The sequence below is a fragment of the Numenius arquata genome, chromosome 6 (assembly GCF_964106895.1).
Source record: "Numenius arquata chromosome 6, bNumArq3.hap1.1, whole genome shotgun sequence".
NCBI lineage: Eukaryota > Metazoa > Chordata > Aves > Charadriiformes > Scolopacidae > Numenius > Numenius arquata.
In genome coordinates this window covers 24,810,150-24,932,275 of record NC_133581.1, presented here as the reverse complement: position 1 = coordinate 24,932,275, position 122,126 = coordinate 24,810,150, and the positions used below count along the sequence as shown (strand labels likewise).

Sequence of the window (122,126 nt, the reverse complement as noted above, 5' to 3'; positions counted from 1 at the left end):
GCTTCTAGCCTGTGTTTGTCCTCAGATCATCTCTCTGCTGCATAATAGATTACATCTATTGGAAATATTGTCTTCTATAACTACTGTTTCTTTTTTCCACTCTCAGCACCCACACCTAACTCTTGCTTGTCCTCTGCAGGGGTATAGAAACGAGGAGGAACAAAGAGCCTATGGAGGTGTGTGTTTCAATACTGAAGTTTATAAGTGAATCTAAATGACATGGGCCTCCTTCCACTGAGTTACTTAAGTACTTTGAAACAAAACACCCCCCTCCAAATGGTATCAGTAGTCCACATTACTTACAGGTGTAACAGGAGTTTCCCTATTAACCCCTCAGTTGCTTCCCAGCACAAATGTACCTGCCAAGAGAAAATTAGGACAAGGAAGCGTTTACTGGTCTTCTTATGAGAAAAAAATCATGCGAGGGCTTCTCAGACACAGTCATATTTAACGTTTGATAGAAATGTTCATCAGAGTGTTTAAAACTTACTGATGTGTAGTTTTACCGCATGTTGTGGGTAGGTAAAAATTCTTCTGTGGCCAAAGTAAGCCGTATGAGTAGTGAGTGAAGGAGGAGATTGAGCGCTCCAGCTTGCAGTGGCACCAGCCCGGCCTTTCATGTCCATCCTTCGGGCCCTTTAGTCCTAAGTAGGATGAAATTTGCACTAAACACAAGGAAGCCTTTAATCGAAACGGCTCCCAAGTAAGGACAAATAATGGATCTTCAGAGGGATGCTACGCTCCGCAAAAGCAACTGAAGGAGTTTCAAAGAGATTTGAGAGTTTGATTACAGGCTGGTGATACTCCCGTTGCAGACTGAGCAGAAGTCTAGCTTGATCTAATCAGCAAAAACTGGAACATGAGGACAAAACTGATGGTGGTGAGATGTTTTGGGAGGCTCTACTATTTAGCAAGTGTGACCAAATCAAAACTCCAGGGAGAGACCAGTATAACGGGAGAGGATAATTACCCCAAAATCACCCCCTTCTTTTCTAAACCTAAATTAAAAACTTTTTCTGAAAGTTGATGAAAATTATGCAGATGTGTCAGTGGAGCATTGGATTCATAATTTTGCCTGTTTTTACAGGGTCAGTATAACGCAAATTTACAACCGTATTTGGATTGGTTATCAAACTATAAGAAATTGCATGGTGAAAAATAAGAAACTTGCTAGAAATAGTTCCTAAAAAACAGCTGTAATAAGTATGTCGAGACTAGTTAGTAGCCGAGAAGGAGGATTTACTTTTCAGTAGATCACAAGCGTTTAATTTGGGGTGACACGTATGCCAATTTATGTGTGCGGATGAAATACACTTACAGATTGAATCAGCATATACTTAATGCTTTATTTTGTGAAGTCATTTTAGAGTTTGTACGTTAAGTAATCAACACGATTATATGTTAATAAAATTGTATCTGAATAATTCTGTAGGACGTTATTTTTTAGGAGATGTGTGAAGAGAAGCTTGATTAATATTTATAGAATTAGGAAGCAAAAGATGTGATGAGTGGCTCTTGAGAGCTTTAATTTACTAACATTGACACCCGCCTGTTTTTCCCCACCCCTAAATTATATGTCTCATTACTTCCAAGGCTGAGTATTGGTGGTGTTACAGTAGTAACTCCAATGCTAGGTTTTAGTACTTCCATACAATAACTCTGTCTTCTCCAATTAATTAATTCAAATCCTGACTTAGCATGCTGGCAATCTTTATTACCAGGATTGGACTTTAAATAAAGGTTTAAATCCAGCAGACACATGTTGGAAATACTGGAAGAAGTAGTGGGAGAAAAATAGGAGAGTACATGTAGTTGTGCAAGTAAATAAAGAAATGGTTGGTTATTTTTGGCAAGAGGTGGAGAAGCATGTGACGTCCAGTTGTAGCTGTAGCCAAGGATTTATCTTGGGGCTAACTACTTTATAGCCAAACAGTAATTCCTTTTTCACCCCACATCAGCTGAATTCTATTTAGGGCCAAGAATGCTGTTTGCAGGAGTTGACCAGTCCTACAACCAACCACTAATATTTAAGTGATGTATAATATTAGGGGCACGTTGTTACTGAGGGTGTATCCTGTTATTTTGTCAAGGGTTGAGCAAGACAAAATGCTGAACTGTAATGTGGGGCACAAAGTGGTCATTATGTTTGCTCTGTTCTGTTACTTGTACAGCGAGTGGTGTGTTTGATGGTACCTGGCTAATGTGGCAGGGACTGCTTGTCGGGGAAGGATGGCAGAGCAGCTCTAGAAGGTTGGTGCTTCACAGTTATTTTTCAGGGCTAGGTAGGGGAGTCTTTTCATCTTATAAAGCAAGAGCACTCATTTAAATGAATTTGGAGTTCAGTGTCACGTTGTCATCTTCTAAGCTGCAGGTCTTTAGTGTTGGGACTTTTCCCTGATGCCGGTTTCCTCATCGTGGATGTTACGTATCTGTGAATGTTATGGGAGTTGGCAGCAAATGAGACGGGGAAGAAAAGCTCACCATTCAATGTTTGATATGAGGATGGCTGCCGCTGGAGGACTATTAGGGGTTTTGCAGGTGCTCCCTGGGGAGCTCTTGGAGAGCATGAGGTCGCCTTCCCCCAAGGAGTGACAGACCGGGGCAGAGGCGAACGAACGGTGGGAGCATCTCAAGTTGTCCTCATACGGCTTCCCCGGGGTGACCGGCGAAGAGCCAAAGGGTGCTACCTGGGCTCTGCCGCCAACCTACAGCTCGGGGAGACGATGGCCCCCCACCTGCCTCGTCTCACGGGTGCCACGGGGCAGGACGAGCGCCAGGCGCCCGGCTTCGGCCGAGCCCGGGGGGCAGTAACCGGCGGGGCAGCTCCGTTTATGCCCGTGGGGCTGGGAGAGGGCCGGCTGCGGGATCGGCGCGCTCGGGAGTGGGGGTGACAGCGGGGGACGGCGGCGCGGGGCGGTTCCCGGCTGCGGCGGGCGCCGCACGAGGGCGCTGCGGCTGAGGCGCCGGGCCGGGCCGGGCCGGGCCGGGAGGCAGAGCAAGCGGGCGGGCGGCGGGAGGGCCCCGCAGGCTGGGCGCGGGGCCGGGGAACGCTGGAGCGGGGCCTCGGTGCGGCGCGGCCCGCAGGCCCCCTCCGCAGCGCTCGGCCGGGCCTCCTCCCGCCGCTCCGGGGCGATGGGCGGCGGCGGGCGTCGCTAGGCCGCCGCGGGCAGGGCAGCGGCGGAGGCGGGAGGAGGCGGGAGGCGGAGGAGGCGGCGGCCGGGGGCGGGCTGGGTCCCTCCCCGGGAAGATGAGGCGGAGGCCCGGGCTGCCGAGCGGGCTGAGCTGGGGCTCTTCCCTCCCAGCCGCCAGGACAAGATGGCAGCGGCCGAGGCGGCGGCGGCAGGAGCGGCGGGGGTGAGGGGCTGAGCCCGGCCGGAGCGGCGCTTCCCTGTGGCGCTCCCGGACATGCCCAGGGCGGCGGCGGCAGCTCCAGCTCGGACGCCAGTGCGGCCCGATCCGTGAAGGTGAGCAGCTGGGAGAGGAGCGGGGCCGTCCCCCGGCGGGCGGAGAGGGGCGCTGCCCCCGCCGGCGGCTCTCGCCTTCTTCCCGCGGGGGCGAGGGGCCGGGGCAGACCTTCCCCCCGCTGCCCTTGCCGGAGCCCGGCAGCGGCGGGGAGCGGGCGGGCAGCGCCGCTTCCCGTCGCCCTCGACGGCGCGCTTACTCCCGCCGTGTCCCCGAAGTTTCCCCTTCCCCGGCTGCCGGGCGAGGCCGCCGCCGCCCGGCGGGGGGAGGCGTGGCCGCCCGCCTCGCCCGTTACTGACCGCGGGGCCGGGCGGGCTCTGGGGGTGCCCCGCTCCCCTCCCGGGCCCGCCGCCGCCGCCTCCTTGTACGGTGCCGCCCGGCCGGCGGCGGCCGCTTCCCCCGCGCCGCGCCGGGGGGTCCCGCGGGTGGCGCCCGGGCGCGGCGGCGGCTCCTCCCGTTACGGGTCCTGGCTCCCGGTCGCCTTCGCCGCGGCGGCTCCTGGTAGCCCCGGCGGGACCCGAGCCCCGAGAAGGGACCCGCGGGAGCCCCTGCTCTGCGCTGCGGGGGAAGCTGGTGCCGGGGCGGCGGACGGTGCCGTGGGGCCGGTATAAATAAAAACGACTGGGAAGGAAGTTGACGCTTTAGGATCTGGTCAGTTCCCAAGAACGAGCTCCGTAAAAACAGAGGGGGTTGTTGCTGGTGTCTTCAGCGTAATGACTGCGGCAGGGGTTGTGCCGGGTTTGGTCTGGCTCTTGGTTCATCGTGCTATCAGAAAACTGCTAGATGTGTTCGCATGTGTGTTAACACTGTAAGAAATAATGATTTTCTTTTTATTTACATTAAGCCCTCAGTCGTCAGTGCTCTGTGCTTACATGTATAAAAATATCTTTCTTTTGAGGCTATACTTTTGTTACTAACTGTTGCGTCTGACTTAAAATGTCAGTGCCAAAAACTGCGGTGGTTTCCTTTTTTGTTAACTTGGCGAGTTGTTTTGCGACTCCCAGGCTTGCCTGCTCGCAAATTATGTGGTGCTCTGATCTTTTTGCATCTTTCTGCTTAAGTATAACCTTGTTTATTTCAGTTACTTTAGTATCTTTAAATTGTGGGAAAACGTGTTATTAATGTGAGAGTCAATTGCATTAAGTAAAGCTGTGGTTGTTGATAACTGCATATTTCTGTGATTGTTCTCCCCCAATATTACCTCCCATTACATCATTTGCAAAAAGTTTATGCTCTGATTTCACAGAAAGTAGAACAGCTTGGCTGGACTGTGAGGACTTACTTTCTGACATAACAGTAATTCCGTAACAGAGTTAATTTGCTAAAGGTTTCTGTGAACTAAGTTTAAAATTCACACAGTAACTGTCTAGTAAGTGTGGCAGCCGGCAAAGAGATTAATTAAGCACCTGGAAAATAGGTCAAGACTGTATTACGAAGTGACATGGTGAGATCGCAAATAAATAGAGCAAAGTGTTAACGTGGACTTACTGGGAGAAAACTGATACTGATATAACAGCGGTGACTGCTTTATCTGTGCTGCCGCGAACCATTTATGGTAGCGTGCAGTGAGATGATGTTTATAATCATGTAAAACAGGAATTAGATAGAGTTTTTATTTAATGTGCTTATTACCAGGCGCTTGTGTTGTAGTGCGAGTTCTGCTGCTTGCTCAGGGTGTGGCATCAGTTGTGCTTGTAAACTATTTTTTCATAGATATGTTTGGATAGATGCTCTAATTTGGGTGGTGGTGTGTGGCTCTCCGGGTTTGAGGACACTTTGTAATCGGAGAGATTCCGTCAGCTAGAATAAAGTTTCATTAAAGAATTGCTCGGGAAGCTGCCCCTGACCTGAGGTCTCTGCTGGTGCCTGTGATTTTTCTTTGTTTCAGGTTTTTTGTGTTTGCATGTTTCCTCCCTCCTATCTTTCAAACAACCACCTACAGCAACAGGGAAATGAGACTGGCTCCTGCATAACGAGATGCCAGAGACAAAGACAGGGTGTGGGGAGGAAGAGTGAGCTTTCAACTCATTTTACAGAAGTTGACACAACTGATAGAAATATTAGAATTTCTGTGTGCTGCTTGTGTGCCTCAGTGTTATAGCAGTTGCTTCAAAACAAATGTTGTTTTGGAAGTGTGGTGTGTTTTGCTTTTTTTTTTTTTTTTTTTTTAAAAGCATCTGTTAGTTTGATTGTGTCTGTTAAAGGGGATGGGAGACTGAGCAGCACTTTTAGAGGCAGAGTGTTAGCTTACCAGCTCCTGGGTAGAACAGAACTAACTATGCTTAATTCTTGTGAAAATCCAAACCTAAACATGTAGGAATGCCAGGCTGTGCTTCCCCAAACTTGTGTGTTTAGGGGTGTAGCCCTCTGGACTATTTTGAGGGATTGCACTCCTGTTTTTAGAACAGTTTTCATTTTACCAGTATATATTCTTTCTTGTATTTTCCACCCTGCCGGTATGCTGATTATAGCAACAAAGATCCTTTTGACAAAAGGGTGTATTTTGAAACAGGAATTTTGTAGCTGGCTTTCTTATATGTGTGTGGGGAAGAAAAAAAGTGTGTGGGGAGTGGGCACGGTGCTGTCATTTGAGGCTGAACTTGTAGTTCAGAGGAATGTTAAATACAGAAGAAAAACTTCTTGAAGTTGAGCTAAATTTTGCTATTGCAGTGTGAGGTCTTTCAGGTATTGTGGCGTACAACTGCTGTGCACATACAGAATAGGTACTGCAGGCAGTATTGCTTTCTGTACAGAACTGCGTGGAAAAGAGCAGAGAACGTCTGTGCTTTTAACATTTTTATTTTATCAGACAAGCCTTAGCTTCACTGACTATATAATTATTTAATTCCCTATGCAGCAGCATTACAGCTGAGGTAAACTGCTCTGTTGACTAACAGAAGTGTGAGTCGGGTAGAGCGGGCCTGAGAATCAACTGGTGATACGCCATCAAGGGAAGAAGAAACATGGAAGTCAGGTGTCCTTGTGGTGATGCCAGCACTCCTCAATTACGCTTTTGCTGTTGAATTTTGTGAAACGGTATCCACCTTTCATACCTCGAAAAAACTTGTTTGTACCTTTTTGTGTTTTCGAAGATTTATCAATTTCCTGATGGTGTTACACTGCAGTTACAGAACTTAAAAATTCTTGGCCTAGGATTACTTTGGTGAAGAAAACATCCTTAGTGCTTCTTCATTGAAACTATGAAGCTCCTGTAGATGAGTTATGTAAACTTGCAGCTGGTCAAATACTTATTTTCAGCTGGTCTAACTATTAAATTTTCTTGCCTTTGAAAATAAGGGAAGTAAGAGTTGAGCTTGATGCTGGGAAGCTTTTACAAAGTTAATGTTTCTGTTCCTAAGTCACTGAAATATTATTTTTCTTCAGGTCTCTTGACTGAAAATCTGAGATGGAGAGGAAAATAATGTTTTGCTTTCAATCCAGATCTTGGAAGAAAAGCTCATTCTTTGGGTGAAGTATGAAATGGGTCTCTAGGTATCTGAAACCACTTAATACTCTGGTTGGGTTGTGTGTGAAACCAAATATTAAGAAATCAGTAAGGATGAGCACTGAGCATGTTAGAGATGGCTGATGAGTGTACAGTGCACCTTAAACGATGATGTTAACTATATTTAAAGCAACTTTCAATGGCTAGTGCTCTGAAATGGGTTAGCAATGGGTTGCTTTTTCTGACTTCTGCAGGCAGTGAACACCCTCTATTTGACCTGAAATAACCTCTAATGAAGCATAAAGCCTGGAAAATCCTGTTACCTGTTCTTGGCTTCGCAGCCCCCCTCTATAAACCATTTTAATTTAGAGCCTCTGTCTCTTTTACAGGTTTCTAGAGAATTTGAAGCTCTGTTTCTCTTCAGAGGCACGTAACTTTTGAGTGACAGATGAGCAAGGGAACAATAGGTAATTGTGAAAGTGGGTTTTAATCTGTGACTTTATTTGATAGTGTAGCATTTCCTACAGGGTAGGTCCTTTATCCCTGCCCCTGCCTTTTTCCCCCTTAATTCTTCAGTTGTTTTATTTCAATATAGTGAATGTTGGGAAAGATGGCAAGAATTGGCATGAGTCTTGTTTTTTAGATGCAATTTGGGGATAATCTTTGTACAGTTTTGTAGTATTTTTTCACTTTGTGTCACTTTTTTATATAGTGTCTTCATATTCCACTTCAGTTTTGACAGTGGGTAACTTTCTGATGAAATGGGGTTAATCTCTAGTTTAGCAATTTTATTGAAAGTGGAAGAAGAGCCAAATAACTGGAGTGTTTTTGAAGCAAGTCAGTTCAAGTAGTTTAGTTCTGGTTTGTGTGGTTTTTTTTTTTTTTTTTTTCTTATTCAGTGACTTAGAATCAGTTTAGTTTCAGAATTTCTCCATATGTTACTACCTTTACATATTTAATAGTCACAGCATTATGTGAACTTTTTATACAGTCTTTTTTTACCTCGTGTTTTCAGGAAAAAAATAGAAAAATATTCCTTTTTGGAAGTATGGCCTTTGCTCTAGCTTTATTGAGCCCTACAGTATTTGGGTATAATGGGATGAAGCCTGGAAAAATGTTAAGTTCAAGTTCTAAAACACAGCAATAAAATAAGACCTAGTGAAATATCCAAAGACAAAACAGATATAAGAAATATTTTCATATATTTTTAGTATGATCAAAGCAACTATCTCAGTATTAAAAAAGTAATTGGATTCTTATGTACAGAGAATTATTATTACATGTTATGGGTGACACTCCCATCAAAACCTCCTATTTTTAAAATCAGTAATCTTAAATTCATGACTCTCTCCAGTCTTGCTAAAACAAAAATTCTAGAAAACTATTTTAGTGCTCTTTAAAGCATGTTACAAAAGAAATGTGATTAATGATTTTCATGTAAAATGTCAGCTATTGTCAAATGGAAGCCCCTTCATATTTGTATAAAAATTACTTGTCAAAGATGTTTGGCACCGCGGAAACTACTCACTCAGAATAAATGGTGGAAAATGTGAGGACAAGAAAGCTCCGGTCCTCGTACCTGCGCAGAGTCCCATTAACGTCCTCACTAAAAGAGGGTGTAACTGCAGGTGGGAGATGCTCACAGCCACTTCCCACGCTTGTCGGTAACCACTCTGCAGTTTCAAACAGGAGCATTTCTTACCTTTCTCTGCACTGGAGGCTGTGCTCCTTTAGGTTACTACACTGTATCGTCCTGCAGCTGCTTTTATGTGACCAGGACTCTTAACTTCCGAGGTATGAGATTGTCAAGACCTTAAATTGCTGGGTGAGACAAGATTTTTATCACAAAGCTGAAGCTTGGCTGTTGCCTTGCCTTGGGGAAGTGGTGTCCAGTACCTGAGAAAACTTGCTTTGGGTTATTTTAGGAGTATTGCTTGGCGCTTGGTGAACCTTGTGCTCACCTTGTCTTGAAGCGTGATAAAATGAGATAGCAAAACTGGTCCCTGGGCAGGAAACTTCAGCTGGGATTGTGGTAACTGGTGCAGCTGTGCTTTGTGTGGGGCTGGAGCGTATTCATTGCGAAGATGTTTGCTGCTTTTGTTAGTGTGACCCACTCCCTCCTGTCTGGCTCCATAGGGCCTTTGGATGTGAACTGACGTCCAAACCTTTCTCCAATGCTGCTGTTACCAACTGAAGCAAGTGTAAGCGTAACCACTAGCATCAGGTACTCATTATCTGTATGCACAGTTGTGTCTGAAACTGCAGTAATTTACTTTTCAAAAGTAATTTACTTTTTCATATATGTTTATGGAAACACAATTCTCTTCTGTTTCCCCATCTGTGTTGTTTGCTACTTTGTTTTGGTCCTTCCTCAGTGTTTACAAAAACAGATTGTTAACCTTTACCTTATTCCACTAGTTTGAGTAGTGTACTCATTTTTTCCCTCTTCCGTATGGCGCAGGTTTTGCCTGTGTTGGTACACAACAATTGGTGGAACTTGCACAATTTCCAGAAGGCTTTTTGTTTCTTGAAAGATGTCTTTCTGCCTTTTTGACTGAAAAGCTGTTAATGTGCATCATCATTGCCTTGTAAACCTCTTCCTTCCTGTGTTTTTTCTAGAGACTTTGGTCATCTGCTGTTGCTTACCCTTTTCCTTTCAATTTTTCTGTATTTTCTTTGGTTTTTTTTTTTTTCTTTAAGGATTAGAATTGCTTGCTTGTCTAAACTCTGTCCAGTCTAGTTGAGAAGTTTTTTCCACAGCTTATTTTTGAAGATTTAAACTATTTATAGGGGTAGAGGAGGTCCTCAAAAGATCTTTGTTTTTCAGCACTTGAATCTGTTTAATATGGGAATTTTGGTGTTTCGAAACTTACTTGGGAAGCCCTTTGGAAGAAACAGGCTTTGTTCCTAAAAGAAGAAAAAAGCTCTTTGTCTCTTTTCTGCATATCTATTAATATCAACTTATTTTGTGATTCGAGAAATTGATTGGTATTCAGCCTAATAGTAATGGATTGCTTTCATGAGATTCTAAAGGGGTTTTTTAATACCTTTTATGATTTTTGAAGTGATGCTATGGTCTAACATCTTCCTTTGTGTCAGCTCTGAGCCCTGCAAGAGCACATTGTGGGAGTTTTTCCTCAAGAAATATTTTGAGAGCTCTTTGCAATAAGTGCTTTTTGAGACTAAATGTGTTCTTAAAACTTGGTAGAAAAGAAGTCTAAACTTTGTTTTAAAGATTAAAACAAGAGTGAATGTTAAAAGTTTATTTATGCTAAAAATGGAAAGATTATTAAATATGGAAGGGAACACAACAGAGGAAAAACTGACGCATATTTACCAGTATTATGCTCTAGCTGGTGGGGTCATATGCTGCATGTAATCTTGCCTTTCTTTTTGCATGCCTTTTTTTTTTACATACCTTTCTGTATAGTTAAATCAATAAGTTCCTCTGTGTAGGGGAGAGAGAGAAATTTCTTTCACCAGTGGCTTTGGGAAACATTATAATGTGGGTTATTACAGTTATTGATTTGTTAGAAGGTAAAAGGCTGAGCCTTCTGTGAGAGGATATGCAATTCTAATACACTGATTCTTACCCATAGGAAACTCTGCTTCCTTCAGGTCTTTAGAAATCTGAAAGAAGTGGTAAACACCTATTCTCCTTCTGTTCTTTCTTTATTGTTCTACATACGCTGTGTCTAATTTATACAGCTGTTTTCAGTAAGCAAATAAAGGTATCTTTATGATGTTGTTGCTTACAATGAAAGAAAAACACCTGTTATATAAAAGCAAAATATTTAAAACATGGTTTTAAGTAAAGAATCTGTATTCTGAAAACAAATAAATAAGGACTTTGAAGAGTTTTCATTCGCTGTGTGTGTATATAAAAATAAAAACCCTTTCAAACATATACTTACTCTGTATGTATATATGTTTGTGTGTATATACTGCAGTCAGTATATGTTTGAAAGTTGTTACTGGATATAGCTGAAGTGACTGACCTGAACACTGTAACAGAAAAAGATAAATCAAGAGAAGTGTGTTGGGTTCAGATGTCTTAATTCTTTTACAGTTAAGTGAGATTTTTAAACAACAACAACAAAAAAGCTAAGGTTTTATTTACTATAATATTTTTGTTGCAGAAGGAATTTAATATGGTCTAGGCGTGCTGTCCTGGCAACTCAGCAACTGCTTGATAACTAATTTCTTGTTTGTCCTATTGGAAGAGTGATTATGATTTTTCAGGTATTTGGGGAAAGTTTTAACTCGAGTGTTACTTACTGCGGGCTAATTCTCAGTGCGCAGGAAACAGTTTTATACACCTCCTGAACCATGCTGTCCTGGTACAGTAGACCCTGATTTGCAAATTTTTGCATCACATGTCAGACTTGATGAGCTGGATGTTATTTGTGTGTGCGCTGTTGCAAACCTAATGTGCAAGTCCTGTGGGGGAGAAGAGTAATTTTGCATCGCTGTACCGACGCGTGCTCTGTCCAGATGAAAATCCCTTTTAATATAGGGAGAAAGGTAATTTTGAGTGAACCTACTCCACCTTTAGTAATTTAGAGGACTTGATGAAGAATCAACTTCATGTAAGTAGGACCCCTTCGTGGGCATGCAGATGTTCTGGCATACCAGCCATTCTGTGAATATGAAGTAGCAACAAGGAAAACAGCCAGCTAGATTTATATTCTTACAGGAGCTGCTTTTGGTATTGTCTAGAGGTATTCTAAAGTGAAACTTCTAAATAAATTTCTTAGCTGGATTGGTCTGTTTCTAATTCTAACAGAAGCCCAGCAGACTAAGAATGCAAAATTTAGGCAATGAAATCAAAATAGAATGGCTGGAAATGAGGAAAAATGTCATATATAATTTTTTTTTTTTTTAAAGTGGCATTTGAACTGTTTGATTTACCAACAGGCAGTTAGAGCTAAACCCCTCTACCAAATTTTGTTTCTACTTTAGGGAAGACGGCAAATCTTTTGGAAATACTTACAGCAGTAGAGAAAGCATGGCTTTATGTCCTATCTCTCCAGACCTTGATCCTTACTGCATTGAAAAGGACAGCCAGTAGCAGTAGTTTGAATACATCCTTCAGCACTGTACTATTGTGCAGAACCCAAAAGTGTGGGCTCTCCTGAACACCCCTGTTAGGGACTTCTATTTCAGTGTGCCTGCTATTTCCAGGTTCAAAAAGAATTAGCCTTTTAAAAGAAGAGATTAGGCTGGCGAAGCCCCGGCTGGTTGAAACGCGCTGTTTGTGTTGATGGTGGCACATTCTGATTTAGAGAACGTGGTCTCTTTTGGGGCTGGTGGCCAATACTGTGCTGCTTGTGCTTTCTTTTCAGTTGCGTAACGGCTTCTTGCCCAGCAGAAAAATAAATGCCTGAAGTGTTGTTCCATTTGTCTTTTTAACTATGATTGCAGTCATATTGGCATCACAAGATTTAGCTTTCGATATTTGTGGAAAATATGAATATAGCGATTGTATTCTTCAGTGCTGTTACTGGTACAAATGACAGTGTTGAGTCGTAGGAGTTCACTCTGATATTTTATGTAAAATATGTTTGTATTCAGTGTATGGTGTTAGCTCTTTTTCCAAGTATTGAGACAATGGTGCAATTGAGACTAGTTCACTTCATGCTTAAATGAACCTATACTTTTGATTTCTAGTATTAATGAAACATTGGTAGTGTCCAGTTAAAAAAAACGCACTCAAATGTTGCACGAATTTAAAGTCAACCTTGTATTGTAACATTTTTCTTAGGTAGGTAGTAACTGCATTATACAACTGCAAAATTGCATCCGTTTGTTTTTTACTTCTCACTAAGACTCTCTGGAACCAGCCTCTGGCCTTCCAGCCTCAGCTTTTGCCGCTGATCTGAGCAGGACTGAGGTTTCATGTCAGGCAAAAGCTACCATCGGCTCAGCTTAATTTTGTGCCTGTATCATGGGCCAAAATTCTTGTTTTAGTCAAAGAATGTAATCATTGCTTTTGTCATTGAACTTCTGGGTCTCTGGTTGCTGCCCTTAGAACTGGGTCTTGGCTTCTTTGAGCTGGCATCAGAGCCGCCTCTGTGTCTCGCTGTTCTCTGTGGCGTCTGGGGTTCATGTCCAGAATTGCCTCCATGGTTGTGCGAGGAGACAATTCATATGGCACATCTTACTTGAAACACCTCAATGCTTTCTCCTTTGCTCCATTCCCTCCCTTCCACAGGTCAGAGATCTGTTGGCAGAGCTGGTTTCAAGGTGGCCGGGGGTGGGATTCCCTGGGCTTGTATCTCCGTAACTCTTTGTACTTTCTGTAGGTGCGTTTTCCTTTATAAAATGCAAGAAGCCTCAACTGCCAGTGCTTTGTTATGAATCGTACAGCTGGAGTAAGGGAATTCCTCAGGGTGAGCAGTTCATGGGTATGGAAGTGCTCACGTCAGTACAGCTTGTTCGGCCACATATCCAAAATAAACAATAACATAGAGGTGCTGCTACTGCCAGCAATAAGGTTTCTTCTGGGGGGAAAGAGAGGGCAACTAATTCAGCTTCGTATTTGGTAAATAACTTGAAAAGTTGGGTAGCACCTAATATAAAAAGAACACTTTATTTTTTTTTTTACTTGGGGAAAATGACGGTTAGTATTTTCAAAGTGGTGCATAATGTAAATAAAACACTTTGTAAGCGCAACTGCTCAAATTGTGCATTTGCTGGAAGTTACTGAGCTTTTATAAAGTCTCCCTTGACACCCAGCTGCACTGCGAGAAGGGGACGAGTGTGTCGGAGCTGGTTCGCACCGATGGAGGCTGCAAAGAAGTTGGAAAACAAGTTTTCTTGAGTTAAATTGTAACTACAGTATTAGATGGCTGCCACGGGCCAGGCTTTGCCTGTTGGGGATTTTACAACAGCAGTAACATAGTGATTGCGCTTCTCGGGGCGGTTAAAAGGGGCTGTTTATTTTGCAGACGAATTAAGGGTGTAGTGTGGCAGTTTTCTCTTCAGCTCCTCCGGGGTGGTCTCACTAACTAGTTATTCTGCCGCCCCACCCGCCCCCTCACCCGGCCATGAGGAAATGTCCATTTATAGTTAATTATTAATGGTGGACAGGCCTGGAACAGCCTGTGCTTACAGTCTGGCAGATTGGTCATGTTTATGAATTTGCCTAGAACTGCTTGAGAAGGCTGGAGATGTAATTTTAAAGATTCTGGTAAAGAGCGTTGTTACAGTTAGGTGAACATTAACAAGATGTTACCAGAGGTGCTCCATTTCCCTGAGCAAGGGCTGTGTGGTTCTCTCTGCAGCTTCTGCAGAGAAAAGCGTGACTGGGTGGGGGGAAACTGTGAAGCACCTGCTATTTATTGTCCTTCCTTTGTGAAAACATATTTATTCATTTATTTAAATGAATAAACAATGAATTTCCTTATTTAAAATGTTTACTGTCATTACTTTGTTCATACTTTCTTCAGAAGCAGAGAATTCACAGTCTTAACTGTGGTCAAAATTCACACATTTTGTATAATTTAATGTTTAATTAGCTAAGTGCAGACTTCCCAGTTCTCTCTGCTTCAAACTTTGAGCCAAAAAGACTCATTTCCTTCGAAGAGACCCTATCTAGAGGTAGTAAAAGGCTTTCTTTTCCATGTCCCCTGTAGTATTCACTAGCAGCACCTGGCACGTGAGATGGGATGCAGCATCCTTGGTGTCAGAGCAAAGCAAGCTGGAGAACTCCGGAGCCAGCTTCAGCTTGTGTGTGCCACTGCCTGGGAGTGGTCACTGCACTGGGGTGAAGTTAAGATGGTCATCTTGCTCTTAGGGAAGGAGAAGAGAGCTTTAAAAATGCATCTGGGGGAATGGACAGACTTCTCTTGAGACTGAAACTGGAAATTGAGCCTGAAGGTACTCAATAGCCAGAGGCTGCCCATGATACATCACCTGGGGATTCTGCTTTTCAGGCCATTTTCTGATGGTTCTGTTTACTCTGCCTTGGTTTGTACCCCAGAGTGGTCTTTTAGTGCACACATTTGGTTTTTATTTTAAATTAAATTTAACTGGATGATGTGCATCAGCAGCTCATGAGTGTTCAGGCTCAGGTAACCTCCCTGAAATGAACACAGAATGAGGTTTTTCGTTGCTTTAGTACCAGCTGCTTTGCTCTACACATCCCTTTCTTACTGTGCTGCTGGATTTGTTAATGTAGATATAGTCTGACAAGCTTCAGTTTATATGAGGAAGCAGGAGTAGTCTTGATAAGAAATGTCCAGAAAGATATACAAGGTCAGTTAAGTGATTTGTGACAAGGTGGGGAAAAGAAAGATCCAGCCTATGGTGGCTGAAAATGTGCAGCGTATTATTTTATTTTACCAGAAGACCTGCTAAAAAAACCCCCCAAACCCAAGAACTGCCCAACACAGTAACTCTTCACTCTTTCCAGTCTAGCTATCCGTAGGATTATATTGTAACCTGAATCCCCCAAAATAGTAAACAAAACAAACAAAAAAAAACCCACCAACAACCCAAAGCAACCCCCCTAAACAAACAAACAATAATCCCCAAACAAACCACCACCACCCCCCAACCAGAAAAAACAGCCCAAACCAATAAAAAAGCTCCCCCCCCCCCACATGGCAGTGCTGTTATAGTAGAGGTTGTTGTGGTATTTTCCCTTTCTTTTCAAGGTTTGTTGTGCAGCTCTGCTGTCTGGGTATGGGTCTGGGTTTTCACCTGGATGGGGGGAAATCAATCTTACTAATAAACTTAGCCTCTCAAGGCAAAGACCTCCAGCAGCTGGTTGTATTGAATGTTTACATGCTGCTCTGGTGTATTTTGTTGCGTATATGTTAATGTATAGTAAAGCGTGTGATTCTGTCTGAAATGTCTTCTGAGTATGAGTGTATGGCAGAGGTCTTTAAGCAGTCTCAGGTATAGGATGCTGCAGGATTTTAATGTGCCTGTGTCACAGGAAAACCTTATTCATTGGTTGTATGAAGATACTGTAGCTTCTCCAAATGAGATTGCATCTTGAAGTATATGTTTAAAAAAAGATGAAATATTGGGGGAAAGGAGGAGTGCATAGGGGAAGCTAAGAAATAAAAAGCCCGTACAAGAACTTTTAAGCACATTTTTACTTTTCTGGAGTAAAATTTGACTTTTTTAGTTCAGTCTGTCATGATTGCATCAAAGGTTGTTCTCCCAGGGTATGTCATCTGTTTTATTTAGAACTTTTTTTTTTTCTTGAAGTTACTAAAAATGTTCTCATAATAACTCAATAAACACTTCTTATCTGAGAACAGAGTTGTTACTGTGGTCAGAGTTCAGGGTCATGGAGTTAAGCCTGTAAGAAACACACAAACCCCAAAAGATGATAGCCAGGTTTTTCTCATTCAGCTGAAATTGATGTTAGAGAGAAAGCTGGGACTATGTGCTTCCAGTCCTTCTGGACTGGTTTGAATAGCCTGAGCTACAGAAAACTTACATGTTTTTTGAACGCCGGTGGTCTCAACAGACTCAGACAAGGATTTGAGTGACCCTCTGGTCATGGTAGAAGACTGTCCTCCCCCTATTCTCACCCTACTGGGCTGTCTTCAGAAAACCTCCTTAATTGCAGTGTAGGTTTATCACCGATTATTTTTTTTTTTTTTTTCAAAGTAATTGTTTTGATTTCATGCCATCAGCTTTGGTAACACGCTTACATGGGCAAATAACTTCTCCAGAGGTTAAACCAAGCAAGATGTTTGCTCTTTGGTTACGGCAAATCCAGGGCGAATGGACCCGCTGGGGTTGCTGCAGCTTATCAAGCCTCTTGCCCACGGATCAGGTGTCCAGGCTCCTTCCCGTTGGGCAGCACAGCTTTGGCTGCTTGTGCCGGACCTGGGTCTGCCCAGGAGGCAAACAGCTTGGCCTGAGCTGTGCAGGTGGGACTGGAAGCTCCAAGTAGGCTTGGATGTGATCAGGTTAAATGATTCATTTAAATATTATAGCAAAGAGGGTAAGTCCCATAGTAAATAATAAGTTTATGCTGTGCTCCAGACATATTCTAATGGAGTATGCTATTTAGGAGCGGATTCGAGAAGTTGGAGAATTTTTGGCTGTGTTTTGAGTCTGAGAGTTAGTCTTAAATCCTTGGCATGGAGCAGGGAGCCAGTGTCAGTCCCATAACGTTTGGTGGTGAGAGGGCCTGGCTGCCGACAATCTCCACCTTTCTACATCATCTGGCTCTGGGCAAACAGCTTTGGAAACGAAAGGGCTTTGAAGTTTTCTTCTACTGCTGGGGCAAAAACCATTATAGGATGCTAAACTGAGGTGATGGTATGATTATTTTAATTGCTCCTAAGATGCTTAAATGTTAATTTGCATAAATCAAATCACAGCTTCAGAATAATTATGCGTGCGTTTGGTTAGTTTTCGTTTGATCAGAGTCATTGCAATGTCTGGCTCAAGTTTTATGTGACTCATCTGCAATTCAAATGCCTATTGCCAGAATCTTCATATGCTTGGTATGAAAAAGTGATTTAATTAAAGTATTATTGGTTTTGAATTCATCTCTGAGAGCTGATCGGAATGGTGTAAGCCGTAACTTCCCTGAAACCTTGTAGTCATTTACACTGGGGTCTACTCAGTGCCTTTTTCATAGTGTTTAGTGTTACTTGACATAAAAGTTGGAGATACATGGATTTGATGGATGGGCTGTTTGGCAGATGAGGAATTGGTTGGATGGTTGCATCCAGAGGGTAGTGAGTGGTCAAGGGCTCAATGTCCAGATGGAGACTGGTGACAAGTGGTGTCGCTCAGGGGTCCATATCGGGACCAGTACTGCTAATATCTTCATCAGTGACACAGTGCGATCAAGTACACCCTCAGCAAGTTTTGCAGATGACACGAAGCTGAGTGGTGTGGATGACACGCCTGAGGGACAGGATGCCATCCAGAGAAGCCTGAGATGTAAAGTCATGAACCTCATGAGGTTCAACAAGCTCAAGTGCAAGGTCATGCACCTGGATCGGGGCAACCCCTGGTATCAATACAGACTGGGGGATGAAGGGATTGAGAGCAGCCCTGCTGAGAAAGACTTGGGGGTACTGGTGGCTGAAAAGCTGGACATGAGCCAGCAGTGCACTTGCAGACCAGAAGGCCAGCCACATCCTGAAATGCATCAAAGTGTGCCCTGCAGGTCAAGGGAGGTGATTCTGCCCCTCTACTCCACTCTGGTGAGACCCCACCTAGAGTACTGCATCCAGGAACGACATGGACCTGTTGGAGCTGGTCCAGAGGAGGGCCACAAAAATCATCAGAGGGCTGGAACACCTCTCTTACGAGGACAGGCTGAGAGAGTTGGGATTATTCAGCCTGGAGAAGGGAAGGCTCTGGGGAGACCTTATTGCAGCCTTTCAATACTTGAAGGGGGCTTATAAGAAAGATGGGGACAAATTTTTTAGCAGGACCTGTTGCAATAGGACAAAGGGTAATGGTTTCAATCTAAAAGAGGGTGGATTCAGACTAGGTATAAGGAAGAAATTTTTTACAACGAGGATGGTGAAACACTGGAACAGTTTACCCAGGGAGGTGGGTAGGTGCCCCATCTGTGGAAACATTCAAGGTCAGGTTGGACAGGGCTCTGAGCAACCTGATCTAGTTGAAGATGTCCCTGCTTATTGCAGGGGGATTGGACTGTGTGACCTTTAAAGGTCCCTTCCAACCCAAACTGTTCTATGATTCTGAGGCTGGTGTTTGACAGGTCTGGAAGGGAACACAGCAGGGTCAGTGCAGAGACGACAGCTGGAAGTTACAGCATCCAAAGGAGGTGACGTCTATGTACTTTAAAGTGGAATTGGGACTCCTCGTCCTGTGTGTGAGCCAGGTACCTCTGCCATTGTCCTCCTCCCTCTGACACTCTGCTGGCACATTCCGCTTCGTGTCTGTGAAAGGGAGGTATGGTGTGGAGCGTGACCCTGGACGATCTTGTGGCCCTGCTCTCCATAGAGGTAGTGTCCTGAGTCAGGGACAAATTTGGGGAGGCAGTGAGAATAATTCTGCGCCGTCACATGGGCTGTGCAGAACGGAGCTGCTGTGCTCGGGGGCTTCCTGGGCTGGCAAGCTGCCGCCTCTTGCGCAAAACTGTTCTTCGTTACTGATTTTTCAACATGTGAATGTTCTTTCTGAGAGGCTGTACAGCCTTTTGAAAATGTGATGACCTCAAGGAAGGTGGAGTCATTCAAGCTGAAATTTTGATCTAAGCCTTACTGGGAATTCAAAAGTTAAAGTTAGCTGTAGTCTTTTGTTCTAACTTTCATTTCTCTCTTAGCAAGGTTGCTGGCAGAAAAAAATAATTAAAAAATATATGAAAAGTATTTACAAAACATAGAAAATATATCTAGAAAAATTTATTATTTTTCTTCTTTCACATTCACTTGAAAATAAATTTTATGTGAGAAATTTATCCTTGTAAGTTCTCTGCCTACGTTTATCAGTGCTGTCTGATAAACAGCACTGATCATTGTGGATGTATTTTGTAGGTCTGTACAACATTTACTTAGCTTAGCTTATCTTAGAGTGCACATTGTCTGTGGCCCAACTCATGAAACTGGTATCTCTGAAAGTATGAGGCTGATATTTAGTTTCCAAGTCTGAATTGAAGGTGGGGGAAAAAATTTGTGCCTTTATGTCCTTTAACACAAGGGGGTACGCAAACTTCTCCAATGGGATGGTACGTAACTTAGAGAAAGCACTTGCCTTTCGTGAGTGGATTAGATTACTGAATATCTTAATTTACCCAAAAAGCTGCAATTGTTTATGTGAACATACACATGCCCCTAAGGTATCTGGGGCCCCATCACACCGCCCGATGGCTTTCACTTTGATCATGGTGAAATAGTTGGAGCAGTGACAGTCGTGTCATTTGTCTGTCTGCTCTCAGAAGCCCAATGGTGCTTACGATGAGTAGGTCGGGTACCTTGTGTAACAGGTAGCGCTGGCTCACAATTAAGAGCTTTTAATTTATTTTAAATCATCATTGATAAATAGTTGAATTGGTTATTTACCTTACATTACTGAACCCTACAGTACTTTTGTATGTAGAAATGCTGGGGGCGGTCTTTAGATGAAAGCTAAGTTTTTAATAGCACCGAGGTAGTTCTCCCACTTGAAAAATTACGAGTAGTGGCCTGCTGCAGACTCGGTCCTGCCCTGAGCAACCAGCAAAAGCACTTGCTGCTGTAACCTGCTGCTGCCCGAGTCCTTGTGTGCTGAAGTGTGCGCACTGGTAAGGCATGAGGACCTTGCTGTTGGCCATAAGAAGCTAAATACAAAATAACTTTAGGCTAGCTCGTTTGGAAAATATACTTATGTCCTGATTTTTTTAGGAGAGGAAGCTGCTGCAAAGCTTGGATATGCGAATGCAAGATTCTCACTCGCTTTTTCTTTTTCTCTCCCTCCATAGGTATGGCCTCACAAGTCTTGGTCTATCCACCATATGTTTATCAAACCCAGTCAAGTGCCTTTTGTAGTGTGAAGAAACTCAAACTAGAACCAAGCAGTTGCGTGTACCACGAAAGAACCTACCCGCAAATCTATGTGAATGGTAAAAACTTTGGCATTTCTCCCCACAGGGTTAGTACGTACTTTCAGACTAAAAATCCATTTGACAGACCTCGAGGACAGAACTTTTTGTTGCAGTCAAATGCAGTTGCTTTAAAAAATATTGCAGGTGCTACAAAAGCGTTGGCAGCGCGGGCGCAGCAAGCTCAGTTAGAGGCACCTCGGACTGGGACACAAGGAAGCCGATCAGATATCCTGGAAGGACCCCAGAGATGTGGATTGAAGCGTAAGAGTGAAGAGCTGGATAATCAAAACAGCACGATGCAGATTGTTGATGAACTGTCCATCCTGCCTGCAATGTTGCAAACCAACGTAGGAAACCCAGTGACGGTTGTGACAACGGCTGCAACTTCTAAACAAAGTGGTACAAGCGGAGATGGAGATTACCAGTTGGTACAGCATGAGGTATTGTGCTCTGTGAAAAACACTTACGAGGTTCTTGATTTCCTTGGGCGAGGGACCTTTGGACAAGTAGTGAAGTGCTGGAAAAGGGGGACAAATGAGATTGTGGCAATCAAAATCTTGAAGAATCATCCTTCATATGCACGCCAAGGACAAATAGAAGTGAGCATATTAGCGAGACTAAGTACTGAAAATGCTGATGAATTTAACTTTGTGAGAGCCTACGAATGCTTTCAGCATCACAACCACACTTGCCTGGTTTTTGAGATGTTGGAACAGAATTTATATGACTTCCTGAAGCAAAACAAATTCAGCCCTCTGCAACTGAAAGTAATACGGCCTATTCTGCAACAGGTGGCCACTGCACTGAAAAAACTAAAAAGTCTGGGTTTAATCCATGCTGACCTCAAACCAGAGAACATTATGTTGGTGGATCCTGTTCGGCAGCCTTACCGGGTTAAAGTAATAGATTTTGGGTCTGCCAGCCATGTATCAAAGACTATTTGTTCAACCTATTTACAATCTCGGTATTACAGGTAGGTGTCTTTTACTTTGTTTTTAACTTTTAATGGAACAAGGTTTTAGCACTTATTAAAGTTAATGGCTTATATAATTACTCTTCCAAAAAACTAATAAGAATAATTTGGAAAACATAAGGACCATTTAAGAATGAAGGCTATACTAAGATTAAGTGGTTGGTTCCTATTTTAAATGTGAGTACTTGCTTTGAATGTTTTTATATTGTTATTTTTTTTCTAGAGGTATGTTTTGTGTTACACTCTGAAGTCATCACTTACTGTTACTTTGAGACTTCTGATGAGACTTTTTAAAAGGAAAATAGAAAAAAACATTAGCTTCCTCTTGCTTGACTAGGGTGCCTTTCCTGCCTTCCTAACATGATGGGTTTTTTTTCTCTAAGCAGCTGGGCAGTATACTAGAAGTGCCATATTTTTATATCCTGTTGCCAAAGATTATGTAAACGCCTCTGTTTTTCTCCAGCACTTGTAAATATTTTGCCTAGTTCTTATAAACTTCTGATTGAGTGCCTTCAGCAGTTGTGGACTTCAGTGAACTTCTGAAGTTAGTGAGTGGTAGGATACTAAAATGTTTAAGGTGATACCAGGCAGGCATTTAAAGTGATTTTGGTACATGACTGCATTCTACATTGGCCTCAAAATGGAGGTATATTTCTTATTTTGTTTTTTTAATCCTTTCTTTGTATAGTTAGTCAACCTGTGTGATGTGGAAAAACAATCAACATTTAGCATCTGAGGTCCTTTTGTTTTCATTATAAGCTGAACTTGTCTTAATTGAAGACCTTTTTCAGTTCTGCTTTGCATCATTGGCAATAGTATGTCCTGGGTATTGCCTGTCTCTGCAAATTCAGTAAAAAGCTAGTAAACTAGGACAATGAGTAGTTTGAAGAAAACTTTTAAATATTTTACAGCTATTCGTGTTGGAAGTGAAAACTTGTGCAGTGCAGTTCTAGGCTTGATGAAATTAGTGATTGGGATTCATGCCAGAAAAATCCAACTATTATTTGACTGTGGCTTGTAAACAAGAACATTTCATGTACACTGCTCATTTAAAGTATTCTAATTCACCCGCATTTCCTCATTACTTAATTAACTGCAGCTAAAGGTTTAAAAACTACACGAAGTTCGTTAACAGAAAATTAAATTCGGAAACTATATGAATTGATGCACATTATACAAAATGTGCAGAAGAGGAAATAAGAAATTAGTTAACTTGAGAGTTCATTTTGGTATAATAGCTGTGCACCACTCAAGACAGTATTTTCAGGCCCATCAGGGTGAAAGCGTGCAAGTCTTGAAATGGCAGCATGAATTTTCTGAGCGTCTAGACAAATGCAAATGTCTTAACATCAGCTGTTATTCAGCAGATATTCAAGATGCATGGTCTGAGAATGCTTTCTTATGTATTTTGGCTTTTTATTTATTAAAGCAATTACGGATTATTCTGAGCTATTGCCATTTCTGCCTCTCCAAGAACTGACAAAGGGAGAGCCTGTAGACAGCCAGGCTGGGTGGTCCTGTTGTAGTACGTCTTCTCAGCTAACTAGTTTCAAATTGCTTTCTCTATTTCAGATGGTTCACTAGACATAGTGTTGTTGTGCTTATTCAGTTGCCTAGCTAGAAATTTTAGCTGTAGTTTTGTTTTGCATGGCCTGATGTTTCTTTGCATCTATACTTTGTATAGGATTTTGACATGCTTACTAGGTTGAACGGGTCTGTATGCTGGCAAGATCAACTCCTTCGCACCTTGAGTGCATTTTGGGTACTTATATGGCATTACATGCACTGAAGTGTGAGTAAGTGGGGTTTCTTGTGGATGTACATTCAGAAGTATTCTCCCATCCCAAGCATAAGACTTGTGAGTGTATATGCTTGTCTTGGCTCAGTGATATTGAATGATGCTCATATAGACCCATATAACGTGCATCTAAAATTCTCTAGTTACTAAGCTGCATTTAAGTGCTTTGTAAATACTCAGGCTGCTCAGTAGAAGATCAAATTCTTTTATCTTGTATGCTTTTATAATCCTTCTATAAAGTACCATTTAAGTCAGTATTTTTTGAAAGTAAAAAAGACTTGCAAAAAGAAAAAATGCTAGGGTCTATCTACTTGAATAGTTTTGGTGTTACATTTTAGTTAAATGCTGGTTGAGATAATTTTGAAACTGACTTAATTTTGAAAAAAATAACCCAACCACCAAATGACGAAATTATTTTCAGCAGAAAGTTTATTTCTGAAAAGATTTACTTCTGAAAAGGTTTTTAGCATGCTGGTTTTCATCGTGCATGGATTTCTACTAGTTGAGTGATTCAAATTAACTTTGTGTAGCTTGGCACGCAGTTTCTCAAATGTTCTTTTTATTGCTTTGGAAGCACCTGACTAGTGTAAATAATATCAGAAAATAGGGATTTGATCCAAAAGGTCTCAAAGTAGGTGATGCCAGGGAAATCTGAAGAGGAAAGCCTTAAAGAGGAATGAGAAGGACCCTCAGAGAATATATTATATTGAGATGGAATTTATTTTGAAAGATATTGTGCTTCTTGTCAATCAAATAAGGAGCTACTTCATAAAATATAACTGTGCTTAAGTGGTTTTTTTTGTATTAGGAAAGGGTGGGAGTGATAGTGCAGGTTTGACTTGTTTGACTATGACATGTTGAAACAAAGCCTTTAAGAAAATCGAACAGCAGTTGGGACATTGAAATCTCTTTTTTTTTTTTTTTGGTCCCCTTAAGCTCATTGGTGCTATGTGTTTGTTTAGGTTATTTAAAAATCTATTTAAACAAATGTTTTCTTGCTATTTAAAGCTTCAGACTGAATTAATCCAATTAGAGTCATACTGGAAATTTTTTATTTTAAAAAATGCTGTAGCACCTCTTCTATTGGTTTGATCCCATCTGTATTCTTGTGTACAATCTTTGAAATTTGTTTCTGTACTAAGCTGTATGTGTATTATCATGATCTTTACCTCTAATTCTTACCAGCAGGGAATGGTCAGAGATGACAGTGCATGAGACATGGCTTCACCAAGTGACAGGCACAACGCTCTGCTTTTACCCAGGAAATACCCATATAGATGTCAGTTGATGTGAACCTGGCCTGACCTTTCTGATGTGCAAAAGCGCTCAGCCAAGAATTTAAAGAAAGTTAATAAGAGGAAGCATTTTGTTTTTTAAATGATTATTTTAGGGTCTGAGGTTTTGGAAAAGCATGGAATCAAATACCCTTAAATGATAGCACATGTTGAGAGGAAGCAGGGCTGCATCCCCACAGCATCAGGATGCCGCTTCTCAACCCCGCGGTACTGGTGCTGTCCTGCTCTGGGGGTGATGCTCACCCCATTCCCGTCCCTCATTCTGCTCACCCCACGTCTGCCAGAATGAGGAGGGAGGTGGCCTGGGGAGAATAGAGGAGCAGTTATTTCTGGCAGCACTTGCAACTTAAGCCACGGTCATTTTCAAGAAAAGGATTTGCCCTTTCTCTGTGGAAAACGTCTGCCCACCAGTGTCTGTAGAGGTGTACACTGAATGCTCAAGAGAAACCCATAAAGAAGATTTGCAAAAGTGAATAAAGAGAACGGGGTTTTGTTGTTTGTGTGTAGTTTGTTTTTCTTCTTTTAGATCTTTTCACTACTTTTTTTTTTCCTGTTCATGGCACTGTCATCAGCTAATTATCACGAGAATGGGGAACGTCACAAAGTCTAATGTTATGGTGTTTATTTTGAATAGTAGTATTGGTATCTTACATCTGTAAGAGGAAGTGAGTAATGAATTGGAAAAGTAAGTCATAAGAGGATTAGGACTTAAGGCAGGGAACATAATACAGCCAGGTGAATGGATAATGAGCTGACTTACCTTACTTGCCTTGGTCTACAGCAGAAAAAGAGGTGACATAATGATGATTATTGGCAGCATTACAGTGCTTTTTGTATTGTCAAAAAGTAAAATTAATTTAAAAGTGTGTAGACAAGCAGAAAAATGGAGACAAACTGGATGGTGTGATAGTGTTTTTATGTTTTCTCTTTCTGGTTCGGCTTTGTCAAACAGAGAAAGTAAGAAAATGGCTAACACAAGTATAAAAGTACTTTTTCACAGTTTGTTACCTTTTGGAAACTCCTAGTTATTATGTATTGCTAGACCTTAGAGCATGATATGAATAAATGCTAACCACAGTACACTGTCTTAAGTCATAGATTATTATTTTTTGTTTGTTTTAAAGATGAAATGTTATTCTGAATACTCGTTCCCTAAAATACAGTGTCTGTGCTTACATGCTGGTTTTATGCTGGTCTGGATTTTAATAGCTGTGGGCTAGAGAGATCTGGTATTTGAAGCCTTTTCTCTGCTGCTGGCCTCACGCGTTAAGCCTGTTGACCTTTTATGAGTGATCTAAGTAGGTAAATAACTATGCAGTGTATACATTTTGAAAAGGAAAAAAACACTTACATCCAGCGTAGGTGATGAAGCTTTTGTCATATATGGAAATGGTATGATAAGTATGTCGCTGTCTTTTGGTCAGCTGTGCCCCAAATCACGAAAAGGCAAGTGTTGCATCCGAAATGGAGAGCTTCTTTTCTCCTTGTCACATGGCACAGTCTACGGAGGAGGGGAATCAACACATTTATTTCTAAGGCTGATGTCTTGCACTCATCTGGTGAGGGAGAAAGTTTTCCCAGGGAATAGTGTTTCCCTTGAAGACGTTTCCCTTTGCTTTGCTTGTCTCCTAAGGTTAAATATGTTTAGGAAAGCACGTGTGAGAAGGGCTTCGAAATGGCAGGCTTCAAGGAACTGTAACCTCCAAGAAGAGTCAAGTGGTCTGAAATGGTCAAGGTAGTCCTGCCCTTCAGCTTCAGGGAGCCGAGTTACTTTCCTTTTGGTTGCCGTGAGAAGCAGTGGCCTTCTCAGCTTTTTGAGTTCAGAGATAACTCTTTAGGTCTGGTTTCGTGGCAGACCTCTTCTTTCTTCTGGTACTTCCTCCAGGAGTTTTTTTCCAGAGAAACTTTTGTTGAAACCTGTGTATAATTTCCCCTCTTTGAATTAGCTGTGTGCAACAGCAGTGGTTAAGGAGTTCTGTTTTACTCGTTAGCTAATACCCACATGACAGCGGTGCTTGTTGTACCATTCAGCCATTGTTCGGAGTGGGTAAATTTTTATTAAGAGGACGCACAGTTCCATCTAATGGTAACATCTTTGTGGCAGGGTTTGGTAATGATGAAGCTTCTTCTCTGATACTTTTTCTTCTCCCACTTGTTGCTTGGCTGTAACACCATCTGAACTCATAAAACACATCACCGTGTTGGCATTGCACATCTAGCGCAGATCACTAAGGGAGAGCTATATCAGTTTTTGTGTGTGCAGAGCTTCATGAGTTTTAGGGCTTGCTGTTGGTTTGGAGGAGTTATTGCTTAATTGTTTTTCAAGGGGAATCACCTTCATGTTGATTTAATTTGGGATTGTCTTCCTAAAAGACAGGATTTTAAAAATAAGACTTCAGTAAACCCCAAAAAAGTCATCATTCGTAAAATCCTTCTAATATCATGGATTTAACAGTAGCCATTACAGGCGTAGGAGTGAGTGTGTGTTACTTCATTGCGTGCTCCTTATGCTCATCCTCCAAAGGGAGTTGAATAGTCGCTGCTCCAGCTGCCTGTGTGACTGCCACAACAGTTACATATCCTATCTTTCACCTCCTGTCTCCAAATAAAACATCTGCTCCGTCATACTGTGTCAGATCATACTGCTGTTAGAGTACAGCTGGAAATTTTACTGAAAGTCTGTTTTGAGAACAAGCACTTAGGTTCCTGATGGAAGGACGCTTCTCTTGGCATCCAACAGTCCACAGGTGAACTGTTGTGTAGCACAGCCAAATTCATTGGGAAGATGAAATGAATGGGAAGCAATATAATTGATCTCCGTATAAAATAGGGCACCAGCTGAATGGTAGGCTGATGGACAACTTGAGTGATGCTGGCAGAATGGAAGGTGTCTGGTTATTAAAGGACACTCATGGCTTGGAAATGTTTTTCTGCTCTGCTGGTGACAGCAGTAAAATACGATCCTAGTAATTCAGCAATGTGCCCATAAGGAAAAGCAAACGATGTGAGTAGATGCACTCAGTGGAGTCAACTCATTCCTGAATCGGACAGTGATATCCTCCCTCCAGCCTTCCAACTAAGGATAGCTGCTAATCAACAGACTTGTTCCAGACAAAATGCCAAATGTCACCAGTGTTGCAGCAGAGCTCAGAGAGATGGAAAAATCGCTGTTGGATGTATTCCTGTTGGATGAGAGCAAGCTTTTCCCCCTCTTCTCCTCTTACCCTCCTCTCCCATGAAGGATCAGAGAGGATGGAGGAAGAGTGATAATCATTGTGTCCTGTGATCCTGACAGTGCTTTCACTCGCCCAGTTAGTTCTGCTGCAGCTTTGAGGAGTGATTTGATCCAGTGCAAACTCCTCTGCTTTAAAGAGTTTTGGAAAAACAATAAAGTAGTTGAGTTCTGTGGCTTAATTACGGCCCATGGGCTGGGCTGTAGTGAGGGCTGTGTGTGTGCTCTGAGGCTGTTGTAATAAAAAGCTGTCCTAGTACAACTTTTTCAGCTTTATACTTAGTTTCAGAATAAACCACCAACAGCTTATGTTGGTTTTGTCCCCCTCATATTTATGAAATTTATTTGATCTGTTGTTCTCCCACTTTCTGGCGCACATTCCTTCAAAATGAGAAAAAAATTCTTACGGCCATAAATTCTTGGAGAGGCTTGTTTTCTCACTGGCCTTTGTAACTTGATTAGATGTAGTCCTGGTCACTCCAGGCAGGTCACTCTGGAGAACATAGGCTGACAGTACCTCCCTAGAGTGTTTTTCTTAAATTGAGTGTTTTCTTTTTGTAGGTTAGGATTGTTGGCGTGATGGATGATTATGACTCAGTGACTATCACATACATTGCATCCGAGTAACTTGTTGATTATCTTTTCCTAACATCAGGTCAACGTACAGCTTACATATGTTTTAAATATCAGTTAAAAACTTGTATAAAAATAAATGCCTGTTTGAATACAGATTTTCTTTATAGGGATGACCAAGGGAAGAAGTCATGCAAAATTGACATCTCGGGAAGCGACTGCTTTTTCAAGTCCACCCGTTGCTGTCACATACTTGAAGTTTCTAAATAAGCTTTATCTAGAGTGGGATGTCTTGGGTTTTCTCCTTTCACAATGCCTGAAATTCTTGCTCAAAGTGTTTTTTGTTTTTAAATTTTGGGTTTTAGATGTTTAAATGAGAAGCAAAGCTCTGTTAATAAATCGAGTTTTCTGTCAGTTAGGGAAGCACAGTACGAGAACAAGCTAAAAATGCCTCTGTAAACAACTTGCACTTCAACATGCTAGCAGATGTTATTCTATCACTTTGAACTGTGCATCACTGAAGTGTATTGGGATATCTTAAAATAGTCAGGGGTGGTGGCCAGAGACTCTAGACTACTATAGATGGTGAGGCTGTTTCGCTGTTGCAATGAAATAAGCCAGAAGTACATGCTGCTAAGGTCATTTGCTTGCTCAAGGTCAGCGTGTTCAAAGTCAGCTGCTATACTTGTGAGCATGGTTACTGTCAGTAGTATATATAAGAAGAGTCCTGGTAATGTAAAGAATTGCTATTACAAGTGAATTGGGACACTTAACCATTTTCCTCCCCCCTCTTTAAAGTTGCAGGGCTGTGATTGCTGGTTTACGTTCTTATCCGAGTAAACAGAACTTAATGTCAAGATAAGCTGTCGTGGGTTAGGTCTGTGAACAAATTGCTTTGTTGATTTGGCAAGATTTTGTTTGCATTTTTTGGCATAGTATTCATTGTTTAATTGACTTCTTATTTTAATATTCTATTTCACGATTACTAGGAGCTAACAAAAAACATTGTAAGTACCCTCCAGGAGTGGCAATCTTAGCTCATCATAACTTCATGTTTCTATAGCTATTTGATAACAAATGTAGTTTCGAGTCTTATTATTCTCTAGTGAACATAATGTGGTCTCTAGTACCTTGTCATTCTTTGTTCATAGAAGCAGAAAATAAGAGTAGATTTTTTGGTAATAGTGTGGTTTTTTGGTCTTTTTTTGCATGCTGTGGGAAAGAATGGCAGGGTTACTGTAAACTTGTAAATTTTTTCTTTTTTTTTTTTTTTTTTCTTTTTTCTTTTTTTTTTTTTTAATCATCTCTGAAGGCCCAGAGGATTATTATGGGGATGGGAGTGGATGAAATGGCAGCTAGCCTTCCAGTTGGTTGTTGTTCTGAGCTAGAGATTTTCCAACTAACATAAGACAACACATGAAGCGTTCAAAGGTACCATGTACCTGCTGGAGATTCTAGTATCATCGGCCTGATTTCAAATAATTAGTGATGGTAGGAGCAACAATTTAAATCAGTTCAGATGATCAGTTCAGGATTATCTGGAATATTATCTTGGAATGGGCTACCCAGGGAAGTGGTTGAGGCACCATCCCTGAAAGTATTTAAAAGACGGGTTGACATAGTGCTTAGAGACATGGGTAAGTGATGGTTTTTATCAGAGTTATGTAGACGGTTGGACTCGATGATCTTAAAGGTCCCTTCCAACCCAGGCAATTCTATATTCTGTGATGGCTCTCTTGGTCTTCAGATTGGTTCAGTTTGAACAGAAGGGAAGTTCTTTCAGAATCTTGAAGGTGAAAGAGCTCTTGGTTCTTGCTGTATTTATTTTTTGAGATTGAACTACAGACCTAAGTTTCTCATGGCTAAAGTTTGGGAAGCAGCTTTTATTTTTCATGCATTAGAATAGATCTACTGAAATGTGATCCTTTTTTTCACTACAGTGATATTTATGTCACAAAGATTTGTTCATCATACATCTGTGTGTATGTGAGCGTGGATATTTCAGGTATCTTAATTGCAGAAAATATCAGTGGTAGCTACAATGCTGTATTTGTAAATATTGTCTCACTGTTCTCACTGTGCCTGTTTTGAAAATATGGCTGTGTATTTCTGTTGTAAGAACAGGTAGTACTAGATCTAAATCAACGTGACTGAAAGTGAAGCCTGCACATCAGCTCCTGTCTCTTCCATCTGGCATCCTTGTCTTCGAAGGAGAGCTGTTTTGTGGGTGAAGGCTACCTTCTGCATCAGCTCACGGCACCCAACACGAGTGAAGTGGCTATAGCAGACGCACTGGGGAAGATGACTTCTGCGTGGTTGAGGACACAAAGATTGGCCAAGCTGCTACTCTGCTGACTCAACCTGTGAAAGGGAGAGGTTCTGCCACAGCTGGGGGCTCATCCCATCAGCCACAGAAGGCAAACTGCCTCAGTTGATCTGAAAATCAAGCAGGTTGAACAAGCGCAAATAGAGAATGCGGTCACATTTAGAACTTGTGCAGGTTCGGATCAAAACCAGCAATAAAATACTATCGGGATTAAAAACCAAAACAATGACAACAAAAAACTCTTTTGTGAATCCTGGCATTAATTGGAAATTGGTAGAGGTGTCTGACATAAAAATAAGTATTTGGGATGTAATTAAGTAAAATTAAAATTCATATGAAAACAAGTTGCCTGGAATGACCATATTGCCAAATTTTATACCGCATGTTTGAAGGTCCTTGATTCTACAGTGCTAGCTAATATTTTTGAGGGACTTCTGTTTGAACTGTTAATAAAATACCTTCCAACAAGTGAAATTGGATTAGGGACCTGGGGGAAGTAAGCCAAAAGTATTTCACAGATAAGATCTTCAAGCAGTTGCGTTTTGAAACTATGATGTTACCGTAACAATGTACGAAGCGTCACCGTGCTTAAAAAATCTTAGTTTGTTGGTAATTGGACAGCAACAGTTGATTAAAGGGCAGGCATAATGTGATTTAAACCAGTAGCGCTTGTGTGTGAGTAGGTGAGTCTTTATGCAGGCAAGTTGTGCTGGTGAGGCAAAAAGTAAAATTGTTTTTATCCTTCTGAAGCATTTAATAAAACTCTGAATCCCCCTGCAGGTGTAGGTCCAAAGTATGTGGGAGAGGGGGCAATGCTGTGGCCTCTGTCCCACGTGCTTGTTGTTGGAAGAGGGCAGAAGCACAAGCTAGTGGTACTAAGCCTCTACAGAAGATGGACGAGAAGAAGCATTGTCTTCTGTCCGTGTGGTGTTGTCCAGCTTGTTGTGTGGCATGGTAGGACTGCAAGAGGACTTCAGCTCCTGTGTCTTAACACCAAAATCTGACTGTTAGCCGGCTAAGTAATGGGAAAAACAGCTGCATCCATGCTTCTTAGTGAAAGCACACTTAAACAGTAGTAAATTCAGAATACATTGGGGTTCACTTAATTTCCTTGTCCTTCCAAAAGTCTAGGCTTTGTTTACTAGCATAAAGTCAGCATTATGACCAGAATGTCTTTCTCGGTGCACAATATATACTTCAAGGATAAATCATTAAAAATAGCTTATTCGGTAATGCATGGAATCTGGAATTTTATACCAAATATAAATTATTATGTATTCTGCAAAACACGCTCCGTTATCTGGGTTGCAGCAGGGTGGGAGCCTGGCTATGAAGTCCTGACTCTTTGAGAGCAGGGGGGGAAAGATAGTCACAGGGCATCTTCAGAGCAGCAAAGTCAAACCTGTTCTGGTTTCTCTTCAACTCGTGTTGAATGCTCCATGGGATTCAGGATTTCTCACTCTTACCTTCGTGGTGTGTGCTGTGCCGGGCCTGCCATATTTAAAACTGCCTGAAACAGTGCAACAGAGCAGTTTGCCAGTTGTGCTGTTTGCGTGCAACTGAGGTGTAGCCAGTGAAGTTTGCTTACACAAGAAGCTTTCTTGGTGCTAAAAATCAAACGTTTGTGGAATTTTGTTCGGTGCACTAAGGACTATTGTAAATATTGCCATTTTCCCCTTTGTAAATATCTAGGATGTTTCTGTTGTCCCAGGACAGCAATCTCTCAGCGAAATATCCAAAATATCATCTCTTTACATGTGTCCCTTAATTCAGAGTCGTGCTGTAGTTGAATTTTTATCAGTGTTTTCAACGCCTTATTGGATATTTTGAAGAATGATAGGTTCTCACCCTTCTAGTCAATCATTCAATACTAAGTGTTCAAAATATTTAAAACACTAGATACTTCATGATGAAATTTTTCATGAGACTATGCTTTATTGTTTCAAGTGTAGTACATACAGGTAATCTTCAAAAAAGAGCTGTTCCATTAGCAACAATATCAGTATTCAGTTTGTGTGTGTGTACAAAAACATATAAAACACAACTGAACTTAGTTTTTCTGGTGTTGCAAGTTCAAAACTAATGTGAATTTAAAATATCTTTTAATTGTCCAACACTGATTCTAGGAATTGAATTGGAACAGTTTTTTCATTATTTTTACCGCTTTCAATAAAAACTACTTCCCTGATAACTTTTGGATGTGTGCACTTTGTAACTTCTTTGAAAAACTACATGCGTTGCATTGCTTATGTACAAGGCTTTTATATAAAAGTTACACTATATGAAGAATTTAAACTGCATATTATTGTAGCTTTATCAACTGAAGAACATCATAATTTTTACAATTGGTGTGAGTTGTTAGGATATGCTGTAGGTCACAAATTGGTAGTAGCACTTAATGATACTCGCCTAAAAGGTCTGATGTCAAAAGTGTTGATCACACTAATAGCAGTTGTTGTGCTGAGTGCCTTTTTTTGAGCCACAGTAGTGTTTAAATTTTTTCAGCTGTTAATTTTCTCTCTCTTGATAATGAATCTTTCACTTCTTGCCATCCACTACTGTTTTAGCTCAAAATCTAGCGAGTATTTATTTATATAAAGTATGCTATTTGGCAATGCGTATGTTGTTAAGACAATGTTGTTTGGCAATGCGTATGTTGTGTGGAGATGCAGCCAGTTTTGGACACTTTACCTCTCCGGAAGAGTAGTTAGAAGTGGAGCAAAGGGCCTCAGCGTTTTTGCAACAAGAGCCCTAGAAAGTAGAACAAGAGGATGTAATTTGTAGTTTACACAGTACAGCTTCTGACTATGCTTTGGTTTTCATCTAACCTTGAATTATTTCAACGACTTCCACTAAGAAAGTATTCTAAAATCAAAAGCTTTCCTGTACATGGAAAGTAGCTGGGAAAGCTCTGTTGTTAGAGTTGATATGTCTGATTATTGTGTAATTTCTGTAGAGAGAGGCTCTAACAAAGGTCAGGTGCTTAACTGGTACTGAAGTTTATTTCGTGCTGTTTCTTTGCCGGTCTCTCTGCTTTACCAGTAGATGAGCTGTATGAGTCTCTTCTCACATTGAGTTCACAGAGACCTATTTTTTCACGACCAACAGCACTGATGTCCCTAGTGTTGTCCCATGTCCCTAGCGTTGTCCTGCTCTGTTTAATTTTCCTATTTAACATAGTGTTTAATACAGGCAGCGGTTGTTTAGCTGTTAAAAACCTACCAAAAAAGTGCGGAAACTGACAGATATTTAATAAGGAAAAAAACGCAACACTCCTAGGGTATTGCATAGAAGGATAATTGGGAATTAGTGGGTGTCATTAGTGCCCAAGTACTCCACCCTGCCCTCTGAATTACCGTCCCACAGGGGAGGTTGCTGATGGAGTGACGTGCCGTTTGGGATACTCGGTTTGGAGCCATGCAGTTGCCTTCCTAAAAGAATAACTTCAGGATTGCCTAAACCTAACTAGCACTAATTTAATTTCGCTTCACCTCAGGTTGTTCTGAGGTTACATTGTCTACGATTATTAAGCATTTACATAAGAGAGACACCTTTTTCTTTGTATTTCTATCTGTAACATCATTATTAGCCTGTGTACAAATGATATCAAATGACTTCCCTCCCCCCTGTTCTAAGGTAGAGGTATTTGGTGTGAAAGAGAAGCCCCAAAACTGATAATTAGTGCAGATTTACTAGATTGGGTGGAGGTTATGCCCACGTGCGGTTTCCTGTTTTGTAGCTATTTTTTGACACTTCAGCATTTTCATTCTGTGTGCAAGGAGGATCCAGCTTACGTGAGACCACTGGCTGACTCTTGCAGGCTTCTATCAAATAATGCTGGTGTAATACTAATAATTTAGTTAACCAGTGTGTATAGGTCATATTCCCCCCAAAATAAATAATCTATATCAACTTTAACCATTTCACAGAAGACAGTATTATATGAATTAGAAATACCAAATGCAGAACAGTAACCTCAGCCCTTCCTCTCCCTTACGGACAATGAAACTTGTACTGAAAGTTAACTACTCTGTAATTAGTGCTGTTCCCCCTTCTGGCCCAGGCGACCTGCCATTTCCTAGTTTGTGCATGGGACTTGGTTTGGATTTCCCCGTGTTTCTGCCGGGGAGGCGTGTTGAGTCACAGCTGGGGTGAGTGCCGTGAAGGAGCAGTGTTCCTGCTGCTCGGGAGGCTGGGGGTGAGCTCTGCCGCCGGTGGGCTCAAACCCATGCCCAGGAACAGCTGGCCAGGATGGCTACCAAAGAGCCGAGTCCCTCTGCTTGGCACAGAAGTCAACGGGAACCGGCGTGGTGCTGGAGCAGAAGGAGGAACCAGAAACCCTCCTGCCCACGGTGAAGCGTGTGGTTGCTGTGGGGCTGGACCTGTTGGTGGCTTCCAGTGCCATTCCGCAGCAGTGGGGCTAGAGCACCCTGTTTGAGGAGCCAGGGGTTACCTAACAAAACGTTACCTTTGTCCCGGTTTGAGCGACACAGGATTAATTTCTTTTTCAGTAATTTTACTTTTCAAGAAGGTCTCTCCTAACGCTTGGGAAGACTGCATTTTTAGAAGACTCTAGTGTCTGAATTTGTGAAAATATTTAGTCTATAGCCAGCTATGCTGTGTGGGTTTCAAGGTCTCAGTGGTTTTGAGCTAGCTGGGTGCTGGGATGAGGAGCAGCGAGACCCGGGCACTTGACCCAAGCTGGCCAACAGGATTATTTCACACCATGAATGTCACATTCAATGAAAATTAGAAAGTTTTTTGAGGAGTTTCTCTCTTCCATGCTGGCTACCATCCTGAGAACTCCTTGCCCCGGTGCCGGACCCCTGAGCCCTTCCCTTCCTCCCGAAGCTGCAGTGCTCACCGTGTCCCACATTTGCTGTCCCCTGCTGGGAGTGCACAGCTTCCTGCTGATAGAATGGGCTGAGTATAATCCTTGTATATTTTATGTTGGTATCGGGATCAATACTGGTTCTTTAGCATTATTAATGTTAATTATTTACTCATGTCCTATTAAATCTATTTATATTTCAACCCTTGCGTTTCCTTGTTTTTTCCCAATTTCCCTTCCCAGGTGGGGAGGGGTCATCGGGTGACAGAATAATTGTCTAAATGACAATAGAGTGGGTTCTTCAAACCGTAACAACCTTTTAGAAATCTAGTCTGTGAATTTCTAGTTGCTTAAATAGTGTGAAAGGCTGCTACATATGGCGGTGTGGTTGTGTTTTATTTATACACCCCCACGCCATGTATTGCACACATGCCCTCAGTCTTTGTTGTTCATGAGTTGCATCACTTGTGAGCCTTAAGTGTGCATAAAATCAGATGCAACAACTCGCTTCCCCTTGCTACTCTTTGATTTCAGCTTTGCTTCAGAAGTTTATAAAGATATTTTCAAACATTTTTCTGGCTGTGCCTTAAGAAAGAACTCTCTCTTTATGGGACAAACTTAACATTTTGTTAAGCAACTGACTTATGGGGTTTGAGGTGAAAGCAAAAATGAAAGGCAGCACACAGGCTAGTACAAGTATTCTCTAGTTCATTGGAAGTGTAATGACGGTCATTGGAGTGGATTCATTCCTAAATTCTTAAATTATAGTGATGTAGCTTAATTTTTCTTCTGCATGAGACTGTGTCAATGTAGTCCCTCTTTAAGATTCTTCAAATGTTTTCTTTGACTTGTTCATTAATCTTTAGAGAATGTGTACAGATAAATCTCTGAAACTTCTCTCTGTGTGTTGCATCTGTAACTTTCCAGTAGTAAGCTGTGAGGACAAGCAAAAGCACCCATTTTGAAGATGGACTGTGACCAGCTTGTTGGTGGGGACATTTGGTTGCCTGCAGTCACAGTTCTGAAATGAGTAGTGCAAGAAACTGCTGTGATAATAAATAAGGTGGTTGCTGGGAGTGTCTAATCTAGTTGTCGATAAGTTTGTCCAGATTTGTATGGCATGACAGTAGATTCTCTTCTTCAGCAGAATCTGGCACAAAGAGCTGTGGAGAAATGTGTGAAAAGTTTCCTGACTTCTAAAATGGAAATCATTTCCTGATGTTTACTAAGAGCCTGTGTTCTTAGTTCTCTCTCCAGCGCGTTGCTCAATTCTCGCTTCTTGTGACTGGCACTGCTGCTGCAAGAAGAACAGAAAAATAGGCAGACAGGGCAGGGAACTTTATTTAAAAAAAACCCACAAACAAACAAAAAGACAAGACACCCATAACCCACCCCCTCAGACAAAAATCCAAACAAAAAAACCTCCACCCAACAACCAAAACAAAAAAGTCCCAAACCCCCAAAAGCAAAAGACATCCCCTCCCAAAAATGTATTGGGGAATGGGAAAGAGAGTGCATGTTCGGAGCCGTGTCAAGATAACTGTAGCTGTATGTATCTGTACTTACAGGACTGTGTTCTCAGAGCAGTGCGTTGCTGTATTTAATTTTTGTCCTGGTGTGTGGTTTGTTTGGGTTTTTTTACCTTCCCTTGTAGAAGCAAATATTTCATAATGTCTTACTTTAACTAGTAGATAGTATTTTGTGCTAAACTTCAGTAGGTCTGAGCCTATGAGAAAGTGTCTGAAAAATTAAAATTAGCCCAGAGTGTTCTAAAATACACTCTGGTGCTTGACATCTGAAGGACTGCCACGTGGGCTTCTTCCCATATTTCATCTAGGCACTGTCCTTTAACTGCAGCATCTGGAGCAGATGCCTCTTTAGGGATATCAGTACTGCTAGGTATCCCTAGAAGTTCTGCTGCTCTCAAGAAAAAATACTTGATGCCTGTAAATTAACTTTTTTGAGGGGGAACGTATCTACCTTATTTACCATGGTTAGTTCCATGGTTGGGGAATTCTTCCATCGCTTGGAAGTGTGTGGGCGTACCGGGAATAGTGGCAAGTCCTATTCTGCCTCGCGGTAAACATGGTAAACACGCAAGGCTCGGCATCTCCCACCGTCTTCAGCCTTGGGGCATGGATACCTAGCGCAGAATGCACATGGGGAGAGTGTGTTTGAGCAACTCCCTATGATGCTACAGGTGGGCAGCTCTCCGGCCAGAGAGTCGCTGGCTAATCTGTGTAATTACTTTGAGTATTTAAGTATCTTCAGTTAAGTAGCCAGCTTTGCTGCCTTAATAACATCTTACGCAATTGGACCCTTCCCATGCTCCTTGCCGGCTCAAGGCAACGTGGCACGGTGAAATTTTCAGTGTGCAAAAGAGGTAGGAATGCAGGGAGTTGTTGAAAAGAAAAGGGAGTATGTGCAATTAAGAATATTTTCTTTGCAAGTCAAAATATCTTTTTTTTTTTTACTCTTCTTCCTAAATCTGTTGTAAATCTGTTAGTTATTCCGTTTACAGCTTTTTTTTTTTTTCTTGCATTGAATGGACTGTTATGTTCCTAAAGAACTGGTAGCTGAAAGGGATTAATGCCCATTGCCCTCGGTATTAATGTAGGATGCGGTTAAATACAGTCCCTTTTTGTTCTTTGTGAAACTTAACTTTTAATTTAAACTGAATTTTAAAGAAAATATTTTAATTTTTGTACTTTTCATTTATAGTTAAACTAAATTTTCCATGTTGTTTTTTCATTAGCCATAGTCTTTTTTTTTTTTCACTGGGCTTATGTGTGACTTGCCTAAGAAAAGTGTGAAAACTTTGTAATGCTTTGAAACTTGACTTGTGGAATTTGCACAACTGACAAATGTGTGCTTAGAGTTTATGTTTTTGATACATTTTACAAAAATAAAAATAACTATTAGACACACATTCCTGTGAAACAACAAATGTATTTCAAGTAGATCTACATGCCAGGACAATAGCCGTTCCTTTGTAAAGGGGGATTCTTCCTTTGCTTTATTTCATTATTTCTTCTATATCAAACATAACCCATCCAGTAAAAGGCGGGATGAGGCAAAGGGCTGCAGAATACGTGTGAGCCTCCAATAACCTTCTGAAGAATTTAAAACCAGCTCTGAATGATCAAAGATCCCATCAGTATCCAGTCTGTGATAGTGACCGATGGCAAAAGCCTAAGCAAAGACAAAGCAGTGAAGAAGGTACATTTATATTGATAGTTCCCGGTATATTCATTCTCCTAGCTGCTGGCAGTCTGAGCTCAGTAGCTTCCTTAGGCTGGACCTTTTGTGTCCAGTAGCACATTAGAGGTAGTTTTTTAGTTTTTTATTGCCTTTTTTTTTTTCTTTTTTTTGAAAGATACAGACTTCTGGCATGGCCAAATCCAGCAGTGGAGCTCCACAGACCGGTTCTGTTTTATGAAATCGATTTTGTATTTGTTGTATAAAGGAGCTGCTGTTGCTGAGGAGCTGCTCTGTGGTGCAACAGACAATTTTATTGCATGAGTGCTTTGAAATGTGGTCATTGGCTGCTGATGTCGCTGAGCCAGGCCAGAGCCCAGGAAAATAGGGTAAATTGTGTTGGAAAGATGGTCTCATAAAATTTTCCAAGCAGTTCCGTTCAAGTACAGTAGGGCAGTACTTTTTGCCGGTGCAGAATGAGGGAACCGTAGCTTGTTTTCCGAGTCCTTTGTCTGCAGCCAGCACATCAGCTTGTCCTGTACCTAACGAAAATGTTTTCTTTGGATTGTGTTCCTTGTGTACTTTAACCTTTTTGGTTATTCCCCTTTGGCCCTTCATGAGGACGTTTTGGGGCCCTTCATTGGGAAGGCTTGTGCTCTGTCTCCCACCCGGCGATGTTAACATCAGGAAACAAAGAGTGTTGCTGGGAGAGGAGGAAGGAAGTTAAACTTCAAAATTCCCCAGTCTGGAACCAGTTGGGGTTTTTTGTGTGTGGTGTTGTTCCTGTTACTAAACCTAACTTTAAAATCGATTCTGTTTTGTGTGAAGCACAGTAGGAACAAACTATGACTCCACTTCGAGTTTGCTTCTTTCTGATTTTAGTTTAGATGCTACAAACGGGAATGAGGGAACAAAGGAAAAGGAGGGCTACTCTGGTATTGACCTGGCTTTTGGTGGCTGCATGAAAATGGAGGGCTCTGGAGTTCCTTTTCCTTGCCCTACCTCTGCGTTACTGTCCCGCAGAAATGGAAGGGCGAGGGAGGGCTCTGCAAAGGTGAGCAGCACAGGACAGGGCATGTTTTCCAGTAGCATTACCCTGAGTACATGTTTGTGCAAGAAATGTTATTTTTGAGGTAGGTTACATCTGTTATCTCCTAGCTAACGTCTCCATGTATTCATAAATCTCCTACGTATCGTGTGTTTATTAAGAAGTGGGTGGAGAAAGTGAGTGTACGTATCCGTGAGTGTTGCTTTTGATAGGAAAAACATAAACATTTTCATGAGAAACGTTTGCTGAGAATGCAGAGCTGGATTTGCTTTCCCTAGAAAACGTCTGGGAGTTGAGTTCCAGGCGACAATCAATTTTCACAGCATCAAAATTGAATCGTCTTTAAACTAAAAAAAACAATATTGAAAAATTAGATGTTAATTTCTTGGTTGGCTGCAAAATGTATTCAGCCTTCCAACCTATGACTGATGTACGGTCTAATTTCATTAGAACAGGTAATCCTGTGTCATGCATCTCCTGAATGTTCTTTGCAGCGTTTTTTTTTTAGAGCACTTTGGGAGCAAATTCATGATGAGCTTGTTGTAATAGTCGCACACAGGATAAAGAAAATAGCTTATAGGTTTGTTCTGGAAATGATGACTTGACAGTAGCCTCTGGCAGTGGAATTTAGCTATCAATAGTGTGTTAATCCAGTTAAGTAGGGAGCCTTTCATAGGGAAATACGAGTCATGTGTTTGAGCTAAATAATTACCTTTAAAATAATCATGCAACTTGTAAACATTGCCTGGATATTTTTGTGATTTCTTTTTTCTGACATGGTTATGACACAGCAATAACTCCTTATTGAAGCAGTAGCACATGCAGTGGCTTTGGGTGGTATTTATTTCAGAACATTCTTATTTAAAGCTGTGTTGATACGTGTAAGCATTGATTTCATCAGCTAGTTTTTGCCTGTTTCTGTTTACTATTTAGAAAATACAAAACGTTACCATAATTGTAATTATGCTTGCATTTATACACTGCTTTTTAAATCATAGCAAGCTTGCATCGAGACACACTGATGATTTGGAGAGGTTTATGAAGCCAGTGCTCAGTACTTTACCTGCCCGATAAGTAGGCGTCCCCAGGGGTCTTCCCCATAGAGTTCCCTTGGACACAGTTCAGCTCTCATCCTCTTCCCCTCGTAGGGGTCAGAGCCAGTGGTTTGACAGTTAAGCCACAATTCAAATTGACTAGAAGGAAGAATGTAACTGGTTGAATGCATGATGACTTACCAGTTAATTGCTATCGTAACTTCAGTCTCTCAATTCAAAGATTTTTAACTTACATAATTTTTTTTTTTCTACGCTGAAGTGTGAAACAAAGAAACTCTATGATTTCACTTGTCTCTCATTTCAGTGGGTATACTGGCACCAGTGGGGGATAAGAAATGCACAACACAGTGAGGTATGTGCTTATTCTGTGGAACAAAGCCTATTTTCGGTAGCGTTCTTGAAGTTGGTAGAGCTGGTAACAGCATGTCTTGTTACGATTTACATGTCATTCTTTATTAAAAGATGCTGCTATAGAGTCCTTAAACCTTCCAACATTTGAGCACAACCTTTTTTGTTTCAGATGTTTGAGGCTGACTGTAGGTTTTTTTTTTCTTTTCCCCTGATGAAACTAGTCGACCAAGGTTGAACACCCTCTCCCCCCTGATCTGGGCAGATAAAATCTGATGATGCTTGCTAGGTTGATTGATTAGCATTCCTGATAGCTCACCGTGCTGCTTTGACATCGGAAATATAATGGAGTGGCAACTGGTCATCTGTCACAGTTTGTATGGACTGCATGTAAACTTAAACTAAAATCAGGGATATGCAATTATCAGTGAGTCTATTTTTGTAATGTTTAAAATAGTAAAAAAAATTTGGAAACAAGTCTTGCATCTTTGAGAAACCTTCACATCTGTAGTTTTATAAATCATGTAAACCTGTTTACATCAGATTTAACTGCAGCATGTTCATAAATATTCGCCACTGTTATGGATATAAGTTGCAAAAATACATATGATCACTTATTCGAGGGAATTCTAACCTCCTTTGGGAGAAAACTTAATAATTGTAGTGCATTTTATTGCTATGTGATGCTTAATAATCCTTAAAGTGAACACTGTAATACTACATGGACCATCCTTGGAGAACATAAGAATGTAACAATCTCTGTTTTGGGACAGGACCATCTTGCCTGTTATTTCAGAAGATAGTTGCTTGATGTCTCTAAGTGTAGGTAAAGACATCTTTCCTTGGTGCTTCACCAAAGCAGCATTTTGTGTCTTTAGGTACTCGCAGTACTGTACCAAGACTTGATAAGTCATTGACATGCTTTTTGTAGACCATAGTGATTTTTATCTTCAGATTATAATTTCTTTCAAAAAAATGCAGCTTTGGGGATTTTTTGGATGTCTGCTGGGTTTTATGTCTTTCCCAGTCGGTTATTTTTAGTTATTTATGTTTTGAAAAAAATCTGTAATCTTGAATCATAGTGCAAGCTGATTTGCTTAAAGGCATTTGCAGCGTCAGAGCCAGAAAATAATAATAAAATAAAGTTTGTCACTGTCATCTAGTCTAGTTCTCAAATGACTGATGAAAATAGTCTTATTTATCATTATGCTTTAATGGACTCTTTTCCTCATAAGGTTATGTATACTAGCCTCTAAGTCTCTCCTATTTTGATTTTGATGTAGATTTGATGCTGTTCTTGCTTCCTACTATTTATTCTCAAGAGGTTATTTCTGTATAAGGCTTCAAGTATTCCAGTGTCTTGGCAATTGTTTGATAATGGATAATTTTGCTGCTCATATCCCAGCAGCATCATTAATGCATATGTTGTTTGTATTGCCTTCTCAAGGCTGGTTGACAGCAGTTCTTCCTGGGTAATTTTAAACAAATTTATAGGTCTGTCTTGGCAGTGGGATTACTGCAAAGAATTTCTTTAAGTATATTTCTCTGCTTGTGATAGTTTATGCTACCCTGTTAATGGATAATATAACTTTTAAATCATATCTAGTCAGTAAAAAAGTTGTCTTTCTACTGCTGTCAGTCTTGAAATCAGGATTTCAGAAGGAAGACATTCAGACAAACTGAAGTTGGGGAAGTTCATGTCATACAAAAATCTCACTGAGCTGATGATAATGACCTTGTCTCATTTTAGCTATAATCTTTGGCTGATGTCAGTGACCAAAAAGAACTACAGGATCTTCATGAATATAGAAGAAGAACGTAAAGATTTCCCCCACCAATAGAAGCGTGTGTGTGTGTAGGGACTCTTCAGGTTGCAGGTAGCAAACTCGGGACATTCCTGAAACGGAGCAGTACTGGGCTGCTTTGGGAAGGTGGATTTTTTTCTTCCAAGAAGAGATCTTTTTTTTCCTCACAATTTTGATATATGCAGGTTACACTTCCCTTTTTGGACTGACTTCTTCCTAAAAGTGAAAAACACAATGTAAAAATCTCAGAAAATTTGATGAACTTGACTCAAAAGGAAATATTAACTGTGTTAGTGAAGGCACAGCAAGGCCAGTGTTGGGAGCCTTGCTAAAAAGTGATGACATAACTCAAGGCTGGCCTTTGAAAGTTTGTCCTATCAATTTGCGGTATGAGAATATAATCCAAAAATAGTTCTTGGGACTAGTAAAAGGTAACACTTGGATTTGAGGATTTTATTTTTTTTTTTCCTTGGAAAATTCATATATGCTGCAGATAAGTGTTAATTCTCCACATCTCCAAGGAAATCACAAGTATCTTTTTAGAAGAGATTTGTTAAGTGAACTTTAGCTTTCATCTTTTCAAAGAGCAGAAGTTCCCGGTAAATACTCCTACTGTGTAGATTCTCATAATGTGTTTGCCTTTAGGGCAGTATTCGGGGTTTGTCCAAAGGTTATGTTACGTGCAAAGTAGTCAGAATTCCTAATGGTCTTATTTTTGCAACTTTTGTTAGTAGTTGGCATTTTGAATAAATTTTTAGTTGACCTGTTTTTGTTTTGTATTTTGGCTCAAGTAATTTGGAAGTTGAAGCTAGACTGTCTCCCTGACGTAGTATGGTGCTTAGGTGGGTTATGGATATTATGTGGTATATATGTCAATTCTCAGTTTAGGACCTATTTAAGAGTGCTTCACAATCCTCATTGGTTTTATATTAATGCATTTTCTAATAGTTCAAATGAAAGGATGGTTGTTGTTTTGACATTCTTTTTTTAAAGTTCAGGAACTATTTATTGACTATTTATTGCTCCTCACATTTTGCCAGCAGAGTTTCTTGCAGAGTCTTGTGCAATTCTGTGTAGCGTTTTCTCTGTCCATCGAGAAGAGCGGGCAGTGAAGAGAGCTGACCTTCCCTTTTTCTCTTGGAGACAAAAATTGTTAGACAGCAGCAGCTCGAGGCACTGGGCAGTCAGCGGGCTGCAGCCCTGTTGGAGCAGTAGCACTTCTGTAAACGAGGGGAAAGTTCCCCCTCTATTTGATCCTTGCTGCTTCTGCTCACATTGTCAACAAGTGTGCCTTTTTCTAACGTGAGTGTCTGTCTATAATAGGAACAGAATGAAGTTTTTAGCCGTAAATAATGAGCTGCTCGCAATTATTAGTGTCCTGGACTGGACTCAAAGGGTTTACTCAGATGAAAGGCTCCCATTATTATCCAATTATTATCTAGATCCCATTATTATCTGTTTTTTTTTCTTTAAAGTGCACTACCTGTTTTTAACTTCTATTTGCTCTGACAGCAAAATTATGACATTCTGCTTAATTAAAAAGAATTCCCAGTGTAATCAGATTACCCTGATTTCCTTCTCTTTAGTGTGGTGGCAGAGGGTCTGGATTTAGGTTTTAGGATTTGATATCAGGCAAGAACTGCTTTAAAAAGGATACCAACATCCATGTAGCGGGAAGAATAAACGGGGGATAAACCCCAACCCTATATTTTAATGTTTGAGTAGTGTGTGTTACATTTTTGTATGTAATACTGCTTTAAAAATCTTTGCAAAGGGGAGCTTGCAGAAATGCTGGGGTTCTTTGCTGTAGTCACATTCCTGTTGCAGCATGTTGTCAGAGTGTGAGGTGACATCAATCTAGATGTAATAGATACATAGTTAAGCAGTTTATTTTAGGATCTGAAACTCTTCTAAGAATAGACAGGCTCTCCTTTCAACAGGAAAGGACAAATAAATTAAAACAGGATACCAGGGAAGGAAAAACAGGAAAAAAACAGAGAGGAAAAAGTACCTAAGGAGAGCAAAAAATGGAAAAACCAGCAGACTGGTACTGGTGGGATTCAAGGCTGGGGCGAAACACGTGGAGGGACCATTGCATATGGATTCTTTCAGCAGTGCAGTGGCAAGCAGGTGATGTGACATAGTGGAAGGCTGAAGTCTTACAGCCTAGCCTACCAAAATAGACTCGTGTAACTTTCCTCGCTAGCAGTCCATAGGTTTGATTCATCAGAGAGGGAAAAAACTAAGCTTTTACATTTTCTAATGTAATTTCTTAGTTTTGTCTTAATGTTGACAGATGATTTTTCATAGTGCCCCTAAAGCTTAGGCTCTTCAGTATTTCCCCATGATTATGTTAGTGGGATCACTGAACCATGGGTAAGGATGCAACTTGTTCTGGTGGTGTCATGTTTACGCCAGGGATCTAATCATAGAAATTTGTATGGGAAAAACTCCCCGGGTCAGCCAGTCAGTTCATTTGCCAGTGCATCATAAATAACTACAGCAGCATACAAATCAGAATTAAGGTTGTTCAACGTTGGTGTGTACTGTATGTTTATTTTTCTGCATTGTTGTATGGAAGCAACAGATTCCAATAAAACACTGTGCCAGACACATATCTGTTGGCTATGAATCTAGCAGTAGATTTCAAACATAGAAGTATTTAAATCTAATTTTGTTAACCAAAAAGTCTCTACTAGTGTAACCTTGAGAAAGCAGATTTAATTTCACGTATGTTAACCCACCTGCCCCAGTTGCTGCTCTGTTTGTTTTCTCTCATAACTTTCTTGTAACGTTTCTATTATTTTTTTTCCATTCAGCAGCTGACATAGCTATTAAGTGATTAGATAATACTTTATATAGGGAAATATCCAAAGTAAAATGTATTCTGGTGTTACATTTACTTAGTGAACAGGACACGAATCTCCTATGTGGAGCTAAGGCATCAGTAGTTGACTTTTTGCTAGACACTACTTTTTTTTTGTGTATCCTTTGAATATTTGAATTGATCAAATGTCTCTGTTAATCCAATGTGATTCTTTTTAAATGTTAATTTCTCTTTTGCTTGTTTCTCTTTTTAAAATGAAACCCTGATGTCATGTTGTCAGTGTTTAATTCTCAATTTGACAATATTTTTATAATCCACTATCACTACATAAATATTCTGCAATGAAAATACCGATATTTTTCTAAAATTAAAAATTCCTTTTTTTTTTTTTTTTCTTCTGACATGTTTTCTTTGAGGGCAGGATTGTGTCATGGGCAACAACTTTCAGTCTACAAGTCAGGATAGTAAACTGTGAAAGCCTTATTCCAATGCTATGTAGAACATTATTAGGAAGGTAAATAAGATAAACATTCTAGTTCATAGGAATACAGAATGATCTGGAGGTCTGAGAGAGATGAATGATGTGACATCGCTCTGCCTGTTCAGGAACAATTGTTTTTATTTTTGGTGAGCTTTCTATAATTAAAACAATGTAATTTAAAGTCAAAATTTATCAGTCTGAATTGCAAAATTTCATCAGAATATCACTTTGCATCATCCAGATGGGCGAGACATCAGCAATAAAAAAAAAAAATAAACCTTTTCACAATGGACAAGGATGTAAGCAGATTTTCTTACCTTCTCAGGTATCTATATGGGGTGTTCCTTTCTCGTGCGGTATGCCTCAGGATGCCTACCTGAAGAACTGTTGTGCAACAGATGTATGCTAGAAAATGATTTCAAATAATTTCCTGGTTTCTTGAGCTCTCGTGGCTGAGCTGCAGACCTGCAGCAGGCAGGCCTGTGGTGGAGAGAAAACTCTTTTGCAAGTGTTGCTGCAGAATAAAAGGAATTTTCCCTTGTGTCTTCAGGGCAGATTTTCCTTTGGCCTTGTTTGGTTTTGGTTTTAGTTGTAGCTAGCTAATATAAAGTAATATGTTATGATTCACGTGATTCTTGACATAACAGCCATATCCTTGTGCTCTGTGGTATCTTACCTGAACTATGCCAAAGCAAGAATCCATTTAAATACAAATAAGTGAGAAACCCCCATGCTAATCAGTCATATCAGAAACTGATACCTCTTTCCATTCCTTTGTGTCTGGTGGGAGTCCTTTGGTAGGGTTGTTAGAGCAGGATCAAGCTGCTCGCTTCTTTAGGACCACGCGTGACTTTGTACTCTCTGCTCAGATGCAGGAGTGTTGTCATCAGATGTGAAAGCACAAGAAGCCTTCAGACAAAACTGACTTACAAGGTCTTCCTATTCTTGATGAGGATGCTACAAGCAAGTGATGCCCTGCTTATGACTCGTTTGTAGAAATTCCCTACCTGTTCTTCAGCTGGTGTGTTGGGCCACTGCAAGTCCATGCAGACCCTTATAGAGTTAGAAGTTGATATTCCCACAAAATCAGTGCTAACGAAGCAAAGTGGGGTGGAATTAAGATCTGGCATCTCTGATTCAGGAGGACTTTGTCTCCCACACAGTGCTGTTCTCATTTTTCTCTTACGCTTGTTTAGAGCTGGAAATTCTTGCTAGTGTTTGATCCTCTCCTCAGGTGGAGGCCAGTTTGTGGTTGCCAGCTGCCCCACTGCATGGTCTTCCACAGTTACCTGTGCTTGCCCTGACTTCTATCTCGATTCCAAGCGAGATAGTTTCAAGATAGGTTTTCTTCAAAAATAATCTGGACAGTTCACCAGCTCAACCTGGGGTTTTGTTTTGGCACAAGATTTTGAATGTTTTCATTTTCTAGGTGTTGTTTCTTTCTTTTTTTTTTTTTTTTTTTTTTTCCCATCTGTCCCTCCCCCTTGCCCCAAAGAAAAGAAAAGAAAAGGAGAGGAAAAACACCAAAAACCCAAAGGCGGTTGTAGCACATAGAGAGGCATGTCAGGAAAACCACACTATAGCATAGAGACAGTCTCATTAAATTAAATGCGTAGGCTGTTACTGCAGCTTGGGAAATTAGTATGACTGCTTGCAAAACTGCAGAAGAAAAGGTGTCTAGGTCTTTCTAGTAAGAGACATGCGAAACAAGAATTTAGACATTTATACACATACATAGGCCCCTGTAACAGCCTATAACTCCCTGTACTCCGGGTCAGGGTTTGGGAGGCTGCGCACGCAGCTGTGTACTCTGCAGGAAGGCAGGAGATGAAGAAACTCACCTGTTAGAGAAGAAGGGAGTTACCTGTCATGGATGACTTCGGTGTGCCATCCGAACAGCGTGCCTCATTCCCCGCTTTGAGGTTGTGGGTAGGAGCGGAGCACGGCGTTTAAGCAGAGCACGCTCCCCGCTGCAGGGCAGGGCAGAGCCAGCGTCCCTGAGAGCATCTCTTGCGACCGCTGGCTCTCAAGGATAAAGCACTGCAAGGTGGTTTCAGTGTTACAGGGGTAGAGCACACAAGTGCAAAGTACATGAAGGATATTGTCAAAATGCAGATATCGGTAAGTAACCTAATTTGGTGCTTTGAATATTGACACTTTGCTATCCAAAAAGTAAATAAAATGCATTCAGTTGCAGACGTTATTTACCAATAAAGCATCTGAATAGTTTCTCTGTACACAATTTTCTTCATTATATTGCTACATCAGTATCTACTTTGCTTAATTTTCATGTAATTCAAAAACTGCTTATCGTATCAAGTACATGAATAAATCACTTGGTATGTTGCAGTCTTTCTAAGGAGAAACAGAATAATGAAAAGGCAGAAGCATAAACATCTTCTGGTTTTAATAAAATCAGTATCTTATTTCACTAGAGATAGTGAATAAGTGGAAAAGAATCTGTTGAAATCACTTCTTATTTTATTATTCTCAGCTGAAAAAAATCAGCAAGGAGTAACTAAATAATCTTTAGTACTTCTCATAAGTGGTAAGAGAAGGTGTATTAGGTTAAAATTTGGGATGGCTCTTTCAAAACAAAACTCTTCCAGTATCAGGAAAGAGTTCTAGCATAGTTTGCTTGTAATTTTGTTTTATTTGATGAAATTACCTAAGATTTATTTGTTATTTGTCTGGTTTGATTTCCTGTTGTCTTTTTTTCTCCCCCTTTAGTTGTGAGCCCTATGTTCAAATTAACTCTTTCTGCAGTGATTGCTTCTTTTTGTAAGTAGTTATGTATTTGGGCTACTCTCTGTATAAGGTTTTTAAACCCTATCTCCTTTTGAAGGTCAGATCAGGGTTCAAAGTTAAAGCAGCAGCTGCATGTCGGTCTGGTACATTATATATAACAGTGGAAGGCTGTGGTGTTAAGTAGGGCTTTTCTAGCCATTGGACGTGGTGTAGTTCTATGAAAAAGTTTTATTTCGCTAAAATGAAGTTTTTTTCTGCCAGGAAATGAGAATTCCTTTTGCGCAGCACTGTGGACACCACCACAGCAGTACCATGGCCTTAGAAGTTTACAGGAGATACGGTGACTCATTTCCTCCTGTCTTCACTATCACTTGGCACGTGAGGGTCTGGTACCGCACCAAACTCCTTCAAAGGAGGAATGAAGTTATGAATGAGGGGATAACCTCTCATATCTTCTTGAACATATTTGTTCTCCCTGTGTTTTATGATATATGGTGACATAGCTGTAAATTACAAAGCGATATTTTTGATTCTTTCCTGCCACCTCAAAGACAGAGATGCTTGTGTCCAGCTTAACTAATGTTTCCATGAGCACTTGCATTTTTACTTTCAGTTTAAATCCTCTTACCTTCTTAGAGTTTAAAAAAAACCAACAAAACCCAAACCCAATAAATCAGAATTTGCTAGTTATGTACTTTCTAATGCCTAATCTTAGCAAAGTTAAAAGAACACTAGAAAACTGTACAAGAAAAGACAGGATTGTGAATGTAAATCTATAATGCAAAACTGCATTATAGACTTACAGCAACAATCCTTTCAAAGGATCAGGAGGATAGCTCGTTGTCTGGCATAGTCTACCATACTTCCATTTCAAAGACCAAATGTACGTTAATGCATGACATTACCGATCTGTATTATAACATCTCAATGGGCTTAAAAGCAAGAGACAATTCAACTATTGAAATGTTCTTGAGAAAAAAATCACTCAAGTGAACATCTTCTCTGTAACACGACTTTTTAAAAGACTTCTATAAATTTTATTGACATAATTCTTATTCTAATGAAATGGCATTATGAATAAAAATTATTCTGACCATGAAGAAGATTGTAGACACTTTTTAGTTTGGATCAAGGGATTTGCTTGAGTAAGTCTTATCTTTGTGCAACAATAGTGATTTTAATATGTAGGAAGTGAGCAATACATACGCTATGGATACATGTGCTATCCAATCCGTGTTTTGTGTGTTCTAGTATTTTGTCACTGGAGAAAATTTAGCATAGCAGAAGGTTGCACTTCAGTGTCTTTTGATGCAACTTTCTTCCAGCTCTACACAGCTGATGACTGTTTTTATTGTACTTTGGTATGAACCTCACTGTTTAATCTACAGCCATTGTGGATAATTTTTCTGTTGATCCATTCTTAAATACTCTTAATATTTTTACCTCAACAGTAGCCCATGATTCAAACGCTAATTGTATTCTGGCTTTAAAAAAACCTCACTTTTATATTTACATCAGTCTTTAATCTCAAAAGGAGCGGGGGTTTCCTTGGTTTTCTATAGTGAGTCAGAGCACTAGAAACACCTGGCTGCTTCTCTTCCATTATTTTATATATAATTTGAGTAATGTTACTGATCTTTCATTCTTTCCTGAAGCTTTATAGTTGTAACCAGGGTTTCTTCTTGTACCGAAGTCTCTTCAAGTCTTTAATTTATATTGTCCTTCTTTGCGTCTGTTCTATTTGATGTATCCTTTTTCAGATGGGGGTGACCAAAACTGAACACAGAATTCAAAAGTGAACACACACTATTCAAGGTGAGGGAATATCACTAGTTTTATACGAGGCATAATATTTTTTGTTATGTCTTTGTCCTTTAAAAATAAATACCAATATCCTGGTTATTTTTGCTCCCAATTATAAGATATTTTTCTCAAGTAATCTGTAAATTGTCTACCTTTTTTTTTTCCATTGGAATGTTGGTTAATTTATAACCTAATAATTCTTATGGATAATTTAATTAATGAAGGAATAATGTACATTAATTTTCACCATGGTTTACTATATGCCATGTATGGTCTACTGCCTGTCATTGTGTTGATCTAATTGCATATTTGAAAATCCTTGTGAAGTCCATGAGAAATGCATTAGCAAACCAACTGTTCTTTATATCCTTCATCATCCAGGTTTTGTCATTACATGGTTCATTCCCATTCCATCATTCAGATTATTGAAGGGTACTTGCTTGTGCATTTTTTTTCCTGAGTATTGCCAACCTTGGTTTGGATCCCTCTAGCCTAGAGCCTTTCCTGTGTTCTTGCAGATCTCTTAAGAAAGGTCTGCAATCCAACACATTCATGATGAATACCGGTAGTGAAGAAAATTAATTGTATGTCAGAATACTTTTTAGAATGCCCATTACCATCTCTCATTAACTTCTTCACTGCATCTGATCTTTATCTTAGACCTCCTTTCTTTAGAAGAAGAGTTGCACACATCACAACCCATATCTGGTTATTTCTTTTATGAAGTATATGCTTGTGTTATGCTGGTAATGGTTAATGGTAGTGGGGGGAAAAACTGTTATTCTTGGGTTTTTGACTATAACTCTTGCCAATTGGATTCATTTACGTGAGTTCTTTTGATCTATCGGATGGCTTTGAACAAGTCATCAATAAAAAAAAAGATAAAGATGCTACCCTTTTGACGACATCTTTGCATAAGTATTCATTATAACGACAACAGTGTGCTGTATCCTGAGCAGATGAAGTAGTAAGCATTGTCACAATAAACAGTGGTAATTAGGGGTAGCAATGTTTGTCTTATATGAGAATAGTATAAATTTTGTGTTGCATGCTAATATTAGAGACGCTGTCTGCAGTTACCTTCAACTATATGAATATACAGCAGTGAAAAATTATGGAGAAACAGTATTAAAATTCTTACTCGATGTGTTTTAAATTGCAAAGTCAAAATGGCTTGATAAGGTTTATGTGCCTGTTTGAAAGGAATTTTACTGCAAAACCTATAATGAAGAGGTAAAACTACCAAGGATATACCAGCATTCCCAATGCCCAGCATCTTTGGAGTAGGCAGTAGCACCTTGGGGGAGGGGAAGTAGCTCTGTGTTCCTCATAGGCACTGTTCCCTTCCGCTTCTGGCGTGAAAGTTGGTATAGGTGGTGGCTAAGGGTTTTGGTCTTGGAGAGAAATCACATGGATGTGCTGAAATGAGTGGGAGCCATGAGGGGAGGACGGCTATTTATATAGTCTTCTCTCATCTGGAGAGTGGAAACTTGGTGGTCAATAAATAAAACAATGGCATGTGGTAGGCAGTAGATACATTGACCCTTTTATACTGCCAGAAGGGAAATAGAAATAAAAATTTGTGCAGTCTTTAATCTCATTTCCTTGATGTGTGAGGGGCTATGTATAATTGTTACAGGACCCCCAGTGGGAACATCTTTGCGAAATTATTTGTGCATTCACCAGAATTTTTTGTAAAGTTAGCAGTTCCAGAAAGTTGTTAGTTTTATTGTTTTATGCTGTTCTTCAGTTGTTATTATGTACATTAACTGTTGGGTTTTAGCTTTTTCATGTACCTTTTGTTCTAAGTTGGATTTCTGACAGAGGACTTCTAGGTAGTGATCATTTCAAATGGCTTGACTTCTTATGCTTTTTGTCATGACTTATTTTTTTAATATGGCTAATTCTTGCTCTTTATTCTTTGTTCCCCTAGTGTAAAGGTTGGAAGAATTTTTCTGTTACTATGCTAAGGTTTTGATTTTTGTGTAGTTTTTGGTTGTTTGCTTGTTTGTTTTTTAGCTCTCCATCAAGGAATTATTTCACTTTTCTTCAAATGTGTGTATTTTGTTGCTTCATTCTAGGCTGGCTGACATGCTGAAGCTAAATTATTTTATGAAACGTTCTGGTCTTTAAGCAAGTTAACAGAACAAATTGTGCGGTTTCTTTCCTCGTAAGCTTACAAAAACCTATAGTATGACATCTATATTCACTGTCTGTGATGTAGTAACTAGAAATGTGACTATCCAAACAAGCAGCTGAAATAAATATTTGTTTGTCTTTCATCATTTTAGATATTTCCAATTGATAAGTCTGACTCAAGAGAGTTGAATTGAGCTGTGCTGCATCAAGTGAGAAAGGAGGATTTCAGATGTGTTAATCTAGGAACAGTTGCTTAATAAAGTGCATCTTTACGGTGTAGTGGTATTGCATTTCAAATTCTAAATGAAGTTTTCTGTTAATTTTTTTAATTAATGTTTAATTAATATTTATAAGAAATTAATGTTTAATTAACATCGATAAGGAATTAACACGGATAAGAAGGAAATAGATGCTTATTGTGTAAAATATTGCTTTTAATTTCATTTAAGTACGTTTAAGTAAGATTTGGTATTCTTAAGTTTAGAAAATTCTCCTTGTTGATGTCTGGAAAACAGATGGTATTTACTAAGTTGGGGAGCATCTTGTCGTCTGCAGTAGATACCAAGCAATAGTGTGTGTGTGGTGTTGTTTTGAGAGATAGAAGTACTAAGTTACAGTCTTTTTTGAGTAATTTGATGTTAAAGTGACTGTGTTGGGACATTTGGAGTTCCTACCACTTAATTTAATGTCTATGGTTATAGTTAGGAAAGCAAATACCTTCTTTTTAAGCTGTATGTAAAAATATTTCTTACATGAAAAAAGAGCTGTGGATCATCTTAAAAATAAAAAATAAAATTGAAGAATTACTGCCTCCTCTTTAACCCTTTCCTCCCCAGTTGTCCAAATAGCTTTTTAACTGAAAGTTTAAGAGAAGTGGAAAGGAAAAAGAAGGTTCTTTTGAGCATAACATTAAAAAAATTTTTAAACAGTTTGTAAAAATTGTAAAACAAAATATTTGAGCTGATTAAAACCAATCTAAACGTAATTAAACCCAATACAAGTTCTCTTGTAACTTTGTCTGCTGTGGGAGGGTTGCTCCATTTTAAGGACCAGCATGAGGCCATGGTAGGAGACACTGAACCTGAAAAGCAGGGAATTTGGCATCTCTGTGGAGCAGCAGCTCTTCACCTTCCTCACTTTAAGGTAGCCTGAAAATTATTTTTATTCACTGTACTGTGGTAAGGTGCAGGTAGCCCTGTTTTGGAGGACATTTATTTCCTCTTTCTTTCTGGGTGGTAGGTCAGGTGTTGGGAATTGTGGAGCACTGCTCTTGCCTCTCCTTAAATACACCCCTTTTCCTTTGACTTGGTAGCTCTTCTGTTGGTATCGCAGAGCAACTTGGTACCCATGAAAAACTAACAAATTACTATATTGTGAAATACAGTAAACGTTCTTTTTATATTTTTTTGTCATCATATCTACCTTTATCCTTCTTTTATTTGCAATCCTGTCCCTCAAAAGAGACAAGCGACAGACCGACCGACTGCGACTATTTTTATACAGTGCACATATTAACTGTTGAGTAAATGTATGAGGTTTTAAAGAGCTTATTTTAGCAGAAGCATTTGTTAAAGCCCCTATATCCATAGGCTGTGTGTATATTCATTAACTATTCAGAGCTGTAACATGATAAAACAAAAGGAAGCGTATTTTAACAGAGATCTGTAACAACCGTACGCAGGCTGGCACCCAGCCAGCGGCTGAAGGCAGACGTTTCTTACGGCTATTTCTAGTCTGGTGGCATCTAGATATATTAAATCTATTTCTCGGATAACAGAACTAGCTAATACTTACTGCAATGTCATGATCCCGCATTACATAAATACGTCAAGTTAGATCCCTAGAAGTTTATTGTAATCAAATCTCTGAAGGCAGTGGAAAACTGAGACTCTCCAGTTTCACCCCCAGTGTGACAAGATTTATCCTTCATATAATCGCATCCGAAACAGTTTGTGAGAAGGATGGGAAGAACTGAAACACTGGCATCAATGGAAAGTCTGTAAATATTTAACAGAATATCCTGCCCTGTAGGCTTTCTTATCTGTGGAAAGTCTCAGATTTTCCCTGTGGCAGAGGCCTGGGAGGTTTCACTGGTCAGGGATGGGGCAGAGCATCAGGAGTCCTTCCCCGATGGTGAATGGGCATCCTTGGAGCTTGGAGTATGTCTACGTACAGCTTCTGCCAACTACTTCTCATGAAAAGGGATGGAGATGCTTCAGCTCTTGGTCTACTGTATACTACAGAATAGTTTCTCTGTCCCAGTGTAGCATGAACATAGGAATTTGTTCCCAATCCTGTACATTTTGGTGAATTAAAGATTATTTTGATAAAGGTAAATGTCAGAGGAGAAGATAAATGAGATATGTAGGAATTTACTGTGGTCAGAGATTCTGTTTTGTATGTGGAATGTCAATATGATACAGCAGCATGTGCTGAAGTGTAAGATTTTTAAGCTTTTACGCAGGTGAGAAATAGCAATTTTCGCCACCAGCGTGTTACCTGGTCAGTTGAATCCTGCTGTTCTGTGGCATATTAAGCTGACAACAGATTGTCTTTTTTTAAAAGTAAATCACTTTATAGTGTGATGCTTTGCTTTATGTCTCTGGGCGTCTTTCTGTATTAGCAAGCAGATGTATTTTAATTCTTTTTCCTTTTGTTAATAGCTTGAATGAACTGGGAGGGAAGGTTTAAAAAAAACAAATGCAATTAAAATGGGTATCTGTGAAATACTTGAGTTTTGTTCCACGTGAACAGAAATGTTGAAAGCCCCTTTAGCAGTTGTGTCAATACCAATTTTTCTGGTTCTTGAGAACAGAAATAAATTCAAATGCTGTTAGTTAAATAATTCACATTTGTTTTAGGTGAAAAATGAGACCTGGTCTCTTTAGTGAGTGCAACAGTTTCATTTAAGTGATTTAAAAATTGATCCCGTTGAACTGATTTGAGTGCATTAGGGGATTTGAAGTTATGTAATTAAATTGATATTTTAAATAGCTTTAAGTGTACTGTCCAGTTGGGAAGTGTACTAGTGTATTTTCAAATTAAACTTTTTGTTTATTTTTGAGATAAATGACTGTATTGAGTTTAGAACATAGTTACAGGCATATGACACTGAGTGGACAAATCATTTGGGGGACATACTGGAGGAAATAAAAAAATTTCGAGTCAGTGACACTCTGTTTTTCTGGCATATCAATTATTTTGATGTACGTAGCAAACTGATACTTGTAGGGGAAAAAAACCAAACATCTCAGAGCTGCAAAATTCTACCATGGATTATCTAGAGAAAGAAAAATGCGATTTCCGATGTTATGATTTTGTTGAAATAATTAGCCTGTGTTTTCAAATAACAGATTTCGGAGGGTTTTTTGTCATGTTGAATTGTTGAATTACCTTTTTTTCCTAAGGGAAAAATTCAGTAACCATGTTTAATTTGCAGAGCACCAGAGATCATACTGGGATTGCCGTTTTGTGAAGCCATAGACATGTGGTCGTTAGGGTGTGTGATTGCAGAGCTGTTTCTTGGATGGCCACTGTACCCAGGAGCACTGGAATATGACCAGGTAGTAGAATAAATTTCACAAGCATATGCACACTTTCTGCAATTTAAGAATTTCAGATCGTTAAATCCAGGATTTCAAATGTTAATAGCATCCCCCATTAAGTAGCATTTCTTCAAGTCTGTTCAATGCTTTTAATTTAGTCTTACTGATTGTCCTAAAAACCTCTTTCTAGACCAAACTGTATATTGTGCTGCTTTTCTGAATTAAAGTTCAATTTTTCTTCTTCTTTTTTTTTTTTTTTCCTATCTTGCAAAATAAATGTTAGTATTGAAGCTGCTTTTTCTGATGGAAGTCAAAGTTTGTGGCTACTATCATTGCATTGTAATCTCTCTTTTGCTTGCCATGAACGGGGTTGACTCTGGAATGTCTGCTCAGATGTCAGGATTAGTTGCTTTCTGAATACTTCCTCATGCTTTCTGCAAATCCAGCATAGCTCAGAGATTTGAGAGCCTATACTTCATGAGGAACAAGGATCAACTGTTGCAATAATACTGTATATACGCAATGGTAAAGCTTAAAGCTGTTGAAGCTGTCAGGAGTTTTCAACTACTGACACCATTGGCATTAGTGAGCTGACTTGAAAAAAAAAAGTTGTTTCTAATGAAAGGTGTAGAACATTTTCTGTTTAAAACACTCAGAGAGAAGCCTTTAATTTTCTAGCATAATGTGGAAATTTGGAAGGAATATAATCAGCATTGACTATCCCTGTCAGAGTCACTATCCCTATTTTATCTTTAAAAGTGAAGAAATCTCCTGAAAATCCCAGATGTGACAGCACTGGCTTGTTCCTAATTTACACATCTTTGATTCACTGTTCAGTTTAGGGGCAGTTCCTCCAGCATGTTGTTCAGCTTATTCAAATCCTGATCTGCATGTAGCGGGCTTTTGGCTCCCTGTGCTTACAGAGCAGACCTAATTTTCTAAAAATGCTTTTGTTAAAACCACTGTCAGGGGATATATTGATTTTTGTGTTGATTTTGGTAATAGTTCATATTTCAGTTTCCTTAATTTACAAAAAATTCAGTGTGTCATGGGTAGGAAGTAAGCTATGAGTGGAACGTGGGTTGAGTCCTTGATGCATTTAGAAGACCTTTGTGCAGGGTATGGCTGTAGAGAGAACAAAATAGAGAACGAAAGAGGAAACTACTAACAGCCATCTAATTCATTATGTTCTTCAAGGAAAAAGTGAAGGCTTTTTTTTTTTTTGAAAGAATCTGTAATTCCAAGAACCTGGCAAATTTATTTACTTCTTATTTTGAAAGAAAATGCAGGAGAAGATCTGGACTTTCAAAAAAAGTGCCAAAATATGTAACTTCCAGAATTGCTTTCATTTTGACCCCATACTGCTGTTAAATAGCTGTTAAAAGGGATGCTGCTGCAGGTGAGGAAGACCTGGAAGCCCAGTTCATGGTCTTCTGATCATGGCCTCACATACAGGCAGATGCTGCTTATGGATGTGGAATGTGGCTTTGGACCACATCTTCAGTCTGTTACGGTGCAGTAGGCATTTGAATGGTGGAGAATAGTGCCCGTGTCCCAACTCTTTCCTCAAATTAACTTGTGATTTGTCACGATGGCAGCAGCCCAGGCTGTTAACGTGTGCCAACGGGCTTACATAGCTGTGAGCCTCTGACTTTTGTACAGAGAGCCAGAACAGTGTAAAGCTCAGTCTCATGATTATGAGGATGTTTTTTCAGGCTAATACAGAATCTCATTTGAAAAGAAAAGACCTTCTTTCCCCCGCTGCACTGCAGCCATCTTGTTGTGTACAAAACCCAGGCAGATGAAGGCAGTTCAGTACAGTGCACAGAGCACCTACCTTCATAGTGATCGTTGGCTCATCTTTTATCAGTTTTAGACAGCCAGGTCCTTATGACAGCGTATCACTTGTTTTTTGCTGTTGTAGGCCCAGGGCCAACAAGACTTGACCTCTAGATACTGCCGGACAGTGCAAGTAAACAGCATTGTCCCCAAAGACAGCCACCTTCCAAGGTGCTGTGCTCCATCCACATGCATGGGTTGGGGGTTAATCTTGGTGCTCGTAAGATTTTCTGCTTGCTTTACAAGTGAATACTGAGTTTAAAAGACATTTAGTTAAAGACTGACATATCATTCAAGTTTGCTGGAAGCATCAGTAACTCATTAACAATTAATAACTCATCTAGCAACTTTTCTGATCTTCAAGTCAGAGAAGTCGTGGTGGAAGAGGAGCCGTAACCTCCTCTGCACCAGCAGGAGTTACCTTACTTCAGTCAGCCTTACCAAGTAGGTTTGCAAAACTTGCTTCAGAGAAATTTGATTCAGGGTTTTCCTCAGTGTACACGAGTACAGCAGTCGTAGGAGATGGCTCCCAAGGAAGCTCCTTTCCTCCTGCTACATGGTGTGTGTCACCAAATAAGCAAACAGGCAAGGGCTTTGTGCTGCATTTCCCCCTGGCATGTGGCAACCAACATGCTAGCCCTTGAAAGAAAGCACTTAGTTATTATATTCATTTGTGATTATATCCAGTAACAGCTGTACTTCTCAGTGGAAAATAGCCATGTCTTCTGAGCTTTAATACACATTAAAAACAGGCACAGGTGCTTAACTGCTAAATTTTTGAATAAATGCATTGTCTTTCCCCCCCTAATTTCCAAGACTTTATTGTGGGCTTAGAAAACAACTAAATGATCTAGAAAGAGTTCTGGTTAGAGTGGGATTCTCTTTAGTCTCTGATGTAGGGAATTATGCAGGATACCAAATACCAAAAGTTGGCAACATTGCATTTAGTTCCTCCCCACTTTTTTCTGTCACTTATACTTTGGCAGAAGCCTTGCCTGTACCTTCCCTCTCTACTGCCCATCAGGTTTTCTCTTCCCAGGTGCTCCTAGCTCTCAGGTCCTCTGTCTTTTATTGAATTCATCTTACCTCCCAGTTCGGTGGTATTTCACCGAAATGGTACACTGGTTCGGTGTATTTCACCTCTCTCTCTGTTTGATTTTTTTCCTTTCCTCCCTTCTTTCTCTTATTCCCTGGCTGCTCCACCTTTTCCAGGGGCTGGCCCACACCAGCAGCCCCTCCATGGAGATGTGTGGCACGGGACCCTGACCGGTGCCCATCAGCCCTCGCTCCCCTCAGTCCTTCAGCCTTGGCTGCTGGAATCCATACTCCCTCCATCCCAACCTGCAATAAGCTCAGTTTTATTGTCAATTATTCTTCCAATTAATCTTTCTTGAAGGTGTTTTTTTAATTTTTAAAGAAGCATTACTTCTGGGATATCTCCCCCCTGGTACAGGGAGTTAGCATTGCATGCACATGCACGCTAATTAAAAACACATCATACTGTATTCTTTCAACAGATTTCTGTTGATGCCTTGAATTTTAACTATTTTAAGTAACAGTTTGTGTCATCAACTATATAAGAAAAGTAATGAAAAATGCATAGTAAATTATCTTTTAAAATAAGTGCATGTTAATTATTCCAGTGGAAAAGTGCATCTGACCGTTTCAGGCATAAAGCCAGTCCATTCCCATTGCATCAGTAACAGATTTTCTGAGACGAGGACAGTATCTTTTCCTGGATGCCTAGAGGTTGTACACACGCTCCCTTTCCAAGTGGAACATTGGCTTGAAATGCAGGTGTGTCAGACGTGTAAAAGACTGATACACTGGAAACAGCAAACGGGAAGGATTTTTATAGCATTGTATAATAAGAGTACGCCAAAAAAAAAATAAAAAAAAATCATCAAACTTCTGTACGCAAGCAAAGCACTCCTACTAATTTTCCTGTTTAGAATGAAAATACTACATTTAGGATTGGAAAGGTTTGAGGAGGTACTGACAGCCACTCTCCCCAGCTCCTCATTTCTGTCACTGAACTTTAAAAGCTTGCTTATATAGGTCACTTCAGAGGTTTGTTTATGTATGGCTTTCTCTGGGAGATGGAGAGCACAGTATCAAGCGCTCAGTGTTAGGTTTCTCTCCTTTGTATGATGTAGTTGTCGAGCTACAGTGCTCTGAGGGTGGTTCATTTTGCCACTTTTTCAATGAAATGACAAGTTTTTGGCTATGTGGATCAGATTTTGAAAATCAGAGGTAAATTATTTCCCTTTTTTTTTGTTTTTTCTTCTTCCTTCCTCAGATTCGTTACATTTCACAGACTCAAGGTTTGCCAGGAGAGCAGTTGTTAAGCATGGGAACGAAAACTGCAAGGTTTTTCCGTAGAGAAACGGATGCACCATATTCTAGTTGGAGATTAAAGGTAAACGGTATAATATAGTAGAAAACAGTGTATTGTTTTGTGAGCAGAGAAGCCAAGATTCACTATGATACTGTTAGCTCCCTTCCACATCTCCTGTGTTGGTTTTTTTTTTGGGTTTTTTTTTTGTTTTGTTTTTATCAGTTCCCGCTTCCATTTTTCCCATCCCCCAAACCAGCTCTCTGAGCTCATTCCCACCATTCCACCCCGACGGCTGCCCCGCGGGCAGCTCTGGTCCAGCTGCCAGACTGGGTGGTGCCGGGCGTCCAGTGCGTGGCTGCCAGGTGGGGGGAGAGCCTTGAATTCAAATTAAGCCTTTTATCTCCAGAGGTGCTAAATAAGTTATTGTTTTGGTTCTTCTCTTGCTTAGGCACGGCTTTTAACGCCACTTTAAAGAATTTTTCTCTGAGGCCTGAACTGCTCTGTCAAAATTTGTTCAAAACTGGCTTCAGGACCACAAGTTTGTAGGAGAAAAGGAATTAAGAGACAATATGACTGTGTACAGCTCATTTTCTTCAGATCTCGTGCTAAAACTGTCTTTGTTGGCTGAAAGCTGCATTACAACAAACGCAGACAAAATTTTAAAACTGTACTTTTATGGTCTGCACGCTCTAAGCAGCATTATTGCACACTGGCCATAAGCAAAGCTTTAACTTCTTATGCAAATATTTTTTTATTTTATTTTTAAAATTGTACTACTTCGTGGTGCTGCTTCACCAAATTTACAGAGGGTTTTGGGGGGGTCAGGACACAGTTACAGTTGACTTAAAACTTCAGTAACAAACAGCTGAGGAGCTCAAAGCACGCATTGCGTAACTTTTCGCAGTAACTGGGTAAATCCCTGGCGCGCGTTGGGCCAAGCAGCCGGGGCCGGTGCTGCCCGGCCGGAACGCTGCCACCTCCGCTTATGTAAGGATTCTCCAATTACACCCTCTTGATTATTCCAGTTTTCTGCTTTTTCGGCCGGTTGATCGTTAGGCGACAGTTTACGTCTGTTCTTGATGCAAACAGCCCTCCCCGTTTTCAGAAGTTGTTCCCTTCCAGAGGTTAAATCTCTCACAGCGGACTAAATGCTGTTTGGGGGGGAAGAAAGGAGTTTTGGTATGGGCCGTTGGTTTTTACTTGCAGTTTTTGTCAAAGTTAATTTTGGTAACATTTCTGTAATGTGTATGTTAAAAATTTTTTTTCCCAGCAGTCCTGCCTTACCTCCTGCAACATGGACTCTTAAAACAAAACCTGCCTCTTGGTGCTGTCTGTGTTGAAGGAGGAAAAATGTAACAGAAAGTGGTATTCCAGCTCATAAATCACTGATAGGTGATTCATTCTCTGGGATTTGTTTGTTTGTTTCATACTTCAGTATTTAAAGTACTTACACCTACTGTTGTGTATGCAAATGAGCAAAAGTATAAAAATAACGAAAGAGAAAGCAAAGAGAAATTGAACAGAACCTGCCTGGTTTTTGTTTTATTTTTTTACAGTGATATGATGTTGCTGCTGTTCGGAGTTAAAAGTCTGAGTTTGAGGAAACGTGTAAAATACAAGTAATAGAAAACCTGTGATATATAAAAATATAAGCACATGGCAGAGTTTGATTAAACAGTGTTTTGCTAGGCTTTCAGCACTTCCTGTGAGATTTATAAACCACCTATTGTAATCCAGTACTGTGGTCACTCAGACATGAAATTCAGTATTTTTTGTATTTCAATTTAGAAAATGAAAGTAGTCAGCAAAGCAGCGTACAAATATACAATTGAAATATTAATTATTTTTAAAAAAACCCACTAGATTTATTAGACCAATAAATATGTAAAGTTACTTTGTAGCTTTAAGTGTCCTTCATTGTCAACTTCTAAGCTCAGTTTTCCTTTTATTTTTTGAGACATTGGAAGAACACGAGGCAGAGACAGGTATGAAGTCTAAAGAGGCCAGAAAGTATATTTTCAACAGTTTGGATGATATAGTGCATGTAAGTATTAAACCATTCTTCCTTTGCAAAAGGAATGTATGATTTTTAAAACATTCCACTAGTTCAAAATAAACACCTTTTAGTATGTTATTTATTGTATATCTCCATTTTTCTCTGTATTTTGCTCTAAGGAAGATGTCTATAGCTATGTCAATCCTTGGGGATTTTATAAAGATCTTCCTTTGTCATTGCTTGTGTTAAACAATGGTACTTGTCCTTGTGGTGGGAGGAACCCTCTTATGTATAATGTATACTTTCTCTTCTGTCTGATCTGCCATTCTGGGTAAAAAAAGAATGCATATGGATCCTGCTATCTTAACTATATAATTTCCAGTATAATTCTGCTATCTTAACAATATAATTATCAATATAATTATTTTTTACCTTTTTAAAAAAACAACTTGTTTCCGCACTTCTCTTTAGCTTTATAGCTCTCTAGTCAATAATAAAAGGAAAGTTTTTATTCTCTGCCATATCCTGAACAGAGATTCAAATTTTTTCACAAGGTTGGCATTAATAACGTTTGAAATTCTTTTTTGAGGACTACCTCTGTAGTTTAAGTTAGACCATATAAATATCTTTATCCCAAATCTTACTTTTGAAATTCCGAATCCCAGACTAAAATAAAGCCTTCAGGGGTTTTTAATTGGGGTGTGTGTGTGTGTGTGTGTGCACGCGTGTACATGCAAGGGGAGTAGTGTGTGTGCAGAAAAAAGTCACCAATTCCAAGCCAACTGTGCAGGGATAAACTAGTAAATTCACCGTGCCCCACGTGATAAAATCATTGAATATTAGTATTTTATAGCAGAAAGCAATAACAAAGAGTTAAACCAATATGCGTGTCTTTTATCTGTCTGTTTTGTTCAACTCCAGGTGAACATGGTGATGGATTTGGAAGGAAGTGACCTGTTGGCAGAGAAGGCAGATAGGAGGGAATTTGTCAGTCTGTTGAAGAAAATGTTGCTGATCGATGCTGATTTAAGAATCACTCCAGCCGAGACCCTGAACCATTCTTTTGTTACCATGAAGCACCTCCTCGATTTTCCTCATAGCAACCAGTATGTAGCACATAAAAATTATTTTTTTTACATCTCCATTGTAGTGATCCATGTGTATGATAGTGGTGTTTCATCTGCTATCAGAGAGAAAAATCTCTTGTCATTTTTGTAAAGTCTTAGAGAATTATTTCAAGTGCTTGCAGTATTAGACACATCTGCTTGGTCAAGGAAACTTGGAATAACTGTGGGTTTTTTTCTGAAAGTAACATTTGAGAGCGATATATTTCTAAGTTATTATTTATATGCCTGGTTGATAAAATTCCAGCACTGCAGAAACTTGGGCTTGATTTTTGGAAGTATGAAGAGCCTTACTTCCTGTCAGTCATTGAGAGCTAGGGTGGACATTTCCTCTTGAGATGAAAGTCTCAGATAGCTTCCTTTTATGCATTGGTTAATACGGAATATATTGAACGTTTTCTTGCAGTTCTGGAATTGCGTATTTCACTGTGGATTGCCTAAAGGGCAAGCATTTCACTGAAAGAAAGAGCTTTCCATCCATTTAGTTAACTGTCCTTTCTGCTTCTACGCAATTGTTAGAAAATGGTGTTAGATACAAGGAGCAGGAAATAGTGGTATTTTTCTTGATTTTAAAATACGCATTACAAAGGCTTGATGTGAACATAGTAACAGCAATATTTCTTTTCTCTACGTCTGTCTGTGGTGCCGTTCTGTGAAACCAAACTGTGGGCTTTGAACTTTTTTTTTTTTTTCTTGCTCTGGGGAATTGTTTTATACATTTTAACAACATGAAATTCTAAATAAAGCAACTTATTTTCCTGTTTTGATAGAGTGAAGTCCTGTTTTCATATCATGGATGTTTGCAAATGCAGATCAAATTTGTATGACTCAAGTAATCGCAATAAAACATCACTTATGAGACCAGTTGCCTCAGGCGGTGCAGCTAATCTGACTGCGAGCTTTACCAAAATTGGTCCAGTAAGAAGTCAGGTAAAACCACATTTTTAAAAAATTATAAATTCCATTAACGCAGTTTCTAATTAGTTTCATAACTGAAAAAATACATCTACTAAGTGACAAAATCTTCTTTTCCTCTCATTTTTGCCTAATGTTTTTTTAAACAAACAAACAAACAAACCATTTAGAATTCAGTGTTTCAAAATTAAGTTACAAACTGGCGTTGCCATAGCAAAGCAGTGCTGTATTGTAGTGCCCTCCGGTGGCCAAAGGAGATTACTTCCTGTGAAATGTATTTGAAACGTTAATTTTTATGTTATTTTAGTTGTTTATTATGTAAGCTGTTGGGAGAAGCGTGTGAGAGGTTTAGATTCACAGTTGTAATGTTGCCTGTATTGAATCTGTTCCCATAGGCATTAACTGCATCTGCCCATTCAGTTTTGCACCAAGGGATACCACTGCAGGCAGGAACTGCTCAGTTTGGTTGCAGTGATGTTTTCCAACAGGCGTTGATTATATGTCCTCCAACTCTTCAAGGTATGTTTAATTTTACAGTTCCTGAAATATGAGTGTTACTGTCTGTCGGTTACCAGTATTTGAGTTTTCTATTATACCACTTAAGCTATATATTTATAGAACTTAATTATGTCATGAAAAAATTAGCATGCGAGTCAGATTGCACTTTTGTGAAAGAAAAAACAAATCAGCATCTGCAGAAAATCCAGAGCCCATTTTCATATTCCTCTCCCAGCCCCAACGTGTATATATACATGTATGTATATCTTGGATAAAATAGAGGGACACAATGTGGAAGCTGAAGCAAGAAAGGAGGGTATTCTGAAATAAAATTTGAGAGGAAACAAGAAAGTCGGGGGGAATATCAGTGTTGTGGTAGGTTTTTTTGGTGGTGTGGTTTCTTTGTTTCTTTTTTGGTGACTGTGTGCGTTAGGCTTTGATTTGTTGGTTCGGTTGTGGTGGTTTGTTTGGGTTTCTTGTTTGGTTTTGTTGTGCCTTCTCGATTGTAGTCTTTGTCTCTAAAGATGCAGTTTATCTGTCTTGGTGTCGTTCAGCTTTGTGTTGAGATCAGATCTTGAAATGATGGAGTTTATAGGAAGTAGGGTTTTTTTTTTAAGAACGACTTTCAGACTCCACCATAGACCTCCCTCCACGATTTGAAGTTAGACAAATGACACTAGATTCACTCTGGAAAAAAAAAACCTACCCCCAAACCAAACAAAACCCTAAACAGTTTTAAGCTAAACTTAGAGCCCAGGAAGTCTTTATCTCTGATAGAGCAGACTTTATCAGTAACGTTATTTGTGGCTGCCGCATCTATCTTGGGTTCTGGAAGCTCATGAAAGCTCTGAGTACTCACCATGTGGAGTGTCAGAGGCTGTACGAGCTAAATGCATAGCTTCATACAGATTTCCTTCTGAGCACTTAGTATTGCTAAGTAATTTCCTATTTAAATTGTATATGTGCTTTACACAATGTGATAGTCCATATTTTAAAAACCCTACTGTTTTGATTATACCCAGATGAATAAAGCGATTATAGAAACGGAAACAATACAGGCAAACACTTTATCTGTGATCTGTACACTGTATTCTTAGTATGACGATAAATTTCCCAATTTAAGTTCTGCTACAGCTTGAATGAAGGCAATATATTGTTTTCATCACATAGGTGACAAGTTGAGTTGCTGGCACAGAGGGAAAGGGATATTAATGGTATCTGGCACTGCTTCAAGGTTTCCCTGCTCGGCTGCTCTGTCGAATATCTGGAGTGCTAAAGCTCGCTACTTCTGGCAGAGTTAAGATGTTGCTGTTCTAGATGGCTGTATGGAAAAAATTAGTCAACAGTATTTCAAAATTAAAAGCTTTGGAGTGCATGGTTATAACTTAGTATTGTGTTACGGCATGAGAGAATTACATCGAATGAAGATTTTCTTTCATCCTTTATTGTAAAGATTTTTTTAAAAAGCCCCACTTTTAATCTTTAGTTTAGTAGTTCTTTAGCGGTCACCACCAAACACCCATTGCTTAGTCTTTGACTAAAGCACGAGACGCGAAGTGCAGTTAGAAGATGAAATTAGTATATTTACCTAGCCTGTATTTTCTTCTAGCATGGCTGTCTGTTGCAGTATTGGTTGAAAAAAATTCCTCTTTCATTTTAGTTTAACATTTTTATCTTAAAAATTATTATCAGTAGTAAATGTTGCAGCGTTGCTTTATGTCGGTTAGTTCCCTGTGACAATCTGTAGAGAGCATGAGATGCATCTTTTTCCTGTTATGCTCTTGTGCTAATATGCCAACAGTGCTACGGTTTGCATTATTTTGGTGAAAGGAGGGATAGGATTATGGATTCTACTGCAATCTGATGGCCTAGACAGAAAATTTTACATTGCTTCCTATAAAAGCATTGGTAACAAATAGGGGCTTTATAGATGTGGCGTTGCCAGCTCTAAGAGTTAAGAGGGATGGGTTTCAGCTAGCTGGAAATACAGAGCGTGAGATGTGCAGGAGTCAGCTATGAGAAGCTTTGAAATTCAGTTCCTGCTTACTTTTGTCTGCTTCCTTTCAAATTCTTTTAATGTAATTTGTGATAAAGAGTGAAATGCTTAGCTTTGCAGAACTTTCTGCCAAAGTCGTTCCGCTTTCTAGTAGTCTCTTTCCAAATAGTAGCTGTTGGCAGTGCTTTCTGGAAATGACAGCACCAAATATTTGTGCAGATACGTAATAGAGTAAAAATCTTTTAGGTGTTGATTTATTTGTTTTTAAAGTCTAAATTATGCAATTAGATCAAAAACACGTCAAGAAAAAAAAATAGTAAAATGTTGTAAAATTAGCCTTTATGTTTGCGTTCTGCTCAGAAAATATATGCAGGACCAGTGTTTTGCTTAGAGCTTGGGTGTGTGTTTTTTTCCCTGGCAGGAATTCCTACAAACCATAGTAAACCCACCAGCTTCTCCCTGAGGGTGGATAATGCAGTTCCGTTGGTGACCCAAGCCCACGCAATTCAGCCACTACAGATTCGAGCAGGAATCCTTTCTCAGGTTGGCTTACTTTAAAGTAAAACCCTTGCTTGTTTTGTTATTAGTTGGTAAGTATTTTTTGCCCCGTAGAGTTCTGTAACAGTCCCTCTTCTGTCTTGTGCTGAACTACAAGCGGCTAGCGTCAATTCAGTCGTTCTTTGCGTCGTGAAATCTTCTCTGCTTTCACAACAGACGTGGTCGAATCAGACCCAGCAAATACTGGTTCCTGCGTGGCAGCAAGTAGCGCCAGTGGCAGCTCCTGCTACATCTCTGGCCTCTGATCCTGTGGCTGGCCCACAGAGGCTTGGAGACTGGGGGTAAGTCCACGTATTTTTGTGCAATACCTTAATGGCTTTGGTTTAACAAGATCTACGGATGCGATGCAAATGACTTGCAATTTAAAACTGCCTTTATTTTTCCTCAGGAAGATGATTACCCAGGGCACCCATTACAATTCAATGATACCGCAGCCTCTTTTAACACATCAGATAACCTTGTCTGCCCCTCAGCCAATTAGTGTGGGTATTGCACATGTTGTCTGGCCTCAGCCTGCAGCTACCAAGAGGAACAAGCTGTGTCAGAACAGGTTGGTAGAACATTTCTAACATTCAGAGATAGTGTACCTGTAGTTGCCGTTTGGTGGGCAAGGGAATAGCCTGTACAAGTAGCACGTTTGTTAGTGACAACTGTACTTAGATGTTGGCTTTTGGGAAAATCTGTTCTTTCTGCCATAAGTTTTCAGTGTTATTTTGGTAATGCAGACTAGGTGGAAAAATACTTGCAATAGTAAGAGGTTTTATTTCCTGTTGATTAGTATGCGCCTGTTATGATAGTAAAGTTGTCTTTTGGGACAAAAGCTATAAGCCTCTGGGAAGGTACAAAAATATATTGAGGTAGCTCTAATGAGATATTCCTAAGCTCATGTGCACGAGGACGTATCAGCTTTAGACAACTAAAAATAAAAGAGATACTATATAACAGCGTTGCAAAATGCCTTATAATCGTCTTAAGAACAGTCTGTCTTTCAGTGGTGGCCAAAAATACTCTATCTGCCCTCTGAAGAAAATGTGTCCCGCTGCCATACAAAGTATTTGCGAAGGTGTGGGATGCTCAATGAAGGGGAAAGTGAGGGTTACAGAGGGCAATTTCAGCAGTCTTGTTTTAAGCAAGGATTTCATCCAGAGACTACCAGCTTTTGTTTTCAGGGAGAATCTTTGCAGGAAATCTGGCTTTGTTTGCCTGTTTTTCACCCAAATGGGATTTTAGTTTCTTTTTAAGAAAATTGGATTTTCAATGTACTGTATTCAACGTTGTTGCAAATTTCTGCTTTAGATATTACTTTGGGTAATACCTTGGATGTGGCAATGTAGCTTCTTACTAGCATGTTTCTGGATTTTTTTTTTTATTATTAATATATGATATCATATATGCCAAGTATTCATGACTGCTTTTCCTGTTTTATGTTTCTCTGTGTATTAGTTTAGAAAATTGGTGTTTTAACCTACATTGCTTTCGCTGGTTTGTTGAAAATAGTACAGTTTTCAGGTCTGTTGGTAGAGATTCACTAAATGTCAAACGATGTGTTTTCTTCACAGGAGCAATGTGTTACAAAATACCAATATCCAAAATTCAGCCTTTCTGTCTCCAAAGATACTTAACCTGAAGGCTGTAAAGAGTATAAGTTGTATAGAAGCACAGGACAATCATAACTCAGAAGGACAGGAAAGTAACTGTTGTGAAGCATCGGTCAGGCTGGACCCTGATTCATCTCTTCCAAGCAAACAGCGGCAGGCTATCTTCATTGCTGGCTCCCCCAGCCCAGCGGTCAGCGTCATCACCATCAGCAGTGACACGGATGAAGATGACATAGGACGAACACATTCACTGAGAGAGTAAGAATCGATGTTTACTTTTATTAAGGTGTTACTTAAATATAGCTGGTAGTATGAATCGGGAGTTAGAAAAAGGCAAACAATGCATTTCTAATCAAATTTCACTGCGAAGTTAACTGTAGCAGTGTTTGAAAGTGAAAAATACTTTCAAAAGCCTGCCTCATTAATCTATGTACGTTGAACATTTGCAACAGGAAACAAATAATTTGTTGTCCTTTTGTAACAAATTTGGTCAGAACAGAATACTTTTAGCTCCAGCATACTTGATTTTGCTTAATGCTGTCATACCCTCTTTTTTGTTGAAGATGAGTCTTCCAGCTTCGTATAATCAATGTTACCATTCTAGTGATAGCATCTAGTAGATAACATTACGTACCCATGGGTAAAAAATACTTCTCTAACAGTATGAAACGGTGTGCATTTGGTATAAAAACATGCTGAGCGTGGTCCCCCAAAGGAGTTTTCTTTCACAAAGCTATCAAAGAAACGTGTCATTTTAAATGAGGGCTTAAAAGTTTTAATATTTGCTCGACTTGATTTTTACTTATAATGATTCTGAACTGGAGTAACGTGGATTTTAAATATAAACTTTGTCAAATGTTTCAGGGCTCTGAACTGTTGTAGTAAAATCCCTTTATCTACTTGTTATAGTATCGATTCAATAAAAAATTTATTCACTTAGTAGGTTTCAAAAAAATGCACGCTTAGTCTTTGCAGAATTCCAAAAGAACTCAGAAAAGATTTAAAATCTGGTTTGGATGTAAAAGAAGCAACGTTGATTTACATTTAAGGGACCTTCTCTAATATTTTCCCCCTTTTTGTTCCATAATTACATCTCAGTCAGTGGCACAGGGAAAGAACGTGCAAGAGATGGTATGTTTGCTGACTTTCTTTTTGTGTGGTAGGTGTAAAGGTAGCCTTGACTGCGAAGCCTGCCAGAACACCCTGAACATTGACCGCGTGTGTTCTCTCAGCAGTCCTGATAGCACTCTGAGTACTAGCTCCTCGGGACAGTCCAGTCCATCTCCTTGCAAGAGATCCAACAGGTAAAAAGCTGTGCTCCTTTCCATAAAAAGAAAGATCCTAGTATACAGCAGACTCAGTTTATAATAAAAAATGCAAAATTTTTGTCATGTTGCCATCTGGTGAGGCTAAGTGATGTGTTTAAACATTAATTTACTGGCCTACAGTTGCACAGCAGAGACTGTTCTTTTATCGCCTCTAACAGATCCGTCTTGCTATGTTGGAAGTTTTCAGAATACTGAATGAATGGTGTTTATACAGAAAATATAAACATGTCGCATGCAACTTCCTTTAGAACAAAATTCTTCTGAGGTGGCAAAATTAGTTAAGCCAAAGTAGGATGTGACAGATTTTAAGTTACCAGAACATCTTTAACTTTTGCTCATTCTTCAGACACAACTGCTAGATCCAACAACAGAAGTATAGTAATGGAGCACGTGGATAGATTTTTCATTTTTTAGGGTTACTTGATGTAGAAGATAATCCCAGACAAATTTCTGCCATTTCTGGGACTTGGGAGATACTGATATAAAAAGTTGCCAGTGTTATATAGATGGAATAAACCAGGTATATTTCCCTGGTCCTGTTTTCAAGCATTTGTCATTTCTGACTGTAAAACAAGAGAATAACTAGAAGCATTTGAAAAATTTCCATTCAAATGGCTAAATTTTAGTAAAGATTTAGGTAACAAGGTGTGTCTTGTTCTAGGAGGCATCAGGTAGATAGAATTATCAGACCTGGTTGATAGAATTATCAGACCTGCTTATGATATTTTTTTAATATCACAACATCAAAACTTTAGACAAATTTTTATAAAGACCTGCTTGATTTTACAGTGTTTTCTTTGGATTGCAAGGAACTGACCTGTAATTCAATTCCCCTTTGTAATTCAACTTTATGTCAATAGCAGAGGAATGCGTCAGATTCTGGTTTTGTTAGCATTCGACTTACAGTAAGTCATATAATTAGTAACTTGAATAAAAATTTAAGAATATAAAAATATAATTATTGCTCAGTAGTTGTCATAGTATCACTATTTGTTACTTAAAAAACTATTCAGAATTACCTAGCTCTGTTGACTAAAACTTCAGATTTTTGTGCTGACCCTCATAGTGTCAAAGTATTTTTCACAAAAATTAAATGGTTTTACTTATATTGTCTTAATTTAATCACCGCGCTATAAGGACATGTTACATTAGCTATAAAATGAACAAAGGACTTGACCATATGGTTAGGGGTTAGTGAATTCACTGCTGTTCCTTGCTTGTTTTAAGTTAAGCATGCATTCCACCAATTTGTAATATAAACTGGAGTTTTCATGTTTTTCTAGTTTATAGAAATTCCTAATTCTCATGTCTATCCTGTCTAACCAGGAACTTTGTTTGCATCTACACTTATTTATTCATCACCCCATACCGTTCTTTATACCTCCATTAAGTGAATGATGTCTCTTGCTATCTATATAATCCATACCTGGCACAGTCCCAGTTGAGGACTAGTCAAATTTCTTTTTTTGTTGTTGTTAGTGATGCGTCTGTGATGTATCTTTTGCTTGTGTAATAAATAAGACATAAATGAGATTAATATCTTTTCTGGCAATATACCTTGTTGTAAATTAGTTTCCTTTCCCAGGTTGTTTACTACTTGCTGCCTAAAAGGTATTTGGTTCTGGTTCCACTGATTGAACTGTGGTCTTGCTTCTGGCAGCTGGCGTTTACCGTCTTCTTAGCCCTTTCTTCTTCTGATACAAGCGTGGACCTTCAATAAATGTTAGCAAAGGCTATTATTACGAGTTGATTTCTCCACCTCTTCCCCCTTCTAGCTGCTTCGGTAAAAACAATTGCTGAATAAATGAGTTTGCACCACCGGACCACCATGGATTTCACAGATCACAAGTGCTAAAATAGCCGCCGTGTAAATAGAGGGTTGCATTTGTCTCCTTAGACTAAATCTGTGAAAAAGAATCTGACAGTCACGCACAGGCAGTGCTGTCTGCAGGAGATTCGGAGAGACCTAATTTTTCAGTAGATAAGGTCTAGTGTGGCTGCTGGTGGTTGATATGCAGATGAGAGGGAGCTGCCTGCCGCTGTGCAGATTGCTTCCTCAGCGCTCTTATCCCATCCTGACTCTGGTGGGCCCCAGGGATGGCTTTTCAGAGGCTTCGGGATGTGGCTGATTTCTAGGAGGAAATTAGATCAGTATGTTCTCATTTGCTGGTGTAATAACCATCCGGAGAACTTTATGTTTTGATTCAGGAAGAAATGAAATAATCTTCTTCAACCTTTTATTTGAACTAAAAATCTAAATTTTGGGTGGTTTATAAGTACAAAATTATTTAAAAAATAAATTACAAAGTGGATGCAAGTTGAGTTACACATCTAAGTCTTTATGTAGAAGCGACCTCCTCTCTCTGAGCCTTGCAATTTATAGGTAGAATGAGTTTGAATATTGAACTGCCAGCTGAATGTCTGCTCATATAATTAAAATCTAACATTTTTAACCAACTTTGAGTAGTTTCACTTTCATAAATTTTACATGGTAATTTAATAAAATGCATCTATGTTATGAAAATGTATTTGTTTCAACGCAATAGTTTTATTTTTTGATAGTATGTCAGATGATGAACAGGAAAGTGGATGTGATACAGTGGATGGTTCCCCAACTTCAGACTCTTCAGGACACGACAGCCCATTTGTGGAAAATGGCTTTGTAGCGAATACCAATAAAAATAAGGAAGCAAGCGCATCGGTTAATCCTGAAACCAAATCAGCTCTTTGCACGGTAGTAGTACCACCAATGAGACTTGAAAACAGGTTACATCTTGATGAACAGATGGTGAATACAGGTAAGTTAGTTCAGTTTTGTTTTCTTTCTATACCTAGAAATTCTCTTCTAGAAAATTGAGTATTTGTTCAATGACCATAAACATGAAGATTTTGACCTACTCATGTATCTGCTAATCTGTACTAAACATTTCTAATTTGTGTTGGTTTTCTGCTTTTATCATCAAATTTTATTATTTCTCCCTGTATGCTGAAGCAAATGAAACTTTTTCTAACTTTTGTTAGAAGAGAATAGTGACAACAAAACCGTAACATTGTTCATTTTTCTTTTTTCTTGGAAGATGCTTCGTGCCAGCCACTGAAAAAGGGTCGGTCTGTCCTGGGAAGAATAAACCAGTCTTCTATTGTAGGAAACCGTCAGCAAAAACTGACATCAGCATTCCATCAGCAACATATAAACTTCAGTCAGGTATGTGTACTTACTCGCATCTAAGAAGTATTTTTTCTGTCTTGAGGTTCCAAACATGCTGAATGCTCACAATTTCAATTGCTGTCAATGGCAACTGCAGGTTTTCAACAGCTTGGTTACAGAAGTGTTCAAATCTTGAAAAATGGATTTCAACTTACTGGGCGAGTCATAAGTATCTTCCATTTTTGGTCATTCTCTTAAAGCAGCTGACTTTATTTTTAAAAATGATAGAAAAGCCACACTGGGAAAATTATCAATACCTACAAAAAATCAAAGCATGAGACAAAATGAAAAATATATCTTTTTTTTCCCCTATATCCAAATGCTAAAATGCTCGTAGTGTGCAGTTGAAAACTGGGGCTATATTTCAGTCTGGTTACATTAGTAGTGTGCATGAAAGTGCTTGTAGTTTGAGTATCCAGAGATGAGAGGGAGCTTAGCAAACCCAGGCTTTGCTACCAGGTAGCGGAGCTGGGGGGGAGAAGAGGTTGTGATTGTAGTTCAGTCCAATGTTGGAAGATACCCACAGTTAATCTAAAAGCTACTTTTATCGTTGCCTAACATAGAAAATGCATCTGCTGTGGCTGAGAACTGAAGTTAACACGGCATCAAGTTTAAGCCCCTTTGTAATTAATTAATATTGAGCTATAGCTGCATTGAGCATTTGGTTAGATATCTGGAGGTACGTTTAATATAAAAGCAGTACCTGTTTGTCTAAGTCTAGCAGAGTAGCTGTGAATATTAAATTGTAAGTTAAATACTAAATGCAAGCATGCTATACGTAGATAAGAGGATTTACCAATAATGACTTCAATAGTTTAGATTGAAAGAAACATTTGGGTGGGTGACACAATCTTCCCTTCTGCGTGATTATGCAGAAGGATTGGTTTAATTAATTCTAAGCAAACCTTAATATGATCAGCATAGTATTAATTTTTAATCTTTTTAATGACTGCAGCTCCTCAGCCTCTTGGCAGAAAGTGTAGAACGTTATTTTCATTACAAAAATTTATGCTAATCCTTCCTTCTTTGGTAGATGCCCTATGTAGTTTGAAGTCTGCATCATGTAATAGGAGTAATTGATTTTTAGTCTTTCTCTTTATAACTGTTAATGATTGCCACATCTTCCTGTGATCATAGCCCTAGACTTCTGTTTGCCTAGTTGTCTCAGATATTTTCAATCCGTTTATTATTTTTTCTGCTCTCCTCTAAAATTTCTCTCCTATTTGTCCTCTTTGTGCCTCATTATGGTGCCCAAACTGAATGCAGCACTTCCAATTGATGCCAAGCCAGTGCTGAGTAGAGTGGAATAAGCACCTTGCTCATGTGATACATGGTATTTCTGTTAAAACAGCCCAGCATGGCATTTTACCTTTTTTTTTTTTTTTTTTTTGCAAGAGCATTAAAATAACTTGTGTTCTGTTTACCATCTCTTATTGTCAGATTTCCTGTCTGTGCTACTATCTAAATAGCTAATTTTTTTTTTTTGTTAAGCGTTTAATTATTCCTGTCTCTATATTACTCTCGATTTTAAGTTGACTAGTTTTAGTGCATTATTCCATTTTTCAAAGTCTCTTTATTCTTGGAAATACTAAGACCTGCCCATTTCTGTGTGTGGACAGGTTCAGCACTTTGGGTCTGGGCCGCAGGAATGGAACGGAAACTATGCTCATCGGAGGCAGCAGGCTTACATCCCAGCCAGCGTTGCCGGTCACGCTTTCTCCCTTCCGCAAGGAAGTCCAAATCACACTACCGTGCACGCGCATCTCTCTGGAAGTACCCACCTTGGAGGACAGCCTGCTATTCTTCCCTACCCGTCGTCGGCACCCCTTAGTACCGCTGCCCCTGTCGCCCACCTCCTTGCCTCGCCATGTACCTCAAGACCCTTGTTACAACATCCAGCGTACAATCTGTCTCATCCCAGTGGTATAGTACACCAAGTTCCAGTTGGCATAAATCCCCGTCTCTTACCTTCCCCAACCATTCATCAGACTCAGTACAAACCAATTTTCCCACCGCATTCGTACATTGCAGCATCACCTGCTTACACAGGATTTCCATTGAGTCCAACAAAACTCAGCCAGTATCCGTTCATGTGAGAACTCAAATACAGTATATTGAGGAAGCTCAATGATACAGAAGTTTGATTTAAGAAGAAACATGGTATTTATTAAATATTAGCCATGGCACAACAGGAAAACTATTTTTTTGATTCGTGTAGACTTGGGTGCAATTTAAACAACTCTGAGCTTTAAAAAAAACTCACTTTTAATGTGTTTTGCACATTTGGTATAACTTGTCTTTGGTCATGTTATCTTCTTATATAGTAACTTTAGACAGGTGACTTACGGGAGCAGAAATCTGGTTTTGCTCCTGCTATTTTTTATAAAATTGCCTTCTAACTAGTGCAAGACACGTCTACATTTGGGAAGCCATTCAGTGTACAGAACTAGAGCAACAGATGCACATATGTCAGCAGTACAGTGTAGAAGTAAATTGTTTGTATTGCGTATCTTGGTGTTTAAATGTTGAGTCACTTATCTAAAAGTTGAGCTGTTGTTCTTCACATTGCATGTGTCTTTTGCATGGGCAAAAAAAAAAAAAAGCCTAAACATTGCTCTTAAATGTTGTTGTCCTAATAATCTCAGCTGCATTGTAAACTGTTCCCACACATAGTGCCTTAAATATTTGAGGTTGTTAATGTTATTACTTATATATAAATGTTGAGGACTGCAGCACTTAAAAATTCAGATCTGCTGTTTTTTTGATAGCGTGATGCTCATTTTCGGTTTTGTGTGGTATGATTTTAGTATTGGGTGTGTTTTCCTTATCAAGAAGGCAGCATGTTTTGCTGTAGCCGAATTTTGCTGTCTTTTTTTCCCCCAGAATGATCTAGCTTCAAGACAAGACTTTAGTAGTGCTTAAGAAAAGTTGATTCAGTAGCTATTGAGTAGTGACACACAACACAGTATTTCATACTGGTAAATGGAACTGCAATACAACCTAAGTAGTTTATTTTAAAAGTGTTTGTCTAATTGGATATAATAAAATGTTTAGAGGTGCGGTAGGCATGACTGACTAGCTAATGAAAGAAAAAGCCAAGTGCTCATTGATCCATGATGTGGTTTCATCTTAGCTTGAGCAAACCATGCAGTATTTAATAACTAGTAGCAGAATATTTACTATTGAAGCTTGAAAAGATGTGAGTTCTTTGTGTGCAATCTTTCATTTATGCATGGGAGAGATTTTAGTCTTTTTACATGATAGTATTTGTTTTAGCCTGTTGCGGGTGTTTGCTTATTTAATACATTCCGTCAGGGACGTAAACTACATGCTTTTTGCATTTTTTTTTTTTTTTTCCTTAGGAAGTGTGTCTTTTTCGTTTTTTGTTTTGTTCAAATGAAGTTGCTTTTGCAGCACCAAAGACTTAATCATCCATTTCCTATAAAAGGTAGCTACTTTTTCATAGACCTCAAGTATACTGTAGTGTAGAGATGGGATTTACGGAAGGTATAAAGCTGAGGCTGTGTTTTAGCTTATGGGCAAGTAATAAATTGTATCATTTATCTTGAATGTATCATAGATAAGCTGCTATATAATGATTGCCACTTCAGATAGCTGTGAAATTAGGTGATTAACTAGTTCTTTCTTAGCCTTCTAATTTCTGTACAAGTCTAATTATATGAAATAGAAACCGGGTTTTGGGTTTGGTTTTTTTCTTTTTCTAATTTTATTTTGTTTTCATGTTTGAAGTGTCGTAACTACTATACTGTAAATGATGGAAGATGATTGCATATGTTTTTTTGGGGTGTGTTATTTGCATCAGTATTTTATCTCCATTAACTTTGAGCTCATCACTGCATATAAGTGGATGTATTGATGTAATTTAATTTTTTTTATGTTTTCATATTGGCATTGTGTAGACACTTAAAAAGCTGCATCTTGCAGGCTTGACTTAACTTTTTTTTAAAACAAAATCTGGAATACAATCCTTGCAATGTTGACTGGAATAAGAGTGCAAAGCATTTGAGTTTAACTCTGTCAATAAGCTAATAACTGGTAATTTTCTTTACTCCACTAACACAAGCAGTGTTTTATTTAATGAATGTCTGAATGTAATAAATGTGCCTACATTTGATTTATTTTTTAAGTAATAACTAAAATACAACAGTATTAGATCATAAAAAAATAATAAAAATACCAGCAGTACATTTTTAATCACACTGAAAATTAAGAAACCTAACTTTTCCCAAAAGTTTCAGTGTTTTTAGTAATCAACTCTATGCATTTTGTACAAGCGTGTGTATATAAAGTATGCATTAGAAACTAGGAGTATCCTGATGAATTTGAAATCTTATCAACACATATATAAAGCCTAAAGATAGGGAGTCAAGAAAATGCTCAAATTGGATATCCACCTCACCACTTCAAACTTGTGCTATATGGTCCAGCAGATAGTTTTCTGTTCACTCCCTTGTGTTGGGGAAGCGACGTTTTTTTGGTGCTTACTCCATTGCAGGCAATGGACACACCAAGAATCACCAATGCAAATGGAGGAAATGAATTTTGTATTGTGATAACAACAAAAAAAAAATTGCATTTTTTTTTTCCTGGGGCCATGGGGATTTTCATTGGTCTAATGTATTTACTGTACTTTCTTTTTACTGTGCTTAAGGTTTTAAGCTAACGTGCTTGTTAAATCGACACAATTATCTGTATAACACAAGAGTATCCTATCGTATGCAGGAAAAAGTTGCTGTAAATGCACCCCAAATTAGATCTGCTGCTCTTCCTATGTGTTGTAATTCTAGAAATGTCTGCATTTCAAAGAACGAAATATTTGGGATCCCGCCACAGCTAAAATTCAATATACCGGGTGACTTTTCTCCCCCATCCTGCAATACACTCAGAGAGAACGGACTCTTGTCACTGCAAGTGTCCGGGGCCCATCTGCAGAAAAAAATAAAAGCTTTCAGGGCAAAGGCCTTTTCTGTGAAAAAAGTCATCCTCTGAGATGCATTTATATACATTACCGTTTTAATGCCTTTTTTAAATAAAACACTGCATGACTACGGAATTGCATATCTGCATATTACTTTAATTTGCAAGATTTTATATTAATTTCTTGTGTTCGGTTTTTAACTTTACTTCAGGGTGTTTTATTGGTCAAATATGCTACTGTATTAACTTTTTTGGTTTTAATTTTTAAATTTTCGGTTTTTACTGCTAATTAACTTGGTTTGTGTTAAGTAAAAGTTAAATCACACTGCAAGCTGTAGGAAGACTTGTTCTAGAAATACCCAGTGATAGAGACTTGATTAATAAGTTTGAACTGTTACTGTTTAACAATTTGTAGACTTGTGGCTTTTTTTTTTTTGCTTTGGATTTCTATGCTACACTAGTTGGCCATGTAGCAATTGCACTGTGCAATATTACAATATGAGGACTGGGAAAATTTTTTATGGATGTAATGTCTCTTACAGTTTGCGATAGTATTTCTTTCTAGTTCTCAGTGATTTAAATGTGACCAAGCCTTCTGTACTTTGTCACAAAAAGCGGGTTTTCCAGGTGACTATTTTGGTGAGTGTCAAAATAAGAATTTATGGTGTATTACTGTCGAGATTCACTTTGAATTAAAATATATATTGCAGCAGATGACTTTTGGTGGCTTTCATTTTTTGCTGTGTTACATCAAGTCTGGATTAAGGTATTTCCCAATAGAAATTCACAGGGAGGGTTCTAAAATGCTGATATAACCATTTGACTAATCAGCTCTTCTTTCTGAAATTTTAAATTTTATTAACTTTCAACGTTTGCTTAGGAGGATCTTGAGAATCTGCCTTTAGCGTAGCCAGACCTTGAAAGTTCTTTGTTCTGGATGTCCCACATTTACGACCTTAGGAAGAGGTTATCTGGCCCAGATACCAGCAGGTACGTTGCTGCTGCTGAAGCTGGTACCGAGCCTGTGGCAGCTGCTGCTTGGCCAGCAGGAAGGTGCTCCCGCTGCCGCAGGTGGCCCCGCGCGGTCAGTGACTCCAGATGGCCAGCCTGGTATGGACCAGACGTCCGTGGAAGGCACATTTGCTGGTGCCGTTGCCAGCCAAATGTGCTCCTTCTGCCATGGGGTTGCAGCGCGTCCTGAGATCCTAGTGCTTTGGAAGCTGTCACGACGCAGGCTTTAGGGTACGCATATTTATGAAGTAGCACCATTTCTGTGCGTGACATCCCGTTTCAGGTGCTGTCGTGAATGAAATGTAAAAGACTGAAGTGACGGTGCAATGTATCTTTGATACCAAAATATTTCAGAATCGCCAGAAAGCTTTTACTTTGCTACATGTGAGGTGCCGCCATTACGGATCTTTCACCGTTGTTTGCTCGTTGGTGGAAGTTGGTCGTGCTGTCTGCAGAGCTTGTCCTGCAGCACTGCGCCTTCAGCTACAGGAAAACGCATCTGTCCAAATTCTACAGACACCTTTGTTGCCATGAAAGCTGCTTCCTTTTAATTCTTTACACTTAGACTTGCGTGGTGTTGACTTTTCAATGGATGTTGATGTCGCTATCTATGTCCCACATTTCCCGTAGAAACTAGGGCTACTGCCTTGGTGCATTTTGCACTCTCGATTTTGGCAACATCTAACAAGGAGAAGCTGCCTGAGCCTTTCAGAGGGAACGCGCTGTCTGTGCAGTCCTTTCTGTTCTTGCTTTCTATTAGTAATAATGCCTGGCTTTCCCCTGTGCTCTTTCCCGTCCTGTGGAAGGCTAGGACCAGGACAGAGCAAGCAGTCTTCCTCTCAGCTGCCTTAAGGATGACTAACACTGGTTTAAAATCTGCTGCGTGTTTTCCCTGTCACTAAAGGCAAAGGACAAATTTATACTGCGGTTGTGAGAGCAGATTCATTCAAGGAAGAGCTTTCAGAAGTCAATGGGGCTGTCACATGCTACAGATCGGTAGTGGGACAGACTGGTTCAGGGTGATGCTGTGTTTTCTCAATGAATTAGCCTAGGTTTTCAGCTGGAGAGATGATCGGTCTCTGGGAGGCAACAGAGAAGCTACTGTTGGTGTCGCTCACAAAGCAGGACAGTCCTGACGATCGTGGTAGATTCCCATTAATCGCTGCAGCTGGTGCATGCAGTGACTTCAGCTCCTGTAATGAATGGAGGCAGCGTGAGTCAAAGCTTTGGTAGGGTTGTGAAACGCGATTGCTCCCCGCTTACAGAGCTGTAGCTTCCTGATAGGCCTGTGATGTTTGGCATGCCTGTCTCCTGTGCTGCAGAGCTCTGGGGACCGCCGGCAAAATGCTGTAGCCCCTCCAGCCTCTCTTTCCACGCTGAACGACACGGTGACTGAACTGGTCAGTCTGACATCCTGCTGTGCAGGAAGGCATATTGAATCACGGGTAAGGTTTGACGGTGATTGATGTTAATTATATCTTCCTACCTTTCCCCTGTAAGAAGGTGCATTTTATCTCTAAGGAGAGTTGGGTACATGCTCTAAACAGATTCAAATAATTCTAGCTGGCCCTGTCTTGGGGAACAGCACCGACTATTCCTTGTTAGATCTATGAAACTTTGTGCTGAGAGGCTGAAATACCCACTTGAATGGATTTTTCTCCTTAAATCCTGAAGTAGCAGATTGGGAGCATCTACACCCTGTAGGCAGAGGTGTCTGGAGACTGGACTCCAATCTGTGGTTGCATTTGTGGACTGAGATGTTAATAAATTTGGCCTGTTTATTCATCAAAATGAAAAATGCTGACTGTTCTGTTGCAACGATAGAGACCCTGGCCTGCCACCTGCTTCATGGAGAAGTCACTACATGGCTGCTAGTCTCTTCCTATCTATGGATGAGATTCTGACCTGTGGATATCTTTGTAAAGACAAGCAAGACTCAAAGCGGTTGTGGTAGGTCTACTGCAAGCAAGGCAATTTTGGATCTAGATTTTAGCCTCATTTCAACCAAAGTCATACAGATGATGTCAATCTATTGCTCTTGGGCAAAGGTAGGAGAATCCATGCAAACATGAATTTCAGTCTCAGTGTGTGTGGTTTATTGTTATGCAGCATGGTAGAGTAGTACTCTTCCCCAGCGAGAGACATATTGGTCCTATGGAGAAATACTCAATACATCCCCTCGGCCAAGTAGGGTAGACCTTCATTGGCAAAGCTCATCTTGATTCTTTATCCATAATGAGACATCTTTCCAAAATCTGCACTACTTTCTGGCATGAAGGATTCCATAGCTGAGAGGAAACCAGGTTACAAGTATGTGCACTTCACCTCCCTGTTCCACGCGTAATCTTGGAAGGGACTATATTGGCAGCACATGTGTAATGCTTACAAAAAAAGGGTACCAGGTAGCAAGTGTACAGGGCATGTGCACGCTCTAGCAGAACACCTGTGTAGGAAAGAAAATCTCAGCGCCAAGCCTGGATGCACAGATACCTCCCAGGAGGCTGAAATTGCCTTTCTGGAAAATGAAGACAAATAGGATTGGGAAAGGTAAGTTTAGGAAGTAGTTAACTGCAGTTACTTGGTAAAGCTGAAGTGTTTTTTCACTAGCCGTAAGAGATCTTATCCAGACATCATTCTGGAAAAGATGCATTTTTTAAAACCCTTTGAAATAACAACTAAATCTGCTAGGGAAAAAAAAAAAATGTATTTTATACATAATACATATATCTTCACACACATATATGCTGTGTAATGGGAAATTAAGAGGCGACTGTAATGGTTCAGAGTTAGATCAGGAAAAAGCGCTGACAAAATTAACTTACTGATGGTTCTATTACAAAGATTGTGTTATGAGAAAATCTAGAAAAATATGAAAATGATGAAATGGGTTTTACACAGTACTCCATAAAATTAACAAAAGGTACCACCAGAGGGCCCTGCACTAAATACATTGGCCCTAAATAAACTGGAGTGATGAGTAAGCTATCCATTTTACTATAATAATCATACAACTGCCATCTTTTCTCTGTGGATAGTCATTAGCAGTCATCGTATGGAAGCTAATTTTGCATAGAATGAATTAGTGATTTGAGGGAAAAGTGAGTAAAACTGCACAAATGGGACATATCAGTGGCCGAGTAATTGTATTGCTGACATTTGGAGTGTGCTAAACCGGTCAGATAAATACGTAATTATGGGTCATCATGACTTTGGGGGTACTGTGAGTAGCTGGGCGGCAGGATGTCAAGCTGTGGCTAGCCCATGCTGGGGCTTGCTCTACCTCAAACCTGGCTTGTAAGAATTTGTCAGAAAGACTACTTCTTGCTTTCTGCTGGAATTTCTGGGAGGCTGAGACAGCTTTCCTTCACGTAAGCGACGCTGCACCCTTTCAGAATCAGCTCTTGGTGTCCTGGGGAGCACGTTCTGCCCCAAACCCACCTTCACTTTGCTCCTCCTCCCACCATCACCATCTGTTGCCCAGATACATGGTCTGGTAACTAAAAGAACTCAAGAATGCAGTGCCAGGAAAGAGAGTGACATTAGAATAAAAAATTTACATTACCTCTGCTGAAAATGCTAATTAGAGAAAACACTAAACAAATTGCCATGGTATTTGGTCTGGCTGTGACAGGCAGCTTCTGCCTCTTGCTGGGGCTCATCTCCTCTGATGTGCATAATACATTTTATGTGCCAGTTGGTCCCCAGGTGTATCTTTAAGCATCCCAGAGACAAACCTTTGTCCTTTGAAGCTTCCCTTTCAGGCTGAAGGTCTGAGCACGGTCATGGGCAGGGACAGGGTGGCCAAGTGAGTGAATGCAGAAGAGGGGTGACAGGAGAAGACCTTTCCTGTGCTTGCGTACTGAGTGGCTGAAGGTGTAGCTGCCCATTTCACAGAATCACATGGGGTTGGAAGGGACCTCCGGAGATCATTTGTTCAACCCCTGCGGTTTGCTCCAGCTTCTTCATTCTCAGTGCTGTTTTCTGCACTCGCAGAAATGCCCCCAGTGGTGCTCTGCGCTGTGGCAGGGCTTGGGCTGCCTCCCAAGAAGAGGTCCTCGCTCTAGAGGTCCTACCTCAAATAACGAGGGTCATCTTTGGAGATGTCCTGGCCCGGAGACTCACAAGTACATCAGCCGGCAATAAACGGCTCCCAAGGTGAGCGGAGAAGGACACTTAGTTTCGCCAGGTCTCAGGACCACTGTGAGCGGGCACAGCTTCGTTTACACCCACGAGGTAGCGCTGGGCACAATTGCTCCAAACAATTAGGGAGGGAATCAGGGCCAAGAGCTGTTATCGCGTTCAAGGGAAGGCATGGAGTGGGGGAGGCCTTCCCCCACCACCCGTCCCCTCCGGCTGTAGAGGCCGCTGGCCCGGGGGACCGGCACCCGCCGGACAGAGCCTGCCCGCCCGCCCGGCCTCTCCTGGCTTCCCGGGGAGCGGCCCCGGGGCGGAGCAGGCGGCTGGGGGTGTTCGGGGTGGGGGTGGGGGGTACCGGGCACCCCTCGGGGGCGGCGGAGGGGGGTCCCCGCGGCCCCGGCAGCGCCGCCTCCGCTCCCCGCCTCCCCGGCGCTGGGAGGGCGGGGAGCGGGGGCCGGGACTGGCGGCGCCGTGAGTGAGCCCTTTGTGGATGAAGCTGCTTTCGGCGGCGATCACCGCGCCGGAGCCGGCGGGGCCGCGCCGCCGCCGCTGAGGGGCACCGGCGCCCGGGCAGAGCCGCCGGCAGCATGCGGTGCCTCCCGCTCTTCCTCCTCCTCCTCCTCCGCCTCCCCGCACAGCCGCTGCTCTAGAGCCCGGCGCGGCGGGGCGATGGGCAGCGCTGCCCGCTGAGCCGCGGCGGAGCCCCTGCGAGGCGCGGGGATGTGGCGGCGGGCGGCGGGCGGCGGGCGGAGCGGGCTGAGCCCCGGCGGAGCGCCCGGCACCGCTCCCCCCCGCAGCCCCCCGCCGTCGGGCGGCGGAGCGGGCCTGGCCGGGGCCGTCGTGCTGCTGGGGGTGATCGTCGCCCTCCTGCCCAGCGCCCGGGCCGAGGCGGGTAAGGAGCGCGGAGGGGGCGGCGGGGGCGCGGGGGGCCGGGGCGGCGGGGAGCGCGGCTGTCACCGAGCGCCGCTGTTACCGCCCTGCCCGCGGAGAAAGGGCGGCTCTGCGGGGAGGCTGGGGCTCCCCTGCACGGAAGGTGCCGCCGCCTGCGGAACAGCCTCACCTGCTGCAATGGCAGAGGGTCCCCCCACCGTGCCCGAGCCCCGCTTTCAAAGGCGAGGGATCGCAAACGTGAAATCCGCCTTGTGCCGTGTGGTACCGCGAGTGGGGGGAAAAGCCAGGCTCTTCCTCATTGTCTCCCGCATCTTTTTGTAACCGCTCTTTGAACAGAGGCTCATCCGTGAGCAGGGGATGCTCGCGTTTTCTGCCTTCTCCTGGAGGCAGCCTGCGCTGCATTCATCTCGCTGGGCTCCCTGGCCAAGGCACAAATAACAGCTTTTCTTATGGGACAGGCTGGCTGGGTCAGGGCTTGTTCCTTGCCGAGAAAGAGGGACGGGCAGAGGCTTTTGTTAAACCAAAGGATCGTCTCTAGTGATTCTGTCCGTGTGTGGCGGGGAGGAGGGGAAGATAAGGAGGGGTTAGGAGAGGGCAAGCTCTGCCGAGATCTGAGTGCTACATCTCAAATGCAGCTGAGAGCTCCAACAATTTCTGGGTTATATTTTTCCCGTTTCCCTTGACTTTTTGAGTCAGGCAGTATTCTGCGCTCTCCCCACTTCTTACAGCAGTCGATATACTCAGTGACCTCAATGCAGAGAGGATGATTGTTGCTAGTAGTTATTGTATGTGCCAGATACAGATGCCAAATATAATTCTAAGGCTATGCTAAAATAATAGAAAGAGGCTAAAATTGATATATGGCTAGATTAATCCTATGGATTTAAGGAAAGAGCACGGATGTGGATCCACATTTTGAAGCTGTTAACATGAACGTACAGTAATCATATACAATTGATGTCAGTTTTATAGCCATAATATAATACGGGTTCTTGTTTGCAGGTTGTGGGTTGGTGGAGCAGTACCTCATACTTCATTACTTGTTCTGAGCATGTAAATACTGTGGTTTGATTTATCTCTATAAGATAAATTGACCTGTGATCAGAGGAATGGCTAATTTTTTACCTGTGCTTGACAATTCAGTCTGGGTTTCACATGAACTCTTTCACCACATCTAAATTATGAAATTTATCTTGGAGGTAGCCAGTCTCCCAGACCTGAATTTTAAAAGCTGAGGCATTTCTGACAATGGAACAAGACACTTCTTCACCCTTGACCACTTGATTCAGTGGATCAAGAGTAGAATGAAAAGTATTGATATTCTGTTTCTTCCTTTGTGTCTGTATGTCTTTATGACACAGCCATTATCTGGATTTTAAGTGAGTAAATCCAATAGAGTTAAAAAATACATTTGTAGGTATCTCATAGCCCTACAGCTTGAAAAAAGAGAGGTGAGAGGGTAGAGTAATGCCAAACCAAATACATAATGCTAGTATGCATAGCACACATGGTGAAAAATACTGTCACCAACAGGCGCTACCCGGGAATTTTCAACAATAAAGTACTTACGTTAAGGTACTTAATCTGTTGTAGTTAATAGCTTTGAGCATTACAGCTGAGATTGCAAATAAAACTTTATTAGTCCTATGCAGTGTTTATCAGTAGTTATGATTGCCAGGGTGGATGTAGATCCACCTGAAAATCTCTGTCTTCCAGTGAGATAGAGCACATGAAATGCTGTCTGCCATTGAAGTCAGGGGCAAAACATGTAGTAGAGACAGATATTCAATCAAGAACATGAGATTTTGTCTAAGAAGTTTAATCTCTGTATGTTTATGTAGGGCGGGCTACATATAACTCTGGATTTCTGTTAAGCAAACGTGCTTCTACTGATTTCTGTGATTATTACTGTAATGCACATGGTCCATGGAGCAGGTCTACTACCACAAAGTCCAAGTGGTGTTACATGATGCGTTACACACTGGGAAGAGCATATCATGCACTGTTTTTACTACAGCTTTCTCCACTGCCAAATATTTGCATCTTTGGCAAGATTATGTCTGTACATACGTACCCACTTACAGATAAACACCTGGTTCTTCTGTTGGGTTTACGTGCAACATGCGGCACCACTGTGTGTGAAGGCAAAGCAGGGGACTTAGGGCATGGAAGGTAAAGAGAGAAGTTTTACTAGTTTTGCTAGTGCTTCAGAAGACAGCACGTAAGTTTTCTGATCCCTGAGTTGACTTGAAATAGCTGTGGTAACAGTATTTCCTTTGACCTCGATAAAAATTCAACACAAAGGAAAGAGAACTCCCTGGAAAGAGATCCTGACAGGACGAGGCATTAGGCTACCGGAGAGTAGAGAGATTGATTATCTCTGTGTTGGGGGTTGAGAAACAGACCTCAGGGCTGGTCAGTGCCTCCTTGGGACACTTTCATCATCCAGTGCAGAGTGATTAGGTTTCAAACAGCAGATGAGAAGCTTTATTTTTGATTTTAGAAGTATTTTATACTTCTTTAGCTGGATACACACAAAACTGCTCAGTGACACACAGAGTTAATAATTAATTTCCACAGTATGTCATCCCCAGGACCACCTCTTGAATTTGGGTTGAAAATAAAATTGCATTGTCCACCATAATCAGGAGTACATAACTGTGATTTGTGATGGTTTATAGAATAGCAAACATATAGAATGTGATTTATGATGGTTTGTAGAATAACACAAATATATAGTGCTTTTTTCCTTTCTGTCAAGAAAGGAAAAAGTAATGAGCCAGAAAATGAATGAGGGAACGTGTCATTTTTGGTTGCCTCCTACCATGCTCCAGGTAAAACTCCCTCATGAACCAGAGGCATGAACTGTGGGCAACCATTTTCCTTGGGGGAAGAAGAAAGAGATGGTTTCCGAAATGGATGTAACTTTGAAAGGCAGCTATTGAAAGCTGATCTGGTCTCAGTGGACCATGTCTCAGCCAGTAAATTCACATGGCACCATTGTGCGAGTAAAACCGAGGAAAAGGGAAAAGGCACGATGCTCGCAGTTCTGTTGCCCCTGAGCTTAATCAACTGATCAGAGGGCTGCAGTGGGGGGCCTGGGGAAATAGAAGTTTTAAGAAACATTAAAATATACCTTTTACATTTTCCATCATCCTTTATGCTTGTTTGTGTAGCCTGTTTGAATGATAAACTTGTCAGGGAAAAGTCCATTTCTTCCTGCATTTGCTGAACACTAGCACTGTGAGATCTCACCTTAATTAACAATGATTTCAAAAACACTAACAACACCTCCAGTGCAGTGGCTGCTTCTCGCAGCTGGAGTTTTGATTGAACAACTCTGAGAGTGCTCCATGCCAGCTGCTAAATTGCCAGTCCCACCTCCTATGGACTGTGGCTGTCAATGGATGGCAGCTACCTGAGCTCAAAGCCTCTCAGCTCCTGAAACACTACCAAAAGCACCAGGACTGGCACATCTGGAAGTGTATGGCTTGGTGTGCCCATTGCCAAAGTAGCTGCCACAGAGGTGAGGGACACGAGCATATTGGGGAGCGCATCATTCCCTAGGTCCAGCTCCATGTTGAGGACGTAGGGAAAGGTGCTCTACACCTCCTGTGGTTGCTCTCCAGGACTACCAACCCAGCATTTTAGGAAATCAATAGTTTCAGGTTGGTCACATTGCTCTTTTATTTATATTCTGTCTGATTATCTCAATAGGATAAAATGCGTGCAGATATCTACCCTGTGAAAGAATAGTGAAAAGTTCAAATTCTGACTCATTCTATTCAGAACAAAACATGAATCTCCAGCATGGGCTGGAAGAATTAGGCCACCAGGAGCACACAAAGAGGGGCTTCTTTCGTGGATTTGAAGATTTGATGGGTATGTTTGGTATGGATCAACCAGTCAGGAGTTACCTTCTTCCACTACATTCTCGGATCTGAGTCATTCCTCACATTAGCCGATGACAAATAATCAGGTTTTAGAATTCATATAGATACAAGGTATTTTAATTTCATATATACTGAAACAACTTAAACAAAACTGTTCTCTGTAGATTAAGGTAAGGAACTGGTATCTCAGATGAAGTTGAAGGTTGTCCATGTTTTGCCTCTAAGGAATGCTGACTGGCTGTTTGAGACCTATGGTTAGAGAAGAACTTTTAAATCTTATTTGCAGTCATGTTCAGTCATCCAGTGGTGTATTGGATATCTCGCATCCTCTGTACTATTTTCTTCAGTCTTTTACACTTGCTTGAGGTCAGGCTGATGAACAAGAGGAAGAGGACTGTAAGTAATTTTCTGTTTATGGCATTTTCTTAGTCATGTGGGAATGGTTGTTTCTGCCGAAGGAAATACTGATGGTATTTGCATATGAATTTAGGCTTCAATGTCCAAACCTGTCAACATTTCATTAAAAAAAAAGAGCATTTCAGTGGTTATTTACTGTTTTAACTTCCTTCTGCTGAGTCCCAGGAAGGAACTGCACTTACCGAACTCATCTGCTTTTTACTGCTAATCCTGAGGGCCACGGGTGAGACACAGCCTTTCTACTAGCAAGGTGAGACAGCAGTGGTGGGCTTCAGACATAGGGCATTTCTCAGCTAAAACACCCCACAGAAAATCATTCCTAATGAGGGTATTTAGTCAGAAGAAGTGCAGGATACAGGAAATACAATTTCTATACATCTCACGCAGAGTAGGTTGTAGTATGGCACAGCTGGTCTTCGTGCCTGAGATTGCCTCTTGAATATTAAGTGTCAGGTTCATGAAGAAAAGGCAAACTCAAAATTAGTTTTAAAAAAAATCAAGGAAATAACACTTGTATACTTGAGTTGAAGGAGCGCAGGAGTTTTCCTACCAAAAGAAAAAGAACAGGAAAAAAATCCAGGTCAAATTGGTTGGGACAGAGCACAGCAGATAGCACTATACCTGCCTGAGTGCTTGTTCAGAGGCTGCCTTTGGGCAGGTGAGAGCACAGCTGTACAAAGGACCAGAGGTGAGGAACTTCCACCACTGTAGCCTGGGTGATACACCTCCTTTCTCTGCAGCCTCCTCCGAGACTGGGGAAGCCCTCCTGTCTCTAGGCTCGCGCTAGGTGAAATTATCCTTTATCCACCATTCACACAAACAGCTTCATTTTTTGGCCTTTGTCATCAGAGCATTTGATACATTTGTAGTTGTGGCTGGATCACATAGGTATAAGGTAAGAAAGACTTATCCTTATTTTTACAGTAAATGCTCTCGCCTGTGACTGCTCTTGCAGTGCCCTCTTCATTCATGGTTTGAGGTTAGGGGGGCAGTGCCTGTTTCCACATTCTTCTCCACCACGCCTTGCTGTAGATTTGAAACCATCTACAACACCTTGTCTACCATTTTATCACCTGTGAGCAATATACCAGTGTTGCTCTTTTAAGGGAAATACCTTAGTTGATTCCTACTGACTTTTAATAGGAAGAATACGTGGGAGAAATTAGAGGAAAAAACTATGCAAGACTGTAAACACAGAATGTAAGTGTTCTGGAAATATTCTCCCATTTTCAGGTATTATCATCAAGTTTGATGTGTCAGTTGGGGAAGCAGCAGTAGCTCCTCTCTTGAAATTTCTCCTGAATCGCCTTCATGTGTATGTGTTTTTCTTATTATAACTAAAAAGCCTGTATGTTGAATGTAGAGATTTTGGTTGCTCTCTAGGAAAGTCTTTGTACACGATATACCTACTGATCATGTGTTTTCCTAAGTGCTCATGCAGATGGGTGATAAAAAATTCCTGAAGCAAGCCAATATAAATTAAAATCCATCTGTATACCAGGTAATAAAAAAGCAGCAGAACTATCCTGCATCACTCTACTGTTTAGTGATGTGATGATCTCACTGCAGTGTCTTTAGCTGAAAAGAAGTAAAAATCCTTTAAATAAATTGTTGCCCTGTGTTTGAAAGGTATGGATTTTGTAAATTAAACCTTGTATAGTTATTAGCTTGGATAACACAAGGAGATTGTTACATAAATATGTATAATTCACAATGCTAAGAGACAGATTTTTTTAAGTGTTAGTAAGTCAAAAGAAAGGCTAAACATTTAAATGCATAGAAATTAAAATGTCAAAAAACAGATTCCAAAGGAAAGGGAAACAAAGATGTATTAGTTTTCTGTGGTATTTCTTAGACAATGAAATAACTGAGGCCAGCAAAATATGTTGGCAACCAATGTGAAAAGGGTAAGAAAAGAGTTGAAAAATGGAAGTTTATCCTTGGAAACAGTTTGCTACCAAATAGTTGTTCTTTGTTTTGAAAATAATAAAAATTACTTAGATTATGTGATGTTGTTTGTCACTGAGGTTCTGAAAAGCTGATTTAAAAGAAACCATTACAGGCTTGCCTAGTTCTTTCTTTGCATAGTGTTCTTTTAATCTGATGAGTAGCTTTCTCAGATGAATGTATCAGTGATGAAAGGCTGGATTTTTATAGGGGTCATGGCTAGTTAAGAAAGGGAATGCATTTTTACAGTTTTCTATCATTGTAGTATGTCTGATGCAAGGTCTTTAAGCTGAAAACTTTAGGGGTAGTTTTAAGAAATCCTTAAAACTGATGGTTTTGGTTTTATTTAGTATATTCTGGTCTGGCCTTCCATGATACTGTAATTTTAAAAATACTTCTCTGATCTTATGGTAAAACGCCTTGGCTGAATGATTTTAAGACCAATATGGGCTTGATTGTTGTAGCAGTTCAGTATTCTCAGCTGGGTTTGTCTGAAGTTCTTGATGCTCACCAACTCTGAAAGTCTCAAACCCTATTTTTTTTTTTTTTTTGTACTGAGTGTAGCTGCTGAATTAGATATTAACATAAAAGTAGACTTGAAAAAACTGTCCATTGTTGACTGGCAGTCCATAAACATACTTGAAATTGCCCAGCTTTTGACTGGAGTTGTTGGTAATAGTGATGTTTTCAAAGTTGCAACCTGCTGAATTTATCAATTTATTTCCCCATCCAAGGTTTGGTATCCAAAATTCATTGCTATTTAAAAATGAAAGTTTGACTTATTGGAGAATTAGAGCTCAAGCTCTAAATTGGAACAGGCAGTGGTCTTTTGCTAGGTGAATCAAACAGGAGTATTGATGAGACATTTTATGAGGTGCTCTTTTTGGCTCTACTGCTATTAAAAAAAGCATTATTTTCTGTACCTACCTTTTATTTTCTTTGGCTAATGAAACACCTATAAAAAGTTTATGGAGCCCTGTCACATAATTAATATGAAATTATTGAGTTATTTTCAGAAGGAATTTTACCAGATTGTCACCTACCAAGAGTTCTGAGACACCTTTACATTTTACTGCAAAGCCATATACAAAAAACCTGATGACCAGCTTAGGTCATTCCTAAACATGTGCAGCATTTCCTCTGGTCATCTCACATCCAAAAGAGTAGTGCAAGTTGGAGAAGGGTAGTGATCGGCCATAAGAGGGAGTACAGAACATGGGAATAAATGTATTGGTAAAGAATTTGTAGATATTTTGGTCACAAAGAAGTCCCTAACATCAGATTTCTCTCCTGCATAATATGGACCATAAGATTTCACTTTATTAGTGACTGATAGAAGTGTGGCAGCTCTGGATAAAGAACAACCTTTAAAACACTATGCAATCCTAATTAATTTTTTTCAGGGGCTGGCCAGTTCAACACAAGTGTTGATGAAGGGCGTTACTATCATGTTTGGAAATCTATATACTTCCGAAACCGGATTTGTCCCACTGTGTTTTCTGACCGTCCTATCTACTGGACTGAAGAGCTCTGAAATCTCTTTTCCATGCACGGCTACTCGTACACTGTGATCAAGTCATGCCTTTCGCTTGGAGTTCTCAGATGGTTCAATCAAAGGCATATTTTCCACATCTTTCATCATTCTTGTGAGTCCTCTTTGAAGTCTTTCCAGTCTGACGTCCCTCTGGAGCTGCAGCCTCCAGAGCTGGTCTGGTATTCCTGGTTCATCAGGAATGGGCATCAGTGTCAGGTGTAATAAAATCTTTTGTTGATGTGCTGGTCTCCCAGTATGTAAGGATTGAATTAAGGCGACTTCTGTAGGAGTTCCCATTAATCAGATCATTCACCTCTGCTCCTAAGCTTTTTTTTTTTTTTTTTTGAGTAAGTTTACTCTGCAGACTGGTATAATTGGGAGAAGCTACAAAGTTTCTCCTCCTTGTGGAAGCTGCAGTCTGCGCAGTAGACATCATCAGTCTTCATCATTGCTCCCCTCCGCAGACACTCTTATCCTGTGAAACTGGCCTATAGTCTTTATTCCTAGATGTGTGATCTGATACTTGACAGCATCTGCCTGCCTGCTTCATCGTTCATTGCTTTCCCAGTCGTCGTCTGAGAACTTTTATCAGAGATAGTTTTGACTTCCTCCAGGTTACTGATAAAAATGTTGAGTGCAAGGCTGCGAATCAGTCCCCATGGGAGTCTATTAGAAGCATTGCTGCTCAGTTTAATCATTTAAAATCTATTGCATATGCACCATATTAATTTTATATTTTATTAATCAAAATGTGAGATATAAAGTCAAGTGCCTTATTGAAATCTAAGAGTATTAGATCAAATTTGTAGTCTGATAGAAATATAAAATTAAAGTGATTCATTGTCCGTAAAAATTCATTCCTGGGCATTAATTATTCCATCCTCTTTTTTCCGTCATTAATCAAATCCTTTCTCTGCTAATCCAGTCCAGCAGCAGCAGCAATATCAAAATCTCTATTTGACAGTTTCCATTTACCCTGTTTAAATGTTACAATATTATAGAACAAAGATAAATACTGTTCTTTGTTTGCTTTGTCTCCTAGCACTAGGAATAAGGGGACAATCAGCAATTGAGAAACAAAAAGGTCTAATTCAAAACCAGTCAATGCTGCTTCACACTTCCTCTAACTGTAGGACTCACTGTTACAAAAATGGGTACTTTTAGAACCTCCAAAGTGTAGATCTGGCCCACTCTTTGGTAGCACCTGGCTGCATTGACTGACAGAGACTGGACGGATCCTGGTTGGTTCAGGATGGTATTTCCTATGTTCCTGTATGGACAAACAGAATATCCATAATTTGAATAGGTAGCACAAAAAGAATATAAGCTGGAAAAGGAAAAATGCATGGAAAATAAACTCCTGGAAAAGCAAACTCTACTTGGGCATAGGGGACACTTCTCTGGAGAGCTCCATGCCGCCTCTGTTTCGTGAACCACCACGGAGGCACCTGGAAGTCAACGTGTGTCTGTGTGTCCCTGGTATCTGTACACAACTGGCGCTTGGGGCTGCGCTGCCTTCCCAGTGTGGCCGAAACTTGAGAGCAATTTAGTGCTGAGAGCTGTGCATAGGAATGAGTTTAAGAGAGGTGCGGATTAGGGCATAGGTAAAGAGAAGAGGAGAAGCATCCCAAGTTGAAAAGGCTTTCCAGTTGCAAACTGACTGATATTCTTTTCTTTGTAGGTATTTCAGGCAGAGGTAAAGGGATGCTAGGTGAACACTGTTAAGACTTTATTCCTTGAATCCATCTAAAGAGTTGGGGTATTAGGTCTGTATTAGATAGAGCTCGACCTCTTGTGCTTCTTGCAATAATTTATTTGGGAGTTGGAACTGCACTTGTGAAAATCCTGGCCAGGGTGGAGCCCCCAGAAACCCAACCACTGGTTTTCATGTGCGCAGGATTTTGGTTGGTTTGTTTTCCTTTCATGGTGACTTTGGCTTCCTTCTTTTTGCAGTGTGGGTCTCGGTGTCCTATGCAGGAGACTGGAATGGCACTTTAATATTAATCTCCTTTTCGTCCTCTAAACGGCCCCAAGCCAGCCACTGCAATTAATGAAACTCTTGGAATGCTCATAGGGAAGCACATATAATGCTTATCTGAAACTAGACTGCAGTCCTCCACCACGCTGCAGAATGCTGATCCCTGTTAGATGAAATGGCTGGGCAGTGTGTATTTTGTTGGAAAGCCAACAACTCATTTGAAAAATCAGTGGTGAATTAGAAGTAATAGATAATGAGAACAGGATTGAGAATTAAGTAAGGAATATTCAAAGTTTATCAGATATTGTAATATATCCAATAGTTTCAGTGTAATGCAGATAATTAAAATCAGGCCAAAAAGATAATCTTACAGGAACATATTCTGGGAATGCGATTTGTTTTCAATAATATTAACTGTAGGCTACAATAACGTAGCATATTATGCAGAGTGTATGTAGGATAGACTTCTGTAGCTATTATTACAACTGTCCAATCAAAGAAATCTCTCTGTATAATTTCTCCAATTATTTAACTGCTAATTTGATTCTAAAATTGTCTTTCTAGGCCATTATTGCTGAAATCAATGCTATCTACTTGTGCACACAGAAAATTTCTTAACATTGTTGCAGCCAGCCTAAATTCACTGTATTGATGTTGAATTCTTTAAACTATTCGGGCATTTCCATAACTAATTAGGCCTAGCCATGGGTATTTTAGCTTTCAGATCTGGACTGGTCCTGCTTACACGGGAAGCTAAAGGAGGAATCAATGGGACCTCAGTGGGTGTGGACTGAGTCTCTGCTCTGCGAGTTGGGTCTGCCGTATTGGCTGTTTCTCTTGTGAAATACCACTCAGTTCATAGAGCCTGGGACAAGTGTTTTCAGAAGAGGGAATTTTACCTGTTTGTACAGTAATTAGCAAGGAAATAAGTGAAACTTATGAAGGGCATTAAATATATAGGATAACACTGATGCTCTCCTAAAGTGCATGCTTAAACAACTTGAAGTTGCCATTTTAATGTGCCCAACAAGTTGTACTGCTAGTCCCTTGAGCCTTTCAGTGACTAGGAAAATGTAAATAAAACACAGTGAACAATAATCTGGAAGCTAAATATGTGTAGTGTGATATTTGAGTTATCTATGCCTTCTTAAAATCAGTTTTCCCCCTTAAATAAATGGTGACTTTTTTCAGTAGGTATGATCATTAGCTGGAGAGCAGAATACAAAAAATATCTATATTAGTTAAACTGATGAAGTACTGAGATATCGGTGCCTCTGCTCCATGTGGATATGACATTTTCAGGAATAACATGAACTTTATTTCAGTTCGGAGTGGCACGTAATTGTTGTTTTGATATTGTTGACCTCTTTCTAGAAGAAGGAGGGAAAATGCAGTGATGTGGGTATTTTAAATCTTCTCACGCATGCTTTTTTTTTGGTTTTTAAATCCAAATATGCTTTTGTTGAGAGTGAAGACAATGAAGTACATTGATTCACACTGCTCTCTTTATAAAAAGTTTGGTGTATGTTCTCTCTTGGTTCCTTTGCTTTCGTAGAAAAATAGGTTGGGAGCAATTAACTTCAAAAATGCATACTTCCTAGCTCACATCATCCACTAGTAAATTACCAGGTTCTTAAAATGGTAAGTCACTTTGTGTGTGTAAAAGCTGCTGCGAGCAGCAAATTCCACCTTTTCAGTATCTGTGCATATATCTGGGTGTTCCAACGCTTCTTAGTGGAAAGATGGATTTGCCTTTTGAGCACTGAGTATGTACTTCTGCAAAGATTTATTAATTACAGAGCACCTTCCTCTTTTACAGTCTTTTTAATGTCGAAGAATGTCATTCTTTTTCTTCATTACTATTTAAACATATGAAAAGTTGAAAAAAACACCATGATAGCAATTATATAATGAAAATTAATGCTCTTTTATTACTCTGTTCCTCTATGAATTAAGACTTATTCCCATCAGAGTAGCACTTATAACCCTTATGTTATAACAGTACTTCTCAATTATAATATTGGCATTTATTCTTGTAAACAATTGAAGGATTGCCATTTTAGCTGATGCCAGTCTCCTTAGGGAAACTATATTTTACAAATATTACCACTGGCCCTTGATAATTTCCATGTGTAAAAGGGAAACATAATCTCACTTTGGAGCAAAGAATGCAATTTATTTGCTTTCTATTTAATACAAGTGGAGTCTTATAAGTGAAGTGGCAATCGGATTTGGAAAACTTAGATTAAATGAAGTTTTATGCACAAGTTTTTTTGTTTTTGTTTTTTTTTCTCCTTGAAATATATACTAACAGGGATGGTAGACTGGCATTTAAATGAGGTTTCTGGTGCATATTTTTGTCAATGGACTATAATAGGGATCATTTTTAAGTACTTGCCAAGATGTACAAATCCCATTGTGTAGTAAGAATTATTCTTTGGAGTATTTTTAGGCTCACTGGTTAAGCTATCCTTGCTAGAGTAAACGTAGTAATATTCAAAAAGGAGACAGCAAAGTCGCTTAAATGTTCTGGTTTGGCTTTACAAGCATCTCCCTTGGCTCCCCTGGCACTTGGATGGGGCTTTGTATTCCCTCAGCTGGGAAACCAGGAGGGTTCTTCACCTTCTTGAAGAAATAGTAAATAGAAATTCTATCAATATTTTGCAAGAAAACAGATTAACATAAGCAGAATTTGCAGGACAGCACGTCCTTTTTATACTGAGCCTTATGTTTAATCCTGCAGGTCTCGCTTCCCTTCTCTAATTGTCTTTGTGTGGTACTAACACGTAGCGTAATTCCTGCTGCCAGAGCAAACCCCTGAGGAGAGAGCTGGGGCGAAGGAGCGAGTCCCCGCTAAAGCACCAGCAAGCCCTGAGTGAAGCCCCAGCAGGGGCAGACACTGTCCACGGGAAGGTTCACCTCCTCGGAGCTGGGCTGAGCATGTCCCCTGCCCGCTGAGCTCAAAGCCAACGTGCCAGGGAAGGAACAGGCAGCGGGCAGAGCGGGTCTGCAGCCCGGAAATAGGCACTGTCTGCGGCACAGTGATTTGTTTATTCGTCTGGAGCGTGTCAACTCTTCTTCAGCGTTTCTGTGTTGGAAATTGTGCTGCGTGTGCTATGCATCTAGTTTTTCGGTGCTTCTGCAGAGTAAGTACTTTCTGCATTGAGGGCCTGCTCACTGTCCCCCAGGTGCTGTATCGGCACGTGTCAAATACTTTATGGTCCTTATTGGAGTGTGCAAGTGTCTGAAAGGTATTAGTTACACTGCTTCTGGTGTCTGCTCGGGCTTTGATGCACAGCGCCTGATTAGAGGCTCTAAAAGACAAAATTACATACACTTATTCATATCAGCAGTTTTAAAGAATTAATTTACTTTAACTTGCATTTGTATTTGCTGTGTTGACAGCAGTATTTATACTCAATGAACTCTTGCTTTTAAAATCTACGTTATTGCACATGTTGCTTCCAAAATTTCATGAAGTGTAGGAGCACCACCAATGCTGAGTTAGTAATACATTCACAGATCTTGCTGTATTGAAAACCGTTTCTTTTCTTTGTGTATTTATAGTGAAACAGTTATCCTGGGATAGTTCTCTCACTGTAAATCCAGAGGAGAGAGAAGGAACCTATCCTTTTTACTGTGAGTTATTTCTCTACCCATGGTTGCTTTTGCTGAGTTAATCTCAGTGTAAAACATCAATTTTTCATCTCCACTTTATATTAACTTTGGTTGACTCAGTTTAGACAATCTGTGTAGTCCCAGTGCTATATTCCTGCTGCAAGTTTACATTGTTAGTCATCTCAGGGTAACAGCACTTTTGGGGAGTTTTTGCAGAAAAGAGGGAATATGGATCTGAATGTATTTCTCCCCAGCTCCACCTGCAAGCAGCGATGCTCTGTGAAGGCAGTGGGCCACAAAGACTTGGCCATCAGCACGGTAATATCAAACACCTCTGTAAGACCCAGAGAGGCTGCTCCTTTCTTGGGATCATGAGTCTCCATTTCGGCTTTGTGTTTGTACATTCACTCGGGCAGAAACACGTTATGCATTTCTAAATTGACATATTTACCTAATTAAGAGCTGGGTTTTTTTCCCAGGCTAGCTGATTCGTACATTTTCCTGAGCATTTAATGTGATTCCTACATTAATTCCATATCAGGGAGTAATTAGAATAGGCAAAGAAAGAATAAGTAGGACTTAAGTTATGAAACAAAACTGCCACGTGAATTTATTGCCTGTGGTTCTTCGGGACCCAGTCATCTGCTACATCTTCTTATAATAGCTCCTTCTGACTTTAATATGATCCAAACAAATGTAAGCGTTTTGTTTTTGAGTTACATTTGGATTCTGCTGCTTGGTTGTTGGCACAAAACCCACTGAAAAGGGGTGGGAGCACTGACCCTGAAGTTTGGTATATCCAAACCACTGAGGATGTATCGCAGAGCCTGCCTAAAGCCCTCTGATGCATGGTTATCTTCCTTTGGTCCGTTCACTAAGTCATGGTGCTGGCAGAAATCTTTAACAAAAATAGTATTGAATTATATGGGATTGTGTAAATGCATCAATTTTCAGTACAATTTGAAAAGTAACATGCAAGAAGAACACTAGCTAACATTTTGTAATGTTTTGCTTCCTTTCCTGGGGAAACAAAATGAAAGCAATGGCTTTTACCTTCCTTTGTTTTTCCAGTCCATTTGAGAGACTGACAAACGTACAACCCTTCTCAGTAACTTCTTTATCCTCTGGCCAGTTTCCATCAGGTTTGTCAGAGATAGAGGTGTCTGCTGTCTCAGGTTCTTCCTGCTTTCACAGAAATCTGTGCCTGCAAAGATGGAAGGGAGCCGATAGCAAACACTCTGCCATTATCGGCTGCTTCCCAATGCTCCCAACCAGCAGAAGTGTGTGATGGAACCAGCTGTCTCAGGGGCAGGCAGGGAGCCTCCATCCGAACACGGGGGAAGGGCTGGGGTGTCTGGAGTACACTGTGGGGCTGTGGGGTTCGGAGGCGTGGGTGGTGGGAGCTGGCAGGACGGGAGAGCCAGGTGAGAAGAGGGGATGAGGCTTCTGAGGGTGTGGGGGGAGCTGGGATGACTGTGCTAGGAGGACACCTTTCCCAGCAATTCCTGTTTTACTGCGGCAGGAGGGGCACGGCCCTGACCCTGGCAAGGAAACCTGAATTTTGCCGTGATGTTGGATAGGGAGCCATGGGCTTAGGGACAGTAAGCAATGACAAGCATCTGTCATTCCTTCCATGGAACCAACCGCTATAAGTGCAACTGGAAAGACATTGTAAACAAAGTTGTTGATTCATTCAACCAACAGAAGGTACCAAGAAATACAAATTAGCTCTTAAAAGGTCTGACCTATTTCTCCAGGCTTTTCTTATTTGAAACAAAAATCCTGTCATCCCACAGTCTTGTTTACAGAAACACATATACACATGCAATAGTCCTCTTTTATTCCATGTGCATTATCATGCTGAGTACCCACTTGCAGCGCTAGGTCCTGTATGGACTGCTGTGGCAGTAACTGAAACTTTTCAGCGGTTTTTCACAATGCTATTGACCAAAAAAATCCACAAGAAAACCTCAGCACACATTTTTAGAGAAGACACAAAATTATATTCTGTCTTCTAAGATATCTTGCAGTGTAAATATCAAGTGTCAAACACTCAACAAGGTTTGTTCTTTTTCTTCCAGGGATGCCCCATTCCTGGAGGTGTCCAAGGCCAGGCTGGATGGGGCTTTGAGAAACCTGGTCTAGTGGGAGGTGTCCCTGCCCATGGCAGGGGGGTTGGAACTATATGATCTTTAAGGTTCCTTCCAACTCAAACCATTCTATGATTCTATGATTTTTTTTTTCTCTGAGGGATTGTTCAGAAATTGCTAACTAGTGTCAAGTTTATGGGTTAATCCCATAACGAGGTGATGCAGATCACTGGTGCTCAGCCTTTTCTTTGGAAAGAGAAAAAAAAGAGGACACATTCCAGGGTGTAGTTTTCAGATCAGTGATTTACACTATAAAAAAGTGTGATTTAAGATTTTATGGTAAAACAAGATGAAATTTACGTAAACTTTGGTGCAAAACTAGTACTATGTTGCACTTGGATCTTGCAGAAAATGCTTAAAGGTAAATAGCAAGTCAGGCTCTTGGAAGCTTCTCTCTCTCGGTCATCCCAGGTGCTGCCTCCTGGAATGACACTAAGACGTGCTCATCACTTTCTGGTCAGGGCTTCTGAAGATGCTCCCATGGCTACAAGAGAGAAAAGGGAGGATGCTGTCCTGGATTGGGGTGGAGCAGAGCCAACTTTCTGCTCAGGGGAGAGGCTCTTGCTCTTACTTGTTGCTGTGGCAATCAGGGTCAGCTGACTTGGTTGTCTACCCTGTGGAGGGGTCAGGCCTGTGGGGAGGTGTGGACAGGTCAGGTGACCCAAACTGACCACTAGGGTATTCCATCCCATCTGCCATGCTCAGTATAAAAGCTGAGGGGTTGAAGGGGTTAAGTGGGTACTTCTTGGATGGTTGTGTCTTTGGTGGTTTGTTTTCTTTGATGGCTGATGCTTGAGGAAGACCCTGTGAGTTTGCCTACCTTTGATCCCCATCAGAGTGTTCTGGAATTCAGTTCCCATTTGTCACTGACTCCAGTCTGAAACTTTCCTAGTGCCGACCAGTAACATCTCCCTGGGAGATTGATATGGTTTTATATATCTTTATATATATTGTATTTATTTCAGTATTTGCTTTTCATTTTATTATTAATATTTCATTAAAGTAGTTTAGTTTTTCCTAAACTCATAAATCTCTTTATCTTTCTTCTTTCTCTCCTGGGAGTGAGAGGTGGGGGGGAGCATCTGTCATCAGCTAACTTGGCCCAAACCATGATAGATGCCACTAAGAAATCACTCATTTTTTGAATTTGCTGAAATGTCCCTGTCCTCTTGATGTGACAAACCGATGTGGCAACCCATGGTGTTACTCTCTGTGTCCTGATATTAGATGTTTTAGATATCGGAGTAATACTGCTCATTAGTGGTTGTAATATTGCAACTAAGATTTACATCAAAGCTTTCATGGGCCATAAGCTGAGGTTTTACAATATCTTATTTCTTCTCACATTTGTCCTTTTTGGCCTTCTGCCAAAGAAAAAATACTCAAAAGTTCCTGAGGGTCTCTAAGGCTCAGTTTTAAAAGCACCATAGGCACTTCAGACAGCAGTGCTCGCTAATTTCCAGTGAGACAGCAGGTACCAGAGCCCTGACTGGTGAGAGTTTCAAAGGCGTTTAGGTCCCTACGCTTGCAGATGGGAGCCTGCAATATCACTGGAGTAACTTAGGCACAGGAATTGCATTGCCTTTTCAAGGGGCTGGTGGCTTCTCAAGTGAGTAGGTGTTCGGCAGCTCTCGTAGCTGGCAGCTCCTGCAAGTCTTACGAGGCACTTACATGCATCATTTGTAAATCTGCCCCTGAGGCACTCATGATGAATTGTTCCAAGTGCTGTATTAGTTTCGTGTTTGTTTTGTCATCCGTGCAGACACTGGCTTCTCTGATCTTGTTTGCAAGGTTACGTATTGCATTATTCTTTTAGTAGCTTTTGTTCAGCTCGGAGTACCTATATCTGCCTTTAGTGTAAAATACCAAAAGCATCAGCCCTTCATGTTGCTGCTACTAAAGAATTAAAAATAGTTGGCACAAAACAGCATTCATTTTGCAGTAGTTAAGCAGAGCTAATACAATATGCTTGGGTTGTTCAGTATTGCCAGTGAGCAAAGACTGCTGCTTACTTCTCTGTCTCTGACCTATGGCTCTTGAGATGGTGCACAAGTACCTTTTTATAGGTGAGAAGAATCTTTGCCTTGTGCATGTGTATTTCTTGCTCTTTCATATGGCAAGGAATGTTTTGGTGGCTAAAATAGATTGGCATATTAAGTAGATAGATGTATTTCTATGTAAGTGTACTGCTTGTATGCAAATGTATGCATTTCTTGATGTCCCTCCTTTTTTTTCCCTGTGTTTCTGTAAGGCCAGCACCTGTTTATCTGAAGGTGAATAGCTTTACAGTTGTTGGTTTTGTGAATATTTGATCTGATATAGGGTGCCCAGTTCCGTGATTTATACGTTAATGGATTAACAATCACTGCAATTTCAGAATACATGAAAGAAATGGAAACTAACTGTTTTTCATCTTTATTTCCTCAAATTTTTATTCACTCGTGATTTACATTTGACTTCAGAGTCCCCCACAGTGCTTCACACAGGTTGGTCATACCGAGATTGCCGCTGGAGCTGCGGGTGACTGTGCAGCAACTGTCCATAGAGCAGGGTTTCCTCCTTGTGCTCTGTGCATGGACGTGTGTTTGCCTTTCACCCTGCGATGAGAAGCAGGGCTGTTCTTCCAGGTTGGCCACTGAATGCCAAAAGAGTTATACCTCTGCAAAACACTGACTCGGGATGTTAAATTGAACTGTCTGTAGGATTTCTTCATGCTATCAAGATATTTAACCTCATATTGCTCCTTTTGTTTTCCAGACATTGTCTTCCTTCCACACTACCCTTTATTTTCTCCATGCACAACTGCATTGGGCATTGCCATAGAAGGGATGTGTACATCTACCCGGTAGTTCCCTGTGCCTCCTAATACCCCTTTCCTTGGTGCTCAGTAATGGAATTAATATGACAGGAACATGGGAACAGTGACATGTTTGTTAGAGGAGATATAGATAGATCAACACTTCTGTTTATCCTGTCTGCCCAACTCTCTGTATGTCTCCGTCACTGTCATCATCCTTGGGTAATGGCCTTTGCTTCATGAGGAAGAAATGTATTAAAATTCTTCAGCCTGAAAAAAGGTGAGCAAAGGGAGATTTTTGAAATCACTCATGGAAGCGATTGTGGCAGTGAATAGAGAATCATTACTAACTATAGTAATTTATTTGTATTTATTATATATCTCTGTAAGCCTGAGCTTCTTACCACTAATAGCTGTACAAATACCAGACTAAAAGGCGGTCCTTCCCCAACAGCTCATGATGCCTCTGTGTCCTGCTCAGTCTGCTGCTGATGGTGCAAAGCCTTCCTCACTGCTTTGAGTTTGGTCTGGAGTAGTTTTCTCTTCTGCTCAAATTTCAAAATAACTCTATGGGTATTTTGTGCCATCCAGCTAACGTATTTCCTAAATCAGGTGTTCAGGAATAAAATGGGAATATCTTACTTCTAGCACCACAGAACTGATTTTTGCTCCCTTGCCCCAGTGATGTGTTCTTTGCTGACGTCTGCATTTGCAAGTGAGAAAATGTCTTCCACTTTTCCTGGCTGCAAGTACAGCCAATTTATTTTGGGGAACTGCACGGGACATTTCTTAATTAATCTTTTTCATAAATGTTGAAATTGCATTACATGATTGAGATCATGGGAACTAAACTCAGTGGCTTTGTTTTTGTTTTTTTTTTTTTGCAATTATCACTGTGCAAACACAAAGGAGAGATAGTACAGGAAAGTTCTCTAAAAATGCCTTTTGTTCTGCCAAGCTAATATTTTATAAATCAAACCTCTTTGAATATATTCTGTAAAATCTATTTTTCCAGCATTCTTAATTCATGGGAGACTCCTGAATTCTGAATAGATATTATAAAACATGACATAAAGATAGGCTACTACTTACCCTCAGGAAACGTATTCGATTCTGCTGGATTAGGGTTTTCAGAGCTTTTAAACTGTATAAGCATAGTTTAAATCTTGATACTGAACAAGGTACATTGAGCGGTGTCTGTCAGCCAGCAGCGAAATGGAGTCAGCATTTTATTACTTACAGAACTGAAAGTAATTTAATGAAATTAACAGAAAAAACCAATTATATCAAGTTGCTATGGCAGATATTTGGACTATAAGTGCAGTATAATAAATTCATATTCATATCAAAATGGAAAGTCATATGTAGTGAAGCACTAATCATTAACATTTTTGCATCTTTAATGAGTTCATTTCTAAATACAGCTATGAAGTCTCTTACTAACTTTGTTGCGGTGTTGATTTTTCTCACCTTCAGTGCACTCACTGGGCTATTAGTGTCATTTACGATATGAGTAGTTTACAGTAATACCTCGAGACATTACAACTGTATGTCATTGATAGTGATTTTTAATGATTTATTTTATTTTATTTTAATGATTTATTACATTAGGAAATCTGAACTTAGTACACACCTGGTAATTTTTTGTCTTGACATCTGAAACCTGTTTTGGCACTGGCTTCTTTGAACCTCTCAGGCAGCTCATCTCGTGGCAGCATCTGGACAGGCTCAGAGGGTGGCATGTGTAGGTGGGGTGAGGCACATGCAGCACTTTCCATGGGGTTCTCACCAGCTGAAGTGTGCCCAGCCTGGAGAGTTTCTGCACCGCAAGCAGAATTCATTTGCTATTAATTTACCAAAAACTGCTAAATGTTGCTGACCAAGATAGGAGAAGCCCCAATGTTTTTACTGAATTGCTGTTGACAGCTCTCCAGTTTGGTCCTAGCACTACAATGATATATCGTGATTTACTAACTATTGTCTTCTTTACATATTTAGCAGAATTTCCTATTAGAGAAATGAACTAGGTGAGCTATTATTAAACTCTGTTTGTTGATAATTAACTGGTGAGGTGACTGGATTTTAAGTTGCAAATGTAAACAGTACAATTTACAGCTCACACTAAACTGCATTAATTATAGACAAGGTAAGGAGTTTTTAGTAGTTGCTTGGGTAACTAATCTTTTTTTCTTGCTTGGATAGTATTATCAGACAGCATTTCAACTTGTGGAGTAATATCATTTAACTAGATCTGTCTTAAAGCTTTTAATTTCTTGTCTCCTAGAAATTACTATTTTATTTAATGTGAAATTAGTGTTTTATTTGATGTGTTATGTGTGTAAGTAAATAAGGATTGTTCTATAGTTAGTACTTTAAAATAGGTTTATTTGTTTAGTAGATTGCTTATTCTGTGTATTTCCTATGAAATTTATAGTGGTCTGACCAGTAGTGTTGTAAAATGTAAAGTGATGTATTAATGCTTTACAACTCTACTAATAATTTTTACCCTTGTATAATTCACCTGCCCCTTTATGGTCATATATTTGGAAAGAACAAATGCCATTACCTTAATGTACACTATTGAGACTTGAGAACCATTTGGCGGCGGGGGGAAGCTGCTGTTGCTGTTGTTTTATTTGTGTATAACCAGAGTAATGGCACTGACATAGCAACGACTATAGAAGTCTGGAACTGATAAGCTAACGTTGCCGTTTGAATGCTTACAGTATTTGTAGTCTCTTTTCTTATTTATTTTTTAAGCCCTTGAAAGCTTTTATCTATTTCAGTAAAGAATGGATCAAGGAATGAACCAGGGTTGTGAAATGAGGGTTGTTATCTGAGAGACCACTGCCTCAGTTGTGGGATTTGGAAGATGTTTTCTGCTGCGGACAATGAACTGCAGGAAGGGAAAGGTCTCTCGGGACAAGGCAGCTGAGATAGGCTTTGTGCTTTTGAATGTAAAGAGTGAACACAAGAGAGTTCATTCGTGATGCTAATGCAAATAATTTAAGTTGAATTTGAAGGTTCTCTTTTTCTAAGTGCCTAGCTTGAGAAATCTAAGGCCCAACTTTGAATACATGTTGAGAAGAGGGAGTTTTGACAATGCTGCCAAATTCTAACCGGTCTTTAGATGAGTGAACTGTCATTTTTCAGAGGCTTGTAAAGAGTAGATTTGGCTGGATAGTCACAGGGACAGTAAAAGACACATTTCTTACAGTAAGATAGTTCCATTTCTGTATTTCACACCCCTACTTAAAAGCATCTGTATGCTTATATTTGTCAAAGAAAGAGCTCCAGTAATTTTTGAGAGGACAAAATAACAATTTTGTTTTCTAAAAAGAACACATTCTGTTTTATTGAAAACCCACATCCTTATATGTCCAAGTTTGGTTTAAGAATCATCTGGGTATAAAACCTCATCTTGAATATTCCAGTTTAGCAAAAATACAAGGAAGTGAAAATCGGGCATTATGGAAAGAACTCGGCAATCTCAGCTACAGGCGTCCCCACCAGTGATGCCTCTGATAGGGCACCGTCTCCCCCATTGACTGAGTCAGGATCAAAGCTGCAGATGAGATCTGGGAGTTGAACTTGCATGTCCCGAAGCCCAGTCCAGTACAGCAGTGGTAGGGTATTTCTTGCCTTTCCTTCATTTTAGGTCTTGAATTGGTTGTGATTCATGATGCTCTATAAAAAAGGCTTTACAGTGTTAGCTCTCCTTTTAGAGGGAAATTTTCATTCCCCTCTAAATGAGCTGCCGAGGTGGTTACCTGGCAGGATGCAGTGTGGCAGAAGTATTTCAATCTTGGAATGGTAATAAATATTTACAGCTATTTCTCTGGAGCTCTTTAGTATTGTTAAAATGAACAACTCTAATTACAGAATATTTGTTGATGCTGTGATGACTCAGCCAATGGTGCAATGAGCAGAGGAACAGAAACACTGTCCTCTGTTTGGAAAATGCTCCTCCTGTGGTTTTGTGGCATGAGTGACTAGTTAGCACCACAAATGCAGCTGTGATTTTGGCTGCCCCTGGCTGATCAAGCTTCCTGGTGCATCAAAAGCTTGCCTCAGCCATTTTTTAAAGTCTATTAATATGCAAGAAAAATTAAGTAGTATTTAGCTTTATGGAAATGTCTAGTTCATACTGAACAATTCTGCAGTAGTGGTTTGCTGTGCTCAGAGTAGATTGTTTTGGTTCATTTTTGAAACAAAAATCAGAGTATCACCTGCAGTGCTTGCAACGGTAGCAGTACTGCTGATCAGGGCATCTGTTTAACTGCAGAATATGCTGTGGAGAAAAGTTCAATTTGCAGACATTAAATAGTACCTATTCCAGTTAGTTTTGAGGTTTGGAGTGAGAGGTAGATGAACACTACTCTTGACCTGGATTTCTGGGATAATGAACCCCAGGAGAATAAGCCTGTAGAATTTTAGAAGGGTGGAATTGGTGGGTTTTACAGAAATTAAACTTCTTTTAAAAACCTCTACAGCTCAGCAGAGAGCACTCTGTGTTCCTATAGGGTCATTTAAGAGTTCTCTAGAAAACAGATCATTCTCTGTTGAGTTTCATAGTATCGTACCATAAAAGAATAATTTACAACCTCAGCTTATTCATTGTGCCAAAGTATCATTCTTTTTGAGAGAAAACCCTTTTTTACTGTAAAGGTGGTCAAATGCTCCAACTTTGCCCATGGAGGCAAAACACCTCCGTTCTTGGAGGTGTTTAAAATCAGATTGGACAAGGCCCTGAGCAATCTGCTCTGGTTGACCCTGATTTAATGGGTGGTGCTGGACTCGGTGACCTCCAGAGGTGCCCACCAGCCTCATCCATTCTGTATGACTTTCTCTAAGGCATTCCCCTTCCAGTTCCCCGACGTGTACACAACTGGAACCATAATAAGGGAGTAAAGTGCCAGGGTCTGTTCCATAGGATCTGCAGAGACCTGTGGTTATTCTCAGACCCAAATGCCTTCATAACAATTCTATGTCTATTAGGACAGATCTGGTCCACAACCTGATTCTCTTGAACAACAATCCCCTTTCTCAAAGGCTCCAAAGAATGAATATTAGTACTTAAATAGTGACTAAAGATAATCTATGGAGTCATTGCATTCCAGGTCTTGTCCATGCAGAACCAAGAATTACCTGTTCCTCTTACCAGTCTACTCCTGCAAGGGACTCCATCGTTCAGAGCAGAATCCAAGTGTACCATGCTCCAACGCAGAAGACCCATGCATGGGAGGTGATCCACTACTTGTAAGTCTTATAGACATGGTTATTGACAAACAAGTAGAGATGAGTGTCCTCTGCATTGTGATTCCTATATGTACAGTGGCACAGCTAATACCGTATCTGTTTGTGACTTCAGAGGAGCCCTTTGCCATGCTAAAAATGACCTTTTAACACTTCCTTTTTTGAAAGGCACTAAATCAAAAATGAGCTGTATTCTTTCCTATTTCATTCTCTTTGCCAAGGATAAAAAAACCTACATCATAGCTCTGTGCTGCAACATTGCACAGAGTCTGAGGCAATGATTCACAAAAACCCTTCCGGAAGGAGAAACTTTATCACACAATCAGCAATGGTCTCAGCCATGAACACCCTGTGGGGTACCAGGACCTGTTCTCAGCCGCAACAGCTGTGACTTCTGCTGCCTTGCTTGGAAAAAAGCAGTAGCAAAGAAACAGCTTCAAAAAGACTTAGGAAAACAGTATATGGCAGGAGACAGAGGTGGAAAAAATAATTAGCATGTTAATAACAGAAGCTTTTGTCCAAGATGGTGTCCTCTACAGAAGGTTGCATCTGCCAGAAAGAATCGAACTGAAGATTGTTCAGAAACATATGGACTACCTACTCACTTCTTCCCCTGCCGGCAGCTAGCTCCTGTGCTACACAAGTGAACATTACGCCTTCTCCAATCAATGCACCAGCCACCACAGGTGCTGCTCTGCAGCAAAACCAAGTCCGCCATTTTGTGAAGACCTGAGATTGCCAAATACGTTTGTTCCCCAAAATGTGAGAGAGAGACTGAAGAATTTCTGGAAAGATATCAGGAAAATGAAAAAGCAAGGTTTCCGCTAAATGAGTGCAACTGTGAGAAATAGGCTTTGTAGATGTGGCCAAATGGTGCAGAAGTTTTTTTAAACAGCATTATAAATTGCAATTTGAGTTTAGATGTCTCTGTTGTAGCTGTGAGAAATCAGAGTCCTTTTGCAGGAAAAAAATTGAAGCACTATATTGTTTCATTAAATTCGATAGACATCCTAATTAAGCAGGTCAGCTCATTTCAGACTTAAATTTATAGTAATACACCTAAAAGCCTTTGCAGAATTGGATGTCACTGGCAAAATAAAATGACACAGTATATGAAACTTAAAATCACAGTAATCTCTCCTTAGCAGTTTGTGAAATTATTAGCAAAATTATATTTAACATGTCTGTTTATGGTTTGCTTCATTCCCAGAAAGCAATATTCAAGTCCTACATCAGAGAAGTTAATTTAAGGTTTGCTTGCACTGTGCTTAATCTCAGTTTGGTGGGTTTGAAATCCCTAAACAAGGAGGCTGCAAACAAACCACTGCGATGAAGCTGGTTCCCCAGCTAACACGGCAGCCATCGCGTCACCCAAACCTGTCCTTCCTCCACTACCTGTTCCTGGGAACTACCTTGAACCTCAAGCAGGAAGAAAACATGTTCGTGTTCACCAGCGTGATCTTCTATCCAAAACTGTATACATCAGAGTCCTCTCTGGTTTCACAATCTGTGAGGACACTTTTGAGGCTGAGCTGCCTGTGCCCCTTCCCTTCCGTGAGGCAAGTCATACTGATGATATGGATGGAGGCACAGCTACAGGCAGGTGGTCTTCGTGGCATGCTTAACCAGGCACTGCAAGCCTGCCTCGGGTGGTCTCTGTGCAGGGTTCAAGGGTCTGGCAAACTTTGGGAGGGGAGATGTGTGAGCTAGGCAAACCTTTGCTTGTGAATAGCTTCAGACGGGCATTCGCTTCTCTTCACCCGTAGAATAACAGCAACCACTATGATCTCCATCAAGTCAGCCTGCTCTCTAGCCAGCAGTTTTGTAGCCTGCTGTTCCTGTGGTGACTTTTCTTGGGAGGCATGGACAGGGACAGCAGCCTGCGGCCAAATAGAAAGCATGCATTTTTTTCAAGGATTTATTCCAATTTCATGACTCCTTGAGGCCAGCTGTCTTCCTCCTCAGTTAGCACCTGAACATCTAGTAATGAAATACAGTGGAAATACTTAAGTACTAGTGCACCAGGACAGACAGCTAGCTTTACTGATGGAGAATTCATATCCTCTCTGGGCAAACTGACCACCCTGACAGTAAAAAATTTTTTTTCTTATGTTTAAATGGAATTTCCTATATTTCAGTTTGTGCCCATAACCTCTTGTCCTGGCACCACTGAGAAGAGTCTGTCTCTATCCTTCCCCATCAGGTACCACAGAAGGGAAAGATCACCTCCCTTGACCTGCTGAAATTGTGCTGCCTAAAGCAGCCCTGGAAGCTGTTGACGTTTTCTTCTGTTTTGTTTTGGAAAGGGTAGCACAGTTTGTTGTCATTAGTGCCGTCCCTGCAAATGCTTGACCCCATCCGTCCTCCATCCCCCTTCTTCATGCATGGGGACAAAGGGAAGAGTACAGGATCTGAGACTGAAAGTCAAGGTTCCCTGATGGGTATTTTGAACCTGCGGAGCAGGTTGGATGTACGTTATTAGAACTGCTAGAGTGAAATGGATGTCTGAGACTGGACATATATGATTATATTATTATGGACTCAGCTGTTATACATGATTAGCCCAAAAAAAGGTAGTGTTTTATAGAACAACTCCAAAAACAATGAGTGGATTCATTCAAATTCAGCCCTTACACCGCTCCTAGTGGTTTAAATCAAGTTGCCTTGCATCCTATGCAGGCACGCAGGGGTAAAATTTGGCCTTATAACTTCATTTTCACCATCCATATGCATATAAGAATTATTCCACAAAATAATGAAGTAAATTTCTAACTCAGACTGGAAGTATCCCCATGTGATTTGGCTAAGGCCATTAGAAATAAAGGTAGTGAAAAATAAAGGCAGCTCTGAAAAGTCACATTAGCTCTGACAATGGAGCAGGTAAATAAGACACAGTTTATTGTGTCAGTCATTAATGTAGAAAATGTTGAACTGTTTCCTAATGATTTCAACTGGGTCATTACATGGAGTGATCCAGTAGCACATAAAAACTACTATCAGCAAAACTGAGAGGGGAGGAAGGTAGACATTATTGCTGCCTTGCAGCAAAATGCTTTGCAGTAAATTGGCTCTGCACAGCTCAGGCCTTTTGTGATGCTGCTCACAGGATTCAGCCCGCAGCCACTTCCAGCCTCCCACTCTGAAAGGTCTCCAAAGTTTTGGTTGTAAATACAATGCAGAGTTGTGTTGCTAATGTGAGTAATCTCAGGAGGTGAAGCATCTGTGGTTTTTTGATTTTGGGGTTTTTTTTGGTGTATTGCAGTTTCCTGAAGCCGTTGTTTCCAGTGACACTGCTGAGTGATACCTTACATGGTTTGTCAGTGCCACAAACTCTTACACCTGCTCTGGTAGCTTGGCTCTGCTCCACTGCAGTGCAGTGGCTCGCTTGGTCAAAAGTTCTTTACTGATACGACACACTGGACCTGATTGAAGGTCTAAGTTTTTATGGGCATTTTTTATGGCTTCCATATCTCTTTCTCTCCTGCTGTTGTCTTTAGGATGTCAAGTGATATCAAGGGTTTTGCACCCTGCAGGCCTTCCTGCTCCAGGGGCACTGAAGTAATCTCCCTCTTGTACCTTGCTTCCAGTTTTGACTTTCCTCAACAGGCCAGTGCTCTTTGACAAGACAAAATGTCAGTTGTAATTCTTAAATCTACTGAAATATTGGAACAGTTAGTGCACAGGAACAAAATTACATGAGTTTTCAGATGAACTCCAGTAGACAACAGAGGAAACATGAGATGATGCTGACCATGCACACATGATCCTGGAACCTAGTCAGGATGTCTTTTTCAAGCTCCACCAAGAATTTCTCCATCTAGACTTCTTTTGAAAGGACTCCATTAATACTGAAGATTCATCAGGGTTTTAATTACCTACATCTGATAGGTTCTTATTTCACACTAGAAATATAATACGGCTATTTCCCAGTGACAGCTGATGGTATTATTACTGGCCAGGACTGATTATGCTGCAGTCAAGCACAGTGCAAAAATCATGACATGGCCTTCTCATTCTCTGTCTCTTATGAACATACTCCTTTGCTGCTGTAGTCCTACTGTGAATTAGACCTGACTGTATCAGTCAATCTGCTTGACTGTGTGAATATCTCTTGTGGAGACCATCACTGTAACTCTGCTTACTCCCATCTTCCCCCTCAATCTGTCAGTAGCTACTGTGATGCTTCAGTTTTAGTTAGAGTTGGCTGAGTCACACCTGTCACTTGTTATTTACTTGTTCCAAAATGGTGTGTTCTTAGATAAGCTGCTACCAGCAGGAAAATTCAGCTATCAGGGTTGAGGGGAGAAACATGGAAACTTTCAATACGCTTAACAAAATGTTCCCTGAAATGACTGATTGGACTTGTTAGCTGTTTCACTCAACCCAAGATTATATTTTAGCCAGGTAATTACTTTTCCATAATATTTGCTGACTGTTTAGTGTGAGGGTGGAGGTGAGGGGCACACATTTTATAGCTTACTTAGGGCTCAAGAAATCCTTGACAGTACTTGTCTGTGCTTCCCTAGTGATGGAAAAACCTTTTTTAACCACAGCTGTGAGTATTTGAGTTGGCGTCTATTGGGAGTGAATCAGTACAGAACCTCACACTTCCTTCTCCAGTGTATGCGTGAAGCCATAATTGATACTCACTTATTTTTTGTGAAATGTCCTCTACCCTAGTCTGGTTCAGTATCAGTTACTGTCAGAGGATCATAGGGGATGTAGCAGATACTACTGGAAAATGCTTATTGGCAAAGGACATCCTGATTTGATCATTTGACATCACTCATAAATCTACAGAGAATCCTTTCCAGTTATTATAGGTACGTTTACACTCTAGTATGTCAAATGTTTTCAGATTTGGTTCCAAAAAAAAGTAAATTTCAGGGAGATCTTTTGCATTTAAGTGAGAAATGGAACAGTATGGCACATAAATGATAGTGCAGTTGTAGAAAAGCAAGACACTCCTAAGAAATTCTGTGTTGCAAATGCTTTATGTGAAATTTATAAAATCCAGTGCTGGAAATGGGACAGGAAAAATTTATACAACTTGGACCTTCACAATTAAGATGAACTGTGTTTAGTAATCCCATTAAACCAGCCTATAAGAATAGTCTGATATAATCTTGGAATAGGCCTTTTGCTTCTATTTAAATACTCATTGTACTATGGAATAGCTTAGCTGTTAAATTTCTCAGCCTCATTCTGTATTTTATTTTAAACATATCTCTATTTGTTTCCAGTGTGATTGTGCTAAGGGTGTCCAAGTCAGTGGAAACATTCAGTGTGTCCTTTCAAAGCACTTATTGGGTCCTAAGCTTTTTTTTCAAAGGCCAATGGCATCCTGGCCTGTATCAGGAATAGCGTGGCCAGGAGAAGGAGCGCAGTGATGGTGCCTCTGTAGGCCTCACCTCGAGTGCTGTGTTCAGTTCTGGGCCCCTCACTACAGGAAGGACATTGAAGTGCTGGAGCATCTCCAGAGGAGAGCCACCAAGCTGGTGAGGGGTCTAGAGAACAAGTCATATGAGGAGAGGCTGAGGGAACTGGGCATGTTTAGTTTGGAGAAGAGGAGGCTGAGGGGGGGACCTCATTGCCTTCTACAACTACCTGAAAGGAGGGTGTAGAAAGGTGGGTGTTGGCCTCTTCTCCCTAGTGAATAATGGCAGGACCAGAGGAAATGGTGTAAAGTTGTGGCAGAGGAGGTTTAGATTAGATATTAGGAAGAATTTACTGAGAGAGTGGTCGGGCACTGGAACAGCCTGCCCAGGGAGGTGGTGGAGTCACCATCCCTGCAGGTATTTAAGGAACGTGTAGACATGGCACTTCAGGGCATGCTCTAGTGCCTGAGATTGTTGGTTTGTGTCTGTTTGTGGGTGGGTGTGGTGTGTGGTTGTGGGTGTTTGTTTTGTGTGGTTTTTTTTTTTTTTTATTTTGGTTTGGTTTTGGTGTTTGTGTGTTTGCCTTTTTTTTTTTTTTTTTTTTTTTTGGTGGTTGGACTCGATGATCTCAAAGGTCCCTTCCAACCAAGAAGATTCTGTGATTTGTCTAGGTGGAAAAAAATATTACTGTGTCCTGCCTACTGCTTTTTTTTCAGGAAATTGGAATTTTTCAGGACTATTTTTTAGGAAGTAGGATTTTTTTTTTTAGGAATTGCCATCCGAAGAACCATCTCCTAGACTAGCTGTTCTCATACCTTATGAAGTGAGAGAAGCAGTGCATCTTCTGGAGGCTAATCCAGAATTTATCTGGAAAGCACATCTGATTGTTATAGGTACAGCCCATGAAATCAGTCCTGCCAACACTTCACAACATGAGAAGAATAGAGATGGGGGGGGGAATGTTTTTTGTTTGTTTTTTTTTTTTTTTTTTAATTATTTAAATGTAATGGAAAGGGAGCCAAAGGAACTGTTGTAAGAAAGCTGGGCTGTAAAGAAAAATATGGAGTTGCTGATAGCTGTTGGACAGCCTGACAAATACACTGCTCTGGTCAAAAAAACTGAGAGCTTCTCCTGCCGCCAACTTAGAGTGAGAAAGGTACATTATTATACTGCCTGTGAGGGTATTACCTAGTGCTTCTTCTGCATTTCTTGCCTGTAATAGTCATTTTGATAAAGTAGAGAGGTTTAGAAGAATGAATCAGTGTTAGGTACCTGAATAACCATTTTATTTATTGCTCCTAACTCATGAGTCCTTTCACAACTTACTTTTACCTTACGGATGCATTTTCTGTGACATGACTCACACAGGTTTCTCCATCCCACTGTGGCTACATGCCAGTGCACCACATAATGTGGGTTTTCTGACTGGATGATAATTATGTACTAGCCCGGGGACAGAAAAGGAGCCATAAGGCCTTTGGGAAATAGTGACAAAATGTAACCAATATCTAATCTTTTCACTGTAGAGTTGCTGATGTAGTTTTAATGAAACATCTACCAACTTACTTGCTGTTGCCTAGCAGGCAACCTCCCACTCACCATCTACCCTTGGTGTTAACCTGTGCTCATGGGAAGCACTAAATCTATGCTAGCACACCTTTTTGTCTTTAATGTCTTTCATTGCTGCAGATTTTTTTTCCTCCACAGAATAGATAAATACAAATTTAATCTATCTATACCATACAGAGCATTGTTTTGTAATGCACATACAATATTTTCAGACAATGTTTACCAATAGGGAGACTTAATGAGTAGAAGGGCAGCCAAAAAAAATCAGTGGTATCGTAAAACTTCCATTAATCCATGCACAACTTTTGTATAAGCTGTAAGTTACAAGTGGCTTGAAAGGAATCACTGGCATTGCTTCTTATGAGCATTGTGACTGGATGGTTGAAGGTATGGATGAAATTAGGATTCCTTCTCTGTCAAAACAGGTGGATCCTGCTGCACAAATGAGCTTATGGTTGATGGGGTCCAGACCTCTGTAAGACTTGTGCTGGAAGGGGAGAAAATTCAGAGCTCTTTTCCCAGAACAGCTTAATAAAAATATTTTCTTAGCTGTGGGATTGGAGGGAAATATGAAGATCTGCATCTTCTCAGCAGGGATCTTGACTCCATCTCTTGTCAGTAGCATCAACAGTTCTCATTCAGGAACAATTACATTACAGCAAACCCAAAGAAAGCCATCTTGGAATTGCTTTCAAAATGAAAACTAAAACCTGTCACTTTCTTTAGTTATTCAATATTTAATTTTTTAAGGCGATAAAATAAATCGGTTTTGCTTAGATCCTGCATGCTGTAAAATGAGTCCTTCCATGCCTTCCAATACTAAATTATTACTTTCTTTTATCCAGAGTAGTGAATACTGTTGCCTCAGTCACAGCATCAAGTGTCCAACTAAACACTGATTTTTAAATTGTGTGTTGCAGTTTCTATACCCTTTGGTTAAAAAACAGTGAGCTTCATTATAGGAAGACCACTTCAAAGACCCAATTTACATTTTTTGATGATACCAATGTTCTAAGCAACAAATCAGAGAGAAAAGACCCGAGTTGTTAATCCCATCACGATAGACCTCCTATAGCCTCCTGCAAATTCCAGATGCTTTGGGCAGATTCTTTTTGTCTGAAGCAAGCTTTGACTGTTTGCAATGGATTTATAATAGCAGCTCTAAAACTGTGTGTGATGCCAGTGAATTTCCTACAAGATATGTTTATTTTGTGCCTTATTTATTACTGTGAGCTGTTTTCCAGGGAACTGCACAGAGGTGTTTGCTATACTAACTGGTTATCTAGGCTGTTCTGGTAAATAGAAACCCTCCAGAATAACTAAATCTTTATCTGAGTTTTGTGCTGGTGAAATTTTACACACCTGTGTTTTCTGCAGTAACATTGAAAGCTAATTCTAGATTTAGGTTTTTCTTTTTTACCTCTTTCTCATTTAGTGTGTTGCACTATCACAATGTTCGTTGGAAAGGTCTCTAATTCACAAGACCTTCACAAAGGTCTCTAATTCATCGGCAGACTCACTATCCTAACAAAAACCCACTCGTCTCATATCTGAAATAACTTGCTCTTCTGCCTATTCAGGTAAAGCTTTTTTATGATGATTTATGCCAACCTCCTTGCAGTTTTCTTAGGAAGGGAAATAGGGATAGCATTTCTTGTTCTAATTGGCATCCCTTTATTCAAGAATTTCACTGAACTTCTGTAAACATTAAATTAATTCAGATGAGACCGCTGCCTCTCAAATGATCACTTTTTACATACACTGCAAGTGGGGCACAAAAGCACAGAGATTAAATACCTTCCAGAGGCTCACACAATGAATTATTGTCAAAAGCTGAGCCCTGGAGTCCTGAATCCGTTTCAGAGTTGCAGAAATCCTGCACACGATTTCCTTGGGTGCTGAATATACAGGATATACAAAATGCAAGTATCTTTGATCTCTGATTTAACTACTACATGCTTAATTAAAGACTGTAGTTTGTAGGAAAGATATCAGAATTTTGATATATGAATCTCGGGTTTGTAGGAGCTGATATAACGATGTGACAAGGTTATATATTTGTTGCAGTACTGAAGCATTCTGTGACTTTGATGCAGGTAAGTGAGTTTCTAAGACCCCCAATTAAAAAAAGCCTTTCTCAGTGGAATATAATTGCAGCACATGCACCACTAGCTGGTAACATTCAGGTGAATATCTGCTTGCTCTGACTGTCAAAATGCAGCCCAAGCTACTGCCCTGAAAATCTTCATCTTACAGTCTCATTTTTAGAGAGTCTCTTCACATTCTGATTTAGCTTGTTGCTGATATATTTCTATAATTAATATTTTAGTAGTTTTATTTTTTTAATACTATGTATATACATTTTGTGAAAATGTCTACTTCCGTCTGAGCTAGTCTTAAAAAATTATCCTAGCCTTTCTCATGTGCTCTGTCAGCTGCTTTTTAAAGTTGCATTCATTTGATCCTTTCAGTTTATAATAAATCTACATAAGTCTTCCGATGTCAGAGAGCGCTACAGTCCTTTTTCAGCTTCCCAGTTTAAATCTAAAAATTTCTCCATATTTCATGATCCACCCAGTAAGATTGGGTTTAGGGCTCTACTGTCACATTGCATAGACGAAGCATTGCTTCAGCTTGTACTTAGAAACAATTTGTATAAAACGTGTGGATGCATAATTTTCACTTTTATGATCCTGCCGCGTCAGTTCTTTTCTCACACTTTTCCTGCTGGCACACACCACCTACGATCTACCCATCTCCTTCTGGCCTGCCTGTCCTACCCGCTTTCCCCTGGCTCTGGCTCAGGAAAGTTCCCGTTGGCTGGGCACAGTCTCTGCCTGCTTTTTTGTGGAACCTCTTTTCTGTTCTGAGAGTAGAAAGGGACCATAACCACACTGGGCATGCCGCTGGTGCTACTCCAGTACTACAGTCAGCGTTTACTCCTAGGAGATCGCTGTTCTTTTTCTAGCCATTTACATCTGTTCCAAAGAGAAATCACAAGTTCTCCTTAGAATAATACTTTCCAAGCGAGCTGATCAGAAATAACAAAATCATTAAAATGCTAAATAATTGCAAGAGAACATTATGCACTAGTTTCCATTGAGAATATGCACTTCCTTAAGTGATTATGAAATGATATTGAAGTGGACAGATCTTTCCTTGGCGTGATTTGACCGTTACATCACTGCATTTACATTGATTTATAACAGATAAAAATCTGACTAATTTGACTTAGTGTAAGCGATTAATGCATATTTCAGTGCCGCGTTGACCCTGGTCCTGACTCTCTTGGTTTCAGTGTGTGAATCAGAGGTAACTACATTTAATTTAATTTACAGTACCAAATATGCTGTTGGCTTGCATTATAAGCAAACTACTTGATAAACACTTTGTTGTATTATTTCAATGAAAGTATTGCTCAGACATGTGAAAGTCTTCTGAAGAGAAGGATAACAATCATGCCTCCTGATTCAATGATGAATGATCTAAAAAATGGAGCATGCATATCAAGTCAACCACCTCTAGAAAAGCATTGATCTCTCTGTAACTAGGGGCAAGCCAGAAATACAGATAATCTGAGGCACATCGAAACCCACTCTGTAAATTAAAAGCATGTTAAAAATATGGCATTTGTCTCTTTTTCTTGTGCAGAGAAATAATTTCTTAACCATGTGTATTTCTGCTAAATGAGATATTTGTTGCATTCAACAGCAACAAAGGAAAATACAAATCCTGATGATTTTTTAATGACTTGATGGAGCTATTTTTAACCCCTTGCAATAGCTGATTTCTTCTGAATTCAGTAGAAAGGATTGCACTTTCCCGTCTAGCACCAACTCCACAGGAAATAGCTGTAAAGCTTATTGCTCTCCGTATTGACAATTTAAAGACTTTTTAAAAGAACGCAAATCCTAGGCTTATTTTTGCAATAGGCCTTTGTTGTTTTGTAATTTATGAACCCAGTGTGAAGAGTCAATGGCTTTGTCATCTTTACAGATCTGGATAAATGTTTGCTCAGATACCACTCCCTGTGTCTTTGGCTTATTAAGGTTTAGTGTTTGTACATGTTCTGCTTACGCTTTGGTCCATACCACAGATATAAAACCTCTGACAGGGATGGGTGAGAAAATATCATCTCACAGAGAAGACAGTCACCAGAGAAGTGAATTCAAGATTCATGTTTTTTCTGTGTAGCGAGCTTTGTACTTTTTCAGCTCCCCTTATTAATGGCACTTCTGTGACTGGGTGATCTAGGGATATAAACAGGGCAACGTTTATAGGAGGAGATGAGATATTTTATTAGGAACAACTTGCAGAGTTGGCAAAATTGCATGTTTTAGATGCACAAGCCTTTCTTCATCTTTCAAATCTGAAAGAAAAGCAGCAGCTTTCAAAGCTAAATGCATGAATACAGTGCTCAGAGTATAGCTAGAGAAGTATGAATTAAAATATCTTTGAGGACACTGCCAGAGAAGAGAGAGGAGGAGGTAAACTGCTTTGTAAGAATGTGAAAAATGTATGACTAGTACAGAGTTTGAGTCCTTTCAATTTCTTGATACTATGTGCTTACAGATACATCAGTTATCTTTCTATTTATATTTTTGTGTCTATCAGAGTGTACTTGCTTCCCTCAAAATACAGTATAGAAAATTAAGTTATTAGTATCTGTTTTGGACTCTGACATCCCAAGTGCAGTATACTTGGAAAAATCAGGTGTCTGGGATTTCAAGTTTATATCCAAAAGCAGTGAGGAGTTGACAAATTTTGGTGTCAATTTTCCTGTACCTCAAATTCCTGATGTGAAAACTCATCTGCTTTTAATTTGGGAATGGATGAGACAATTTTCTTAGGGACAGCATCCTCAGTGATAAATATGAAACAAGAACTCGTAACTAAAATCTGGTGCACGCAGCAAATATGGCAAATATATGGTATGAAGAGGATGATTAAAGAAACAAGAGAACAGACATCTTAATTCCCGATTGCTATCCAGTCCCTCTGCTGAATAAGGCAAGGCTTCGTAGGGAAAGGGTGGCATGTCTGTGTGCAATCAAAGGCGGTTGTAGAGGAACATTTTCTAATTTTGGAATACTTGACTTTGCAATTTGAGTAACACTTACAACATCAGGTTTCAGTTTTTGATTAAATGAGATATTCAGCACTGTTGTGCAAAATCTTTATGTTATGTCAGTAAAAATAATAGAAAGGAAGAACATGGTGTTGAGCTTCTCAAACCCAGGACTCTGAGTGAAGGCTTCTGACTTTGTAAAACAGGGTGGATAATGGATCATTAAATAACAGGATTTTGTAACGGTAGTTTATATTTGAAAATTTCAGTTTATGAGATGATTATCTTAGCATTGCACATAGATTAATATGTTATTAGATTAACTTCTGCTTCATTTTGCATACAATATCATTATTGAATCTACCACTTCTTGATTTTGTGAAATGTCATTAGAGGATATGTAAAAAATAAAAGAACGCTTAGGTACTAATTACGAAACCACTTCTATTAGGATGTTGAAGTTTCATTTGATTTTTCACCTACCTTAAATGTCACTATTCAATTTTTTGTTTTCTGTGAAGATCACAGTATATTTTCATCATACTTATCTTAGGAAAATATTTTTGGAACATTTAAACTAAATCCATTGCTTGCAATATTCTGTGCACTAAAGCTGGGATTAAAAATGTAGTGTTTGACTGGGTTTTTTTGCTACTGAGTGGCTGGTTTGTTATACTTCAGGCTTCCTATGTACTAAAATCATTGTCAGGTAACATCAGATGTATCTTTGGGAGAAGCTAATCAGACTTACTAACACTTTTACTTTGTATTGCCTTTAATTTTATTTTAATCATAGAATCATAGAATCATCAAAGTATCCATCTTCTTAATCTATAACTGTCTTGAAGCTGCCAGAGGAGATCACAGATCCTTTTTCTATGAGTGAGGAGAATGCTTTTGTTAAGCATTGTGTTGCAGAGTCTCAGGGTGGCAGGATGGCGGCCTCCTCGCGGCGGTTGGTTCTAATGTCCAGGAATACTCTAAGGCCATTCTCCAAGGCAGCGTCCTGTCACAGTCAACCTGCCTTTGTATGGTCTGTAAGTCTGGCAGGCCATTAAATGAGTGATAATTGAGGAAAAATCTGTAAAGTCCATTTTGTTTTGACCTAGTTGGCAATCCATTTGTAATACTATTATTACTTCATCCTTCAACAAGTTGTTCACTTGGGCTCACGCTGGTTTTTCTGACAGGGTAATTATCAAAGTATGTCACACTATTAGTAAAGATGGTGTATTGTAGAATGTGTGTTTTCATGTCATGTGGGGGGGTGTGTGTAAAAATAAGTGCTTTATAATCATACAGAAATCACTGTTGTAGGTGAAACACCTACTAGAAAACTTCTACTTCTTTGGCATTTCCTTGCTTTTCAGGATTTATGTTGGAGAAAGTATTAAATGACCTCAAGCAAAACAGGCTTCAAAATGCGTTATGGAACATTGTGTAATGGATGTCACAGTTAAAACTGTAAAACACAGAGTACACGTTTCCATGGTACTCCTTTGCAGAGAAATTTGGTGGGAATGGCGAGGTTGGTGTGCAGAGAGAGTGAGTGGGGATGTCTGGGTGCAGAAACAATGGAAGGGATGGCAGAAAAGGGGTGTCAGATCAAAACACGTCTCAGGATACCCTGATCAGAGGAGCCTGCACCCAGGCTAAAATGAAGGACAAACTGCA

General features: G+C 40.2%; 1 protein-coding gene across 1 annotated transcript; it reads left to right on the top strand.

Annotated features, from left to right (window-relative positions):
- The first annotated feature begins 3,241 nt into the window (after positions 1-3,241).
- Positions 3,242-79,521, top strand: HIPK3 (homeodomain interacting protein kinase 3). The gene is made up of 16 exons (XM_074150049.1): positions 3,242-3,464; positions 20,325-21,420; positions 56,367-56,490; positions 60,611-60,730; positions 62,607-62,693; positions 63,567-63,751; positions 64,540-64,699; positions 65,080-65,203; positions 67,600-67,721; positions 67,893-68,017; positions 68,125-68,286; positions 69,296-69,592; positions 70,498-70,638; positions 73,225-73,460; positions 73,740-73,867; positions 75,490-79,521. The coding sequence occupies exons 2-16, from the start codon at positions 20,327-20,329 to the stop codon at positions 75,964-75,966; spliced, it is 3,582 nt and encodes a 1,193-aa protein (XP_074006150.1). The 5' UTR covers positions 3,242-3,464; positions 20,325-20,326; the 3' UTR covers positions 75,967-79,521.
- Positions 79,522-122,126: the final 42,605 nt, after the last annotated feature.

What these genes read in the sequence shown, in the direction of transcription:
- HIPK3 (XM_074150049.1), top strand. Translation starts at nt 20,327, where the DNA reads ATGGCCTCACAAGTCTTGGTCTATCCACCATATGTTTATCAAACCCAG. An exon ending in GATTTTCCTCATAGCAACCA is followed by an intron (nt 63,752 to 64,539) that starts GTATGTAGCACA and finishes CTGTTTTGATAG; the next exon opens with AGTGAAGTCCTGTTTTCATA. An exon ending in CAGAGGCTTGGAGACTGGGG is followed by an intron (nt 68,018 to 68,124) that starts GTAAGTCCACGT and finishes ATTTTTCCTCAG; the next exon opens with GAAGATGATTACCCAGGGCA.